The sequence below is a fragment of the Apium graveolens genome, chromosome 2, assembly GCF_009905375.1.
Source record: "Apium graveolens cultivar Ventura chromosome 2, ASM990537v1, whole genome shotgun sequence".
NCBI classification, from domain to species: domain Eukaryota; kingdom Viridiplantae; phylum Streptophyta; class Magnoliopsida; order Apiales; family Apiaceae; genus Apium; species Apium graveolens.
Window position 1 is genome coordinate 35,085,626 of NC_133648.1, and position 144,179 is coordinate 35,229,804.

The 144,179-nt window shown below is 35.5% G+C and overlaps 6 protein-coding genes across 14 annotated transcripts; 2 read left to right on the forward strand and 4 right to left on the reverse strand.

The window, feature by feature from the left end:
* The first annotated feature begins 56,408 nt into the window (after positions 1-56,408).
* LOC141705900 (D-xylose-proton symporter-like 3, chloroplastic) lies at positions 56,409-60,446 on the forward strand. The gene is made up of 14 exons (XM_074508765.1): positions 56,409-56,505; positions 56,667-56,755; positions 57,306-57,384; positions 57,505-57,564; positions 57,656-57,722; positions 57,831-57,955; positions 58,041-58,142; positions 58,230-58,607; positions 58,709-58,756; positions 59,009-59,071; positions 59,150-59,230; positions 59,350-59,448; positions 59,856-59,993; positions 60,102-60,446. The coding sequence occupies exons 1-14, from the start codon at positions 56,479-56,481 to the stop codon at positions 60,234-60,236; spliced, it is 1,491 nt and encodes a 496-aa protein (XP_074364866.1). The 5' UTR covers positions 56,409-56,478; the 3' UTR covers positions 60,237-60,446.
* A 1,542-nt stretch (positions 60,447-61,988) lies between these two features.
* LOC141688117 (uncharacterized) lies at positions 61,989-64,167 on the reverse strand. The gene is made up of 4 exons (XM_074492873.1): positions 64,024-64,167; positions 63,398-63,697; positions 62,481-63,287; positions 61,989-62,259 (listed from the first exon to the last, which is right to left on the reverse strand). The coding sequence occupies exons 1-4, from the start codon at positions 64,124-64,126 to the stop codon at positions 62,216-62,218; spliced, it is 1,254 nt and encodes a 417-aa protein (XP_074348974.1). The 5' UTR covers positions 64,127-64,167; the 3' UTR covers positions 61,989-62,215.
* Positions 64,168-65,219: 1,052 nt separating this feature from the next.
* LOC141707284 (transcription factor LUX-like) lies at positions 65,220-69,117 on the reverse strand. 4 transcript variants are annotated; one of them, XR_012569021.1, is made up of 4 exons: positions 68,106-69,116; positions 67,430-67,483; positions 66,330-66,383; positions 65,220-65,554 (listed from the first exon to the last, which is right to left on the reverse strand). XR_012569021.1 is itself a non-coding variant. In XM_074510351.1 (2 exons), the coding sequence occupies exon 1, from the start codon at positions 68,920-68,922 to the stop codon at positions 68,128-68,130; it is 795 nt and encodes a 264-aa protein (XP_074366452.1). In that variant the 5' UTR covers positions 68,923-69,117; the 3' UTR covers positions 65,220-66,383; positions 68,106-68,127. The 4 variants fall into 4 exon arrangements, 1 of the variants encoding a protein (XP_074366452.1); XR_012569022.1 differs by lacking the exon at positions 67,430-67,483 and having other exon boundaries at positions 68,106-69,117; XR_012569020.1 differs by having other exon boundaries at positions 65,220-66,383.
* Positions 69,118-69,946: 829 nt separating this feature from the next.
* LOC141707285 (pumilio homolog 2-like) lies at positions 69,947-81,842 on the reverse strand. Of its 3 annotated transcripts, none has more exons than XM_074510355.1 (10): positions 80,421-81,842; positions 79,189-79,924; positions 78,375-79,080; positions 78,146-78,287; positions 77,914-78,021; positions 77,085-77,297; positions 76,881-76,991; positions 76,557-76,751; positions 75,354-75,528; positions 69,947-70,351 (listed from the first exon to the last, which is right to left on the reverse strand). In XM_074510355.1, the coding sequence occupies exons 1-10, from the start codon at positions 81,036-81,038 to the stop codon at positions 70,269-70,271; spliced, it is 3,087 nt and encodes a 1,028-aa protein (XP_074366456.1). In that variant the 5' UTR covers positions 81,039-81,842; the 3' UTR covers positions 69,947-70,268. The 3 variants fall into 3 exon arrangements, with proteins under 3 accessions (XP_074366456.1, XP_074366454.1, XP_074366453.1); XM_074510353.1 differs by having other exon boundaries at positions 78,375-78,699; positions 78,784-79,924; XM_074510352.1 differs by having other exon boundaries at positions 78,375-79,924.
* A 759-nt stretch (positions 81,843-82,601) lies between these two features.
* On the reverse strand, positions 82,602-87,486 carry LOC141707286 (E3 ubiquitin-protein ligase SDIR1). 4 transcript variants are annotated; one of them, XM_074510359.1, is made up of 9 exons: positions 87,330-87,486; positions 86,667-86,788; positions 86,485-86,536; positions 86,352-86,401; positions 86,001-86,157; positions 85,715-85,829; positions 84,887-84,935; positions 83,741-83,854; positions 82,602-83,242 (listed from the first exon to the last, which is right to left on the reverse strand). In XM_074510359.1, exons 2-9 carry the CDS (start codon positions 86,742-86,744, stop codon positions 83,117-83,119), a joined length of 741 nt encoding a protein of 246 aa, XP_074366460.1. In that variant the 5' UTR covers positions 86,745-86,788; positions 87,330-87,486; the 3' UTR covers positions 82,602-83,116. The 4 variants fall into 4 exon arrangements, with proteins under 4 accessions (XP_074366460.1, XP_074366457.1, XP_074366459.1 ...); XM_074510356.1 differs by having other exon boundaries at positions 86,001-86,229; XM_074510358.1 differs by having other exon boundaries at positions 86,001-86,229; positions 87,341-87,480.
* A 41,469-nt stretch (positions 87,487-128,955) lies between these two features.
* LOC141688163 (uncharacterized) lies at positions 128,956-131,634 on the forward strand. The gene is made up of 7 exons (XM_074492874.1): positions 128,956-128,995; positions 129,200-129,585; positions 129,938-129,996; positions 130,135-130,320; positions 130,447-130,585; positions 130,664-130,838; positions 130,952-131,634. The coding sequence occupies exons 1-7, from the start codon at positions 128,956-128,958 to the stop codon at positions 131,632-131,634; spliced, it is 1,668 nt and encodes a 555-aa protein (XP_074348975.1).
* The last annotated feature ends 12,545 nt before the right edge of the window (positions 131,635-144,179 follow it).

Sequence of the window (144,179 nt, forward strand, 5' to 3'; positions counted from 1 at the left end):
TTATAGTTGCCTATTTTAGTACTATCTATACCATTCAGTAGGTGTATGTTAGCTACTTTATTATTTAAAGTGGACATAATAAATCTAGAAAAGAAAATTTCCTTACCTCTAGCTGTCAAAGGCATAATTGAATACACCAGCTTTTGCACAACACTTGAGATATTGTCATATCCTGTTTTTCTGCAAGTAAAGGCCCTTACTACAGAGTCAAAGATGAATGACCACTCCTTCCTTAGATTGGTTCTGTTTAAGTTTGACATGTTGATTTTCCCACCATAATTGATGAAGTCCATGAACTCAGTCAGCTCATCAGGAGTTGGTACCTCCACCAAATTCTCAGTTGGCAGCCCCAAAGCTCTATTCACATCTTGGTCATTGAATTCTATTCGTTGGTCTCCAATTGTACATGTCACCACCATAGAGAGAGAGGTGTTGTTAACATCAGTCCTCACTACAGCTGTAGTCCAGAATTCATGCAGCACATCTAGATACGGTACTGGATTTGCAGTCAAAGCATCTACCAGATAGGATTCAGAAAGCAGCTTCAAAAACCCTTTGAAACTATCAGGAGCTTGGTTTGCATCAGTGAAAGCAAGATAGTTGGTTCCTTTCTCTGGGATAGATGTCCTAGCAACATTTTGGGCCATTGTTTATTGATGAGAATGAATGGGTAAGAAAAATTTCTGAGAAATGATGAAAAACGAGAGAGAAAAGTTTCGGGTTGAAAGCTAGGTCACTTTAGATCTCGAAAGCTGTAAGTAAAAGTATGTATCGAGAAGTCTGGTTATTTATAGTAAAAGAAGATGACTTGTCGAGAACTCAAAATAGACATTTGGAGTTTGTCTATCGAGAAGTCATTTTGAGAAGTGAAGTACATGTCGAGATGTCATGTTAAATTACTCTTATAGAGAACTCAACCTTGACTTATTGAAATGTCAAATAAATACCTAGTTTGTCCAAAAAGTGGACTGAACTAATTCTAACTTTTATTTGAATGAATTCAAAATAAATTTAGAATAAATTTTCCAAAAGTATTTTACTAAAATAATTTATCAGTTTAAATTATCTCAATTCTGAGTTATTGATAATTCAAAAATGTACTTGTAGAGAATTCTGTAAATAAACACTACTAGAGAACTCTACAAGGACTTATCGATAAGTCATTTTAAGCTTATCGAGAAGTCACTTGAGAAGTCAGTAAATTGACTTATCGAGGACTCACTCAAGAAGTCCTATAATGACTTGTCGAGAAGTCAATTTATACTTATCGAGAACTCAGTTCTCTAAATACTTTTGGTTATTGTAATTTTGCCTTGTGCTAATTTTACATATTAAGAATGTTTATTAACAACTGAGCAGTTTACTTAGAATTTAAAAAAATTCCAAGTTAATTGAATTTGAAAAACAAATGTACAGAGATTTTTGAAATATTTATAATTCATATTTCAGTAAATTTCCAATTTAATCAAATTAATTTTGATTTACTGGAGATTAATCTGCTGCAAAACATTAGCTGAGTTTTGCCTTAGGATGAAGAATTAAGCAATCCAATTTCACTTAAAAATCTAGTGAAAGTTGCTTCATCCAAAGGTTTAGTAAAATATCAGCTAATTATTTTTCTGTTGGTACAAAAATGAGCTTAATGTTATATCAAGATATAGGTCTTTGAAAGACAAAATTTACACCTTCCAGTGGAACTCTTTTTGTCAACCCTCCATCTAGCAAAATTTGTACCTATGAGACCAACAGCTCAAAAACTGATTCCCTTGGGATACCATAATCCCAAGTTGAGCTTCCTTCCAGTATCTGAAGATCCTCTTTCTCCCCCTGAGGTTGTTCAATCAAACTCAGGTGTATGAGATGAGCTTCCATTTCCATGATTCTCTTGTGAAGTAGTTTCTTCATTTCCTTAGTCTAATAGACTTCATAAACTTCAACTTGAGCAAGCTCCATCTTAGGCATGTCTCTTACCAACTCCTTTTTGACAAGGTGTAAATTTTCTTGAAAATCAAGTGAGACATATTTTTAAGCCAAAGCTTATTTTATTTCTCCTGATACCTTGGTGTAGAAGCAACAAATACCATCCTTATTTGTTGAGTCAAAAACTTCAACAAACAAGCTTCCTTTCCTTGCTCCTTTCAGAGAAACTTCACCAATTTTCTTGCTGATAACAGTGCATTCTTCTTGTTGAATAAGACTTGAGACCATTGTCTACAATATGCTAATTCTAAAAAGACTCACTTCAAGATCAGCTACCGGTGCTACATTATTCAAAGAAAATATTTTCAGAACAATCTTGCTATATCCCATTTTGAATCCTTTGATGTTATCTCCAAAGGTCACCAATGGGCCAGCTTTCTCCTCAAATTGTGATAGCAGGGCTTTACCACCAGTCATATGCCTGAAACATCCACTGTCTATGATCCGGATGACTTTCTTCATTTGCCCTACACACAATGAGTCTTAAGTGTGTTTGGAAACCCAAGCGGTGTTGGGTAGTTTCTTCTTGGTAACTTGTTCAGTAGAAGTAGAATGAGTTGTTCTAGAAGAAACATAATTCAGTGACTGTTGTGCATGTTTTCCTTCTGATGTGGACTAATTTCTTGATTCTTTAAGGTCTACTCTCATGTTAGATATATTTGATAATGTCATGACTAATATGATTTATGTTTAGTTTTCAGATCTTACTTAAACAGGATAAATCAGTACTTACTGGAAGTCAGGACTTAAGGATATCAGTACTTATATTATCAGGAGATAATCATCAGAAGATGGATATCAGAACTTAAGTGCTGGAGTACATTCAGATAAGGACAGTAGCTGATTAAAGGAAAGAAGATCGAGATAAATATAAGAAGAGATATGCATGAAGAAGGAATTCTATGAAGAATAGAATACTTGGAAGAAAAGATATCTGATTGATATATTTTAGGAAGCAGAATTATATTCCATATCAATTAGCGATTATCTTATAACTGTGTAGTATATAAACACAGACATAGGGTTTACACTATAAGTGTTATCATATTAGAGAAGATTATTCATTGTAACCCTAGCAGCTCTCGTGATATTTGTTCATCACTGAGAGGTAACAGTTCCATACTGTAACATAGTTTATTGTTTCAATAAAGTTTGTTTTCTGTTACTTGAGATATTAAAGTTCGATTTGATTGTACTTTACACTGTATTCACCCCCTCTACAGTGTGTGTGACCTAACAAGTGGTATCAGAGCCTATCTGTTAACGCACATACAGTTTAAGATCCAAACACAATCATGTCTGACACAGAAACTCCAATTAAGCCTACCAAAACTGAAGAACCACCAAAGACATAAATTCAAAGTCGGTATGAGACCATCAGAGTTCCCAGACTGATACCATCTGAATATCCCATATGGAAGGTAAGGATGACCATGTTCCTTGAAGCAACAGATCCAGAATATCTTGATAGAATCAAGGAAGGGCCTCACAAACCAACCAAGCTCGCTGTTGCAGTTGCAAGTGAAGCAGCAAAGACCGTACCAAAGGAGAAGAGTGATTATACTGCTGAAGATATCGCATCAATTGCTAAGGATGCTAAGGTACGACACTTACTGCATAGTGCCATTGATAATGTAATATCAAACAGGGTAATTAACTGCAAGACTGCTAAGGAGATATGGGATGCTCTGGAAACAAGGTGTCAGGGAACTGATACAATTAAGAAGAACATGAAGACAATACTCACTCAAGAGTATGAACACTTTGACTCAAAGGCAAATGAGTCATTGACTGATTTATATGATAGATTTGTCAAACTCTTGAATGATTTGTCATTGGTTGATAAGGAGTATGATCTTGAAGATTCAAACCTTAAATTCCTGTTAGCTCTTCCTGAATGCTGGGATTTGAAGGCAACAACAATAAGAGACAACTATAATCTTGATGAAACAACTCTTGATGAAATTTATGGAATGCTCAAGACTCATGAACTTGAGATGGAACAAAGAAGCAAGAGGAAAGGAGGAAAGTCAAGGACAGTTGCTCTTAAGGCTGAAGAAGAATCCCCCAAGGCAGCTACCTCAAGGAAAGACAAGGGTAAAGCTCTTTTCACAAAGTCTGATACTGAGTCATCAAGTTCTGAAAGTGATGATGACTCAGATTCTGAAAGCTTGCCTGAAACTGATGCTGATGAGGAGATGATGCAGCTGTGTGCTCTTATGGTGAAAGGGATCACAAAGATTGCATACAGGAAGTTCAGGAAGGGAAAGAAGTTTTCCAGGAAAGGCACAAGTTCTGATAAGAAGAATTTCAGAAGATCCGAGGGCAGAGGAGGAAAGTCTGATAGAGGAGATTATACCAATGTCAAATGCTATAACTGTGGTGAAAAAGGCCACATATCTCCTGATTGCAAGAAAGTGAAGGGTGACAAAGGCAAGGCTCTTGTCACAAAGAAGAAAAGCTGGACAGACACCTCAGACTCTGAAAGTGAGGAGAACTATGCTTCGATGCCAAATGCTGATAAAGAAAGTGCTGAGAGCAGTTCTGAAGCTGCTGAAACAAAGGTACCTCAGACTACTTATGCTTTTCATACTGATGATATTAATGAGTTGAGAAGATATCTTAAAACCATGTTTGTTAGTTATAGAGATCAAACTTTAACATGTGAAAGATTAACTTCTGAAAATCTTGCTTTTAAGAAAAGAAATGATTTCTTAGAAAAAGAGTTAGTTATGTTCCATCAAACTCAGAAGGATAGAGATGATGCTTTTTATGTTAGGGATGAAGTGCTAAAAATGAATGAATCTCTAAAAACTGAGTTAGAAAAGGAAGAGAGATTATCAGGACTTGGACTAACTCTGGCAGAACAACTCAAAATTTGCTAAGTAGTGAAAATTAGAAAGAGGGCTTAGGTTATGGAGAGGATAAGAATGATAAAGAAATTGTAGAAATTAAGACTGTTGTTAAGCAAAAGCCAAAATTAAAACCTGTTAAGTTTGTAACTGTAAAGTCTGAGAATGAGAAATCAGAAGTTAAAGAGGTATTAATTTTTGACAAACTAAAACAGGAAAAGACAGCTGAAGTAAACATAGGCTTAATGACTAAGAAGCAGCTTAAGCATAAGCTGAAAGATGTTAAGGATGCAAACAAGGTAAAATCACCTAGGAAAAATAGGAATGGAAAGGAAGGTGTGAATAAAAGCAATGATTATAAGCCTGTTCCTGATGCTCCTAGGAAAACGTGTCATAACTGTGGAAGTTCTAACCATCTGGCTTCTTTTTGCAGGAAGAATAAGAACATAAACTCCTTACCTTCAAAATCAGGAGTTAAGAGTCAGTCTGTTAGATATAAACCACAAAATCCTTGTTTTCATTGTGGTAGTTTATGGCATTCCATTTATACTTGTAAGGAATATCATAGTTTGTACTATGATTATTATCAAATAAAACCTTCTTTGAAGAAAGTTTTCATTGTTCCTTCTAGTATAAATTCTGATTCAAAGTCTGATAGTGTAAGTTCTGATAAGAAAAATGTTAACATAAACTCTGATGCTAAATCCGCTGCAAATGTTAACAAACTTGATAAGGCCAAAGGATCCAAGCAAGTCTGGATCCTTAAAACTAATCATTAGTGGTCTTTGTGATTGCAGGGCAACAGGAAAAATATTCTAGTTCTGGACAGTGGATGTTCAGGACATATGACTGGAAATAAAGCCATGCTATCAGACTTTGTGGAGAAAACTGGCCCAAGTGTTTCTTATGGAGATGGCAACATTGGAAAAACATTGGGATATGGCAATATCAATCTTGGGAATGTCATCATTAAAGAAGTAGCTCTGGTCTCAGGACTTAAACACAATCTGCTGAGTATAAGTCAAATCTGTGACAGAGGTTATCATGTTGATTTCTTTGAAGAACACTGTGAAGTTGTGAGTAAATCTAAAGGCAAAGTTGTTCTGAAAGGATACAGGCGTGGTAACATTTATCAAGCTAAGCTTTTAACAAATACTGATGGTTCTGCAATCTGTCTGATGAGTAGAGCATCAATTAAAGAAAGCTGGAATTGGCACAAGAAACTCTCTCATTTAAATTTCAATAATATAAATGAACTAGTCAAGAAAGATCTTGTGAGAGGACTACCAAAGTCAGTATTTGCTCCTGATGGCCTTTGTGATTCTTGTTAGAAGGCCAAACAAAGAAAATCTTCATTTAAGAGCAAGACTGAATCATCAATTCTTGAGCCTTATCATCTACTACATGTTGATCTATTTGGTCCAGTGAATGTCATGTCTATTGCAAAGAAGAAATATGCGTTGGTCATAGTGGATGAGTTCACCAGATACACATGGGTGTATTTCTTTCACACAAAAAGTGAAACTGCATCTATCTTGATTGATCATGTCAAACATCTGGATAAATTGGTCAGAGATTCTATGAAAACCATAAGGAGTGATAATGGCACTGAGTTCAAGAATTTGATAATGGAAGAGTTCTGCAGAAACCAAGGAATTAAGCAGGAATTTTCTGCTCCTGGAACTCCACAGCAAAATGGAGTTGTTGAAAGGAAGAATAGAACTCTCATTGAAGCTGCACGTACAATGCTTGAAGAAGCAAAGCTTCCAACCTATTTCTGGGCTGAAGCTGTGCAGACTGCTTGTTTTACTCAAAATGCAACACTCATTAACAAGCTAGGAAAAATACCATATGAGATGGTAAAGAAAAAGAAGCCAAATCTGAAGTACTTTCATGTATTTGGATGCAAGTGTTTTGTTCTCAAGACTCATCCTGAACAGCTATCCAAATTTGATCTAAATGCTGATGAAGGAATCTTTGTTGGATATCCACTTTCCACAAAAGCCTTTAGAGTCTATAATTTGAGAACAAGAGTGGTCATGAAATCTATCAATGTCTCTTTTGATGACAAGAAGATTACTGGTCTTGAAGATTTTATTGATCATGATCAGCTGAGATTTGAAAATGAAGACTCAAATTCTGATACTGAAAATCCTGACAGTCTAAGTCCTGATACTGTAAACTCTGATGGATTAAACTTTGATGTTATTGAAACTATGGTGACTACGCCAAAGGAAGATGCACCTATGCAGGGGGAGCATACTCAAGATCTTACCACATCTCAAGAAGCATCAGAACATACATCTGGCTCTTCAAGTTTTGAATCGTCAAGTTCTGATAGTTCTGAAAATCAAAATTCTGAAGAATCCAAATCAGAGAACATAGTTTCAGGGGGAGCATCAGAAAATGAAAATGAAGATAGCATGGATCATGAGGGAGCATCCAGTTCTAGAGAAAACCTTCCATCTGCAAGGAAGTGGACTAAATCACATACACCTGATTTGATAATTGGAAATCCTGATACAGGTGTCAGAACTAGAACAGGTACTTCAAATGAATGTCTTTACAATTCTTTTCTCTCTCAGACTGAGCCAAAGAAAGTGGAAGAAGCTCTTCAAGATGTTGATTGGGTGCAAGCAATGCAGGAAGAGTTAAATGAATTTGAAAGAAACAAAGTCTGGACCCTAGTGCCAAGACCAAAAAATAGATCTGTTGTTGGTACAAAGTGGGTATTCAGAAACAAAACTGACAGTGATGGCATAATTATAAGGAATAAGGCAAGGCTGGTTGCAAAAGGATATTCTCAATAGGAGGGAATTGATTATGATGAAACATTTGCACCAGTTGCTAGGTTAGAAGTCATAAGGATATTTTTGGCTTATGCTGCTCACAAAAAGTTTACTGTCTTTCAAATGGATGTGAAAAGTGCTTTTCTCAATGGAGAATTGGAGAAGGAAGTATATGTTGAACAACCTCCAGGCTTTGTAGATTCCAAACATCCAGATTATGTCTACAGGCTTGATAAAGCACTTTATGGACTTAAGCAAGCTCCCAGAGCATGGTATGAGACTTTAGCTCAGTTTCTTCTGGAAAGTAGATTTAATATAGGAACTATAGATAAAACACTGTTCTACCTCAACCATGGAAAGGACTTACTTCTGGTCCAGATTTATGTTGATGATATCATTTTTGGGTCTACAAATGACAGACTTGGCAAGAAGTTTGCCAAACTGATGCAGTCAAGGTATCAGATGAGTATGATGGGGAAACTTAGCTATTTTCTGGGCCTTCAAGTCAAGCAGAATGAAGAAGGCACTTTTATTTGTCAAACTAAGTACACCAGAAACTTGCTAAAGAAATTTGGAATGCAAGATTGTTCAAGTGCATCCACTCCCATGGCCACTACAACAAAACTGGATAAGGATACTGGTAAATCAGTAGATATTACTGATTATAGAGGTATGATTGGCTCTCTACTCTATCTAACTGCTAGTAGACCTGATATCATGTATGCTACCTGTCTTTGTGCAAGATTTCAAGCAGATCCAAGAGAACCTCACTTAACAGCAGTGAAAAGAATTTTCAAGTATCTTAAAGGCACCGCTGATCTGGGATTGTGGTATCCCAGAGAATCAGATTTTAAACTAATAGGTTACTCAGATGCAGATTTTGCAGGTTGCAAAATTGACAGGAAAAGCACAAGTGGAAGCTGCCAATTTCTTGGAGGCAGATTGGTTTCTTGGTTTAGCGAGAAACAAAAGTCAATTTCCACATCAACTACAGAAGTAGAATATATTACTGCAGGAAGCTGTTGTGCACAGATTCTTTGGATGAAGAATCAGTTACTGGATTATAGGTTAACATATTTCAAAATCCCTATTTACTGTGATAATCAAAGTGCTATTGCTATGACAGGTAATCCAGTTCAACACTCTATGACAAAGCACATCAGCATCAGGTACCACTTCATCAGGGAACATGTGGATGAAGGTACAGTGGAATTGCACTTTGTTCCAACAGATCAACAACTAGCAGATATCTTCACAAAACCATTGTGTGAAGCTACTTTTACAAGATTGGTAAATGAACTTGGAATGGTTTCAGGTTCTTTCTCTAAATCTGCTTAGTTTTGTTCTGATGCATCAGCCTTTATGATCAGTATTTACAGAATTTAATCTCTTTGTGTATTCTGTGCTTACTTGAAAAATGTGTTTTAAGTACTGATTGTTGTCTGATCAATGTTTCTAAACTCTGATAGTGATAGCTTTGTTTAGGTAACTATTCAATCCTATGAGGATAACTGTGCTAGATGCTGACCTAGTAGTCTTCAATAAACAAGGGATCTCGTGTAAGAAGTAATTATTTCTGTGGAAATCTATTGACACAAGCAAATTCTGATATTGAGCTTAGTTGAATTTACTTTGTCTATCTTATTACTAAGTCACAAACTAGAATATTGCTTTTCATCTGTTAAGTTCTGATGCTAGTAAATCTGTTGAATGTACTAAGTGCTGATAAACCTCTCTTATCAAAAGAAAAAGAAAATAATCATGGATTAAAATCAGGTACTCCTTTGAGATCTAGAGTAAAAATGTGGAAGGGACGACCCAAGTGCATTGCTGGTATTAAGTAAATATGCATTAGAAAAGCAAAATATTTTCTTGGTGACTTTTCACACTCTATGATTACTGGAGAAATACTCTGATAATAGCATAAATTCTGATAAGCAGTCGTGACTCACTTACACTGAGAAGCCACTGTAAAATGGAATTTAAAAAGATGCACAAAATTAGCACAAAATAGTTGAGGTGGACTCAAACATGACCTCATTCAACAGTAGGTTTCAGAATAATGACAGCTCTTTAGCAAAGTTTTAGTTATGCCTTATTTCTAAGATGTACTGAAGTGAATTAGACTTTACTCTTTATCTGATATTTAGCTTAATGCACACACTAACCACTCCATATGAATGATGAAAATCACTGTGGTGATCTATGTTGTTTTAGATGAACAGTTACTGTGTCACATTGCACAAATTCTGAGGACAAGTTCTGATTGCATGTTCTGATGATTAAGTTCTGAAGAATATAAATCAGAATTTGTGTGAGGACTTACTAAAATAGGCATTCCTTTTTCGAGTTAAGAAATTATGTTCAGGTAACTGTTAAGTTCTGATATAAGTCTAAGTTCTGATATTCAATTCTGATTCTTTACTTGACTTATTTGTGCTTAAAATCTAAAAACAATTTCAGTTTAAATTAGACTATGCTTGGGTAGAATATTAACAGTCAATATCATTAGGGATAGTGGTTCACATACCCGTACTGTAATTTTTTACTCATTAGTTGTGCGCATTAACCCTGACTTACACTTCCAATGACTGTTTTCCTTCTTCCAAGTCTGGGGAGACGAGGTAGAATTAATTCTACCTGTCAGCATTAAATTTCTTTGCGTCTCCTGGCATTCTTTTGCCTATAAAATCAACCACTTCACATCAGCCTACACATCAACTCTTTTATCACAAATTCACTCTCGTTTTATATTTACCACCACAAATGACTGCATTTGGCTGGTTCTACAACTATGGCGATGAGACTGTACATGTCTTTTTAAATGGGATTCCAACTCCATACCCTATCGCCAACATCCCTCACAATCTCTGGATTTAATTTCCAGAGGCTATTAAACGTGATCTGGTGGCAGTTCGAAGAGAACTTCACCTTCGTCGCCTTCGAAAGCAGGAGCAAATAATACGACTTGTTATTCTCTTTGTCGAGAGTAGGAAGTCGAAATAATTTCTTTTCTACTTCCTGTTCTTTTTCATCATCAGCTTTGTCAGGCTTCTTAGATTAGGACATTCGTTGTTGATGTTAGGTTTAGCAGCTTAGGGAAATCTTGTACAAGTTCTGATGTAATTTAAATTTCATGAATGTATTCTCTTGATATATTAATGAAATTTGTTTTTGTTTCAAGATCTTGTCTCTGAGATATTTTGTAATGCATTGTTAAATCCTGATACATATTCATATTCCGATGACCATATAAATTCTGTTTTAACTTAAGTTCTGATTTTATTTTATCAGTACTTGCTCGTCCGATTTATTATGGTCATTTTCACTTGAATTGTTTTTCAGAATATTGATGTTGCAGTGAAAAATAATTAAATAATTGGGAACAGTTTCAATTTTGAATTAAAATTGTTTCACCTTGATTAATGGAATAACTTGGTAAGTGGAACGGTTTTTCCTTGAAAAACTGCAAGTGGGTAAGTAATGATTACTGTTTTCTCGTGCCCATTAACTATTCATTTTTACTGCATGTCTGACAGGTGTCCAACGGTTACATTTTTTTTTTCAAAAGTATAAGTAAGACAGAGAGAGGATTTTTTAATCTTTTATTTCCTTTCATACTTTTTCTCTCTATTTGCTTTTACTCTCTTTCTTCTTCTAACGTTGGTTTTTCATATAGACATTCTATCAAACACCTAACATGCACTTATACATCTCGATAAATTTCATGGCACCTAAGGATTTAATCATTGATGGAGCTAAATTTGTTCCGAACAACTATGCTGCAATTCTTGATAATGCTGAAGCTCCGTCTGAATTGCATTTTGTGCAAGATCTTCTTGCACACAGTGAAATCGGGTATGTATTGACCCAACCTTCAGTATTCTCAAGCCAACAAGTTCTGACACTTCGGAGGACTGGAAACTTTGATAATGGTGGTCAACATGGTACTCCTAGTATTGTTTTCGAAGTGGGTGATTCTCCATATACAGTCACTCCTGGTACAATACGCAAGGCTCTACATCTCCCAGAAGGATATACTTTTTCAATTCCAGAGGAATCAGCTCTTCAGGAGTTAATGGCCAGTTTGGGGTATGAATAGAGTTTGGAAAAGCTTGGGCAGTTGAAACGGGCTCATATCAGAAGGGAATGGAGTTTCTTCTTCGACTGTATCACTAAAGCTTTTGGGAACAAGTGTTCAAATTTTGATGCCATCCCCATAATGAGTCAGCACATCGGGTATGCCATTATAAACCAAACTCATTTTGATTTTGCAACTGCTATAATATGTTTTATTGGGGATAGGATGACAGAGGATATGAATGTTGTTTACTTTGCTAGATTCTGTCAACTTATATATACTTTTTGTACTGATGAACCTCGACTAACCAGTACCTTAACTCCACCTTCCAAAGTTGCAAAACGTTACTTTAATGACCTGGTAAATGCTGACACTAAGAAACCAGTGGTTAGACCTTTACAGATTCCTCAGTCTGTAAAATAGATCTTAGTAAATGCTGATCCTGATTCCTATAGATCTGTTTATCCTGATGTTTAACCAAACACCACCTCCCAAATACCACAACAACCATCAGAACATACAACTCATACTACTCAACCAACCCTCAGGCAATATATCAAATCCTATCACTCCACTTCATAGACAGTTCAACCCTCATCCTCAGCACCTACTGTGAAGCCTTCATCTTCCAAGCCTAAGAGGATAAAGACTATTCCTCAAACATCTCAAAAGAGAAGGAGGATTGCTTTGAGAGATGAGTCTGACAGTGAGGAACAGGTTTCTACATCAGAACCTGTTGTCAAAGAAGCTGAGAAAGTGACTTCTCAGAAGGATTCTGGAATTGGGGGATCTAGGCTTCTCAAGAGGCTTAGAAGAATGACTGTTCCTGACGCTCCCAAGGAATCCATATCTACAAAGAGGTACAAGAAACAGAGGGTAAAAAGGCCAGTTTCAGATGATGAAGAAGCAGCAGCTAAGGAAGGAGATCAGGAATCTCTGATCTCACAAGAAAAGGAATTTGCTAAAGTCACTTCTTCTTCATCAACTCCATCTCAGGAAGCTGTTCCTGAGAAGGCCAACACACCATCTGTGTCTCCTGTTCGAACGTCTGTATCTCCTGTTGTTCCCGGCACAAGTACAAAAATTGATGTTCAGAACCTGGTTGTGCCTGAAGTAATTCTCTTAGAAGCTCCAACAACAACTAATCCATCAACACCACCTGTTACTGATGCTGCTCAAAATCCAGACTTCTCTTCTACACCTTCTCTGCATCTAGATGCTGATGATCAGAATATAGGTGAGCATCAGGATATGGCTGTTGATCAGAACTTAGAACCAGATCAGCAATTAGAGGAAGCTGAAGCCTCCATTGCTACTCACACTGTTGTTTTATCAGAAGATACTGATTTTGTAAGTTCTGATGCTGCAAATGCTGGAGATACTGGTGATGCTGCTCCAAATACAGATGCTAATGAAGCAGGTCCTTCAGGACATGCTCCTCAACAAACTATTCTTAAATCTGAACTTGTTAAGAAGTTTGTTACCAGAGAAGCACCAGTGCCTTGGAGTGAAACTCCTGCAGGACAGGAGTGGACTAAGGAATTGAACTCAGTTTCCTGTGTTCCAAATGCAAAGCATCTGGCTGAGCACTTGACAAAAGCTGATGATATGTTAAATTCTGATGATTTCAAAACCCAGCTTAGAGTCACTGCATTGAGTACTAAACATCTATAAGGTCTCCATTCAACTACTCATGCAGAGCTACACAAGATTCAGGAAGAATTCATCAAACAGGACCAAATTCAGAAAATTAACAAGAAAAAGTTCTTCCAACCTACCTTTGACAGGATTGCTTATATTGAGAAGACTCAAGAGAAATAACAAGCTCAGATTGATGATATTCTGAAAAATCAAGCTTCTCAGCAATCTCAACTTACTGAAATCCAAGCCTCAGTGGAATTGCTTGTCTCTCTTCTACTACCTGCTGATGCCAAAAAGGGGGAGAAAGTAATTAAGTTCAAATGCAAGACTGGCAAAACACTGAAAGGGAAGGATGATGAAAAGGATGATCAAGGAAACTTTGGAATGGGTAGAGGTCATAGTCAAGGTAGAGGTTTCTCATCAAGAAAAGCTGAAATCACAAGTCGCAGGACAAGTTTTGATACTGGGAAAAGAATTAGTTCTGCTACTGGTAAAAGGATAAGTTCTGATGAACTTTTAGATCTTGATGAAGAAATGTCAAGACAGTTATTTCTTCAGGAAAATCCAGGAATGGACTTGGAGAGTTTAATGAAAGAAGAAGCCATACTTAAATCAGAAAAAGTCATATCTAAATCTGAAGCTTCTGGTAAAAAGACACTTCAAAAAATCAAAAGGCATTGTGATAAAAGAAAGGACAAATACTGAAGCAACATTGGCTAAATCACAACCGCAGATAGATCCAAGATCCAAGGGTAAAGAAAAGGTTGGTGAACCTATCAAGGTTTATGTGCCTCCTGAGAATGAAGAAATCACTGATGAAGAGGATGATCTTGCTCTGACTTCAAGAAAAGTTCTTAAAACAACCTCTGACATGGCTCAAGTTGTTCAGAGTCAAGAGACAGTAAGTTCTGATACTCCAAAGAAGCAAGTAACCTCTGACATAGCTCAAGTTAACTTGATATCAGAAGTTAGACCAAAGACACTCCTACCAGGATTCACTAAAGTAAAACAAACTCAACCTTTGAAGACTGCTGCAAGTGGTTTTGAAGCAAGAGTAGTTACTGGAAAGTAAGCAAGAGATAAAACTGGATTGGGAAGTGCTGATGAAAGAAGAATACAGAACACTACCAATGATCCAACTTCCTTGAGTGAACCAGGTATTGGAGCAACTCCTGAGAGATTGAATCAACTGGAATCTGTACAAATGGTTTAGCATACCTACTTGAAAGAACACATCTTGTTGTACTTTATGACAGATGGTAGGGTTTATCATATAAGGCAAAATGCCATTCCATTGAAGTATTTTGAAGAATTGGAGCATGTACTATTCTTACTTCAAGTGGATGACAGATTGACAAGAAGTGCTGCAAACTATTTGAAGGATCAGATTCAGAGACAGAAAAGGCTTTATTCTGTTAAGTCTGACAGCACATATGTTCCAAAGTACATAGATCACAAGGGTGATATAGTTGAAATGAAGCCCAACACTGCTAAAATTATAACTACCTTTCTGGGTTACAGGGCTGTGGAATTAAATCTTGAGTCTGATAAAGCTTATTTGATCAGACTGGATTAGGATATAAGAAAAGCAAAGATTAATGATCTCAGAGCTGCAATCTTTTAAATTAGTGAAGATAATGCAGAGCTTAAAGATGCTAAAAGGAGGATGATTGATGAACTTAGATATGCTGAGAGATGTTTATTGAAGAACTATCTCTAAACAACTCCTGACATCAGAGAGATCAGAAGATGAAGCCAAGTCAAGATCTACAACTGATTAAATTCTGATATTTGTACATACTGAAGCTGTTATCAGAAGTTAAATATTGGTAAAGCTTTAAGGACTGTAAGTTGTAGTTATCTAGTCTAATTCTTATGCATTTGTACTTAATATTTTTGACATCATCAAATATCTGTTAAACTTGTATATTATGCTAATTTACAAGTTGGGGGAGATTGTTAGATATATTAGATAATGTCATGACTAATATGATTTATGTTTAGTTTTCAGATCTTACTTAAACAAGATAAATCAGTACTTACTGGAAGTCAGGACTTAAGGATATCAGTACTTATATTATCAGGAGATAATCATCAGAAGATGGATATCAGAACTTAAGTGCTGGAGTACATTCAGATAAGGACAGTAGTTGATTAAAGGAAAGAAGATCGAGATAAACATAAGAAGAGAAATGCATGAAGAAGGAATTCTATGAAGAATAGAATACTTGGAAGAAAAGATATCTGATTGATATATTTTAGGAAGCAGAATTATATTCCATATCAATTAGCGATTATCTTGTAACTGTGTAGTATATAAACACAGACATAGGGTTTACACTATAAGTGTTATCATATTAGAGAAGATTATTCATTGTAACCCTAGCAGCTCTCGTGATATTTGTTCATCACTGAGAGGTAACAGTTCCATAGTGTAACAGAGTTTATTGTTTCAGTAAAGTTTGTTTTCTGTTACTTGAGATATTAAAGTTTGATTTGATTGTACTTTACACTGTATTCACCCCCTCTACAGTGTGTGTGACCTAACATCTCAGTTTGTGGCAACTCTTCATTACCTTCATATTCCAAGGGATGTAGTCAAACTTGTCACAGAATGAATATGGATCATTTGAATTTGCTTCATTGTATTTGAAAGTTCCTTCAGCTGGCTTTCTAACAACCTTTCTACAAAGGTGAGTTAGATGATTTGAAGTGCCACATTTTTCACACTTCTTTCTAGGAGCATTTGCAACAAGCAAAATTATTGCTTTTGTTTATCCCTATTTTCCCATTTCTATTTTTCTTCCTCTTTCTTGCATCTTTAGTTTTGGTTTCTTGAACAGGATTCTTGGGACTTTGTTTGTTCATGAGCTTCTCTTCAGTATTGGAAGACTGAACTAATTCTTCAGTTTTCTTCTCTTTATCTTCATCATCAATTTCTTGCTTGATAATCAATTCTTCTTCACTGAAGTTGACTACACATGCTTTTAATATAAGTGCATCAACCTCTTCCAAAAAGGTTGAAGCATTCTCAGTCTTCTTTGCTTTCCCTTAGTTACCTACAGTTTTCTTTTTGTCACTCATGTCATCATAGTCAAGGCCAATAGCAATGTTTGCACATGGCTTATTCTTCTCATGATACTGTCCAACCAGTTCAGATGCATTTCTGAAAGATTCCATCTTTACTTCATTCTTTTCTAGCTTCTCCCTTAATACTGCTTCAATTTCATTTGCATACTTGAGCTTGTTCTTGAGATAAGTATTTTCTTGTTTTAAAGCTTCAAGCTCAACTAGCAATAATTTAGTTTCTTGATTCTCACTCTCGAGCTTCTTATTTATCTTTGTTAATCTGCTAACTTCTTCATTAGCAGCAACCATGCTTGTATGAATGTAAAACATTTATGTGCTCATCTTTTCAACAGTTTCCTTATATTGATTTATATTTAAATCAGTGGAGGTAAGAGTTGGTATGTGATTTAGATGAGGATGACTCTCCTTTCTCCAAGGCCATGAGTGCATAGTTTCCTAATTCTTCATCTTCATCATTTTCAGAGTCATCCCAACTTTTACCTTCTGCAATATAAACTTTACTTTGTTGTTTCTTCAAAAGAGCTTCATACTTTGCTTCAAGTTTAAGATAAGCCTTATCTTTCTTTGCCTTCTTGGGTCTTCTGCATTCTGTAGCAAAGTGGCCTAGTTCATCACAACTGAAGCACCTTATATTAGATCTGCCAACAGATCCAGTTTTGTAGCCATTCTTGCTATCAGAATTGTATTTCCCTTTTTCCTTCCATCTGCTATCTTTGTTAAAGGACTGTCCTTTACTTTTGAAGTATCTTGGCTTCCTTACTCTAATGTTAGAGAATTTTCTAGCCAGATAGGCCATTAACTGATCTAGCTCATCCAGCTCTTCAAGAGTATAAAACTCATCCTTTTCTAACTCTAGTATGACTTGCTCCTGTGAATCAATTGTTCTCTGCTCACTTGTTGAGGCAACTGGAATATGAGATCTTGGTCCATCATTAGATATTTGACCTTCATTTACTATTAAAGCACTTGAGCCATCTACAACAAGTCCTTGGCCAGATCTCAATAATTGCCTTTGAATCATCTCTGGTTCATATATTTTGAGAATTCTATATATAACTTCCAGAGTTATTTTGCTCAAGTCTCTCCCTTCCCTGATTGCTAAGATTTTCTGTTCTAAATGATCAGGAAGAGTAAGAAAGAACTTTAGATTCACCTCTTCAGCCTCATAGTATTTGTCATGAAGCTGCAAGTCATTTATCAGCTTATGGAATATTTCAAACATATCAGTAATGTTTTCCTTAGGCTTAGCCATGAAACCCTCATACTGTGGAATCAGTATCCTTCTTTGATTAGATCTAACCTCCTCAGTTCCTTCACAGAGTATTTCAATCTTCTCCCATATTTGCTTGGCAGTGTCACAGTTAACAATATTGTTGTACATCACATTGTCAAGTGACTCAATCAATATCAATTGCAAGCTGTTATCCAAGGAGACTTTCTCCTTTTCAGGGTCAGAATACTCAGCTGGGTCTTTTGGAGCATAATGAGCTGGTATGACCATGTCTCCATCTGTAGATTCCTCAACTCTTACCATAGGAATGAAGGGTCCATTCTTGAGGATCTGAATATAGAGTGGATTGGCCATCTTGATAAACAACATCATTTTCTTTTTCCAAAGAGTGTAGTTAGCTTTGTCAAAGGTAGGAATTTTGATGCTACTGATTTTCTTTGTATTCATTCTTCCAAGATCTTGAATCTGTTTACTTTCAGATTTGGCTCTGATACCACTTGTTAGGTAATGAATCACACACAGAGGGGGGGTGGATGTGTTTTTCTGATTTTAGGCTTTTCTTGAAAGTTAATGGTTGAACAAAGTAAATTAAATCTTGTATAGAAAAGTGTTCATGCAAAATTTAAAATTGCAGAAAATAAAGAATACAGATCTTCAAAACTCACTTAATTTTTATATTAAAATTAAGACTATTTTGCTACAAAATTTCTAAGCTCTTTGATGTTAAAGAGCTCAGCTTCTTCTTGAGAGTGATACAAGAGATTTGATCTAAATTGTTACAACTAACTAAAGGACCAGTGATAATTTTATAACTCAGTTAACTGTTGGTTTACACAGTGAATAATAAACATGTTATTAGCTTTTCTAAACTGTCACTTGTCATTTCTATATATAGAAAAGCAAATCTTCCATTTATGGCTTAACATATCTTTAGCATCCCGTGTTCACTTTAATCTTCCTCTATCAGTTAATCTTTTCCATTGATCTTGCACACTCTTTAAGCTGCTTTTTGTAGACTTGTCAATCCAGCTGTTGGATTGTTTGTTGATTGTTTATCTTGGATATTGAACTGATCTGCAATTCTGTACTTTGAGACTGTACCTCGAGATCTCCAGTTTGAATTAATGGAACACTTGACATCTCGATAAGTACATAAGCTTATTGAGATCTCTAGCACTCTATATTGAGTTTGGCTTTTAGAGGACTTCAGCTTGTCGAGATCTCTAGCCTTCACATCTTCACTTTGACTTATCGATAACTCAGAGTTCTCTACTGAATGTAGACTTGTCGATAACTCTAAGTTTTCTAGTAAAGGAATGACTTGTCGATATCTCCAATCTTCATTTCTTCAATTTTGCTTGTCGATATCTTCCTAAGTTCTCTAGTAGCTTTCCTGACTTCTCCACTCTGAATTCATTCATTTCATCTATCCCGGTGGATATTGCTCATCTGTCGAGTAGTGTTTGTAACCCTACGGATGTGCCTTAACAACAGTCTTCCGTCGACTAGCCAAACTACTATTCTGATGGATGTTCCTCATCCGTCGGTAATCTCTGCAACTTGAATGACTTCTCGATAAGCCATTCTGGAGTTCTCGAGTGACTTCTTTATAAAATTAAATCTGTGACTTGTAGAGATCTTGACTTAAGATATTTTTTACCAAACAGATTTATTCAACTCCAAGCTTCTTCAAAATTCTTCTGAGGCATGATCTTCTTGATCTTCTTCCAGAGAGAATCCTTAGGCTTGATACTGTTTTAGGAAAAAGACTCCAGTCTGCTCCTTTGCATTTTTACAGACTTTAAGTGTTACAAGTACAAAATACAAATTTAGATAACAATACAACTTACTCAGGGTTGACAAATTATCTTAGTCTTGTTAAAGTACATGCATGTCTTTTATAACTAAACATAGACAGGTTTGCAAGAGTGAGCTAACTAGCTCAACAAGTCATAATGACAACACTGTGGTTAAATAATAATCAGTTGAAATGATATAAGGAATTAAGTTTTCTGATAAGCAATGATTAGAATTGGATATTCATTTTTTTTTAAAAAACCAAGGTTAGGCTGCTGATCATTCACGCACTAACCCCGAGCAAGGCTCCCAGCTTTGCTCTATATACTGGATCCAAGGCAAACATTGGCCTATCATGACCACGAATCTGGTCCGACCACGAATCTGGTCCATATTTAAAAACAATCCAATTCTATAATAATAACATGATAAACAATGTAAACCAATAAGCTGAATCATATACAACATTTATCTCGAAGCATAGGGTGATTCATAATATCATGAAGTTATAACAAGGTAAACATTAAGATTGACTTTCAATCAAGGAAATGATCAGAAAATAGAAGACCAAGGGTTCAATGATTATAAGGATTTGTCTTGTGTTATACAAGGCATAGAGGTTCGTATGTTAAGCAATGATATATCAAGAATAATATGTGGTATATATGTATTTGTGGAATAGTATCGTATATGTGTGGTTCATATCCGAGAATCCAACAATCAATGGCTTATTAAGAATAAGGCTTACGGCTCAAGATCAATAAGAATCAAGGTTTAGGGTTTAGTACTTCAAAGTACTTGCAATATGACAAGAATGAACGTAATTACTTACAATATATGTGACGAGAGTTTGAAGATACTTGCAATATCCTACAAGGGAGAACAGAAACACTTGCCTTAACAATTTGCTTTTACTTTACTAGCATATGTCAACTAGTTCCCCACTCACTGACCACTTGTTTCCCCTTTTTACGTCTCTCTTCCTCTGTTAGACATCATATGTATTTATCAATAATACTTCTCATCTCATTCTATTCGTTGCAAGCTCCTATTTACACTTCGTTTCACCCAAATCCGACTTACGGATTGAAAGTTATGAATAAAACCGTCAAACAATACACATACACGCATATTACACATCAATCGGATCACATATAGCACATAGCACGTAAGATATTTAATCAAAATAATTTTTCAAAGAAGATTCAGGCTTAAAATAATTTACAGGTATTTAATACAGATTTTTAAACTTTTTTCGGAATTAAAACTGGTCTCTGAATTATTTTATAATTAAATAATAGGGTTCGAGCACCCGAATCTGACTTTAAAATAATTTAATAATAATTATTGAGCCTTGAAAATAATTTAAAATTATATTTTAAAGCTCGAAACTATTTTTTGGAATTTTTAAATCAAAAATAATAATTAAATCTAATTAAATAATCATTTAAATTAATTAATTAACGATTTAATTAATTAGTCAATTAATATTTAAATTAATTAATTATCAACTAAAATTAATTAATTAAATAATTTAGATTTAATTTCAAATAAAAATAATTTTCAGAATATTAAATAATGAATTTTGGAATTTTAAATAAATAAAAACAATTTCTGAAAATAATTATAAAAAGAAAATACAATTTTTATAAATAATAAAACAGAAATCCATTATTTATAATTTCTGAAAATGTCAGGGACTAAAATGTAAGTTTCTTGCAACATGGGGGGCCAAACAGTAGTTTGGTTGTCTTCTCCAACGACCCTAGCGGCGACGGCGGCGGCGACACCGCCGGCCGGTTCGTCCCTGCCCCAACCATCACCAGAATGTGCAGAACTCAAGTAGAGATCAACAGGAACTCGTTTTATCCAACAAAATCAACAAACAACTAACGATTTGGCCGAATTTTTGGTCGAAAAATATGAACGCTGCCGGTGCTTGGATTTTCCGGCAATGTCGTTCCAGGTATCATTTGTTCACTACATATATACCAATCAAATCGTCTTTGGACGATCTACAAGTTGGTAATATCAATTTTAACTAATAACCCCTAACAAAGAATCGCCTAAATTCAAATTAAGAACATTCATAGCTATAAACCCTAATTTTAAGATTTCGATAATTAAACTCAATTTTGTACATGATATTGAACTTAAAATTCGTCATATAATATATACCAAAATGACCAGGACAAAATTATCTACAAGATTCAAGCATCAAATCATCCAAATAACATCAACATCAAAATTTTATAATTTAATCCTTAATTAATTCGAAATAAAATAAATAAATAGAGACAGCACCTTGATTCCTGCACTGAAATTGACGGTAGATTCTGGTAGAACTTTTCGAGAGCTTCGATTGGTATATGGCACGCGTGATTCCGAGTTCGGTAACGCTTTCGTTTTTGGGTTTGATTCTCAAGAGCGCGATGATTTTACGGCTTTTTCTCTGTAATTTCTATGTTTTTACTGTTCGATTATGATTTTACGAATAAAATTAAATAAGAAAAAGGCTATTTATATTTATGGAATATTAATACTCGTTGGATCGTATTGGATCGATAAATAAGTTACTTAGCCGCTAAGTAACTGCAAAAACGATCCAATTTGATACCTACTTTGGATAATTATCAAAACCGGGCTTCTTATAAAACACTTTATACGAAAATAATGTAATAATATCCCATCTTTCAAGAATACGGGTTTTATTGTTATTTAAAAATGATTATCGTATCAAAAATTTTGCACCGGGTGTTGTACGGGTCAAACCGTACTCCGGATTGAAAAAATCAAAACACGAAATAATCAGATTAGGCTAGGATGGAGTTTTTCGAAGAGTTTCGGGTTGTAAAAACACAAAAACGGTTGAAGTTGGACGATTCACGGCTTTATATAATAGTTTTATACTTATACAAAAAATAATTAATAACTTTATAAATTCTTATAAAATCATATAAAACTCCAAAAATTACCAGAAAAATACCATAATTATCTATATTTTGTTCTGGATATAGTAAATTTAACATACTTATATTTTATCACATATAAACATCTAAATATCAATATCAATCATTAGATAATTCACCAAAATTCACATAATAAACACATAATAAATATTTATTGTGAAAGGCATATGTCATAGCCTATTTGTTTATTCGAGGATTTAACTTAACTCAAATAAGAACGTAACAAGTAAATAGTGGATCTACCGTCAAAGAGGTCTCACAAAGTAACATCTGTCAAAGGATTCAGAAACAAGGTTCATCTACAGACTTGAGGAATTACTTCACTGGAAGAAGTTCAAGAAATTGATCAAGCCTCAGTGATATAAATCAAGATTGTGGATTTAATCAAGTGACAGAGATCTTGTCAGGGTATCAAATAATTACAGGAATTTAATCTGTAGAAAATCAAGTATCAAAGTGAAGACATGAAGAAACGTCACGGAAGTTAGTCACTCATGAACCAGACAGTACATCGAGTGTCAACATTGAAGTGGTGGAATTGATTCATAATTGACAGTGATTTTCAGAAGATTTTCAGAAGAATGGTTGTTGTTAAAGAGTAGTATTAATTCTCTATTAATTAATTAAGTCATATTGTAACACCCCCAAATCCGGGGTCGGGGATCCGGGTTGTCACGAGTTCTATTTCCTTTAATAACACTCAATCTTAATAAACAATCAACTACTCTGTACTGTGACCCCACAATAAACACACACACCACAAGTTATAGTCTCAGAGATGAATATCCAAAAATAACACGAGTCATTTTATTCCAAAATTATATGCCATTACACCTTAAAAAGGGTTTCGAAATAAATTTACATTTCTTTGCCATTATTACAATTCATATTATACATAAGTCTGATTCATCAATAGTTGAAAACCTAGCCTATTGGTAGCTCCTACCTCAGCTACGGCGGCATCAACGCTTCCAGAAAACTGCGGAACATTTTCTAACCGCTTGCGAATTGGAAGCTTGGTCCTGTTCATCTTGTCTATCTGATGTTGTGTGATGAAAGAAGAAAGCAAGGGTGAGCAACAAGCCCACCGAAATAATATGAATAATAATTAACAATATATGAGCATTCTCATAGTACTCATGAAAGTCTTGGTCAAGAAGAAATGAACCAAGCTGATATCTTAACGCGACCAAGTCACAAAATATTCAGTATATATGTACATATACTTTTCAAAATCTTGGAAGTCCTCTTCCATGCATAATATACACAGAGTTCCAGTTTATAACTGTATAAAAATATCGTTGCAAGGTGATCTCATATATCTAACCTTGTCTCAACGTTTTTTTGAAAATCTTTGTCATGCATAAGATAATCATTTACTAGATATAAGTTTAAAAGATGAAGTTACAAGATACTCCAATATACTTATATCTTTTTTGAATACTACTTGAACTACCACCGTTCAATGTATAAATAGTCATTCCATAGATTAAGCGACAAGAAAAAACTTGTATAGAATCAATCTTTAAAATATCATCAAAATAAAATGAAGTTACTACATACTTCATTTGATGCAAACATCATTTTGAAAACTCGACCCTGATAACACTCAACAATCGCCCAGCCGTAGCCTTTCTATCGAAGTGCTCTGGGTAGTGTTGCAGAAATATCCAACTGGATGATAAACTCATTACGGGAGTTTGCCGCGCCAGGAAGACCACTTACGATGATCAGTCGTAGTAGTGCAACCCCACCATTTTCTACATGTAGAGGAGAACCTGTCGGATTTACTTGTCAACCGAACACTGGACTCCTAAGGAATGTACCGTCTTAGCGGAACTTCCAGGCCATTTGGGCCAATATAATAGGGTTGGGCCGGCGCCACTCGACCACTTACGCCACTCCTAGTTCAGATGAAATCCATGACTCTGAAACGTAAAGCTCGTCCCCCCTTTCCCCAAGTAGAAACTTGTTGATACGGCTCCACCAAGAAGTCGTATCTAGTTGGAAAGGAAAACTCACCAATATTTCCCAGGCGATGCCTGTTAATGGATTAACTTGTTCCAAGAATTTTACTTCCCGAGTGTTGGGTAAGTAATCAAAAACTCTTTTATCAAAACAGCAACCTTGTTGCGAATATAAAACACCCCACAGAGCCGGATCCCTCAGGTTTTGAGCGAGTATTTAAATCCCCTTCGAAAGGAGGATCTTAAATATAAAAATGAGTTTTCGGATCCGCCCTAACCTTTAAAATCATTTCGAAGACTCGAAAACATTTTTAAGAATGTTTGGAGTGATGCTGATTTAGTAAAATAAATCAGTCCCAATATATTAGAAAATATCTGAATATTATTATTTAAATAATATTCCCATAAAGAATAATCTTTATAAAAATAATTGAAGTAGAAGTTTTAAAACTTATACTTGCAATGAATATTAAATAACCAAAGATATACTTATATGAAAGTACTATCTTTATTTGAATAATCAAAAGTAAGTTTGATTATCGACACATTATTCTTTAATAAAATTAAGAATAATAATTAGTAAATAATCGTAGTCATAAGTCCTCGAATGAATATTCAAATAATAATATTCATTAATAAATTAAGCGGAGTCATAAGTCCTCGAATGAATTTTTAAAATAATATTCATTAATAAAATAAACGGGGTCATAAGCCCTCGAATTAATATTCAAAATAATATTCATTAATAAAATAAAGTTATCGAATAAACCTTATTCGATTCATAGTTTTTAAAACTATTCATATATATATATATAAATATATATATATATATATATTATACTCGGGAGCCTCGACTCCCGGTTTTAGAAAAATATTCACCTTTGGGTCCCCTATACTAAGGGTATATGCAAATACCGCTTATCTCTAGCATAGGTATTATCGACTGAATCAACAGATTTATGTATCAAGAATACGAAACAGGCATGCATATATACCATATCACATGCTACAATATATCGCAAGAATTTGCTAATTAACCATTATGCATCTATCACAAGATAATGCATATACAAATGTATACATCACAACAACAGTATAACGGGTAGAAAACTTGCCTGAGTGTTCCTGGATTAGACTTAAGCTTAGAGTGGGTCCGGTAACCTATGAACAACAACATAAGCCGGAATTAAACCACAGTCGCTTAAGAAACTAGACTTTAACCATTTAGAGTCCTAACGTTCGCTTTCGCGCTTAACGATTCACTTAAGTTGCTCGAGTACCCTCGGCTCCACCATTTTTAATAAATTAACCATTAAGGGATTTAAGGCGATTCTTTCGCGAGTACCTTACCAACTGCCTAATCCACTTTACATAAATGTTTCATACCCCAATTAGTCATTTAAGGTCCTTAACAAAGGTTTCAAAGTAAGGCGAGGGGTAATGGTTCGGTCGCGAAACGCCGTTACTTAAAACAGTCGTTTCTCCTAAACCGTACATCGGATTCAAGCGTACCACATATCAAAACGAAGCTCGTAACATGAACTATCTAATCATGGCAATGGTCAAAACCTAGCAGTGAGTTCACGGGTCCTAATGTTAAGAACAAAAACAGCCTAAAGTAAATCGGACATTACGACGACTATGTTTACGCGATTACCCAAATTTAAAACACTCCAATTCAACCCACAATCAATCCACAATCACAACCCAATCAAAACTCCATCCATACTACATCATAACAGCCCCAACAACTCAACATTAACAATTTATACTTATTCTTAAACTTGAATTTAACTACACTTAAGTTCATTAATCAACAATCCAAGAATTACCACTCCAAAACTTCACAAAACTAACTAATCTCCACATTCACAACAAGCAAGCCTCCCATGAATTAAAATCAACAAAACTAAACCTAATTACTCAAATAAAGTTAGGGTTTGGAGGGGTTATACCTTCCTTGGAGAGTGGAGAATCAAGAGAATGGCTTGGAATCACCCTTAAAGTCCTTATCCAAGCTTAAACTAAACAAAACTTCAAGAACAAAAATTTTAGTTCTTGAAAAACACTATTCACCATCTTCTTCCATGATTTTTAGGAAGAGATTGTGAATGATTTAGGAGCTCAAACTTATAGGATATCCATAACTATGCATAAGGAGTCTTAGATAATTACCTTGTGATTTAACAATGCTTGGAACTTGATTTTTGATTTTCTTGCTTTGGAAAAGAAGAAAAAGCCGAGAGCATGGAAGAAGAAAGGTGAGAAAATGTTGTGTTTTTGGTGAAAATGAATTGTTGGCTTGGTTGGTTGATTTTTTGATTGGTTTTGTTTTGTTTTATTACCTTTTTACCATTGTAACTTTTGTGTGGTTCTAATTCAACCAACAACACACTTGCTTGGTCATGCTTATGTTACCATGTGATGTCACCCTCCCTCCTTTGTCCTCTTCTCATTGGTTTGATGACATCATCCCCACTAATCTCTTTGATTAGCTTTTAATTATTTGGCTAATGACCGCTGATCTGTTATACGGTTCGCTTAACTTTCGTTTTCGTTTATCGTTTGAGGGATCATACCCGGGATCTTATTACTTAGGTTCCCTTAACCTTTCTCAATACATTATATTCCTTTTTATGATCCTCTATTAAAATCCTTGAATCTAAATCCTTTTTATCCTGTTACCTTATACTCAATTCTTTCGATATCTGGTGGATTTTCGGGAAAAATCAAAAGGTTCAAATTTGGATTCTGACGATCTTTACATACACTTATATATCATATAGAGTACCAATAAAATATCAGAATATCCATAAAAGAACCCCTACACAGTGTGGCATGAAAAGTTTTCTTGTTCAGCAATATCAGCAAAAACACTATTCATAAGGGTTACAAAAATTTCAAAATTTTGGGGTTATTACACATATAGTTTAATTAAGAAAATAAATTATATCTGCAAAGATTAATTTATTTATTAATTGAATTAATTGATTAATTAATTCTGAATTAATATTAGGAATTTTCAGAATTGATTTTGAATTAATATTCAATATTAATTCAGCAAGACAATCATTTGAACTGGTATGACAATCAGATTGTCATACCGAAAGTCATACTAGCTCAATTAGATTGTCATACCGAAAGTTCTACTAGTTCAACAGATTGTCATGCTAGTTCAATCAATTGTCTTGCCGATAGTCTTGTCAGTTCAATCAATTGTCTTGCCGATAGTCTTGCCAGTTAATTCAATTGTCTTGTCGATTGTCTTGCCAGTTCAAGTGGATTCTGTTGATTGATTTATTTAAAAGATAGAAGCAGCAGACATTTATACACACAACAAAAGTCAACAACTCAAGAACAAAAAGAAAAGCAGAAAACAAATATTTCATCTCACTGCTGCAAATTCATGATCAACAATTTCTAGTTATTAAAGTTAAATCCAAACCACTAGAAATCATTCTCTTGTTCTTGTGTAACTATCTAGCGGATCAAAATCCCTAGAACTTAATCTCAAATTGCTTTTAGCATTTGATCTTTTTTTTGCAAAAATAGAAAAAGTTCATGTCGAATTTATTCAAGATTTGTGATAATTAATTTGAGATTAATCCCTTGTAATCTATACCGTTGTTGTAACACCCTTCAAGTTTAATAATATTTTTAATTAACTTGAATTTTGTTTCAATTTTTTTATTCTGCACTAAATTCGATTATACGGTATAGTTTGTATTCAACCCCCCCTTCTACAAACTTATTGGGACCTAACAATTGGTATCAGAGCATTCTGATTAACGAACAAATCAAGATCCTAGACTTTTGTGATTTTTCAACTCCTTGAATTTTTATTTATTCAAAAATTCATAATGACTTCACAAAAAGTTGGAACCGTTAAAATTCCACTATTTGATAAAGAAAATTAGATTATGTGGAAGAAGAAGATGCTCTTGTTTTTACAAGTTGCAAATCCCAAATATCTGAACTTGTTAAAGAAGGGTCCAAAAATTCCGATGGTTATTGAACCAGAGGTTATAGAAGATGATGTTGTAATTACCAAAGCTAGAACCTATGCAAAAGAGCCTGAGGATTTTTCTCCTGCTGAAAAAGAAGAAGCCTCCTTGGATGCCAGCCTTCAATTCATTCTAGTTGATTCCCTTGATCCCTTGATGAACAGACATGTGATGAACTGTAAAAATTCCAAACACATGTGGGAAACTATTGAGGTGATTAGTGAAGGCACAGAGGAAGTTAGGGAGAACAAGCTAGAGATCCTAACCTCTGAGTATGAACATTTTACATCCAATCCAGGAGAAGGAATTACTGAAGTGTTTGAGAGGTACAATGCATTGATCAACAACTTGAACATAAATGGAAAATATTATTCAATCAGGGAGGTCAACAAAAAGTTCCTTTTAACACTGCCAACTCATCTTGAACATAGAATCACTGCCATAAGAGAAGCAAGAGATCTGAATGAGATTTCTTTGGAAAGGCTCTATGGTGTGTTAAAAACCTATGAGTTGGAGCAGATTCAGCAGAAGGAAGTCTACGGGAAAGATAGAGTGGTCAACACATCTACTGCTCTAGTAGCTGAAGGTCAACAACAACAACAACAATCTCAACAGTCAGAGAGAATGGTACAGTATTCCAAGGCTGAGGAAAATGTATTAGTAGCAGAATATGATCCTCATACTACAAATCAATCCAGTGATTATTTTTACTCCTTGGAAGAGCTGGAGCAATTGGAAGATGAGTCAATGGCCCAAATTGTCAAGAGATTCTCCAATGTCAGATTCAAGAGAAATCCCAAGTTCAAGTACAAGTCCAACTACAACAGATTCCAGACAGGTGGATCTTCACCCTCTAACACCAGTAGTGGTGGATATAAAACAGGGATGGTTTATCGGAGCACCATTCGATGCTATAACTGTAATGAGTTGGGGCACTTTGCCACAGAATGCAGGAAGCCAAAGCAAGTAAGGAAGAACTCTTATGATTCAAATCAGAAGAGTAACTCTGAAAGGGCTTATCTGGCAAAGGGAAGAAGCTGGGATGATACTGATAATGAAGATGAAGAAGAAGGGAATCTTTCTCTTATGGCTATTGATGGAAATACATCATCGTCAAGAAAAGAGGTAAAATTTACTGATGCTGAATTAGTTTATCATCTAGGAGGTTCCTTAGATTGTGCTCGTCGTGATAATGAACTGTTAAGTCAACATATCAATGATCTTGAGAAAGAGGTCAATGAATTAAGACTTGTGCACATTAATCAAGACAAGTTAAAAGAGCAAGTATCTTTTCTAGAGAATAGAGTTAACTGTTATAGACAACTCGAAACTATTCTCAAAGACAAGATCACCGGTCTTGAGACTAAGGTTAAAGCCTACTTCAATTATTGTTCGAAGGCTAAAGAGTTCTACAGTAAGCAAGCTGTTAATCAAACATCTGGAATAGGTTATGATTACAATATTGCTATTGGAGAATTAGGCATAAACTCCCCTTCTCATGTCTGTGCTAAAGGTAGAGAAGTACCACATGTGCTTAAGGGTGTTGATAAACCCCTCTATAAAAAATCAATTGTTGAACCATTTGATGGGACCTCCTCTATTATTCAAGAAGAAATACGTGCTCAAGATCATGCTAATGAGAAGGTTGTTTCCAAGACAAGTGTGTCGAAAGTCCCAGTCAAAGTTGTGAAAGCAACTAAGATTAACTCAGACACACATGAGTTGGATAACAAAACTGCCATGTCTATCATGCATATTTTGCCTATTGTTAATCCCTCTCATAAAGCATGTGGTGTTTCTAATTGTATGTCTTGTGCTTTTAATTTGATGTATGCTTATTTTAATGGTAAGCATGTTTCTAGTGATAAGACTACTCCTCGTCAGCATGTGAATAATAGGAAGCATGATATGTCTAAGACTGCTAGTCCTTCTAAGGCTAGAAAGGAGACATTTGTGCCTAAGCCTAAACAGAAATTTGTTAAGGCTGTTTACAAGGTCAAATGTCCAGTCATTGAGAAAGTTGAGAACATTAAAGTTAAGAATGTTGTTTTGCCTGACAAAGGTCAATTCTACAAGTATGCCGGGCCCAATCAAGTTTGGGTTCCGAAGAAGGTTTAATCCATTTGTATTGCAGGGCATTAAATAGATGGAACCGACAGTGTGGATTCTTGACAGTGGATCGTCAAGACATATGACCGGAGATAGAGCCCTGCTATCAAATGTGGTTGAGAAAGCTTGCCCAGTGGTTACTTTGGAGATAACAGCAAAGGTTTAACTGAGGGATATGGCTGTTTGCAAGCTGGTAATGTTATAATTAAACTCAAACTTCTTTCAACATTAGTGATTTCTTATTTCATTTAAAATCTTTTGAAATCACTATTGTACATCATTTCTCTTAAAAGATTAAATGTATAATTTTTATTCATTATAGATCTTAAGTACATTTTATCTCTATAGTGCCATATGTTCTGTGATACATGTTCAGTCTCCAATGGCTTTCTTTCATTGACAGTCATGAGGTTGAAAACCCACAACATCTATCCCGGACTGTAAAGACAAACACAGAAATACCACCAACCAACACTCTCTTACCACTAAAATGAAGTATGAATGAGCGTGAGGGAGATAGTGCCTTAGTGCACCACATAAGGAAGGTTTCGAAGTCAACCCAGCAGCTCTGTCTCCTACAAAGATGAGTAGTATTTAAACCGAGACAACTGCTAGCCCCCATACATCTTCTCAAAAAGATGTAATGGCTGAAAAGGCACAAAAATAGTTACTAGATTCATTCTCTCAACAGGATGCGTCTATTGAAATTTGCCTGTCGTCCAAGGCATCCGATGTAGTGTCACCACTTCAAACATAAACAATTCTTGATGCACAAGGAAAGGTTACACACACAAAGGATGAGTTGACGGAAACAAGAGTTTTGACCATTTTAAGGTCAGATTCGATTGTTCAAGGTTCTTTAATGGACCAATTGCCTTTACAGGTGTTAGGAGAGGATACTGATCCAAAAGCCATATGTTAGTGGTCAATGTCTACCTCCTCAGGCTTAAATCCCCTGGATGCATCTGCGGATAGTGGATCTGACATAGGCGCAGATCGGCAACTTGTTAACAATAATTCAGATATTACCTGATGAGTCACAAGGAAATATCTTCATAGACATTAGAAGGCAACTTTGATCTTTATGCTAAATTCGTTGGATCATTGTTTACCTTCCCAGAATTCAAATCTGGAACCCTAAAAGGGAAACTAGCAACTTGTAGATTATGACTCAGATTTATCTGACGAGTTTAACAAGGATGGGGATTTGCAAACTCCCATTGCACCACATGTGACCTCCTTAAGGATGGCTAAGGTGATTTTCCTTGCAGGTACAGCTGAATGTTGGAGCTTTGAGAGGAGTGATACACTTATGAGGATGAGTGTAAACACGGGTGGAGAGAAGAGTGAAACACATGTGAGGTACACTAAACAGAATCACACACTCACAGTGAGGAAGAAAGAGAAACTACTTGTTATTTCTTTTCCAACCAAGTGAAATATGAGAACTCCTTCAGACAACGACATACATTCCTTCTCTAAGGGGGAGATAAACACTTAAGTAATAGTTTGGAGGATTCCTCAACTAAGGGGAGAAATAGCAAGGAGGAAGAAAAAGATCCTACATATGTACACTACACCACATCATTGTTGTTTGTAACTGCGGATCCTATCGTACGGGAGAGGTGGTAAACACAAGGTGATTTCCTAGTAATCAGAAGAAGTGGTATGGTTCATCACTATTCTTTATAAGGGAATAAGCTGTTTTCCAAAAGGGGAGTACCATTGGTTTTTATCTGCGGATCCTATTATACGGGAGATGTGGTAAACGAAGGTGATCTTCTTTAAGCAGTTGATTCTCATAGGGGAAGAAGCAAGAGAGATATGCGCTTCTCAACAGGAAATGTGGTTGTACAAAAGAAGATGAAACTACTTGAAGATATGTTCAGTCTAGAGGAACATCTATTTGGAATCTGGAAAATATTAAATATTATCCAGAAATTTTATGCTATTTACTTTGCATTCCTGTTTATATCTTTTTCTTATTTGTTAGTTGAATTATACTCTAGGTATTTGTTGTTATTGTCTAACAAACGAATAGGGGGAGATTGAAAGGCATATGTCATAGCCTATTTGTTTATTCGAGGATTTAACTCAACTCAAATAAGAATGTAACAAGTAAATAGTGGATCTACCGTCAAAGAGATCTCACAAAGTAACATCTGTCAAAGGATTCAGAAACAAGGTTCATCTACAGACTTGAGGAATTACTTCACTGGAAGAAGTTCAAGAAATTGATCAAGCCTCAGTGATATAAATCAAGATTGTGGATTTAATCAAGTGACAGAGATCTTGTCAGGGTATCAAATAATTACAGGGATTTAATCTGTAGAAAATCAAGTATCAAAGTCAAGACATGAAGAAACGTCACGGAAGTTAGTCACTCATGAACCAGACAGTACATCGAGTGTTAACATTGAAGTGGTGGAATTGATTCATAATTGACAGTGATTTTCAGAAGATTTTCAGAAGAATGGTTGTTGTTAAAGAGTAGTATTAATTCTCTATTAATTAATTAAGTCATATAGTTTAATTAAGAAAATAAATTATATCTACAAAGATTAATTTATTTATTAATTGAATTAATTGATTAATTAATTATGAATTAATATTAGGAATTTTCAGAATTGATTTTGAATTAATATTCAATATTAATTCAGCAAGACAATCATTTGAACTGGTATGACAATCAGATTGTCATACTGAAAGTCATACCAGCTCAATTAGATTGTCATACCGAAAGTTCTACTAGTTCAAAAGATTATCATGCTAGTGCAATCAATTGTCTTGCCGATAGTCTTGCCAGTTCAATCAATTGTCTTGCCGATAGTCTTGCCAGTTCAATCAATTGGCTTGCCAGTTCAAGTGGATTCTGTTGTTTGATTTATTTAAAAGACAGAAGCAGCAGACATTCATACACACAACCGAAGTCAACAACTCAAGAACAAAAAGAAAAGCAGAGAACAAATATTTCATCTCACTGCTGCAAATTCAAGATCAACAATTTCTAGTTATTAAAGTTAAATCCAAACCACTAGAAATCATTCTCTTGTTCTTGTGTAACTATCTAGCGGATCAAAATTACTAGAACTTAATCTCAAATTGCTTTTAGCATTTGATCTTTTTATTGCAAAAATAGAAATAGTTCATGTCGAATTTATTCTAGATTTGTGATAATTAATTTGAGATTAATCCCTTGTAATCGATACCGTTATTGTAACACCCTTCAAGTTTAATAATATTTTTAATTAACTTGAATTTTGTTTCAATTTTTTTATTCTGCACTAAATTCGATTATACGGTATAGTTTGTATTCAACCCCCCTTCTACAAACTTATTGGGACCTAACATATTGATAAAAATAATTACACGCTATGTCTCGGATATTACAATATATCAGGTACCTGATGCACATTCAAACTTGGAATTGGACTCTAGTAGATGTGTACAGGTGTACTCTTGGTTGGTGAGTCAAAAGAGGAAGATAATGCACAACAGTTCGTGGACTTTGCAGTTGCAGATCTATTAGACTGTGCATATCTCTTTTTCACAAGCTCACTTCAGGATGGTATGAACTGTATCTTACTCAATAAATAGTCAAGGACATAATATGGCACTCTAACTGAAGTTACAGCTAAATATGAACTAGTAGAGTCGTCATATTAATAACTCTCTTATCACTAGGCACAAACATAGTGTTATATATGTGTAGTGATATAATGTTCTCAAGATGCCAAAGTGCAAGGTTCCAAGTAGATCCTAGAGAATCCAATCTTATAGCTATTAACAAGATTATTAGATATCTTAAGGGACTATCAACTCTTGGAGTAAAGTACCCTAAAGATATTATGTTTGACATGTTTGGCTGTATAGATATAGATTACGCAGGTTGTAAGAAAGACAGGAGAAACATCTCTAAAGCTGTCAACTTAGGTGAGAGAAGCATCTCGGAAAGCTGTCAACTTCGTGGAAGAAGATTGATTTCTTGTTTTGATAAGAAACAACCTCAAATCCAACAACTCCGTGGAACACTCTATGACAAGGCACCTTGACACCAAGTATCACATATCTCGATATCATGTCTTTTAGTCAAAGAGTCACTTGCAGAAACACTTATTAAATCACTTGTTAAAATTAATCTTTCAAGACAGGTTTGTAAGTGTGGAATATCATTCATTGCATATTAGTTGGAAATCCCATATGTAAGAAATTCTTCATATAAGTTCACAAGTATTAAATCTTCAATATTTAAAGGACTTGTGAATTTATCAGTAATCCAGTACCTCGTACTTAGTGCTACTATATTGATTATCATGATTACAATATCATAAACATTTGTGGTAGTTAAGTATTATAGAATTAAGTTTGAATATTATTTTAATTGATTTAAATTATGATGGTAGATAATTACATTCCATATCAGTCTCATAATTTAAATTATATTATAATAATATGCAGCATAGTTATTTGTATCATGTACGAATAATTTTGATACTTTTAGTATTAGTGATATTATTTAGAATTTTTGTTCTAAGTAATCAATGCTTATTTCTAAAATCACTAATATTAGAAGTTAAAGTATTTTCTAAGTTATGTGTTTAAAACTCTCAATATTTTATATGATTAGAAAGTATTTCTAAAATTATAAATATTTAAGTGCTAGTATCTAATTTATAGATATTTAGTATTTATTTATTTATCATTTATTTTAGGAAGTTTGGATTATGGAAACTGAAGCAATTCAATGATTTTATTTGCTCCATAATTCAAACTAACTTAAAATAAATAAGCAGCATGATTGATTATAACTAAATTTGTTAACAATTGATATCTAGTATATTGATTGTAACTTATGTGTTATAAGTTAATTATGAGATTTTGGTTTTAGTGAATTTAACAATGTTTACATCTCAAGAATTCACTGAAATCAGAATCATGATTGTAGCATGATTAGTTTTGTACTAATTTTTGACTTATATCAACTAATGATATTTAGTTAAGAGGTTAACTATGAACTAATTGTGAAGTATTAGTATTTGTGGCATTACTCAGAACTCCTATAAGTAATCAATGTTTATCCTCAATCACTTATACTAATACAAAAGGTGTAAAAATCTTTCTTAAGTACAACTATGGTAAAAGTAACCATATGTTGTCCAGAATAATTTTTGTACTTATTTGCAAATTTCTAAACACTTTGATAGTAGATGCAATAATCAATGGATCAAATTATATGGAACTTAGAATGTTTTTCTAAGATTGCAAACAAGACAAGGTTGGTTAATGTTGCTTTATTTATCGAACCAGTATTGTTTGAGATATTACAGTTGTTAGGAGTTAACAATTGTATAATATATGAAATTGAATGGTAATGTTTATTTGATAGATAATTGGTATTTAATTCATTGATATCTTATTTTAATATATTTAAATTATGATATTAGACAATTCCATGTCAAATTAGTTTCATGATTGAAATTATATTAAAATAGAGTGCAACATAAATATTGGTATCTAAAATACTTGACAAGTATCAGTCAATGATATATTGTTAATATTTTGTTGCAAATAATTGTGAGATTTTAAGTTCTAGTGAATTTATATGAGTTGCTATATCTGAAAGATTCACTATAATTTGAAATCAGCAGCATAATCATTCTTATTAAGATTATTTATCAATAAACAATGTTGTTGGTAATAGTTTTATAGAGATAGATTATGGAGCTTTTGACATGAATGAGAATTGCTTAGACTTTACCCGCAAGTGATCAATGCTTTTACAAAAACTCATTCATATTAAAAGACAAAATCTTTCTTTCGCTTCTTAATACTGCTAGGTCATCAGCCTGTGTCTTATCAAATCATTTATCTTTTCAGGCATAAAAACAGACTTGTGCACTCGAACAGTTTTAAGAGGAAAATCAAACTTCTTTCTACAGTGGTGATTGCTTATTTCATTAAAATCTTTTAAAATCACTATTGTACATCATTTCTCTCAAAATATTAAATGCATAGTTTTCATTCATTATAGATTTTAAATGCATTTTATCTCTATATTGCCATATGTTCCGTGATGCAGGTTCAGCCTCCAATGACCTTCTTTCATTTGATAGTCATTAGGTTGAAAACCCATAACTTTTATCCCAGATTGTTAAGACAAACACAGGAACATAACCAACCAACACTCTCTCACCCCTAAAATGAAGTCTAAATGAGCATGAGGGAGAAACTGCCTTAGTGCACCATATAAGGAAGGTTCTGAAGTCAACTCAGCAGCTCTGTCTCCTACAAAGATGAGTAGTATTTAAACTGAGGCAACTGCTAGCCCCCATGCATCTTCTCAAAAAGATGAAATGGCTGAAAAGGCACAAAAATAGTTACTAGATTCATCCTCTCAACAGGGTGCGTTAATTGAAATTCCCCTGTCGGCCAGGGTATCCGATGTAGTGTCACCACCTCAAACATAAATGATTCTTGATGCACAAGGATAGGTTATACACATAAAGGAAGAGTTGACGGAAATAAGAGTTTTAACCATTTTAAGGTCAGATTCGATTGTTCAAGGTTTTTTAATGGACCAGTTGCCTTTACAGGTGTTAGGAGAGAATATTGATCCAATAGCCATATGTCAGTGGTCAGTGTCTACCTCCCCAGGCTTAAATCCCATGGATGCATCTGCGGATAGTGGATCTGACATAGGTACAGATCGGAAACTTGTTGACAATGATTCAGATTTACATGATGAGTCACAAGGAAATATCTTCACAGACATTAGAAGGAAACTTTGATCTTTATGCTAAATTCTTTGGATCACTATTTACCTTCCCAGAGTTCAAATCTGGAACCCTAAAAGGGAAACTAGCAACTTGTAGATTATGACTCAGATTCATCTGACGAGTCTAACAAGGATGGGGATTTTTGAACTCCCATTGCACCACATGTGACCTCCTTAAGGATGGTAAAAGTGCTTTTCCTTGCAGGTACAGCTGGATTTTGGAGCTATGAGAGGAGTGATACGCTTGTGAGAATGAGTGAACACGAGTGGAGAGAAGAGTTAAACACTTGTGAGGTACACGAAACAGAATCACACACTCACAATGAGGAGGAAAGCGAAACATCATATCCCATTACCTATCCTTAAACACATGGTTCTTGATACTTCGGGTCGCGAATCTGTTTATGAGTGGAACCTAACTCTTAGGGACCTAACATTTACATATTGGATTAGAATATGAATATAGTTAACAGGATGATCAACGGTGAAGCCATTTCTGTAGAATTTAAAGGGACATGATTGATCAGACTATGACTTGTTATTTCTTTTCCAATAAAGTAAAATATGAGAACTCCTTCAGACAAGGGCATGCATTCCTTCTCTAAGGGGGATATAAAAGTTTAAGTAATAGTTTGGAGGATTCCTCAACTAAGGGGGAGAAATAGCAGGCAGAAAGTAAAAGGTAAAGCATATACCCACAACACCATTGTTGTTTGTAACTACGGATCCTATTATACGGGAGCAGTGGTAAACACGAAGGTGATTTCCTAGTGATCAGAAGAAGTGGATTGGTTCATCACTATCCTTCATAAGGGGAGAAGCTATTTTCCAAAAAGGGGAGTATCATTGGTTTTTATCTGCGGATCCTATTGTACGGGAGAGGTGGTAAACGAAGGTGATCTTCTTTAAGCAGTTGATTCTCATAGGGGGAGAAGAAAGATAGATATGTGCTTCTCAATAGGAAATGTGGTTGTACAAAAGAAGCTGCTGATGATTACTTCAAGACTGAGAAGTATTATCTGGCAGAGATTTGAAGAACCTAGAAAATGAAGATGAAACTACTTGAAGATCAGTTTTGTGCTAGAAGAAAAAGCATCTTTCATTTCAGTTTCTCAAGAAATCTGGAAATGCAGTATTTGATCCAGAAAACCAGTAGCATTATTTACAAGTCCTGGTACTTTACTTTTCCAAGTTGTTAGTTGAGTTATCCTCTCTATTTAATTTTTTTGTTAGGTTTAACAATCAAATAGGGGGAGATTGTTGGTGAGACTGTGTAGCTGTATGAACAGTTTTGTGATAACTCAACATGAGAACAATACTATAACATGACACGTTAATAATACTACGACTACAAAAGAAATCAGAAGAAATGAAGACAAGGAAAATACAAAGAATCAAAAGATTAAAAGAAAGCTTGAAGTCTGTCTACAGGTCACTGAAAGAAGCTCAATAATATGATCATGCCTCAGTGAAGAATAAAGGTTAAAGACTTTCATGATTTCAGAAATGATAAAGATTCAGTGTATAAGTGCTACCAGAAGATTTTAGTGTATTAGCATTTATTGAAGATAGACAATGTTCGAAGCATAGGAATCTGAAGAATTGAAGACAAGGTATAGACAGAGGTTAAAGAAGACAACTGCAGTCTTGAAGTTATACTCACTGACAAGATTTCATTTGTATGTTCAAGCGTCAGTGAAAATTAGTGAATGAAGCATTCAGGATTGTAGTAGCAATGAAGACGTTGTCTAAAGTACCATAAAGGATTCTAGTGAAAGTACATTTGTGTATTGGCAGTCAGTGTCTGACGCGATAAAGTTATTGCAAGCTTAACAATGTAATCAAGGCTATAATACGAAGACCTGAATCGGGGTTAGTCGTCTGTGAACCAGACCAGTTGCACTAGGCGTCAACAGCTCGTGAAAGGAATCTGGGTATTAATTTTAGAAGAATTGTTAAGTTGAGGAACGTACTTGGATTGAACGTTTATCTGTAAAAGTATGAGAAGAGGTGCGCGGGGTATACAGTTAAACTGTTACAGGGATTGGCCAAGTTCAAAGTTGAATTGTTTAATTAAATAAATTTATTTAATGGACTTTAATATAATTTATTTAATAAACTTAAAATGATTTATTTATAAACTTTAAATAAGTTTATTTTATTAATCTAAATTTGTTTATTTATATAAGTTCTATTTAAGTTTATTTTAAAAATTAATTTAGTTACAATTTAAGCTTAAATAAAAAGAAAAGAGAAAAGAGGAAAAGAAAAGGAAAAACAAAACAAAACAAAACAAAACAAAAACAAAAACAAAAACAAAAAAAAAACAAAACAGTAAAATTAAAAAAACCCGGGAAAACTGGTCGCACGTTACAAACTTGCAAAAATATACTAAGTACAAGACTTGTACTTAGTCGCGGGTTAACAATAAACCAAGCACTCTCTCCTGGTTCCCAGTTGGTGTTAAATTACTGGTCGCAGGTTAGAGATTTGTGAAAATAAGCTAAGTAAAAGATTCTCTCCTTGGTCGCAGGTTACAAAAGAATATACCCGGTCGCAACTTACTGCTCAGCCACATCTTTGTTGAACATTCAATTAATTTGTGTGGTTCAATTTCAGCCACACATTTTAATTGATATAAGTCTACACAGCAGCACAAGCAATTAAGCAGTTCTGTTCATCTTCTCTCCCAAAGAGCTGAAGATTTGCAGCAAAGAGATATATAGGAGATATACACACAAATCCATATCAGTTATTCTTCTCACCGGAGTAACGTTATAATGCCCGATTTAACTCTTGTATATTCTTAGGAGCATCATAAACGTTACTCGGTAATTAAATCCTTAGACAAAAAAAGCTAGATCATTGTATAGGATTTAATTTGTTGATCTTTGTAGAAGCTAGGAGCTTTGTTGTTCTTAAATTGTAGCCGGTTAATTTATTTACCGGAGTGTAGCAACACCCCTCGCGGATTTATATATGAATATATATTTCCCCGAATATCTTATTTTCCTCATTTTATTGTTCCAAACACTATTCACCTCAAGAACACAGAACCACTAAACGAGCACTAAATTTTATATCCGCAAAAGATTCGAAAGAATTTTAATTTATTGATTATCGTATTCAACCCCCCTACTACGATAATTCGGGACCTAACAAAAAGGTCTATCGTTATCCCATATTTGAAGTGCTTGAGACCTCACGAGGCGGAGGAGACACTTAAGGAGGCCCGTGAAGGGATTTGTGGACAGCGCTTGGGGGGCAGAGCCCTCGCTCACAAGGTAACCCGATTGGGGTTCTATTGGTTGATAATGCTAGCCGATGCAAAGGCCCATGAAAAGAAATATGATAGATGTCAAAGCCATGCTCTTGTAGTTCGACAACCCCTAGAGAGGCTCACATCCAACAGCTCTTTCATCCCATTCACAGTATGGGGAATGGGCATTCTTGGTCATCATCATGTAGTATCGGAGCAAAGGAAGTTCATTATGGTCGCAATAGACTACTTCACTAAGTGGATTGAAGCCAAAGCACTGGCCAAGATAACCACTAAGAAGATTTCTCGATTCTTCTAGGAGAATGTGATATTGCCGATTTGGAATCCCACGCATCCTTGTTACGGATAATGGGCAATAGTTCGACAATGAAGAATTCAAGAGTATTGTAATGACAATAGCATAGAACTCCGATTCACCTCATTTGTTCATCCTCAAGAAAATGGGCAAGCAGAAGTTGTTAATAGGATCATCCTCAATGGACTCAAGAAGAGGGTTGAACTCTCAAGAAACACTTGGGTGGACGAGTTGTTACCTATACTCTGGGCACACCATACTACTTGCAAAGTTACAATAGAAGCCACCCTATTCATATTGGCTTACAGAGCCGAGGCAATGGTGCCCCTTAAAATTACCCATATATCACTAAGAGTCAAAGCATATGAACCAGATACCAATGAAAAAGGCATGAGGCTGGCTCTCGACCTCATTGACGAGGTTTGAGACGAAGCCAACGCCCTTAATACAGAACATCAACGGAGAGCCTCCCTCAATTACAATAGTAGGGTTAAAGAAAGGTTCTTCCAGCAAGGAGACTTGGTTTTGAGAAAGATTTAGGCATCAAGAGTTGGAGAGAAAGGAAAACTAGCCCCAAACTGGGAAGGACCTTATAAGGTCAAGAAGTCACTGGACGAGGATCCTACAAGTTGGAAATATTGGGCGGGGATGAGGTGCCCTGAACTTGGCTCGCATCGAACATAAGGGTTTATCATATTTAGGAAAAGCAATTTATACTTCTAGTACTTAGTAGTGTGCATAGTAATAAGGTCGACGAAACCATTTATGTTCTATGTAAGGGTTGAACCCGTTTTTCAAGATATTATTATTTATCCAAGTTTATTTTTATCATCTTATCGATTAATTATGTATGATAAGTGGATAAGTGCAAGCCACGAAAAGCCGAATACCGAAAATAAAATAAAAGTAGATAAATAAGCTAGTAGTGCATAAAGATACAAGATCCTGAAGGATCGCAAGTTAGTCCTAAAGGACAGTTAGGGTACAAATCTGAAATGTCTAAATGCCACAAAGGACCACAAATAAATAAGTTTTGAATAAAAGCCATAAGAGGTAGTCAGGACCATGCAAGGCCGAAAGATCACTCCTCAGAAGAGCCTTCTACTTCTCTCTCATTATGCCTACTCTTGTTGACCTCCTCGACATCCTCATCTTCACTTGGCTTATCATCAGAGATCCCCAAAGAGGAAGAGGAGGAACCCTCCTTCTAAATTCTCTTTCCTTAAATGGGCTCACGAACCTTCCCGTAAAAGGGGCCTTTGGATGGTGTTTTCCCTCCGAGATTTTCCCGCATAAGGGTCTTTCCTCTAACATTGTCACGAACGGGTGCTTTTCCCTAGAGCCGGAGTGACTCGAGCTAGGGCCGAAGTGTTGGATAGCCACAGGTAGGCCTGAGTCAGGGGCTTGGGTAACCTGGTAATGTCAGATGAAGCCCAAGGACTAGGGAAGGCTGCTAGATAAAAAACATCGGGATAGACACCATGGACCTTGGTAATGGTCGACTCTCAACCAAGTGACATTTTTACTGAATGCATATCACCATCATGTCGATCCATCAACTGGAGGAACTCATCTGTCTGATGATAGAGGTCAACCATCATCTCTCACTTCATCTTCTTCCTTTTCGCGAGGCTATCATACTGTTTCTGGAGCATAACTATGTTGTCCTCAGCCACTACAGCCTTTGAATCCCACTCTGCCTTTGACTCCTGAAAGAGATATGTCCTAAGTCCAATCATGTATGAGGATTTAGGAATAACTTTTATGTAATCTGTTTTGATTTCATTGATATTAATAAAAGACTTGTTTTGTTTTTATTGCGTGCTCTATCTATTTAAATGTTTAAATAAGATATACCACAGTTTAGAGTAAAGCTTTTTATGGATTGTGATGAGATCATAATAATGAGACCTAAAAGATGATAACTCTAAACTTAAATAGTTCCTGGTCGTAGGATTACTAACTAGTAATTAATAATCCACAAAGATCAGTATATACTATGCTTGCTTCATTATGAAGGATGTCTGTTCTCATAGACATTTGTGTGGTGACACTATAGCTAGTATGTAGGTGCTTATTATAGAATAAGTTCACTGAACATGACTCACACAGCTGAACAACTGATGGAGTTCACTCACGTGTCAGCAGTTGTTCACATAGTGATAGTTGTACAAGTATCCTTAGACTTGAGGTCATCATAGTCATCTTGTGTACACTAAACTATGCTTTGGTTTAGTTCTTAGTCTCAAGGGACAATTATAAGGGCTCTACTGGGTATAGGAATTTGTACACGAAGATAGTGTATGATCAATAAAGGATCTACCCCTTCCAGTGTAGGAAGAGAATGTTCAATGCTGATCCACTTATGTTAGCTCAGGAATCTCTGGCCAGTGTAAATGAAATTAGAAAAGAGTTTCTAATTTACATTAAATAGAACTAAGCATAGTGAATGGGAAAGCAAGTGATTAAATAAGATAGGCTTGACACAAGTTCCATGCCTTGTATTTAATCGTGACATTGCAGGGTAGAAGGAATTAATTATACGGTAACTACTCACTGAATAGGTTCTTGGTATTCTAAGCAGTGAATTCGTATTATCTGGATAGTCGCGATATGCTGAGAAATATCCCTCATCATGTAGAATAAATATGATTAATTAATTAATCATATTTAATGAATTAGAGAATATATATAAATAATGATAAAATAGTTTTATTATTATTTATTTCTACTACCGGCTTAATATTGAACCTATAGGGTCACACCATAAAAGAGAATGGTTTAATGGTGGAGAAATTAATTAATAATGGCTGATAATTATTTATTTATGAAATAAATAATTAATTGGAAAATTTAATAATTTATTAAATGAGATTTAATTAATTATAAATTAATTAAGAAAAAGTTCTTAATATTATTAATTAAGAATTTAATTTTTGGAAATTAAATCAAGTGAGAAAATTATTTCTAAAGTGTTTAGAAAAAGGATTAATAATTAAAAGGTGTTTTAATTATTAGTGAGAATAATAAAGGGTTAATAATAATAATATTTTATGGGAAAATTTTCAGCTGAAAATTTTGCCTATAAATATACTATTATAGACCCTATTTTTGCCTCAACCTAAAAAATTTTACAAAACCCTAATTCTCTCCACCTCCTCCTTCTCCATTACATCGTTTTCTTGGTGGATACCGGTGGAGTGCATCACACTTGAGGAGCAACTGCTAAGGATCTCCGCTCATGGTTCTTGGATCGCTATTAAAGACCTCCATCTTTCCATTAATGTAAAGTTTCTTAAGATAAACATACTGAACTACGAATTAAATATTATTTTTCGCATGGATCCTGCGGAGGGTTTCGGTTTTTTTTAAGATTTAAATTTACGTTTTTGTTGCGTTTATGTGCTAAAAACCCTTCAATGGCATCAGAGCTACTTGCGAAAAGTTTTTAATTCGTTTATGTGTTTAACTGTTTTCGATATATAAGCATGTACGTGATTCGCCATGATTTGATGTTGATATAATATGCTTATATATGTATGGTTTTGAATATATGATATTCACGTGAGTTGTATAATCATAAGATGATTATATAATCTGTATATATACTGATATATACATGATTTATGTTTGTTCTAATTATGAGAATCATATTAGATACGGATTCTGAATTGGCTGCTGCAGATTTGCTTAAATCTGGGCCTGGTGTCCGATTTATGCAAACGAATACCCTATTCCATAGGTAAACGAGCGTCTAAACAAAACTGATAGCTATAGCTATCAACGACTCGTCTGTAAGGCGTTTGACATCGTTTACTGTCCGTAAATAGTGATTCTTGTTTTTCTGATTTGATTCTGATTTTTCTGATTTTTGTCATATTTTCTTTTTTATGATTAGATCATGGATAATATGATATGTTAAGATCCGATTATGTGTTTTAACATGCATTTATGTGTTGTATGAGCATGGTGGATGGTTATGGCCTTTCAACCTTAATGTAATGGTTTTGGTTTTGGTTTTAAATACGACTTGCATGTCGTCAATCTTTGTAATCATAAATCTCGAATGTAACTCGAGTTATTCTTGTAAGTTCATTAGATTAGTTTTACTTTCAATCATGTAATGTAATTGAAGACTCAAGAAGGCTATCCAATGGAGGTGATACAAAGAAGAAGACGTATGTAATAAGTAGTTGTATTTATTTCCATCACCATATTAGATTGACCTTGATCTTTATCATGAGCTTGATAAAGATCACATAGGATGGGGCCACAACCAAACACATTTACTTTATTACACTTTACATTTACTTGTTTATTTAATTTTATATATGAGATATATGCCTATGTTTACCATGCGATGATAGATTTAGGTGAACTTAAATCAATATAAGGCGTGCTCTAGAAAATCTAGAATAGGAATCGTTTCTTGCCTTAACAATAAATATTATGAATACGATCATGAGATTCTTGTGTTTATGAAACACGTAATTGAATATGAATTTTCAATATTGAGAGAAAGGATGATTCTGTAAATAACAGATTTCTATCTGTAAGAAAGGGTTATTAAGTGACGTCTCTTGACAATGCTCCACCCGATCTGGGAATCATCTAATTATCGATTATTGATTTGAAATATTTAATTTAAAAGGAAGAATCTCTTTATAATATGATTATGATTGTAACGTAATATAATCCCTCTAAAATTAAATAATATCAAGTAGTAATTGGCCAATGACACAACGGGCTTGTGTCGGTCATAGCCTTCCAACATGGTAGAAAGTGGTTCTTATTTTTAAATCATTGTCGTTTCGTGCTACAGCCGAGGGCTTTAATTTCGAAATAAGAAATACTTGTCTATTATATAGAGATGTGTACATTGAATTAAAATTTAAAGGTCGGTACGTGCTACAGCTTGGGCCGTTGGAGACTGATTCAATTGTACGAAATGTTAGGTTAAACTTGACTTAGAATATTGAGTTTGTCATGCCACAACCGTGACTCAATTATTCAAGAGGCTAAACTTATATTAGGGAATAACATAAGATGTAATTGACAAGAGTTGTCTGCCTATTGAACATCACATGACATTTCGTGCCACAGCCGAGGTTGTGTGATGGAATGTAGGATCCCTATTCCCACTAGCATTATGAATGCTTAATTTTCACTTAGGGGGTTGAAAAAAATTAGATAAACTAGTGGGAGACACTTATGAATAAAGACCCGATTCATATAGTGTTTTGAAATGAAATTGAATATTTGCTAAGTGTTGTTATGTGTTTATCATTTACAGATTTACTATATTCGTCATGTCGTCTGCACTATCACTCCGGAGCATACTATATGCTCACAAGTTGACTGGTCCTAATTTAGCTGTTTATTTTCACTGTAACAAGTTGGGGCACTGGAAGAGGAACTGCAAGGTTTACCTTGCAGAATTGAAGAAGAAGAAGGGTAGTAAGACTACCGCTTCTGATTCAGGCATGTTCATGATCGAAGTTAATATGTCACTAGGTCAAATTTCTACTTGGGTATTAGATACCGCCTGTGGTTCTCATATTTGCAATTCGTTACAAGGACTAAAAGGAAGTAGGACTCTTGAAAAAGATGAGGTGATTCTACGTATGGGCAATGGAGCAAGGGTTGCGGCCATATCTGTAGGATCATTTAGTTTACATATGCCTACGGGAAAGACTATTATTTTGAATAATTGTTATTACGTTCCCTCTATTGTGAGGAATATTGTTTCTATTCCTATGTTGGATGTGGATGGTTTTTCATTTATTATTAAGAATAATGAATGTTTTATCCTTAGAGATAATGTTCTTTTTGGACGTGGTATTTTAAATAATGGTCTGCATGTATGTGACGTAGAGCATGATATACTTCAGATTGAACAAACTAATAAAAGAAAACGAGATGATGAAAATCTGACCTATTTATGGCACTGTAGGCTAGGTCATATTACTGAAAATAGACTGCGGACATTGCATAAGGAAGGTTTACTTGACCCCTTTGATTTTGAATCATATCCTACATGCGAGTCTTGTCTATTGGGTAAAATGACCAAATCTCCATTTAGTGGACATGGAGAGAGGGCTGCAGATTTTCTAGGATTGGTACACACAGATGTATGTGGACCAATGTCTACGCAAGCCATGGGTGAATTTTCGTACTTCATTACTTTCATAGATGATAGATCTAGGTTCGGATATGTGTATTTGATGAAACACAAGTTTGAAGCCTTTGAAAAGTTCAAAGAATATAAAAATGAAGTGGAGAAACAAACCAAACACAGTATTATAACTCTTCGATCAGATCGAGGTGGTGAATACTTGAATGGAGCGTTTCTAGATTATCTCAAAGAAAATGGTATAATCTCCCAGTGGACTCCTCCATATACTCCACAGTTAAATGGGGTATCTGAAAGGAGAAATCGAACTTTATTAGACATGGTTCGGTCCATGATGAGCTATGCGAATCATCCAGTATTCCTATGGGGTTATGCATTAAAAACCTCAGTATATTTACTGAATAAGGTGCCTTCCAAATCTGTTCCTCAAATACCATATGAGATATGGAAAGAAAGGAAATCGAGTCTTAAACACGTTAAGATTTGGGGATGTCCAGCTTATGTCAAGAAAGTTGACCCAGATAAGCTGGAATCTTGATCCGTAAAATGTAATTTTGTGGGATATCCTAAAGAGACTTTGGGGTATTACTTTTACACCGATCATCGGGTGTTTGTCTCCAGACATGCTACCTTCTTGGAAAAGGAGTTTATCCTTGAAGGAAACAGTGGGAGTAAAATTGAACTTGATGAAGTTCAAGAAGCACAAACTACTACGGATCAAGTGGAAACACCTGTTCAGACTGAACAACCTTCTGTGGAACAGCCCATTTATAGGACAGGGAGAGTGTCTCGCCAACCTGAGAGGTATTATGGCCTTGTCATTGAGAATGACAATGAGTTGTCAATAATTGATGATGACGACCCTGTGACCTATAATGAGGCTATGAGTAGTGTTGACTCAGAGAAATGGCATAGTGCCATGAAATCCGAAATAGAATCTATGTATACCAACCAAGTATGGACTCTGGTTGAGGAGCCTGAAGGTGTTAAGCTTATTGGGTGCAAGTGGGTATACAAAAGAAAGATTGGAGCAGATGGCCAAGTGGAGACCTATAAGGCCAGGCTCGTGGAAAAAGGATTCAAACAAAGGCAAGGGATTGACTTTGATGAAACTTTTTCACCTGTAGCCCTGTTAAAATCAATTCGGATTTTGCTTGCGATTGCTGCTTACTACGACTATGAGATCTGGCAAATGGACGTGAAAACGGCCTTCCTCAATGGGAACTTGAGGAGGAAGTGTATATGACACAGCCAGAGGGTTTTATTTCCAAGGGAAATGAACAACTAGTGTGTAAGCTACTGTGAACCATATATGGTTTAAGGCAAGCTTCTCGTAGATGGAACACCCATTTTGATAAGACAATCAAAGAGTTTGGTTTTATCAAAAACATAGATGAACCATGTGTCTACAAGAAGGTTAGTGGGAGCGCGGTAACATTTCTTGTATTGTATGTGGATGACATACTTCTTATAGGAAATGATATACCGATGCTAGAATCAGTCAAAGTATGCCTATCAAAGAACTTCACCATGAAGGACTTGGGAGAAGCATCCTACATTCTTGGTATGAAAATCTATAGAGATAGATCTAGAAGAATGATAGGTCTTACCCAGGGTACATACATCCAGAAAGTGCTTAAAAGGTTTAGCATGGAAAACTCCTAAAGAGGTCTCATACCGATGAGCCATGGAGTGTCCCTTTCCAAAAAAATGTCTCCTAAGACACCTGAGGAAAGAGAGCGTATGAGTAAGATTCTTTATGCTTCAGCAATAGGATCTATCATGTACGCGATGTTGTGTACAAGGCCTGATGTTGCTTATTCAATTAGTGTGACAAGCATATATCAGTCCAATCCAGGTGAAGACCACTGGAAAGCAGTAAAAAACATCCTTAAGTACTTGCGAAGGACTTAGGACATTTTTCTTGTTTTTGGTGGTGAATCTGAGTTGAAAATAGAGGAGATGTCAATGTCGAGAGAGTTGACACACATAACAACGTAGCAGACCCACTCACAAAGCCACTTTCTCAGAGTCACTTTGATCGTCATAAAGAAAAGATGGGTATTAGATATCAGAGTGATTGGCTTTAGTACAAGTGGGAGATTGAAAGAGATATGTCCTAAGTCCAATCATGTATGAGGATTTAGGAATAACTTTTATTTAATCTGTTTTGATTTCATTGATATTAATAAAAGACTTGTTTTGTTTTTATTGCCGGCTCTATCTATTTAAATGTTTAAATAAGATATACCACAGTTTAGAGTAAAGCTTTTTATGAATTGTGATGAGATCATAATAATGTGACCTAAAAGATGATAACTCTAAACTTAAATAGTTCATGGTCGTAGGATTACTAACTAGTAATTAATAATCCGCAAAGATCGGTACATATTATGCTTGCTTCATTATGAAGGATGTCTGTTCTCATAGACATTTGTGTGGTGACACTATAGCTAGTATGCAGGTGTTTATTATACAATAAGTTCACTGAACATGACTCACACAGCTGAACAACTGATAGAGTTCACTCACGTGTCAGCAGTTGTTCATATAGTGATAGTTGTACAAGTATCCTTAGACTTGAGGTCATCATAGTCATCTTGTGTACACTAAACTATGCTTTGGTTTAGTTCTTAGTCTCAAGGGACAATTATAAGGGCTCTACTGGGTATAGGAATTTGTAGACGAAGATAGTGTATGATCAATAAAGGATCTACCCCTTCCAGTGTAGGAAGAGAATGTTCAATGCTGATCCACTTATGTTAGTTCAGGAATCTCTGGCCAGAGTGAATGAAATTAGAAAGGAGTTTCTAATTTACATTAAATAGAACTAAGCATAGTGAATGGGAAAGCAAGTGATTAAATAAGATAGACTTGACACAAGTTTCATGCCTTGTATTTAATCGTGACATTGCAGGGTAGTAGGAATTAATTGTACGGTAACTACTCGCTGAATAGGTTCTTGGTATTCTAAGCAGTGAATTCGTATTATTCGGATAGTCGCGATATATTGAGAAGTATCACTCACGATGTAGAATAAATATGATTAATTAATTAATCATATTTAATGAATTAGAGAATTTATATAAATAATAATAAAATAGTTTTATTATTATTAATTTCTATTACCGGCTTAATATTGAACCTACAGGGTCACACCATAAAAAAGAATGATTTAATGGTGGAGAAATTAATAAATAATGGCTGATAAAAATAAATAATTAATTGGCAAATTTAATAATTGATTAAATGAGATTTAATTGATTATAAATTAATTAAGAAAAAGTTCTTAATAATATTAATTAAGAATTTAATTTTTGGAAATTAAATCAAGTGAGAGAATTATTTCTAAAGTGTTTAGAAAAAGGATTAATAATTAAAAGGTGTTTTAATTATTAGTGAGAATAATAAAGGGTTAATAATAATAATAATATTTTATGGAAAACTTTTCAGATGAAAATTTTGTCTATAAATATACTATTATAGACCCTATTTTTGCCTCAACCTAAATTTTTTTACAAAACCCTAATTCTCTCCACCTCCTTCTCCATTACATCATTTTCTTGGTGGATACCGGTGGAGTGTTTCACACTTGAGGAGCAGCTGCTAAGGATCTCCGCTCGTGGTTCTTGGATCGCTATCAAAGACCTTCATCTTTCCATTAATGTAAAGCTTCTTAAGGTAAACATACTGAACTACGAATTAAATATTATTTTTCGCATGGATCCTACGGAGGGTTTCGGTTTTTCTTAAGATTTAAATTTACGTTTTCGTTGCGTTTATGTGCTAAAAACCCTTCAACTCCCACTCTTTGAAGTCTTGCTAAAACTTGCTTCTCGCATTCTCTAAGGCAATGTTCAGTCCCATCAGATTGCGCCCTTGAAAAGATAAGGCGTTGAAGTAAGCATTTGCCTGAAAGGAGTGGGAATACAACAAGGAGTTAGTGAAACCAACTAGACTAAGCAGAGTAGGCTCAAGTAGGGCCCAAAAATAGACTATAAAAGTTCAAATATGCTAAAGAAATCTCGCATACCTGATACATGGAATGAGCGTCCATCATATTTGCCTCAAGAAGCTTCTCGGAAGTAGTGACCTCGATCAAATCAGGAGCAATAATAGAGCACTTACACCAGTCTAGGGCGAGCTCTGGACTTCCGATCACAGATTCCTGACCACATATCCCCCAAGCGGGCTTGAAAGGAGTCTTGCAGTTCCCATCGGAACCTTTGGTCCTCATCTTCCATGTAGAAGACTCCCCCATGAAAGCGGGGACCTTGGGAAGATGATAGTTTGATTCCTTAACAACTTGATTGATCATTCTCTATAGTGGTTTGATCCTCTTCTTGGCATCCTCCACATCCAAGGCATCGGCGGCTGATACAAGACAAGAAAAATATTCAAATCAGAACAAACTTGTTCAAATTTGAAAAATAAATAAGTAAAATACCCTCAAGAGAAAGACCGTTAAGACCGGCTTCGATTAGCAGTCTCTCAGTTACAGCATGCCAAAATGAGTCTGGCCTTTGTCACTAATGAGAGCATCTCGGACATAACACTCATGAACAGTAAGTCTAAGAATATGACCAGGATGATCCACGACGTTTCCAAATCTAGGCACAAAGAGATCGCCCTAATCACCATCTTCCAGTTCAAGGACAAAGAATTTTTTATTTCAGTCATGATAAAAGTCGGTCGGGGGGAGAGAAAGCGAGTTAACAATATTTTCAACCCCGGGTCTATGGCTGATTTGAACCCATCCATCCCTCAATAAAGGAGAATTCTTGAGCATAAAATACTCCTAAAGATGGTAGTGCTCAAAGGAATTCCCAGCTGATGGCATCTCACTATAAACACAATGATTAAAGCTCATGTATTTGGGTAGATCTGGCAGGGATGAGCTCTTGTCTCTGATAGCAGCTTCAAAATAAAAGGATGAACGGGAAACCGTAGTCCCGAGATGATAGAGCTCTTGAAGACACATAATCGTTTCGGGTTTCAGTGATAAGTCTGGTCGTTATCACGAGCCATACGGGCCTTGACCTCTTGGGGGAATATATATAATTGCTTAATCTTCCTGAATTCGCTCTTCTTGAGTTCACTTACATGGATATAAGCATCAAGATGAACACTAGTTGGGAATTCTTCGGCTAAGTCTTGAAACATTTTTGACATACTCAAAGCGGCTGAACAAGTTAAAGACGCAGAGCAGTTAAGTACGATACCTCGTTGTGACTTGACCTTCGCCCGGTGAGCTAGCATCTCAGACACGGAGGGAGGATGACCGTTGTTCCCACAATTGTTCCTATCATTTCCTCCATGGGAAAGACCGTTGTTTCCCTCGAACATCTTCGAGTAGAGCTTGACTAGGACTTGAGAAACTTAAAAAGGATAAAACTAGAGAGAATTTAAGAAGTTGAGAAATGAGAAGTGGAATAAAATGAATGCTTCTCCTCTTCTTTTATAAGAAAGAAGGTACCTTCTATAGCAAGTCACAACCCAGGCTGCTTCACGTTGTAGGTCGTTTACTGGTTAAATACCTACAGACGACTAAAACTACTCAAAGAAAATAGGAAAAGTACACAAAGAATGAATAAATGCTCCATTAGGGCAGAACTCGAGGAAGCAATAGTTGAATCAACGGAGACAGTCTTGAGTATGCTTAATTAAAACTAAAATCAATGGTTAGTCTCTAATTAAGATTAACTGTGCTAATCTTACTAAATAGAAAATGACTTAAAAACTTGGAAATAAATTTTTAAAAAAAAAACTAACTTCAAAGATTTTTTTAAAGGCTTTTCAGCCTAGCAGAACGTCAACTTGCCTACTTTCGGAAGAGTAGACTCGGAAGAGTATGATTATTTTTAAAGGCTTTTCAGCCTAGCAGAACGTCACATCGCCTAATCTCGGAAGAGTAGACTCAGAGGAGTAGGCTCGGAAGAGTAGAATTACTTTTGAAGGCTTTACAGCCTAACAAGACGTCCCCTCGCCTACTCTCGAAAAAGTAGACTCAGAAGAGTATGATTATTTTTTATGACTTTTCAGCCTAGCAGGATGTCACCTTGCCTACTCTCGGAAGAGTAGTACTACTTTTTAAGGCTTTTCAGCCCAGCAAGACGTCCCTCGCTTACTCTCAAAAGAGTAGGATTATTTTTAAAGGCTTTTCAGCCTATCAGGACGTCACCTCGCTACTCTCGGAAGAGTAGGATTATTTTTAGAGCCTTTAAGTCGTCCAACACGTCACCACGACTATTCCCGGAAGAGTAGAGCGTCTACGCCACAAGCTCCCGGAAGAGTAGGGCATCAACGTTACAAGATTCAAGAAAGAATGGTTTGAATTACAAAAAAAATAGGGCCGAGGACCCCCGGGAAAGGAGGCTCCAGGGGAACCACTTCAGCCGAGGGAACTCATCTGAGTAGGCTCCTTGGAGTTCATGATCGAGTGGCTCTAGCCGAGTAAGCTCTAGACGATTCTTTCATCCGACCAGCAAGCCATCACAAAAAATTGAAAAGTCAGCCGAAGAGGCCTGCAACAAGGCTCCCCAGCCGAGTAGGGTACCTTGGCATAGCCTCAGCCGAGTAAGGTAGACCGAGTAGGCTCTAGAGGGAGGAGCCTCTCGCCCATCGTCGCCGACACAGCAACGCCAAAAAATTTAAAAAAATAAGCCGAGTAGGTTAACACATGGCACCTCCCGGCCGAGTAGGGTCAATAGTGCAGCCTCCCAGTCGACTGGAGCAGGCCGCGTAGTCTCTGGAGGAGCCCTCGGCCCTCCACCGCGGTAACAGTGAAAAATTGACTCCCCAGTCGCGACCAAGAACAAAATTTTGGCTCCCCAAGGCAAACACGAACAAAAAATTATGATAATTTTTTGCCATAAAATCAAAAATTTTAGATTTACTAATTAGCCCAAATTAGGACTGATTAGTGAAAATTAGTTAAAATTTAGCCCCGATTAGGTCCAATTAGCCTCGATTAAGGCTAATTAGAGTGATAAGACTTATAATTAACCTTTATTAAGGTTAATTAGTGTCTTACGCTCTATTAACCCGAATTAAGACCAATTGGCCCTAATTAAGGCCGATTAGCCTTGATTAAGGCCAACTAAAGTAGGCTATTTTAAGCCTAATTAGCAGTTGTACCTTAGAAATTAGCCTGATTAGGGCCGATTAGCCCCGGTTAGGTCATATTCAACATGAAAACAGACTCCTACAAAGAATTATTTAGAATCCAATGTCCATAGGAATCTTACTTATCATCTAAGTAGGAGACTTATCCATCAAGTCTCCTAACCCTGATCTAACCCTAGACTCAACATCTATATAAAGGGTTCTACCCCTTAACCTAAAATTACATTTTGAATTGATTCTCTACAACAAAGAGATACGTAAGCATATTATGAGGACCATGCAGTCTTGATTACAAGCCCGACCATAAAAGTTTGAAGCTCAGTAAATATAAACGAAATCTTAGCTTTTATTCCATAACACTAAGAGCCAATAATTTATATTATTTATAAAAAGTGAGCTAGGAGCAAGTTGGAGATGCTATTAGAACATGGTCAACAAACAAGACGATAGTTTTTTTAACGAATGTGAGCATCTTAGAGCAAGTCCAACAATATCTTAGTTGGCTCTTCATAAATATTATAAAATATTAACTCCAAATGATTAGGATATCATTTTATATTTCAATTCCAACAATGATCCTTATACTCCTTCCTTATTATTGTTATAATAAAAATTTTGAAAAGATATAAAAGAAAGAAAAAGAAAAGAGAGAATGCATTTTTTATTGAAAAAAATGATATAAGAAATGCTTAGTGGTTTTTTAAAGATAAGGAAGGAATGTGGTGTATTAGTGAAATTTTATGGCATATTCCTTATTTTTGGACTTAAGAGCAAGTTTAAAAAAACTGTTGGACTTGCTCGATCAAGACGACAAAAACACATGCATGTAAAAATAGCTCAAGACTCTAAAGACTCTAAGGGGAGTATTCATTTAAGATTTTAATGGACTGATAAGAAATCATGGATTTTATTATATTTTAACAATCTGCGGATTTTTTTAAAATTTATAAAAAATTGGATATTGACTTTTAAATTCTATACATATTTTGATGAATTTTAATGGATTGATTTATCCAGATTTTGATGGACTAAATAAAATTCATAAATTTTATTGAATTGATTTATTATTATATCTTTTATTTCACAATATCATATATCAATTAATAATAATATTGTAGTGCAAAAAGAATAATAAGATTTAAATAACAAGTTTAACTTATAAATTATTATAAGTATGTTCCTTACTCTCGTTATGTTGATCCTTATCATCTTTTTCAATTACGACAGTACGAGTCATATTATCCCGTACAAAAATTAGAATTAGATTTGCTTAAATCTTTTGGTGTTGTTGGGTTAATATATTATGTTCATATTTATAATCCCCTATGTCCGAAGATTGGTCATCTCATCACATTTCATTCTCAAAAATTGTATGATGTATAATTTAATATTTCATGGGAAAATTTCACTTTTTCGATTCTATTAGCACTTGAAAATTTCACGAGAGTTATGAGTGGAACTAAGCAAACAATTAAATAACTTTTATTTAATATATTTAAAATTTTGTATAATCTCGAATTTATTTTTACTTAAGAAAGCTAATGGTAGCACGAAAATTTCTTTGTTTTAAAAAATTCCTTACGAATATATCATTTTTATTATAAATAAAACGATATTAATAAGATGTCATATACTAAATAAGTCTTTAAAAATATCTATATTAAATTTCATAATATTATAAAATTAATTAAAATTATATGATTTTTGAACAATGAAAAAGAAATGGACTCATTACAATATTAGAATTTGGGAGTAAACATGTTTAACGAGTGAGCGGTTCTTTAAAATCGTTTAAGAAATTTGGGAATGAAAATGTCTATCTAGAATTTTGATGATTTGAGAAGAATCCTTCAAAATCTCGCCTATTTTGGTTGGATTTCAATATATGTAAAATATACTAGCAAATTTAATAAAATTAAATATTTTATTAATTCCAAAAAAATTCATGACTTTTTAAATATCATGAGATTTTAATGATTTTTTAAATTTTAATTCAATATCACTAGATTTTAAAATATTTTTTAAAATCCTGATTGAATATTTCAAGATTTTAAAAGAATTTTTAAAATTCAGATCGAATACCATCCTATATTAATGAATTATCTAAAATCCAAATTAAATACACTTGAATTTTGAAAATCCAAAAAAATCTATTAAAATGTAAATTGAATTCGGCCCCTAAATTTTGTCCCTCGTAATCGGAATTACAATTTACCAACCTCCTGCTATTGACCTCTATGTTTTCTCTCAACCCAACTTGCCGCCATATTAATATTCCAATTTAGAAAAATCCTAGCAGCTCCTCTTATTACATTTCTCTCAAGTTCGACCAGTTATCTTCCCCATTCACTTTCAAGAAAATGCAAAAGAGCCACTCATTTATGAAGGTGATCAACATTCTCCTTTTTATTTAATTTTTCTAGGGTTTCGGAGTTATACATATACAGTTAAATCTCGATAAATTTAAAGGGTCTTACCGTGCATGCATGCATGTATATTACATACGCACCTTACAATTTTGGATTGTTTATTGGATGGTGTTTGATAGATTAGACAATTTGATGAGGAAACAATTTCAGCTGCTTCTTTTGAATCCGCGTCTACTGAGGATTTTAATTGGTCTTCTGTTATTTTACCGTGAGTACTTCATTTTTCTTTATATATCTTTCTCGTTTATTGCTCTGATAATTGATCTATTATCTTTGGGAATTTCATTATGATGCTAAACCTTGCCCTGAAATATAAGATTCGTTTTAATTGTTTTTTTTCTTAATTCCACTTGTCATTTATCTTTCGATGATGAATTAAAAAGCTTAGTCTGATTTGGTATTGGAAGAAAATTGTTCTTCCTGAATTATTGTAATATTTGATTAAATTTAATTTCTCTTTGGGAGTAAGCTTAGTCGTATTTTGTGCATGTTGATAATGTTTATTGTTTCATGATCTTGAAACAAATGCCAATTAGTTTTGTACCGGGTTGATACATAATAGCAAGGTAAATGCAGTTGAATTAGTGACGGATAGCAATTTTACTAGGTAATATCAATTGAATCCATAACAATGCTGAACAGTTTGTGGTATCTGAACTTTGTTGATCTTGATTAGTCAGATTGTGTGTTGATAGTTTTCATAAATTTTATATTTTTTCATAGATCATAGTAAAATGTTTACTAGTTAATTTCTTTAGGTTTCTTTTCCCGGCTTTGGGCGGCTTGTTATATGGCTATGACGTAGGTGCAACCTCTGGTGCTACCATCTCATTGCAGGTGCACGTTTATTCTATTATAGGCTCCTGACTGTTTTTCAACATCACACATTCATTCTTTTCCCTGGCTCTGTAGAAGGCATTTGTGTCAAATTTAATATTCTTCTGGTTGATTTTACAGTCACCTAAGCTTAGTGGCACAACTTGGTTCAACCTTAAACCATTTCAACTTGGTCTTATAGTACGTTCACTCTATTAAAATCCTATTATTGTACTCAAAGTTCCTGTTAATTGTTGCTCATGCATAAATGTATGCCCTTTATTGAGTGCAGGTAAGCAGCTCCCTTTATGGAGCTTTACTTGGTTCAGTTCTCATCTATCCAATTGCAGATTTGATAGGTATTTATTGCCTAATGTCAGATCATAATTTATTTTTGGAAAGAGCAGGATTTTGCATTCACATTTCAGAATATTTTTATTATTCCTGATTTGTCGTTCTTTAATTAGGGAGGAGGAGGGAGCTTCTCCTAGCAGCCATATTCTACCTGCTTGGTGGTCTTACAACAGCATTTGCTCCGCGTCTTTCTGTTCTTTTGGTTGGTCGTGTAATCTATGGCCTTGGCATTGGTCTGGTGAGGTTCCCTTGTGATAAGTATTGCTTTCTGGTTGAATGTAATTTACTGGAACATTCTTAATCAGATTGATAATGTTTTACAGGCTTTGCACGGGGCTCCTCTATATATATCAGAGACTTGTCCATCTCAAATTCGTGGAACTCTGATTTCTCTGAAAGAGCTATTAATAGTATTGGGAATGTTGGTACGATATGATGAACTTGTTAAGTTGACACCTTCCATCCTCACCATACTGTTCAGATGTTCTCAATAATGTTCAATGTTTCTTCAGTTGGGCTATTATGTAGGTAGTTGTGAAATTGATGCAGTTGGAGGGTGGCGCTACATGTTTGGATTAAGTGCTCCAATTGCTATAATTATAGGGATAGGTACATGGAGTCTACCTCCTTCTCCACGTTGGCTACTTCTCAGGGAAGTTCAAGGTCAAGGGTCAGGGCCTGATTACAAAGAAGAGGCTGTACTTGCATTGAGCAAACTTAGAGGGAGACCTCCTGGTGACAAATTATCTCAGATGCAGATTGATGATGCGCTCATTTCATTGAAGTCTCAAAGTGATGAGCAAAAATCTGAGGGGAGTTTACTAGATGTGGTTGAAGGGCCAAGTCTGAAAGCACTTACAATTGGTGGGGGTCTAGTCCTGTTTCAACAGGTAAATTTGTCCTTGGCCAAGTGTTATAAGTAAATATTATCTAGTCTTGTAAGTTTTTTTATGAAAAATGTAAATAAGCTCATATCGCATGATTACGACAGATAACAGGGCAACCAAGCGTTCTCTATTATGCGGGTTCAATCCTCCAGGTATATGATATGGTTGTGAGGCAACTTCTGTAACTTTCTTATGTTGTGCTTGAATAAAAAATCTTCATACTCCCTTAGTATTATATAACATACCCAATTTGACTCAATCACCCTCACCTCAACCCAATGTTTATGTGCTATGAATTTCTAAAATAATAAAAATTTGAAGATAGTAGTACTTTCTATAGTGTAATTTCAATGTGAATGTAATCATTTCGGATGTATCTGTAATTGCCGATTATGCTATTGAAGACTGCTGGATTCTCTGCGGCTTCTGATGCAACAAAAGTTTCAATTCTCATTGGTGTCTTTAAGGTATGTGCATTGAATTTGAACTCAGGGAAGTAATACGATAGTATGTTTTTATATGTAATTTTATTTATGTATCTGCAGTTGGTGATGACAGGACTAGCTGTTGTTCAAGTTGATAAACTAGGTAGAAAACCGCTGCTAATTGGAGGTGTCAGTGGAATAGTATGTGACTAATTTGCTTAACCCTCGTATGAATTGTCATCTGTATGCACTTGTATATCATATCGTAACAGACAATGATGGAATGATATGTTCTTTTCTTTTTCTTTTTTGTGCTGCAGACCATTTCGCTGTTTCTCCTTTCAGCTTATTTTAAAGTCCTACAAAGGTTCCCTGCACTTGCTTTGATTTCTCTACTTGTGTATGTTGGCTGCTACCAGGTACTGGAGCTGCCTTCTTCTTTTTAATTTTTAACTGAGTGATGCTCATGCAGTACTGGCTATAAGGGTATGTGTAACTGTCATGCAAGGACACAACTAGAATATTTAGCGTTTAAGGGCAAAAAGAAAATATAGCAGAATAAGAACATGTAAATCAGTTGCTGATTAAAAGAGTGTGCTTCATACTTTTACTGTCAAATGTCAATGTTTTTATCCAGCTGCCACTTAAATTTCTTTGTGTTACTAGAGATCTACTATTCTTTTTATTACAATTAGTTTTAAAAACATAGAAAACAATGTTTTGTTCTTTATTCTGTAGAAAGGGGCCTTCATTTATTGTTGTGTTGTTCTTATCAGTTAGTTAATTGATTTAAGGTTGTTGTGTCTGATCTCGAATGTATAAATAGGCATCTTTTGGACCAATCAGTTGGCTTATGGTGTCCGAGGTATTCCCACTTCGAACAAGAGGGAAAGGAATTAGTCTTGCAGTTTTTACAAACTTCGGTTCAAATGCCATTGTAACCTTGGCTTTTCCAACATTGAAGGTACTGTGTACAGCCATGAATCTTTTAGTCCATTGATTCTTGACCAATATTGTACACGTCTGCTGAACATATCAGGCTGATCCATTAATCTTTCCATTGTTTCATCAGGAAAATTTAGGTGCTGGAAACATTTTCTTAGTTTTTGGAGTAATTTCTCTCATGGCACTTGCATTTGTCATATTCCATGTCCCAGAAACAAAGGGTTTGACCTTGGAAGAAATTGAAAGGAAAATCTTGAGTTGAGAGCTAATCAAGGAATACTCAACATTCCATAGTCCCAGTATTGAGTATTTTGTGAAAATGGGAATTTTCTTAGGGGCATACAAAGTTCTCTAGTGTTATAGCTTCAATATAGCTTGCTCTTTTTAGTTATTTTTTTAGCTTTTTTGTTGCAAATATATACAGAATTTAAACTATTACTTTGTCATCAACTAAATCTTAATCTTATGTCAGTCTATCTTATGGAGTTTGTTTTAAATACCATCAACCATTGGTGCTTTCTTCAGATTTGCTGCATGTAGTTGCAGAAGTCAAAACTGACAAAAACCGTCCAAACCAGACCAAACCAAACATACCGAGTATGTCTCACTTGGAAGTACGGTCCGAAGAGCGTAAATTGTATGCAAACCTTAACCTACTCCAAATATTATAGAGGTTATCTCTGTGCAGGGAAATAGGGTAATAAAACTCGTGGGGAGTTACCATATATGTTGAAGATAAAAGTTATTTTTACTTAAATGTGCAAATATTTTCGAAAATTTTGAAGGTTATAAAGAAGACATTAAGAGCTGAAAAAGTATAATCTTCTTATATGGTATTATCTTTGATAACTATTCAGCTTAACTGCAAACACTTTTCAGAAGGTACTGGAGGTAGTTTTAGTAAGCTGTAACTGATTCAGAAAAAATATAAAATAATGCAAATTTAATCGAAAGATAGTTTAAATAAGCAAGGTTCAATAAGAAGACTATTTGCATTATGCTCAGCTCAAAACCAGCAAGCTGATAAAGATCTTTTAGCTCAGCAAGATAAAAGATCTGAATGAACAAAAATGCGTACTACGAAGTTAATTGGGCACATTTGGAGTGTGCACATGCATTAATACTTTTATAGATACGGAAATAGGTTTGTTAAAATAAGTAGGGCTGAGTATTCGGTTATTCGGTAACCGAACCGAAATATAATTCGGTTATCGAATACTAAATAAGGGTAAAAATCAGAACCGAATAATGAATCGAAATAATTTCGGTTATTTATCGAACCGAAATAATTATTTCGGTTAAAACCGAATTAGGAACTTTTTTTAAAATTTTAATAATAAAATATTTAATAAATTACAACAAAGATTAATGATCGTACAACAGTTAACTTATACTGTTAGCTCCACTTTCATGCATCTGAATATTATGGTGTGGTGTCCTGATTACAATAAAAGCACTTCTAATTAGTTAGTTTATTTTTTTATTTTAGCAACTAAATTGAAGATCATGAAAATTAAATACATTAAAATCTAAATTAGGCAAATAGCAATTAAATATAACAAATAAAAAGAGAGGAAAAGTGAAGTTGGGAACGGAGAATTGATAATTCAAGTGAAAAAAAAAGAAAGGAGTTAGGTAAAAATAAATAATATATAAATAAATATATCTATGTATATATTAATATATATTTTTTATTATATTTCGGTAATTTCGGTAATTCGGGTATTTCGGTAAAAAAACCGAAAAAACCGAAATACCGATAACCGAAATACCCGAAATACCGAATAACATAAAAAATCAGAACCGAATTAAAAACCGAATTATTTCGGTTTGGTAACCGAACCAAATTATTTCAGTTATTTCGGTTCGGTATTCGGTTAATCGAACCGAATACTCACCCCTAAAAACAAGTTGTTGTCAAAATACATATCATTATTATTATATGTTTTTAAATCGAAAATTGATTTAAAGCAAATCGGTGTCTATATATAGTTATAAAATGACATCAAACATATTTAAATAAAACTAGATATCTAAATATATATAGGTTCAGAAAAGTATAACCCCAAAACCTGTGGTGAGAGTTGTAAGAACTAAACACATAAATTAGGTGGTATGATATTGGACAAAAAACATTACAAGAAGTTTAGACTGTACAAGTGTATCAAAAAGCTTATCATGAGCAACTCTAACTAAAACTTCGAAACACTACATTAGTTCCGTATAGGCTAGCTTTGTTCTTCAGTTGGTTTGGAGGATCCTTCCATGGTTTTCTGTATCGGTACCTGCAAAATTATGTTTTGTCATTGTCATCACTATTCAGGTACACAAATCTGTTATGTATGGCAATTTATAATTTATATTATGTTGGAAATAACAGAAGCTTTTTGTTTTATTTCCCCGTGAGTGTGTTTGGATACAATATGTAAAGTGTTGATCTTATCTTGTGCTTGTCAAATTAGAGTTGTGTGACTGCAGAAGACGAAGTACTAAAGAATTAATGTACCTTCTTCGGAATTAGTTGATATGGGAATAAAAGATGATAGTTTTAAATTTGAAGTAGCATTGCATGATTTTGACTTCATTTTGTCGGGATCGCTAGATTTTCCTGGCAATGAGTACGATTTGGCCTCAGCAGCAATGGCATTTTGCTTTGAGGCCTTACTGGGAATATCACGCGCTGTTGTAAATGTTTTGGAGGCAGTAAGGGACTTTTTTGATGATGACATCTGATCTGTAGAGACATTAGTTTGTCCCGAGGATTCTGAAGCTTTTGTTGCTGAATCAGAGGATGGTTGAAGATATGAATTTACAGCTTCTTTCATCTTCTCCACCACCATCCCAACTTGGTCAGATGCCTTTGGACTTATTGCATCTTTAATAACCTGAGAAAGTGCTTTTTCATCTTCTCCTGGCTCAAGTTTCTGCATCAAATACTCCTTCACCGAGACGCCTTTATCATACATATGTGTCTGTCCTCCACTTCCAGAACTTGCATCTCCGGAGCTACTATTACTAGTCTTGTCTGTTGACCCCGTGGTCTCAACGGTGAGGTTAGAGATCTTGGAAGTAATTGCAGAAGTTGCATTCGACACTGCATAAGTTGCCGTACACACTACATTACATGCTGCTGGAACCAGCTTTTCTGACACTGTTTCTGTCATTGTCTTACGAGTTGGCTCCTGACCATCTCTCGCCTCTGCAATTTTGGCACTGCTTCCAATGATATGCTTTTCAGTTGATGCTGTGATTTCTCGCGGATGCTGCTTTACATATTCCTTGCATTCTTCAGGTGCTTGTGCTGATTCATAAACTGAGCACAAAACTATAGTTTAGTCATTCAAGTTAGACATGCTTATAAAGAAATTATTAGTTCATTAATATGCACTGAAAATATTGACTAGTGAGGTGAATGAGATTTACTTGGAGCTCCGAGGTATTCTGGATCTTCGTCAATTTCATCTTCATCCAAGTTAACTTCCATAGAGAGGACGGTTTTATCATCGTCGTCCTCATTGTCAGTTTCATTTTTGTTTCCCGTTTCATATTCACTATCAATATTGCTCTGCCTGATTCTCTTGCTGCTTAGTGTGCTCTTGAGCTTCTTAGCCGTGTCCCTAAATTTATTAAGCACCCGCGATTTTCTGTTGGGTGCAGGATCACCAGCATCCAAGTCATTGTGTTTCCCAGAAGTCAAACAAGCCTGATTTGCTGAACTATCAGCTGCAAAACAAATTTTGATATATTGTTAAATTCTACTATAGTAATCCTATAAAATTAAATCAAGTCCACACAAGTTATATGCATGCAAACAAGTTTTCTGAAAGATGAATTAAGCTATGCAAAGAGATATATTTTATCCAAGGTAAAAAGTAATAAATAACATGTCTCTCTCTATCTCTCACACACGGGCGGAACTAAGGTCCAGGGAGTCCCCGGCTCCCTGGATTTTACATTACTAGATATTCCATTTTTTTACGAGAATATGAGTAGCGTAAATGAGCTGTAGGATAATTTTTCTGCGATCCTGCTCTAGAGGCAAAATGTACCTTGTAAAAGTTCTGGGATGGTCTGTGCTTGAGAAGTTGAGCATGTTGAGGCTGGGGTTTTGAATGAACAACTACTTTTTGATGCATCAACTAATTGAGCCATAGTTGAACAATAGGTTCAAATGCTTATATTAATTTTCCTATTGAAACATTAATTGATAAACAAAGTAGAGAACAAAAAGTTGAAAGAAGAACTCGTGTTTGTACATTGAATATAAATACAAGATTTGCAATGAACTAGTGATCTATATACTTTCATGCATTTCTTTTCGGACACAACACAATATCTTGTGAAGCTAAATAAGCTTTTGGATTCTATTTTTATATATGGCACAACAATTTTCATTGCATCATTTCTCAAATATATATCTGCATATATGGACCAAGTCTTTTGTCAAATATTTCTGATCTTGTGTTTCAACTTTTAAGATTTGCATATGAAATACGGGATACTTTCAGCACCCAATATCAAGGAAAGGTCAAATACGGGTTTATAATTGAAATAATTAAAAATTTATAATAGGTTGCTTCGCTAAACATATATTCCTGATATTTTTACCTTGAACTGTAACAAGTGAAGTGAAGCTATAATTGATTCCACAGAACCCACTAATATCCAGCAAATCCCAAAGAAATGCAAGTTGGAGATGCGAATAACAGGTCCAATAACCGTGATTTTAAAGAGGTGTCCAAAAACATATACCCTTCAAATGATGCTGGGTGGTCAATGCTCATCTTTACAACAATGGTTCCAATTTTCAAAAGAACCCACCCATTTGGAATTTCCTAGGCCACTTGTTCTAATTCTCGGATAACATCCTTTTCCGCTAGTCGGAAAACAAGAATGACAAAAAAAAAGAAGCTAAAGTGTCATGTTTCTTGCGATCGTGCCACAAATCAACACATTCCACAGATTTGAACTTCTGTTGCGATACTAAAATCATAAAAAAAAACAAGATCTCTTCATATTAGATGGAACTATGGAACCACATTAGTATAGACCAATCTTTAGGCCAAAGTGTATAATCAATCAATCACCTCCCAGTTCACATGCTAACAAAGTATTAATCTATCAGAATATAGATATGAACATTAGAATAATGGATCAGCATTAAGAAGTCTGACCTAGCATCATACAGTAAATTATATGCAGCATAAGCATTTAGTACTACATTGTTACAAATTTACACAAAAGATTGAAAGAAACATTGACATTCTGAATCCACGAAAGTATATGCCCAGCCCTCTATAATAAGCCAGACATAGAGTATATCTCACATGAAATTACAGTGGGGAGGGTGAAAGGTTTAAAAAAAAGTTATTTACAATTAATTCCTAAAAGTAGACGTGTTTGTACACAAACCCTCAACGAAATAAACGCATATACCTGCCCCTAATATTTGTCAAATATACACATCAGCCTTTTTACTAAATTTTCTCCATGTACCCCGCCAATATCCAATCGTTTTTCAGCTCAGTATGCCCTCTGTTCTCATCTTCCAGCTTAGTATATCGTTGGAAACAATCATCACTGGACACCTTGATCAGGGTGTTAGGTGCATGATTTTGAACATTCGTAGCATCAAAACAACAAGTAACTCAAACAAAAACATCCAAATACAAAATTATCAAGTCACAGACAAATACACATCAATCTTACATACATAATTATATGTATGAACCAACAAATATAGACTACGAACAAAAATATCGAATTAAGATTTCATTGCACCTCTCTTCGATGTTGCTTATTTTATACAAATTAATCAACGATTTAAACCAATAAGATAATTCAAGCAATAGAAAACTTGAACCTGAGAATAGAATTTGAGGTTGTTGAAAATTTCAGATTACCATCTAAAACTAGATCTATTATTTGAGAAGATAAATTTGATGAGATATAGAAGTGATTTATGGTGAGGAAAATGAAATTTGGTTAGTGAGACTAGCCAGAAAACAAACAAATTCAGTCTGTAGCCAAAAAGTCGAGTGATGAACAGGAGAACCGTAAACAAGATATACAGAGGTATCTTCGAAATTAATATGGCCACATTATACGTGGAGCTGAGGCACTTTTTTGAATTTTGAGCGCTTCTGTGTATAATCGTGGATAATTCTATGACTAAAATGTAAATAACCCTAAATAATAACGGATAAGAAAGGAGGGAGTCGGTAGAGATGAATCATAGGGCAGACTGGGAACAGGTATGAAGTACATGGAAACAAGACAATTGAGAATTTCTAAAGCTTATATAAACAAGAAGATATTCAGAATGAGAAATGAATTTAAAAGGTAATTCGACCACTTGATTCCCAGCAGTCGAATTATGCTTCATCGGTGCATATGGATAGCTTCATCACTGAGAAATAGTCAAGCAAATTCATTAAATGCAACAGAACAACAGATATGTACAAATGGTCAAAATTATAACTCCCAACTAGTCTTACAGGTATGTAAGATGTGAAGCAGCATGACTAATTATATAGAGAAAATGAGAAATTTGATACTAATATATGTTTCTAAAACTACACTGCTACTCTTTACTATGGTATCAGTTTCACGTCGTGTAGAAAAGTCAAAAGATTGTTTAAAGTTATAATATATTTGAGATATGAATATCGTATGATAGAAACTTATGAATATTATATATGTACACACATATAAATTGCTACAAGAAGCTGCAAGAAATCCAGCACTGTTTAGTTTGGACTCGCATCTCCTGTCATGAGAGCAACTGCCTTTCTAGTTGGACAAAGTGACCATGTCCTAAAAAGCTCTTACCCAAATTAAATTGAATCAGACTTGAGTACACATTTAATTCTCTGTTTTCTCCCATAATATTCTTTTATAGTTCCAGATCCTAATTTACAATCAGGACCAACATTCTGCCCCTTAGACAAGTCATATCACAGTATCCAGACTCTCCACAAATATTACTATAAGATTCAACATAGAATGTTGCATCTATTCGTGTTCTTCAAAACATATTAAAAAACAGAGTTTAATACAGAATTTCAAGCCAACTGTTTTCATTAGTTATATTTAGCATTAAATGTGAGACAAGGTAAAGAAAAATACCGCAACGTGTATGGAAAAAGACCCTTGGGCAGTAAAACGTGCAGCAAGGTAATAAACAGGGTCCACCGAAATTTTCTGTTCTGGCAGTATTTGATACCCTAAACTGATACGTTCAGGCATATAAAATCCAACAATATATGGCACTTTACATAACTTTTATTTGTTTTCAGGTTCTGAAACAACCTCATTTCATTTGATTAACCAACTTAAAAGCATACTTTGATGCTTTGGTGACACTCTTTTTCCAAAGATAGGTAATGAACTGGATAAACTGTAAAAATGATAGTAATAAACAAGCAGCAAGTTCATCATAAATCTTAAACCCACCTGCTTAGGACAATCTGAATCCTAACGAGCAATCCCCACAAGTTGATCACATAACTGATTAAGTACATGTGAAAAAAGAAGAGTGAAAAAGTTAAATAGCTGCTCGTCCTGTATAATTAGGACCACAATGTGAAACTACAGATTTTTCTCTTATTCATCAAGAGACAGCATAGTAAAAAGTAAATAAAATATTAGTAATCCCTATATTTTTCTATTAGAGAGACTGTTTCAGGTGGGGAGAGTTTAGAAATGCAATACATGAAGAAAGATATCTATGACTAAAAGAAACATCAGAATACTTAAGTTTTTCACTAGTCATTATGATATGGCTCTTCTGCACAGAACACTTTAGACAACCGTCCAAACTATTAATATTTTGGATGATAGCAATATTGTATAAGCAATTTAAATATGTAAATTGGTTAAGAACTTGTTCTACCTAATATTTACATATGTAATGAGCACACATATACCAACATATCCATCAATAAACACACAAAGATCATCTAAAACAAGAATGTAAACAAGAAACAATTTCACATTTCAAAGTCATTCACATAACTTATGTATTATCCATCACATAACTTATGTATTATCAATCAGCACAATATAAAGGCGAAAATCATCCTACATTTGAAAAACAACAATTAAAGCTCCAAGAGAGCAAAAATCTAACCTCCCGTCCACCAACCAAATAATCATTTATCACACTGACTAATCTGTTGATACGAATTAACCGCATCAAACTTATTCCCGGACCAATCCTTCTGTTGCATCATAGCATACTCAAATCCAGGATAACCACTCATATGCCCATAAACCGGCATTTGCATTGGCATAGGCATTGGCACCATCTGTGCTCCATAATGCATCGGAACATGTCCACTCACATTTCCACTCCCACTACCACTTCCACTCCTCGACTCATTTAAACTCAGAGGCACAGGAGTCGAATCAAACAACTGATCATTCGCCTCACTTCCTCCTCCTCCTCCTCCGCCTCCTCCTTGCATTCGTTTCAAATAAAGCCTATACTTCTGTAAATGACTGGCGACATTCTCGCGTGTCAATCCTTCCACATTCATCAACTGCATAATCGTCTTCGGAACCGCATTCTTAATTCCTAAATGCGCCACTACATCCACAAATCTCTTGTGCAATTGCGGCGTCCACACTAATCTCTGCCTCTTCAACGTCTCCGATTTCTTCAAATCCGTCCCGGTCCGATCCGTCTCGTCTACATCAAACTCCACACACATTGAATTATCAATTGAATTGAAATTAGTCACTAACTTCGAGTATTGTCCACGTAGGCTCGACAGAGTGATCTCCGAGGCGCGAGTGACGTCGCCGGCCGTCCGGTAGGGTTCCGGAGAGATGTTGAACGCCGATGCGAGTTCCGGCGTGATCAACGGCTGAGATAACGGCGGGAGCTCGTCGGAGGTCGGTAATCCGAGCTCCCACTCCGATACATGACGGTCGTAGTCTCCCATGTGTATGTATAGGTGCGTAGTTATGAGTGAATCATCCAAACGTAGTATGATAGAGAGAGAGAGAGAGAGAGTCAGAGAGAAATGAGGAGAGAGAGACAGGATAGTTCGGTGAAGTTAGAGAGAGAATAGGGGGAGAGGGGAGAGGGGAGAGATAGAGAGGGTAAGGGCGTGTTTGGCTGGAGTGAAATAGAAAAATTAATGGAACTTTACGCTTTTTGAGATGAAAAAGTGCAGGATCTATTGCCTACGTGGACTAGATATTTATCTTCTATAAATATCTTTTCTTCCTTTTGATTCATGTTTTTTGTCTTTTGTTTTTCGTTTATTTGCTATATTGAGCAAGAGCAACTATTTTCTTTCAAGTTCGGATGACCTGAACACTTGCTTATTTATTTTTATTTAAAAAAACATGTTTAATTAATTTATAGATTTATATATATATATATATATTACTCCTAAAAAGTTCTAATTTGCTAAAAAAAATTGATTAATTCCTAATTAATTTTTATAAAATATTTTATCAATTAATTTCTAAATTTAGTTAACCGTTGTAAACCATTTTTGAATAATATATTTTTTTGTCAAGATTGAATAATATGTTTTAGCATGTAAGCTTAATACATTAAATGTTATTATTATATTATATTATTATTTCTGTGAAATTTGGATTATTCAATCAATTTAATATATTTAAAACTGTGATTTATCTTCTAACATTCCAAAAAAAATTGAAAAGAAATTACCTCATATTTAACCACCATTTCTGTTCTTTCCTCCCCTAAAAAGGTATCATATTTAACTTTCATTTCTATTATTTTCTTCTCTTCAAAAAATCTTGGAAACTCAAAAACACTTGTAAGCAAATAACAAGTAATAACCCAAATAAACCAGTGATATTAGTATTTTTATTAATATCACCGGGTTTATTATGCCTGTCTAATAATATATGTAGCTCAAGATGGTCAAAATGGAACGAGACAGATGAGCTAGAATGAACATTGAAACAGAGAAGTAGAGTCGCATGTAAAATTAAATATGCCATTCACAGAAAAACTACAGATTATCTTAAACATTGAACCTCAGACACGGAACATTTTGTACAGTCGCGTTGAGTATAGGACACTACATCAACCTCATTTTTGTACACCCTTACATGTCACTTTCACTTACCTCTGCATGGGCGTTAGATGTGTTCTCCATCAAGCCACTTTACAATATATTCTTTTCAATTTTACATATCCACCTTCAAAACTACATCATTTACAGGTTTCTGCTACAATTCATACAGTTTTATTAGTGCAATTTAACATAGATACAAGAAAAGAGAGGATACGAGGTAGCTAATACTAGCCTCGGGTAGTTAGCTGTACAACTCCCCTCTCTGAGCCTCCTACTGCCACGTGCTGCAGGGATTGAGCACCCCTCCTTTCTGCAAATGAATCAAACATCACCGGTTAGAGTTAGCATTACAATGAAATTATTAAGTTGCTTGCTAAAAGGTCATCTAAACAATATAAGTTCAAAACTCAAAAGTAACATATAAATATTCATACAGGTGTAAACGAACAATTACTCGAAACTAAAAATATGGTAGTTGATAGCAACTGAACAGAAGTAACAAGAAGGACGACTAAAAAAGAAACATACAATATACACAGAGAAAATTGTTGGGTTTAATCTCAAACTTTAGTGTCTAAATAAATCAACTTGTGTTTTTATTTAGTTGTGTCCGTTGTTTTCATGACCTGGCCATGCTGGTTTTATGCAGTATTTGTAGGAGTTTTGTTTTCAAGTTAGTAGTGGAGTCAGTTTAGGAGATCAGCTAGAGGTGGTCCTATTTTCTAGTTGTTTAGTTGCTTTGTACTTTCTTATTTATGTCAAGTATCAGTCAATGAATAAGATCAAGTCTTTTGACACTTACTGAGCAGTTCTACTTACCAGTTTCATATAAACAGATAATATATTTGTATGCAATACGTGGTATCAGAGCTCACAGGGTATGGGAGAAGACTCAGACATGTCTACTGTGGATTTAAACAAGGTGAAGCGAGGATCTTTCGGACTGACTTATCCGATGCTGGCCAGAGGTAATTATACAGCGTGGTCCCTTAAAATGAGGGTCTTTATGCAAGCTCAAGGAGTGTGGGGCGCTGTAGAACCAAGTGATCCAAAGAAAGCAGTTGATGAGAAGACAGATAATATTGCTTTGGCAATGGTGTATAAGGGTATCCCTGAGGATATTTTGTTGTCCATCGCTGAGAAGAAGACAGCAAAAGGGGCTTGGGAAGCTATTAAAACTCTCTGCCAGGGAGCTGAGAAGGTGAAACAAGCTAGAGTTCAGACACTGAAGGCTGAATTCGAGGCTCTGTGTATGAAAGACTCGGATCAACTTGATGATTTCTACATGAAACTCAATGGGCTCGTAACGAATATTCGAGCTCTTGGGGAGGAAATGCAGAAATCATATATTGTGAAGAAAATGTTGCATGCTGTACCGTCAAGATTCTTACAGATCACGTCAACACTGGAACAATTTGGCAACCTTGACACGATGACAGTTGAAGAAGCTATGGGTTCGTTAAAGGCTCATGAAGAAAGAGTTAAAGGAAAGGTTGATTCAAGTGAAGGAAAATTGATGCTCACAGAAGAAGAGTGGCAAAAGAGGGAGGCTGGTGAAGGCAAGCTGCTTCTTACCCGAGAGGAGTGGCTGAAACGTAACGCCAAAACAAATGATGGACAGACAACATTTGTAAAGGCTCGTGATAAGAGTCGAGTCCGATGTTTTAATTGCAGCTTGTACGGACATTTTGCTGCTCAGTGTCGCAAGCCAGAGAAACACAGGGAACAAAAACAAGAGTCCAATCTGGCTCAAATAGAAGATGATGAGCCGGCATTGCTGTTGGCAAAATTTGACAAACCAGAGAAGGAGTTATTGCAGTTGGAGGAAAAGGATGTAAGGCCACGATTGACAACTAACAACGAGAGCAAACAGCTAGAGTCGAATCTGTGGTATTTAGATAATGGCGCCAGCAATCATATGACTGGGCAAAAATCAAAATTCCATGTGCTTGATGAACAGATCACAGGTCGAGTAAAGTTTGGGGACGGGTCGACTGTTGAAATTAAAGGAAGAGGCTCAATTGTTATGAAATGCAAGGATGGTCAGGAACGAGTCCTTAGTGAGGTATATTTCATTCCCAATCTTAGAAGTAACATTATTAGTATTGGGCAATTGACAGAAGAAGGAAATAAGGTTGTAATTAGAGGAGAACATATGTGGGTGTTTGATAAAAATGAAAAACTCCTCATGAAAGTCAAGAGATCTCAGAATCGTTTGTATAAATTAATTAGTGAAACAGAAAACTCAGAATGTTTATTGTCTAAGTTGGATCATGTGTCAAAATTGTGGCATTCTCGTATGGGTCATGTGAATTACCAAGCATTGGCATTGATGTTTAAGGAGAAAATGGTGAGGGGACTGCCAAGGGTTGCACAACCGCAGGAGAAGTGTACTGGATGCCTTATGGCGAAGCAAGTGAAAAGGAGTGTGCCAAGTCGTTCAAATTTCAGTGCAAAGAAGGTCCTAGAGCTTGTTCATGCAGATTTATGTGGTCCCATTACTCCGGCAACAGCATCTGGGAGAAAGTATTTCATGTTACTTGTGGATGATTATAGTCGGGTCATGTGGGTATACCTTCTTGAGAACAAGAGTGAAGCTTTAGAGGCATTCAAACGGTTTAAGGCTCTGGTTGAAGACGGGGACAAACGAAGGATTAAGGTGTTAAGGACAGATAGGGGAGGTGAATTCATGTCGAATGACTTTAAAAATTATTGTGAGGAGATGGGAATAACTCGACACTATACTACTCCGTACACACCACAACAGAACGGGGTGGTTGAGCGGAGGAACAGAACGGTGATGGAAATGGTAAGAAGTTTCTTGAAAGAAAAGGGGATGCCAGCTATGCTTTGGGGAGAGGCAGTAAGGCATGCCGTATATGTACTCAATAGACTCCCAACAAGAGCGTTAACAGGTATGACACCATACGAGGCATGGTCTGAAAGAAAACCTGATGTGTCTCATATCAGGGTGTTTGGTTGCTTAGGTCATATGAGAATTCCAAGTCCAGGGATGAAAAAAATGGATGATCGGAGTATGCCTGTGGTGAATCTAGGAAGAGAACCCGGTACTAAAGGCTACAGATTATTCAGCCCGGATGAAAAAAAAAATTACGTGAGCAAGGATGTGGTCTTCGAAGAAGGAAAATGTTGGTCATGGTCTAATGGAACTGGAGATATTGAAACTGAAGTAGTATTTCCTTTTGCTGCTGATTTTGATCAGGAGAGTGTTGGGATGGAAGGCAGCTTGTATGAAACTAGTGCTGGGAGGCACTACTCTTCAGCAACCAGTGATGAATACGATTCAGGGACGCCAATTTTGAGTAATTCTATCCCGACATCAACACTGGTCACTCCACTTTCACAGACTTCGGTAACTTCAAAATGGAATGCAGACAATTATGATGATAGCACAGAGCCCAGGAGAGTTCGCAGACTCAGTGATGTCTATAATGATACGGAAGAAGTGGTCCTAGACGAAGAGCTGTATCTAATGGGCACAGAGGAGCCTGCAAACTACAAAGAAGCCTCAAAAGATAAATGTTGGAAAAGGGCAATGGAAGCTGAAATTGAGTCGATTGAGAAAAATGGCACATGGAAGCTCACGGAGCTACCTGCAGGACAGAAAATGATTGGCTTGAAATGGATATTTAAACTGAAAAAGGATACAGCTAGTAATATAGTGAAGCACAAGGCTCGTCTCATAGCCAAAGGATATGCTCAGGAACACGGAGTCGATTATGAAGAGGTATTTGCTCCTGTCACTCGTCTTGAAACCGTGCGATTATTATTGGCTCTTGCAGCAAAAAATTCCTGGCAAGTCCATCATATGGATGTGAAAACGGCTTTCTTAAACGGGGAGATAGCTGAAGATGTTTTTGTCGCCCAACCGGAAGGTTTTGAAAAAAATGAGAAGGAACATTTAGTGTATAAATTGGTGAAAGCATTATATGGTCTGAGACAAGCACCGCGTGCTTGGTATGCAAAGTTGAATCACTGTCTTAAAAGCTTGGGTTTCACCCGCTATCCCTATGAAAACGCTGTGTACACAAGGGGGAAAGAAAATAATTGTTTGATAATTGTTATCTATGTAGACGATATTTTGATTACTGGTGCAGATATGCAAAGGATCGAGAAATTCAAGCAACAAATGGTAAGGAAGTTCGAAATAACGGATCTGGGCAAGCTTAGCTACTATCTGGGAATTGAAGTAAGACAAGAAGCTGAGTATATTGAGTTGAAACAATCAGGATATGCTGAGAAACTACTTGAAAAAGCAGGGATGAATGACTGCAATCCCACTAAGTACCCGATGGATCCAAAGGAGCAAATTTCGAAAGATGAGAAGGGGCGCCTAGTCGATGCAACAGCGTATAAGAGCATGGTTGGAGGTTTACGTTATTTAGTAAACACTCGTCCAGATATAGCATTTTCTGTTGGAGTTGTGAGCCGATATATGGAACGCCCAACAAAGATTCATTTAAGTGCAGTGAAGAGAATATTACGTTATGTCAAAGGAACGCTGCAATATGGTTTGATTTATGCTCAGAACAGTGGAAATAATGTAATCACGGGATTCTCTGACAGTGATTTAGGAGGAGTGATAGACGACAGGAGGAGCACCGGTGGTATGGCCTACTACTTGAACGAGAGTTTAATATCGTGGGTGTCTCAGAAACAAAGGGTTGTAGCTTTATCATCATGCGAAGCCGAACTTATGGCTGCCACAGCAGCAGCATGTCAAGGAATTTGGGTAAGAAATGTTCTGAATCAGATTACAGGTGAACGTATTGGTCCAGTAACGTTGTTCATCGACAATAAGTCGACCATTGATTTAGCCAAAAATCCTGACACTAGATTCCATTTTATTTCACGGAAGAAGTAAACATATTGACATTAGATTCCATTTTATTCGAGAATGTGTGGAACGCGGTGAGGTGCGTAACCTGTTAGGAGTTAGGGAGCTGGTAAAATAAGTTTGAGATTAAGGGAGGCAATGTTGGGTTTAATCTCAAACTTTAGTGTCTAAATAAATCAACTTGTGTTTTTATTTAGTTGTGTCCGTTGTTTTCATGACCTGGCCATGCTGGTTTTATGCAGTATTTGTAGGAGTTTTGTTTTCAAGTTAGTAGTGGAGTCAGTTTAGGAGATCAGCTAGAGGTGGTCCTATTTTCTAGTTGTTCAGTTGCTTTGTACTTTCTTATTTATGTCAAGTATCAGTCAATGAATAAGATCTTGACACTTACTGAGCAGTTCTACTTACCAGTTTCATATAAACAGATAATATATTTGTATGCAATAAAAATTTGTACCTCCAGCAGCAACAAGCTTTTCTACGCGAGCAACAATATGCTTCCCATAAGTGTATTTCTTCAGTGCATCTAAATGAATCCTAATTCGGGTTAGAATGAATTCACGCTCCTCGTCGCTGCACATTTCAAGCACCTTTTGTACAACATAATTTGCAAATTGGTCTTTCATCATTGCCTGTGTAAGAAAAGAATTTAAGAACATTGCACTGTGTGGACTGGAAATGTTAACGAGACTGTTCAACGCATATTTCTACTCCCTCTTTCAATATATTGGCGTCATAAGAGAGTTGATTTTTTTTTAAAATTCTTTAATCTTCCCCTTCCTAGAATGCACTCAAAAATTAATTCCAACTACATCTATAATGATAAATTGATAAGGTCATTGATTACCGTTGATATATATGTAAAGAGTTTGATAGGAGTAATATTATACGAGTGCAGTTACGTACATTAGTATTTGTGCACGTGGATTAAATATCGGTATGTAGCCTATAAAAGCAGATAAATTGAAACAAATGGAATAATGGAGTATGATTTATAAATAACTTAACATGCTAACTCCAAAATTAAAGGAAGTAGCTCTACATCAGACAGTTAAAATCAAGCTGATCTTTGCTTAAAGTTCTCTTCAGAGAGCAAGCAAAAGGAAATGACCAAAAGACTGGTTTGTTCCATACTGACCATTGGTTAAAGCTTCAACAAAGCCTAACATCTATTTGAACATGTGAGTTTTGATCTACATCTATTTGTCATGTATGATGTATCATAAGAAAATAGTAAATCGAATAGAACACTGGATCACAGTAGCTTCATACTGCTTCTGCAAACATGTAACGTAGCCTAACCTTTTCCTATTGCAACCTACTAGATTGCATCGTGTAAAGGAATTAGAAAATTACATATGTGAATATTGAAGTTGGTTAATTTTTTCGTTTTATTTCTTCTCAAGTATTTCAATGTCACTACTCAGTTCTCACTACAACTGTCATAGACACAAATTTCTACAGTAGTTCAAGTATAGATACATTAACTATTGGCAAGAAAATGCTCATTTTATATGTGCTCTAGATAAAATAGCGGTATTGAAACTTAAACATCAATTTGACGTACGCATCTATACTAGAATATAAGAGAGGTTCAATTTCTATTTCAGGCGTCAATAGAAGTTTTTGCAACTTAACACACTGTAAGGGCCTAACACACCTGAAGAGGCTCATTTTCATCAGTTGTACCAAGTATTTCACGCACAAGAAGTTCACGTTCACTAGGATTACCAAAAGTTAAGCATTTCTCAACAACATTTGAAGCAAACTTTTGCTGGCTCATTTGAACTATCTTCCCAGCTAGTTCTTGGATTATAGTTGAACGTTCATGCGGCTTTCCATGCTCCAACACATGCTGTTAAAGATATTTGAAGAGCCAGCAGCATTTATTTTGTAAGAAAAAAATGCAAAGCTAATCAGTAAAACAGTGACAATAAGAAGCCGCGTGTATAGACACATGTTAACTAGAAATTTGACAATGGACCTGAATAACATAATTTCCGTACTGATCTTGTGCCAACATGCTAACACATCGCAGAATCTCCTCCATCACCTTACTTTGTGTTTTGGTGTCCTCACAGTGCTCTAGTACCCTCTGCATGACAGGAATTATACTTATAACATTGCCATTCTATCCAATTGCAAAGGACAGGAGAAAGAAATCAAAATTCATAAAAGGAATTGCAACCTGTATCACACGACACCCATATGGATGTGTTGAAAGGGTGACAACTTGATCGAAGAATGCTGATATGATGAATTGAATATGGTCTTCAGGAACACATTCAATACATTTCTGGATTACATGGTTCCCATTCTGATCACGCACACAGCGCATAACATGACCATCAAGCTCCGTAACCATTTCTATTTTCAGGTCCAGATCTACTACTTCAATTGCCTGAATAGTCAGTGAACATAATACATTATTAATACAAGGTTGAAACAAGATAAACTGAATCGATATCACAATCAGGAAAAAATATTTATAAATATAAATTAACATACTGTAAAAGAACATATTGATTGAAGTGTCTAGTAATAGAGTCATAAAAGTTTCTTATTTCTTTTTATACTCCCTCTCGGCATACACTTTTCCTCCCTTTTTTAAGAGGGCCTGCCATGTTCTTTCAATATGGTTGTATAGATACATATATCTGGGGTGATATGTCTGTCTACAACAATCTCACACCTACGAGGCCAATCATTTGTGAGCGTGCATGCAAGTAAAAATCAGTTCCCGCAACATATATTTGTGCATATGTGAACGATTGAGCACAATACAGTTCCAGTAACAGAAGGCAGAGTTGGAAACCTACAATACATTATCCGAAGTGAAAGAACAGCCTAAAAATTACATGCAGATGGAAAACATTTTAATATGAATGGATGAATTTTTGAACATCAGAGCTAACTTAAAGACCAACAACCTCAACAGCAAGATGCAGAAAATTAAGAGATCCTTTTGCAAACAATAACAATTACTTCATCTGAAAATTGGTAAAAAAAAGCTTTACCTTCTGAATTACTCGACAACCATACATTTGTAGGCTTAGTGTCAGAACTTGTCCAATTAACTTGTTTGCCAATTTTCTTATTTGTGATGCCATTCCATGCTCAAAGAACTGAAACACGAGAAGAGTACGTGGAACAGTAAATTAAGTTCAATCAAATATTTAAATTTAGTGGGAAAAATGAAAATAAATAACTGAACTGGTTAGAGAAATAGATAAAAATATATATATAAACCTTCTGGATTACGTAGTTGCCAAAAACATCAGTCATCAATTTGACGGCCTGAGAAGAAAGCTCTTCATAAACCATGGTTTTCTCATCTGTTGTTGCAGTTTCGAGTTTCTGTTGAATGAACCGGCTACCATACTGATCCGCACTGGTAATCATAGAATGTAGCAAGTCAAGAACAAACATCTCATCACAAACAAGATCTAGACTCAGCCAAGTAATTTAAGATATTTACCTGAACTCAACAACATGTCCAGCAATTTCTATAAGTTCAAAACATCGAGCCTTATTACTTTTGAACTCTTCCAGCAATGATGAACCAAAAGTATTCTCCAATTTACCAGAATTTAAATGCCAAGGCCCCATAATACCTCCAGATAGATTTTGCATCCCAGAAGTAAATCGCATATTGACGTCACCATGCCTCATTGGACTACCAGGTCCAACAGGGGTATTTGGAATAATAGGACTTGACAAGGAACTTCCGGGATAAGACAATCCAACTCCAAATGCAGGACTTCCATAGAAACCTTGATGGCTAGAACCACCAGTTTTACCACCTAGAGAAACACCATATTGTGATTTCTGAGGTGATACTAAGGATCCAAGATAAGCTTTCTGAATCAAATCCACGTAGGAATTACCCATGTAGTTTATATCCGTAGTAGGATCATTAGGAACTGCAGCTTGTGCTGCAGCATACTCAGCTGCCACTAAGTACTGAAGATACACTGAATCCACAATTGGTGCCTGATGAGCATTGCTGGACATCTGGTTCCTGATTCTGCTAAGATTTTGAAATTCTAATGCAGCGTGACTAAAGTTTGATTCTGAAGTAAAATTTCCCCCCATCATCCTTGAGTCCATTACTGAAACAGCCCTGGCTGATGCTGCAGCAGCATTTTCAAAAAGGGGAGGCATATTAACATTGCCAGTATAACCTGACATCAAAGATTGCACAGGTGAATTCATGGAGTACCCACTTATACCATAGTTTAAATATGATAAATTTGCCCTGTCAATATGCTGAGTGTGAGATATTAAGCCACCTCCATTTTTAGGTAAGGAACTTGGAGATCCTTTCGAGTACGAATTACTATGCCAGTCAGCTTGGAGGGAAGAGTTCCCCATTCCATGACCATTCTCACAGCTCCCAGCATAGGAAAGTTCTGTTGGACTAGCAGCAGACCCATCTATATGTGGTGGCTCGGATTTATATATGTACGAGTGATGCTTCACGTTATTCTGACCACCTGGCATGTCAAATATATAATTTTCTTGGTCACTAGTGGGTTCTTCAATCTGAGTCTTCACATAATTATCTGCATTTTGTGCCCCATTCGATAAAGTCATGCCAGACATAGATGCTACCGGGTCTGAAGGCTCATTTATGTGAGAAGAGACGCCATGAAATGAGTTAGAGCTTTTGTTTCTTCTTTCAGCAGTGCCTCTCCCGCCACCAATAGGAGTAAGGCAAGGACTAGGAGCCCTCGTAACGTGTTGAGGATCAGGAGTTGTGCTTCTTGACAAGGAGGTACCAAGTGCAGCGGCATAAGAGTATGATGCAGGTGGGGGTGGCGTATTGACATTCCTCAAAGCTGAAGAACTCTGAACCTTCAAAGCTGATTCGAAGTTATCTGCAGAAGCCAAGCCCAAATGCAGCTGAGCCAGCTCAGCTTCAGCCGACCCCAAGGTGTCAAAATTTTCACTGTAGGTATTACGACTAGGCGTACGAGAAGGGTTCCCAGAACCACCAGAACCAGGAGTTACATGCCCTACATCATCCTGCAGAGATGCTAAATATAAGCTTGCCACTAAAAGATCAAATATACAAGAGTGCAAGTGTGCAACTACTAGGTAGAGTTTGACCAGTGCAGCTTTGTTGGACAGCTAAAGTATTTCAAAAAGAGATTAATAATAAATTTAATATGATACTGATAATGAATTTGATGCTTTATTGAAATTATAAAAAGTTTGTATGTCGAGAAAAAAGGAAAACGTATATTGTTAAGCACCAATGCATTTCCACAGTTATTTGTGTTAAATTATGACGCATTTCCAAGTAGGATGAGGCTCTCTTGAGTCGCTTCCTTGGGAATAGAATGCCTTCTAACAGCATGAAGAAACTTAAGATTCAATGATGCAGGTTTGAAAGAACATAAAAGCAAGATTTCAGCAAACAGCCTGCTTTAGTATTCTTTTTTACTTGATATGTGCTTGACGGCCAATTGGGATTATCACTTTGTAAAAGCTAATTAGGGCACATAAGCTCGAAAATCACCTGAAAGATTTCAGCAAGGCTCTTCTGTTTGCTACCTAGACCCAAACTGGGCAAACCAATCAGGCCCTCACCGCCCCACTCCGATTCAACTTCACTTTCTTGTTTCTTGTTGTTAAAACCTGGTGGGTTTGAAAACAGCGATACTCCATTACCAGCAACACCACCATCATTTCTATTCACTTTCCTCCTATCTCCAATCCCTCCCACAGTTGAACTTCCTCCTTGCAGCCTCTGCGCAAACCGCCAATCCTCCTTAGAAAGCAACGGAGGGGGCAACCTAGGATTTAAATTAACATTTGAGTAATAGTAAGACAAATAAGCAGGATCAGCCCTAAGCTCTTCATCAGAGGAAAACTGATTTCCACTTTTATTCAAACCAAATTTTGGAAAGGGCGATCCAGCACCTCCATGATAAAACAACCTACCAACTGCACTCAGTGAACCCTCAACAGTAGGTGGAGCTGACCCGCTTCTATACATATTTAGCTCCTTCTCGAGATCATCAGACTCTTGCCGCCTAGGTTCATGGAGCAAATAACTTAACTCCTTCTCTAACTCATCACCAAACGATCCGTCTTTACCGCTAAGCATTGGTCTTCTACCTAATCCAGATAACATATTCACTTGTACCACCTTATATCATACACCAACGATCTCCAAACCTCAGTCAATCACAGAATCCAAAACCGAAAACTGCAAACACCCTAAACTCCAAACACGAAAGGATTGCAACTTTGACAACTAAACTTAAAGAAAAGTAAAAGTAAACTACCCTAGCCCATAATCTATAACCCCCTAAACTTCAAACTCAAAAAGATTAAAACTTTGCTTACAAAACATCAAGAAATATCAAATAAACTACACTGAGCACATAATCTAAAACCCCCTAAACAAAACTCGAAAAGGTTAAAACTTTGATCATAAAAATTCAAGAAACGCCAATTAAACTACCCAAATCCCTTAATTCAAAACTCCCCTATAAAAAAGCTTCAAACTCATAAAGATTAAAACTTTGATCACAAAACTTCAAGAAACATGAAACAAAACACTAATTAAAAGCGAACACAACAATATACAATATATTTGAGATAAACATACTACATATATACACCAAAATGAGCAAGCTTATACAACATTTGCCCTCTGTTTCATTGGTGGTGCAAGAAAGTGTTAATAGAAAAAGGGTATGAAAATAAAGTGAAAAAATGAGTGGAGAAGAGGAAAAAAGATAAATTTGGCGCCGAAATATAATAGAAAGAAATGAACATGTTAATAGGGTTTGGTAAATTCAAGTAGTGAGCTTGCTATACATTCTTAGGGACGAAGACTTAATTTACATGTACTGCTGATGGAGCTCATTTCTTGTTTATTTTATTGTTAGTTGTTGCCTACTTCTTGTACAGCACAAACCATATTAGTTCCTATACAAGATACAAGTAATAGAATCTCCATAAATTAATACCTTGGATAGACGAATAACAACATCAAATTGATATTTTTTTTTATAATCACAGGTCCCAACATAATATAAATGAGATATTTCTTGAATTCGATTAATAAATAATTTCATTAAATAATTAAAATTATATTGAGGTTTAACCGTAGTTATTATTTTTAAGAGGAAAAAAATATTTTTATTTACAAAAGTTATATATTGTGCTTTAAATAAAAAAAATAGCTACTGAACCGTATTTTTTAAAATAAATTGCATAAATTTTGGTACATTTAAAAGCACCCTTTTTCCTTCATGAAGATATCGATAGAATCATACTTGAAGTGGTACAACTACAAAAATCGGCTGAAGTGGTTCAACTACAATAATCATTGTTGTTCAATGTGTTTTGGCCATGTGGTATTCTTCAAAGAACTGGTATTATTACAACAAAAGAATATATATGAATTACCATTGTTTCGGTCCGTAGTTTTGCTTCGGATAAATGAAAATTGGAAATGTACTTTTATGAGTACTTGTTGAAGGTCTAATCGTTCAGAATGAAACTCATTCCCACTAATTCAGTAACTCTTTTATTGTTGAAATATTAGTGATAAAATGAAACTTTTGCCTGTCCATCCCAACAACCATATTCTAGTGAATCATGTAAAGATAAAACTTCATCTGAATCTGGCTAGCTTTTTCCTTCTTTGTTTTGGATAAACATATTTGGTTAGGATTAGGTGCGATCATGAGTGGACTTCACAATCGTATTAGAGTAAAATAGTTAGAATATATACTTACAAGAAAATGTCTAAGAACAAGGACCAGGGAAGATCTTCCCAATACCAGGTACTAAGCCGCCGGTTCTGCGAAATTGGACAAACCACCTGAGCCGGTGTTTCATGCCTCTAATCATGCCCTGGAACCCCAAAATTACAACATACTGGTTCTTTCATGTCATTTTCTGGCTGGAGCAGTTGCAAGAAACACGCAGTTTGACAGCAGTGCAACATGAAGGAGATGTCAGAGATGCACTGATGCACGTAAAATACTTGCACAAAACCTTGAGGACCGGCTTTACAAGTACTACACATGAATAATATCATGCATATATGAAGCACATAATTTTGGAGATAGATTAGGTAGATTCATACATAACAACTTAGGTATCCCCTTGTAGTCATATTTACATAGATACATGCAGCATACATCTTTCTGACAGTAACTATTATTGCAAATGTATGGAAAACAGAGCCGATTCTTACACCATGTCATCACCATCTGTTTCACTCTCTCTACTTTCCTGCCATCCAGAGCCTACCATAAGTTTGCACACCGGACATGTTCCTTGTTGATGTAACCATTGATCAATACAAGTGGCATGAAACTGCAAGGATAAGAGTGTTAGTAATATATACACAGCATGAAGGTCACCATACATTACAATCGTCGGAAAGTGAGTGGCATAATACCAGACAGAATCCAGGAGCATATATGGGAATCTAAGCCTTCAGCAATGGTGCACAAACAGTTCTTAGATCGCTTATCATAATAGTTTTTTATATTTTCAAGAATTTAAAGCTAGGAGGAAGTCTGAATGGAGTCTTTATCTAACCCATAAGAAATTTACACAGCTTTCCCTACTTGGATACTTATCATACTGCTAAAGAGGTATAGGCAGAACCTAAAAGCAACAAAACGACATATTGCTTAGGTTCTTAATTTACATGTAATATAGTCCTCATTGCATAGAATTTGTGCACAACTCCAAGAAAATTGCTATATTTACTACATAGGAATGTGGAAAATTTGTGGAATACTGTGAATCTAGGGAAAAGGCACTATTGCATGCTAATAATGTTTACGAAGTATGTGGAGGAATGACCTGATGCAAACATGGCAAGCTGCGAACAAGCTCCCCTGCAGTGACTTGCTCCAAGCATATGGTGCAAGTCAACTCGTCGTCTAGAGATTCCGAATTCTTATCTAGCTCAGTCTCCTGTTTAGATGGCGGGAAAAGTAAATATAGGTAATAAAACTTGACAGGAGAAAGAGAATTCAACCAAAAAAGTGAGATATGCAACATAAGGCAACATTGTACATACTGTCGACTGTCGAGGTATTATAAATTAATATCAAACATGTCTCGAAAAAGCTGTAGTTTCTACTCAAAGAAAGTTTGTGGGCACTGCAACCTATACTATCTATCATTAGCACAAGTGTTTCTCTTTTCTAAATCAGTGTCCTAATTTTCATCAGATATCAAAGCTAAAATTGAGATGATATGTCTCATAGACTGTTTTTACTACTATCAATTGCCTTCAAAGTGAAGAAAATCTGTATAAAACATTGTAAATTTTTAATTTTCAGAGCTAAATATTTTGCATTGAAATTATAGTTCAGTACTCTAGACTCTAGTTAGTTTCTCTATTTTCTTTCTTCATATATTGTCCTACTTTAAACCTTAGTTATTTCAAATTTTCAATACCAACCAGTGTCGTTCATTTAATATACAATTTCTTGTCTTTCTCAGTTCCATTTTTAGAATTCTTTTTAAACTCGGGGTATCTGCATGGTTTGCCCCTCCCACAGCAAAATTACAGAAAATATCTATTAGTTTCTGCAAAATCAATATCAAGATTGAAAAAGTGACACTGGAAATACAGTATCTGTGCATCAGATTGAGACATAATATTGATCATGTCAAAACTTTTAAACAATAACCGTTCTACTTACACAAGGGACAAGATAAGAAAATGATATGATCGAGGATTGTGGAACTCTAGTTCAGACCTGGCTATTCAAATTTTAATATTAGCTATTGGTAGGGGGCGACTTTTATAGTCTTCAACACAACCGTGCCAGAAGTATAAGAATCTGAAAGCCCAGAACTTTTTCTCTTTAAAGTTATTTTATTAAAAGATCTCTAGAAAAAACTCAGTTTCCAAACACAATAATAAAAAACAAATTCCAAATACTTGTCATTAGCAGATAATCCAGCTATTGAGATCATAAACATACGGGCTTATACCTGCACTAGCGATGAGGAACTTGGGGCTTTTTGCTTTGCTGACCCGTCACTATATTAAGAGAAAAGGGTTTGTCAAATTATCAGCACAAGTTGCAGACTGAAGTTCTAATCTTTATACTTCACCATTAAAAGTTGGCTCAAAATACAACTTTTGGTTTGGCTGAAGGATGACTAAACTCATTTTTAGTGTGAACAGATTAAGCTCTAAATTAAAGAAACTAAAAAAGATAACTACTTCATACGTTATATATGCACCTAGTGAGTATTTGAGGATAATTGCATGTGTCAGTTTCAAAGTAAAAAAAGCCTCTGATAAAACTCAGAATAATATAGGTACATAGCATTATATTCAAGGTAATTAACTAGCTGTGTTTATGACAATACGTACACTAGCTCTATATTCTTGACACTTGTAACTTCTAAGCATATCCTTGGCACCCATCTATGAAAATGGATATGCAGTCAAGAATTAGATTTGATTATGTATGCATCATTCGTGCAAAGTCTTGAACTCTCTTTCCTTGCCAAAACTAAAATGATAAGTTAAATATTTGACTTGCTGAAATTCAGTAATTTTTTATTGGCACACGGCTTCTCCCCACTTCCATATCAAACAATAGAATGTGCCTTCCTTACTATCAATTGTAGTTTACTTTCAACAGGCTAAAAGTAGATATGTTTACATTCTTTCTACAGAAAGCGGGTGATTTTGATTTCGCAATGCTAAAAAAAGAGTTTGGTAATTATTGATTGGAAGGAAAAGAAAAAAGCTTCCAAAAGGCCTTGGCAGTCATCAAAAATATATTAATCTACACAAAGTTCTGTTACCTTTGTGAATTGGACACCTTATACTTGTGAACTGGTAAGGCATTTATTTCTTCTTCGCTCATTGAATGTGTGTTGGGAGGATTATTAGAATCCAAAGATCTCAGTGTCTCATAATCTGCAAAAGAAAAAATATAGTTGGATTTCTACAACCTGGGATAGGCATAAAAATTTAATAATACACCAATTCCGAGTTACAATTCATTCGCAAGCATGTGAATGAAATGAAGATGTTTTGAACCATTTGTGCATGAGTATGTCTTTGTGCATAATCTTACTATTTACATACCTAGATCATCAAATTCACGGTCAAGAAGTGCCAATTGCAGTCTCAATCCTTGTAATCTCCCTCTTGTTGTCAAAGCTATTGATGGAGGCATGTGTAGGCGAAATTCAGTGCGAGCTAACAAGCCACTGGCAGCGGCAGCATGAGCCTGGGCCTGGGCCTGGAAGCGTTGGCAAGTTGCATACATCCTAAGGGTTGTAGCCATCAAAAAAATACCCAGAACTATCCAAAGCTATACAAGAATCAAAAGTACACCACTTCAAACACTACAACATGTGTAATGCTCAGAGACTAACATAGAGCAAATCAACATTGCCACAATAACTCAATAGGTAATACATAATAGATTATTACCAGAAAGTTCGGGGACATTTGGGAATTCAAAATTGTGAAAAGCAATAGAACTGCAAAACAAAAACTTATGAAGTTAGATATGCAACTTGTGATTCACCAACAAATCATATAAAGAAGAGACAGACACATTTACCGGATATGAGAAAAGCTAGAGAATTAGTATTAATGGGCCTCGGTTGAACACGCTGGCACGGACAAAATAAAATTTCAGACTTCAAGGTAAATAATCTCCATTAAAATATCAATTCAAATCCTATTACAATCTATAAGACAAAAATCAACAGCAAAAAGAAAGTAGCCTCACGCAAAACATACCATCGCTCGTCTATCCGGGAGAACTCCTGATAAACCATTTTCAATGTCAGGTCTAGCCCCTCGAAAAACAAAACTCATCTTCACAAGACTCCAAGATCAGCTCCCAATTATTCTTCCAAATCCTAAGATGACAGTACTAGTTGTTAAACGGTGTCGCCACACAGACTTGACCCTAGTCTAAGTAAACTAAGATGTCATATCTCACAGAACCTCGTGTACCAAAATAGTACCCCGCTCAACCGCAAGCCAAATGCCCTCATCATCTCGAAACAATTACGAATTTACAACAACTACTTATATTTCTTTATAATCACAAACACAAAATCAACATCATCACAATATCCAAACACATACACCAATGAAAGTGTCTCCACTTAATCTAAGCTACGAATCGAACTACAAATCAATTCAACATACACATCACATCAACACAAAATCATAACCCTAATTATTAATACAAGAAAAGCGATAATTCATACAGCTAGACAATCAAAATATCAAATGAAATGATAAAAATCAAATTCAAATCATGTACATATTTACTATTTTCACTGACCTAAATTGAGAAATAGAAAATGTCGGTGTCGGTGAAGTTAATAAATGTATTTAAAAGCAGAATATATATAAAAGATGTGTAGATTATAAATGAGGTGAAATGCTTACGTGAAGAGCACCTGGAAATTCAAAACTCGGCAAAAGTGAATTCAAAAGTGAAATGCTAACTGAGTCAGTTGCCCCGAGTTTGGTAGTCGGAAATTTGCCACCAAAACACACTCAAGTAATCCGTAAATCTGTAACTATAGAGATAAGAACATTAAATATCATGTCTTTCGGTGGACTTGAGCCAAGGTTTTTACTCATATTAAAAAAGTAATCAAAAAATTGATATCCGTTCAAAATATTTATATTTATATTGAAAATGATTAAATATTATATATATTTAAAATAAAATAAATGCTATTTATATATAGGATAGTTTCGAACATGGATACAAATGCGAATACTTTGAGATAAATGGTACTCACTACTCAATATCATTTTTCAAAAAATGATCTAAAATGTTGTTTAAAAACGTATTATCATGTGACTTTTAGAAAAAAGTTGTATAGCGTTTTGCCCATTTTTATTTTTTTTAATATCTATTATTCTTAATTCCTGCTAGTGAAAAAATCCTTTAAATTACCTTTCTACCCAAAAAAAATTGGAATCTATTATCTATCTTTTTTTAAAATCTGGGCATATATGTAATTGAAGCACCTTAAATGGGTTAATGAATCGGGTCACCGGACTATCCATGGGTAAAAATCTAACATTTAAACCTAACAGCTTGCAACAAATATTCAAAATTTAACTACAATTCAAGCACATGCCTATCACAAACACTCACAATTTCAAAATTTAACCACGAATTATGCCGTGATTGACGTTTGAATCTTCACCATTGATGGCTGTCGACTTGCTGCAAAATTCTCCCATTATGGTTTAACTCTTTCAATCTTCATGTATATGCTTCACACACGTGAAGATCATTGATGAAACAAACAATGGATGAAGAACCAGAAAATTGAACATCATCCACAAATCCAGGTTAGTGAAGCGTTTACATTCATCGTGTATGTACATCGTGTTTGCTTATTTGTTTCTTTCATCATTCACAGCATTTAAATGATCTCTTCCTGCCTTGCAAATGTATCTGCCTTTATTGAAACCTGGTAATATAAATATAGTTTAATTTGACTGTACTTAGCCACTTCATATTTTTTATGATTTCTTTATTTGTACCCCATGTTTATTGGTTGATTTAAATCTTAATGAAAGATAGCAAGCGACGAATGAAACAGACAACAGAACAACTGACAAGTCTTTCACAACGAAGTCTGTTTACGAGTATTAGTTCAAAGTCTACACAACATTCACTGTGAGGTATGTGTAAATGGCAATAGTTTTTTATTTTGTACTAATTACTCTTTACTCGGGATTTGTAAAAAATCTTTGTTTTTCATGTACACATACATCAGGATTTTCTAATGAAAATACAGACATTAATCTTTTCAAATCTTCTGAAATTGCTGAAACGACAAAGCATGATCCAGGTTTTGTATTTCATTTTTACTGTGTTATTTCAATAATTAAACCATTGTTTCATTAACTGTATTTTCTGTTTAGTGTCCGAAACACTAAAGAGTCAGTCAGGCACACCGCTTTTGAAATCAATACGGCAAAGTTCAGTGGAAAGAAGCGTAAGATCTTCAGCGAAATCAAATATAATAGAACGATTACCCATGACTCCTATTGATAAGTTTGCAACTGCCCTTCCTACTCAAAAATCGGTAGTCATCGATCGAAACAATGTTTCTACATTAAGAAATGATTGTATGTTTTTTGTACTCTTAATAAGCATGTTTATTTACAAACTCATTGTCATGTATGCATGATATAATAACTTTCATGTTTCCTGCAGCACCAAAACGATTCTCGCTTTCACCGTTGAACCTTAATGATTTCTCAAATGGATCCAATATATCACAACTTACAACTCCAAAATCGTCAGCCGGTATGTTATCTATTTATTTTGATTGAAAAATATAAATGTTTTTATTTATTGTTTAATTCTCACAGGATCCAACAAAACCCGTGTCACACCTACATTTGAAGGTGTTAGACCCTTAATCAACTGTAGAGGGGGGTGAATATAGTTAATTCAATCAATTCGATAAAACTTCAACAGAATCAACAGTTTTTATATCAACTGATAAAAACTTATTACAATCGTACTCTCTCGAAAGAATGAACAAATATTTTTTAGAGCTGCTAGGTTATGCGAAAGATATAACAATGTCGCAATGCATATAGCATGAACTTAATCTGTGCTTTATATAAAGCACAGCTACCAATGTACAAGGAATTCTATTCTATTAACAATAAGAAAACCTATATAATGACTTCTGAGATAAAGTCCTTCACCGACTTGAGTTCATATTTCCTTTTCCTCCTCAAAGATCAACTGATGTGACAAATACTGATTTCATCATCTGTTGATATCATTATCCGTCGATTAACAACATCCGTCGATGTCATCATCATCCGTCGATGCTTGTAGTCATCATCCATCGATGCTTGTAATCATCATCCGTCGATACAGTCATCATCCGTCGATACAGTCATCATCCGTCGATGCTTCTGATAGTTTCTGTTTGATAACATCAATTGCTCCTAACAATCTCCCCCAACTTGTTCATAATGAAAATATGGACAAATTCTGATTGATGATGTCAAAACTATCTAAATACAGGAATCAAGTATGCATATTCAATCTTGCTTCAATGAATATCAGACTTTACTCTTCATACTGAACTGCTTCTTTAACTTGAGAAATGTCAGAAGTTAATTCCACTTCCTCAGCTCAGAATGCTTCAAACAAAAATCTTCTTTCTTCTTTTTTCCAACAGCTTTGGCTTTAGACTTTGAAATCTTTGACTTCTCTCATATCTTCTCTTTTCCTTTAAGCTTCAAGTCAACAGTTACTGTAAGTTGTGATCTGAGATCTTTTACTTGACTGATTTCCCTTATAACTACACCTCTGGTTGGTCTGTTAGGAGGATCATCTTCATATAAAGTACTTGACAAATAACATTAATGTTAGCATTTGATGTCTTCATGAAATTCTTGAAGTCTTCTTCCATTTGCCTTAGCTGTTCAAGATCAACTCCAGAATTTTCTTTTGCAAATATTCTTCTACTCTCCTCAGAGTCAAATAATTGAATCTTCGGATCCTTGTAGAACAAAGTTGTTTGTCTTTCAGAGATTGAAGAAATTGACTTGCTTCAGCACCGGCTTCTATCTCCAGGATACCTTGGTCTTCATCAGCAATGTTATATCTTCAACTCTTCTTTTATTTTCTTCTTTTGTTATCCTTCTGTCCCCCCTTATTACCTCCATCAGAATTTTCAGCATCAGTACTTGTCAATGACGGCTGTTTGCATTTAGATTTAAAAATATTCTCCCCCTTTTTGGCATCAAGCAGTAGAGAAAGAATCAGCTCCATTGAATTCTGTACTTCTGTAAGTTGAGCAGACATTTGATCTTGTTTAGCTTCCAATCTAGCTTGACTGGCTTCAATTGTAGTTTGTACGGCAACTATTGGTGAAATTTGTTTCTGAATTTCCTGATGAGTATTCAGCTTTGAAGCAATCAAATATTCTTTAATCTGATTGATTTGAGTGGTAGTTGCTTCATGAGTTATGTGTAAGGATCTGACAACTAAAGTTGATGCTTTCAGATGATTCAGCATATCAAGATTTGTAATCTTTTATTATGTTGTTTCCAGATTTGCAACGACTTGTGTTCTGGAAATAGGATATGTATTATCTTTCCAATGAGCATTCCAGAGATTATCAGAATAATCCTTTTCTTTTGTAGCATCTAACTCTTTCAGTTTTTGTTGTCTCACATGCATATGCATATCTTCAAGAAAGAATAGATCATCATTAGGATCTATAATAGAATTAGAAACATTAGGTTCTTCACCATCACTAGATTCTTCAATAACAACCGGATTTTGCACTACTTGCTGAACTTCATCACTAGCTTCAGTATGAAGATTTAAATGAGAAATTGGTGCAATATGTGATCCAGTAGTTTCAGAAAATTCTACACCTTCAGCAGTTAACTCCACATCTTCAAGTATTGGAGCTTCGAGATTAACTTCCAGAACTTCAGTTCCTGTAACATGTTGTGGTGATTCTGAAATGGATGAAATGTTATGAATGGACTGTTGTGCTACTATATCTTCAGCAACAACAGGGATTTCATCATATGATGGTAAAGTAGAATAAATGGACTGTTTTCAACAAAAATAGGGATTGTACTATGTGGTAGAATAGAAGAATGTATAGATTGCAAGAAAGTGTACGTACTCATATTTGCAGGGAAATTAATAGCCTTTGGTCTATCAGAGTGTTCTTGATGTTCAACAGACTACTGTTCAGCGTCTGTTTTTTTAGAACTTTGAGCGCCTGCAAACATATAGCAAATAAAAACTTAATCTCTCTATTCTTTTAAAGTAGTTTCATTACTCCTCACACCACACATCTCATTACTTTTAATAGTCAGAGCTTCCTCACAAGGATTACTAAATCCTATCTCTCATCTACCTCTCCTTTTGCCAGGAAGGATCCTGCCTCTCTTAAATTCTGTTTTTCTCTCAATCTTTTCACACATCTCACAGAAAAAGGCTCAGAAAGATTGTCTTACAAAATTTAGAGGTGGCTAAAGGAGGGTGATCCATGGTCATACAACTAGAGATAGTCCTTAAATAAGGTCTATTAGTAATTATGCCAACATGATTTATATCATAAAAAATATAATAAATGCTGAAAGAACTAGATCAGTATTTAAAATAAATGCTGATAAAGTAATAACATTATTTATACCTTGTGAATACACAATTTATCTCACAGTTGATATTGTGGTTATGACAGTTGTTGTTCATCAATAATGCGAACCTCTATTTGAATTGGAGAGGATTTGATCAGGTTACTGTGATGTACCATAATCTCAAACCTTGTTCTTCTTGCAAAGAACTATCACTTAAATGTGTTTATTGAAAGCTGTCACAGAGTCTTCAGTAAAAACTGATGAAACCTCTATATTTCTGTTAGTATCATTAAGATCTACCTCAGCAAATAGTCTATAACCAACTTAATGTTGTTTTTTGAGTGGTGAGCACAATTCAAGAATTGTGTCACTTGATTTTTGGCAACATTTGAGAAAATAATCCAAGTGTTTCAGTTGTGAGAAGAAATTTAAGATGCAAGATATATAATTTTTAAGAAGTGAGTGTGAACAACTTTCTTCATGAGAAAAAGAAAGTTTCAAGGAATTCGAATAGAATGCAACACTCAAAGATAATAATCCTTAATGACTAAGAATTAAATCTTCCATAAATTTCTTCTTTAACAATTGTTACCTCCTGCAGTGTGCTCAATCTGTACTGAAGTGATCACATGAACTTAAATAGAGATTACTTTATTTACATGCACTGTTATAAACATATGAAGTTTAGCATACAATACTGATTTAGATATATCATGTAAAAGCTTTAGATGATGAGTTGAATATGAAAAAGGCAGCGAGAAGTGTTGAAAGTGGAGGATTGTATTTATATCAGAAAGGTTTAGAAACTGAAGAGACTCTTTGATTTACTAAGTAATAATTAATCATAATGCAAAAACATGATTATGCGTATCTAGGTAGGTAAAAAGTAATCTCTCTCTTCAAATTCATATTCCCAATGTAAATACTCAAGTATTACAAGATACTTGCATTAGTAACTAACCCATTTAAGCAATTAAAAGATATTCCACTATCTCACTGTATAATTAAAAATACTGCTTAACAATTTATTTCAAACAAGTTCAAAATAATCAATAAAGTATAACAATCAATCAAGTCTTGATCATTATCAGCATTTTAATTATAATTATCAGGACTTATTAGTCAAAATTAGATTGACCAATATCAAAATTTATCAAAAACTGACATAAACTATTAGTCAAAGCAAGTTTAACTAATAACAGAATGTGTAAGCATAATCAGTAGTTCAACATGCAGTTTTCACATAAAATCATTTAGCACAATTTTCATGTTATCATGGCATCAACATTTAGCATAAGAATCAGTATCTAACAAGTACTGACGAATAATAAGATACCATGCTTCAATAATATCAGCAGACTTAATTATCAGAGTTTGAGAATTATCCTGAAATCATTCCCAATGCATTCACCAATCTTGTGAATGTAGCTTCACAGAAAGGCTTGGTGAATTTATATGTTACTTGCTGATCTGTTGGAACAAAGACCAATTCCACTGTACCAGCTTCCAAATATTTCCTTATGAAATGGTATCTGATACTGATGTGCTTAGTCATTGAATGATGCACTGGATTTCTTGTCAATGCAATAGCACTTTGATTATCACAATATATAGAAGTAGAAGAATAGTCTAACCCATAATTTAGTAGTTGATTCTTCATCCATAGAATTTGAGCACAACAGCTTCCTGCAGCAGTGTATTCTGCTTCTGCAGTTGATGTGGAAATTGACTTTTGTTTCTTGCTGAACCAAGAAACCAATTTACCACCAAGGAATTGGCAGCTTCCAGAAGTGCTTTTCCTATCCATTTTGCATCCTGCAAAATCAACATCTGAATATCCAATTAGCTTCAAGTCTGAATCTCTACAATACCATAATCCCGGATTCATGGTGCCTTTGAGATACTTAAAAATTCTTTTCACAGCAACTAGATGAGGTTCTCTAGGGTCATCTTAGAACCTTGCACAGAGACAGGTAGCATACATGATATCAGGTCTACTAGCAGTCAGATATAGGAGTGAGCCAATCATACCTCTGTAGTTAGTTATATCTACTGAAGAACCAGTATTTAAATTTAACTTGGTTGTAGTGGCAATAGGAGTTCATGTAGTTGAGTAGTCTTGCATTCTAAATCTTTTAAATAGAATCCTGGTGTATTTGGATTTATTAATGAAGATTCCTTCATTAGTCTGTTTAACTTGTAACCCCATAAAATAACTCAATTCTCCCATCATACTCATTTAATACTTGGACTACATTAACTTTGCAAATCTCTCACAAAGTTTATCATTAGTAGATCCAAATATGATATCATCAATATATATATATGTACTAATAACAAATCCTTACCATGATATTTATAAAAGAGAGTTTTATCAATTGTACCTTTTGTGAAACCACTCTCTAGCAGAAATAAAGCAAGTATTTCATACCAGGCCCTTGGAGCTTACTTCAGTCCATATAGTGCTTTATCCAGTAAGTAGACATGATCTGGATACCTCGGATCAATGAACCCTTAATCGTTTAGGTATTTTTTAATGAGGAAGAAAATGATCCAGTGGATTTAGGTGGGATAGAATCCACAGAGTCAAGGGATAGGGTTTCTCTTATGCTAGTTGGTAAACTATTAACAGAAAGATCCTTCAACATAGAAGCTTTTAAGAGAACTATGACTCATGCGTGGGCTCTGGCGAGAAAAGTGGTGATTAGGCCTATTGGGTCAAATTTATTTGTGTTTCAATTCTTTCACTGGAGAGACAAAGAGAAGTGTTAGAAGGAAGGCCATGGTGTTTTGCCAATATTTTACTTCTCCTGAATGAAATTACGTGAAATGAACAGCCAAATGAGGTAGTTCTTACTCATTCTCCATTTTGGGTGTGTATCGATGATTTACCATTTAATTGTCGATCAGATGTAGACATAAAAGCCATTGTGGCAGGACAAGGGGGTATTCTTGAGATAGAAGAGGATGAATTAGGTTTGGGTAAATATAGAAGGGTGAAATTAATGTTGGATGTACATAAGCCATTGCGTAGATACAAGAATGTTAAAAACAAAGATGGGAGAATCGTACGAGTGGCATTTACATATGAACGACTCCCCTATTTTTGTTTTATGTGTGGTATAATGGGTCACAGTGAACGGGAGTGTAGTAATTTCTCGGTGGATAATCAAAAGAAAGGTTTGGGATGGGGGGTTGGTTGAAAGCTTCACCAAGGAAAGGTAGGATGAAAAATAAAGAAGATATGGAGAAGATAAAATCTGCTCAACGTATGTTATTTGTAACAAAAAATTCTAACACTTCAGGCTCCACAAATAGTGAATGTGCTGGTAAGAACTTACTGGTCACTGCAACGAACAATGAGATTGAGAGTGTATCCAAAGTTGCCGTGGATAAGGATACGTACGAAGATGAGGCAAGTTCTGGGATGAGGAAGCGAGGGGCAAATAAAAATAATATAGTCACCTTGGAAGCAGTGGATGCGACAAATGCTACCAGAGAGGAGCCAGGAAATATTGTATGTCCAAGTCCAAATGTACTAGAGTCAAATTATGTATTATCACATTTAATAGGAGTGAAACCCACAAATGCAACCAGGGATGAATCAGGAAATATTGCCTATCCAGGTCCTAGTGTACTAGAGGCAAATCCTGCTTTATTGTGTGCAATAGGGGTGAAACCAACTGGTAAAGGGAAATTTAAAATAATAAAGATGCCATATAAACAAGGCGAGAATGAGGGAAATGACAATAATGGGGGGATAGAAAAGGTGAGTAATGGGCGCAAGAGGAAAGAGGTTAAAAAGGGAGATGAAATGGTTCTGATGGAAACTGATGATGAAGGGAGATGTGTGAAACCTATATTTTCAGGGGGGGATTTTTTGGGCATAAATTCTATGTATTCAAAGAAAGTAGCGGAGATTGGCATTGATCAATCCGCGAAAAGCAATGAAAATATTAAGCTGGAACTGCCAAGGAATTGGCAACCCCTGGACAGTTAAGGCTCTCTGAGATTGGTGCTGGAGAGATAGGCCGAATTTAGTATTCTTAATGGAAACAAAAATTGATGATAAAATGTTGGAAAATATTCGTAACAAATGTGGGTTTACAGACGGTTTATGTACCAGCAGCGTAGGTACTTCCGGAGGAATGGGTTTCTGGTGGCGCAATGTAAATGTAACGCTTCGTACCTATTCTGCTCATCATTTTAAAGTAGATGTATGTGATGATGAAAATGTTGTAAAATGGAAAGCTATTGGAATATATGGGTGGACGGAGTCATCAAATAAACACTACACTTGGCAACTTATGCGTGAATTATGGTCTAGTAGCAATGTGCCAGTGATAATGTTTGGAGATTTTAACTAGATAACTTCAATGTCCGAAAAAAAGGGGGGATCATCTAATATGGGTCGACAAATAGATGCGTTTAGGGAGGTCATTGATTTTTGTCAACCGAGAGATATGGGTTTTCGGGGAAGTTGCTTCACATGGCAGAGAGGAAATAATCCAGAAACTTTGGTGAGAGAGCGATTAGACAGATTCTTATCAAATGATGGATGGTGCGAGTTATTTCCATATCATGAGGTAATACATCTTCCTATTTATCGTTCGGATCACGCCCTAATTTTACTAAAAGCCGGTAGTTTTGAATCAAGAAGTGGAGGAGATCGTTTATTCAAATTTGAAGCTCTCTGGCTTTCAAAAGATGAATGTGCGAAAGTCATACATAATTCTTGGAGTGATAGTAGGGGAAAGGAGGTTACAACAAGGTTGGTTATGTGTGTTGACAAACTGATGTCCTGGGCAAACACTACTTTTGGGGATATAAAGAAAAAAATCAAGGAAATGGAGAAGTTGTTAAAAGATTTGCAGAATAGTCCTCCAGATGCAATTGTTATGGAGAAGTGTAAGGAGCTGGCAGGTGAATTAGATGAACTTCACAGACTTGAAGAATCCTATTGGCATGCTAGAGCTCGTGCCAATGAGCTTCGTGACGGTGATAAAAATACTAAATATTTTCATCACAAAGCTACTCAAAGACAAAAACAAAATTATGTGAAAGGTTTGATGGACGAAAATGGGGTCTGGAAAAAGGGGAGTGTAGACATGCAAATGGTTGTAGCTAATTATTTTGCTGATTTATTCTCAACGAGTAATCCTAGTGATTTTGAGTGTGCTTTAGAAGGCCTTGAACAACTAGTAACCGATGAGATGAATGTGGTGCTTGATACGGAACCGTCAGCGGAGGAAATTAAAGAAGCTCTTTTCCAAATGCACCCCAACAAGGCACCGGGTTTAGATGGTATGCATGCTCTTTTTTTCCAGAAATTTTGGGATATAGTAGGACATGACATCATTCAGTTTATAAAATTATGGTGGAGAGAAGGAGTGGATCTTTCTGAAATTAACAAAAATTATGTCGTGTTAATCCCAAAATGTAAAGAACCAAAACATATGAGTGAGTTCAGGCCAATCAACTTATGTAATGTGCTTTATAAGATCATCTCTAAGACAATGGCAAACAAATTGAAGCCATTTTTAGGTTCGATAATTTCTGTAAACCAAAGTGCATTTGTTCTGAAGAGATTAATAACGGATAATGCATTAGTTGCTTTTGAGATATTCCATGTAATGGAAGGAAAGGAGAAGGGAAAGACGGGATAGTGGCTTTAAAACTTGACATGAGTAAGGCATATGATAGAGTTGAATGGACTTTTTTGGAGAGGGTCATGAATAAATTGGGATTTAGTTCGAATTGGGTCAGGAGAATCATGTGTTGTTTGTCAAGTGTATCTTTCACTTTTAAACTGAATGGCAGCGTCTCGGGCACAGTGATTCCATCTAGAGGACTGTGTCAAGGTGATCCCATTTTACCTTATTTATTTCTTCTTTGTGCTGATGCATTCTCTATGCTATTGTCCAAAGCATCCCGGGAAAATGCCATACATGGTGCATGTATTTGCGTTGGCGCAACTCGAGTATCTCACCTTTTTTCGCAGATGATAGTATATTATTTGCTAAAGCAAATTTGCAAGAATGCTCTAAGTTAGCTGATATAATCAGTGTATATGAGGGAGCTTCGGGTCAAAAAGTGAATTTAAAAAAAACTGAAGTTGCTTTTAGCAAGTGTGTGAATGCGGAGAGAAGAAAAGAAATTGTTGAAGCTTTGGGTGTTCGTGAAGTCGAGAAGCATGAAAAATACCCGGGCTTACCAACCATTATTGGCATGTCAAAAAAGGCTATTTTTGCTGGTTTAAAGGAGAGGATATGGAAAAAACTACAGGGTTGGAAAGAAAAGCTTTTGTCACGTCCTGGAAAAGAGATACTGTTAAAAGCTATTGCCCAAGCTATTCCTATATATATGATGAGCATATTTCGCATCCCGGATGGTTTAATTGATAAGATTCATTCTGTTATGGCTCAATTTTGGTGGGGTAATAACGGATCAGCAAAAGTAATACACTGGCAGAGTTGGGATAAATTGTGTATGCCCAAAGGGAAGGGGGGATTAGGATTCCGAGATTTAAAATGTTTTAATTTGGCATTACTAGCAAAACAATGCTGGAGGTTATGTCAAAACACTGATTCTCTCTTGCATTCAGTTCTAAAAGTCCGTTATTTTAAAAATTCTGATTTTATTGATGCCCGGAGAGGATATGATCCTAGTTACACATGGAGGAGTATATGGGGGTCCAAGTCTCTATTACTTGATGGTCTTAAATGGCGGATAGGAAATGGAACGAGTATTCGAGCTTGGAATGATTTGTGGATGTCAGGTACTAATCATTTTCCTACCCCAAAGCCAAATATAAGCTGTGATCTAAATCTAAAAGTGGCAGATTTAATAGACTATGATAATGGTGGCTGGAATATTGAGTTAATTCATGAGTTATTTGTAGAGGTTGGTTGCCAATTAATTATAGATATACCGTTATCATTGCATTGGCCTGTTGATCGCCTATTCTGGAATCAGACAAAAAATGGGGAATATTCAGTACGGTCTGGTTATTGGCTTGGGAGGCTGGGGCACATTTATTCATGGGAGGATCAGTATGGTGTGAGAGGAGAGGCTTTGTGGAAGGCAATATGGGTTTATGAGGTCCTCCGAAACTCAGTCACTTCTTATGGAGGGCCTGCCAAGGGAGTCTAGCTGTTATGGATCGCCTACATTATCGACACATCGTTATTAGCCCGTAGTGTAAAGTATGTGGAGCAAGCGAGGAATCAATAATTCATGCATTATTTAACTATGTGGAGCAAACGAGGAATCAATAATTCATGCATTATTTAACTGCAAGTATGCGTTGGAAATTTGGGGTCAAAGCTGTTATACGGATATAATTGCAGAAACTCTAAATGAATCCTTGACCGAAAGAATATTACGGGTTGCTAGCAAAATATCAAGGAAGGAGCTGCGTTTTTTTGCAACCTTAATGTGGGCTGCATGGACATGTAGAAATAAACTGTTATTTGAGCAAATTACTCCAAACACAGGTCAACTTGCTACAGGATTTCTAAGGCCGGTGGAGGATTATTGCGGATATTCATCAAAAGTATTTGGACATAATAAAAATGATGTGTTGATGTCTGGTGCAACATGGTCTTCTCCTCCTACAGGATGCATTAAAATTAATATTGATGCTCATATTCAAGAGGGCATGTACGTGGGTTTGGGAGCAGTATTAAGGAACTCAGAGGGGAAAATTTGTGTTGTAGCAGCTAGAAAGATCGAGGTGCAATGGGATGCTGAAATGGCAGAGGTAGCAGCCGCGTTATTTGGTTTGGAAATTGCTTGTCGACTTGGGTATAGCCGGGTGATTTTAGAAAGTGATGCTAAAAACGTGATGTTAGATATATTTGATAATGTCATGTCTAATATGATTTATGTTTAGTTTTCAGATCTTACTTAAACATGACAAATCAGTACTTAACTGAAATCAGCACTTATACTGAAGTCAGAACTTAAGTCATCAGTACTTAAGGTTCAGGATATATTTATCAGAAGATAATATCAGGACTTAAAGAAAATGTTCAGATAAGGAAGGCGGCTGATTGAAAGGAAAAGAAGATCAAGACAAACGTAAAAAGAGATATGCATGAAGAAGGAATTCTATGAAGAATAGAATACTTTGGAAGAAAAGATATCTGATTGATATATTTTAGGAAGCAGAATTATATTCCATATCAATTAGTGATTATCTTGTAACTGTGTAGTATATAAACACAGACATAGGGTTTATATTAAAGTGTTATCATTATCGAGAAGATTATTCATTGAACCCTAGCAGCTCTCATGATATTTGTTCATCACTGAGAGAGGACAGTTCCATACTGTAACAGAGTTTATTATTTTGAATAAAGTTTGTTTTCTGTTACTTGAGTTATTAAAGTTCGATTTGATTGTGCTATACACTGTATTCACCCCCCTCTACAGTGTGTGTGACCTAACAAGTGGTATCAGAGCCTATATGTTAACACACAAATAGTTTAAGATCCAAAAAAAATCATGTCTAAAGTAGAAACTCCAACTAAGCCCACCAAAACTGAAGAACCTCCAAAGACACAAATCCAAAGCCGATATGAGACTATTAGAGTTCCCATATTGAGACCATCTGAATATCCCATATGGAAGGTGACGATGACTATGTTTCTGGAAGCTACAGATCCAGAATATCTTGATAGAATCAAGGAAGGGCCTCACAGACCAACCAAGCTCGCTGTTGCAGTTGCAGGTGAAGCAACAAAGTCAGTACCAAAGGAGAAGAGTGACTACACTGCTGAAGATATCGCATCAATTGCTAAGGATGCTAAGGTACGACACTTACTGCATAGTGCCATTGATAATGTAATGTCAAACAGGGTAATAAACTGCAAGACTGCAAAGGAGATATGGGATGCCTGGGAAACAAGATGTCAGGGAACTGATACGATTAAGAAGAACAGGAAGACAATACTCACTCAAGAGTATGAACACTTTGACTCAAAGGCTAATGAGTCATTGACTGATTTATATGATAGATTTGTCAAACTCTTGAATGATTTGTCACTGGTTGATAAGGAGTATGATCTTGAAGATTCAAACCTTAAATTCCTGTTGGCTCTTCCTGAAAGCTGGGATTTGAAGGCAACAACAAAAAGAGACAACTATAATCTTGATGAAACGACTCTTAATGAAATTTATGGGATGCTCAAGACTCATGAACTTGAGATGGAACAAAGAAGCAAGAGGAAAGGAGGAAAGTCAAGGACAGTTGCTCTTAAGACTGAAGAAGAATCCCCCAAGGCAGCTACCTCAAGGAAAGGCAAGGTTAAAGCTCTCTTCACAAAGTCTGATACTGAGTCATCAAGTTCTGATAGTGATGATGACTCAGAATCTGAAAGCTTGCCTGAGACGGATGCTGATGAAGAGATGATGAAGCTGTGTGCCCTTATGGTGAAAGGAATCACAAAGATTGCATACAGGAAGTTCAGGAAGGGAAATAAGTTTTCCAGGAAAGGTGCAAGTTCTGATAAGAAGAATTTCAGAAAATCTGAGGGCAAAGGAGGAAAGTCTGACAGAGGAGATTATGCAAATGTCAAATGCTACAACTGTGGTGAGAAAGTCCACATATCTCCTGATTGCAAGAAAGTGAAGAGTGACAAAGGCAAGGCTCTTGTCACAAAGAACAAAAGCTGGACAGACACCTCAGATTCTGAAAGTGAGGAGAATTATGCCTTGATGGTAAATGATGATATGGCAAGTGCTGAAAGCAGTTCTGAAGCTGCTGAGTTAAAGGTACCTCAAACTACTTATGCCTTTCATACTGATGATATTAATGAGTTGAGAAGATATCTTAAAACCATGTTCATTAGCTATAGAGATCAAACTTTAACATGTGAAAGATTAACTTCTGAAAATCTTGCTTGCAAAAAGAGGAATGATTATTTAGAAAAAGAGTTAGTCATGTTTCATCAAATTCAGAGAGATAGAGATGATGCTTTCTATGTTAGGGATGAAGTGCTTAAAATGAATGAATCTCTAAAAGCTGAGTTAGAAAAGGAAAGAGAGATTATCAAGACTTGGACTAACTCTGGCAGAACAACTCAGAATTTGTTAAGTAGTGAAAACTGGAAAGAGGGCTTAGGTTATGGAGATGATAAGAAGGATAAAGGAACTGTAGAAATTAAGCCTATAGTTGTTAATCAAAAATATAAGTTAAAGCCTATTAAGTTTGTAGCTGTAAATTCTGATAATGAAAAATCAGAAGTTAAAAAGGAATTGACTTCTGACAAACTAAAACAGGAAAAGACAACTAAAGTAAACGTAGGCTTAATGACAAAGAAGCAGCTTAAGCATAAGCTGAAAGATGTTAAGAATGCAAATAAGGTAAAATCACCTAGGAAAAATAGGAATGGAAAGGAAGGTGTGAATAAAATCAATGATTATAAGCCTGTTCCTGATGCTCCTAGAAAATATGTCATAACTGTGGAAGTTCTAACCATCTGGCTTCTTTTTGCAGGAAGAATAAGAACATAAACTCCTTACCTTCAAAGTCAGGAGTTAAGAGTCAGTCTATTAGATATAAGCCACAAAATCTTTGTTTTCATTGTGGTAGTTTATGGCATTCCATTTATACTTGTAAGGAATATCATAGTCTGTACTATGATTATTATTAAATAAAACCTTCTTTAAAGAAAGTTAGCATTGTTCCTTCTAGTGTAAGTTCTGATTCAAAGTCTGATAGTGTAAATTCTGATAAGAAAAATGTTAACATAAACTCTGATGCTAAATCCGCTGCAAATGTTAACAAACTTAATAAGGCCAAAGGATCCAAGCAAGCCTAGGTCCTTAAAACTAATCATTAGTGGTCTTTGTGATTGCAGGGCAACAGGAAAAACATCCTAGTTCTGGACAGTGGATGTTCAGGACATATGACTGGAAATAAAGCCCTGCTATCAGACTTTGTGGAGAAGGCTGGCCCAAGTGTTTCTTATGGAGATGGCAACATTGGAAAAACAATGGGATATGGCAATATCAATCTTGGGAATGTCATCATTAAAGAAGTAGCTCTGGTCTCAGGACTTAAACACAATCTGCTGAGTGTTAGTCAAATCTGTGACAGAGGTTATCATGTGGATTTCTTTGAAGAACACTGTGAAGTTATTAGTAAATGTACAGGCAAAGCTGTTCTGAAAGGATACAGGCATGGTAACATCTATGAAGCCAAGCTTTCAACAAGTACTGATTGTTCTGCAATCTGTCCGATGAGTAGAGCATCAATTGAAGAAAGCTGGAATTGGCATAAGAAACTCTCTCATTTAAATTTCAACAATATAAATGAACTAGTCAAGAAAGATCTTGTGAGAGGACTGCCAAAGTCAGTATTTGCTCCTGATGGCCTTTGTGATTCTTGTCAGAAGGCTAAACAAAGGAAATCCTCATTCAAAAGCAAGACTGAATCATCAATTCTTGAGCCTTATCACCTACTACATGTTGATCTATTTGGTCCAGTAAATGTCATATCTATTGCAAAGAAGAAATATGTTATGGTCATAGTGGATGAGTTCACCAGATACACATGGGTGTACTTATTGCACACAAAAAGTGAAACTGCATCTATCTTGATTGATCATGTCAGGCAACTGGATAAATTGGTCAAAGATTCTGTGAAGATAATAAGAAGTGATAATGATAATGAGTTCAAAAATTTGATAATGGAAGAGTTCTGCAAAAACCATGGAATCAAGCAGAAATTTTCTGCTCCTGGAACTCCACAGAAAAATGGAGTTGTTGAAAGAAAGAATAGAACTCTCATTGAAGCTGCACGTACAATGCTTGATGAAGCAAAGCTTCCAACCTATTTCTGGGCTGAAGCTGTGCAGACTGCTTGTTTTACTCAGAATGCAACACTCATTAACAAGCAAGGAAAGATACCATATGAGATGGAGAAGAAAAAGAAGCCAAATCTGAAGTATTTTCATGTATTTGGATGCAAATGTTTTGTTCTTAAGACTCACCCTAAACAACTATCCAAATTTGATCTAAAAGCTGATGAAGGAATCTTTGTTGGATATCCACTTTCCACAAAAGTCTTCAGAGTCTATAACTTGAGAACAAAAGTGGTCATGGAATCTGTCAATGTCTCTTTTGATGATAAGAAGATTACTGGACTTGAAGATTTCAATGATCATGATCAGCTGAGATTTGAAAATGAAGACTTAAATTCTGATTCTGAAAATCCTTACAGTCTAAATCCTGATACTGCAAACTCTGATGGAATAAACTCTGATGTTATTGAAACTGTGGTGACTACGCCATAGGAAGATGCACCTATGCAGGGGGAGCATACTCAAGATACAACCACATCTCAAGAAGCATCAGAACATACATCTGGCTCTTCAAGTTCTGATTCGTCAAGTTCTGATAAGCCAAGTTCTGATAATTTTGAAAACTTAAATTCTGAAGAATCCAACTCAGAGAGCATAGTTTCAGGGGGAGCATCAGAAAATGTTGATGAAGATAGCATGGATCATGGGGGAGCATCCAGTTCTAGAGAAAACCTTCCATCTGCAAGGAAGTGGACTAAATCACATACATCTGACTTAATTATTGGAAATCCTGATGCAGGTGTCAGAACTAGAACAACTACTTCAAGTGAATGTCTTTACAATTCTTTTCTTTCTCAGACTGAACCAAAGAAAGTGGAAGAGGCTCTTCAAGATGCTGATTGGGTGCAAGCAATGCAGGAAGAGTTAAATGAATTTGAAAGAAACAAAGTCTGGACCCTAGTGCCAAGACCAAAGAACAGATCTGTTGTTGGTACAAAGTGGGTATTCAGAAACAAAACTGATAGTGATGGCATAATTACAAGGAATAAGGCAAGGTTGGTTGCAAAAGGATATTCTCAATAGGAGGGAATTGATTATGATGAAACATTTGCACCAGTTGCTAGATTGGAAGCCATAAGGATATTTTTGGCTTATGCTGCTCACAAAAAGTTTACTGTCTTTCAAGTATCTTAAGGGAACAGCTGATCTGGGATTGTGGTATCCCAGAGAATTAAATTTTAAACTAATTAGGTTACTCAGATACAGATTTTGCAGGTTGCAAAATTGACAGGAAAAGCACAAGTGGAAGCTGCCAATTTCTTGGAGGCAGATTGGTTTCTTGGTTTAGCAAGAAACAAAAGTAAATTTCCACATCAACTGCAGAAGCAGAATACATTGCTGCAGGAAGCTGTTGTGCACAGATTCTTTGGGTGAAGAATCAGTTACTGGATTATGGGTTAACATATTTTAAAATCCCTATTTACTGTGATAATCAAAGTGCTATTGCTATGACAGGTAATCCAGTTCAACACTCATTGACAAAGCATATCAGCATTAGGTACCACTTCATAAGGGAACATGTGGATGAAGGTACAGTGGAATTGCACTTTGTTCCAACAGATCAAAAACTAGCAGATATCTTCACAAAACCACTGTGTGAAGCTACTTTTACAAGATTGGTAAATGAACTTGGAATGGTTTCAGGTTCTTTCTCTAAATCTGCTTAGCTTTTATTCTGATGCATCAGATTTTATGATCGGTATTTACAGAAATTACTCTCTTTGTGTATTCTGTGCTTAATTGAAAATTACTTAAGTACTGATTGTTGTCTGATGTGAATTTCTAAACTCTGATAGTGATATGACTGTTTCTGTGTCTATTCAAGTCAATTAGGATAACTGTGCTAGATGTTGACCTAGTAGTCTTTAACATACTAGAGATCCCATGTTAGAAGTAATTATTTATGTGGAAATCTATTGACACAAGCAAATTCTGATATTGAGCTTAGTCACGTTTACTTTGTCTATCTTATTACTAAGTCAAAAACTAGAATAATGCTTCTCATCTGTTAAGTTCTGATGTTAGTAAATCTGATGGATGTACTAAGTGCTGATAAACCTCACTCATCAAAAGAAAAAGTAAAAGAATCAAGGAATAAAAATCAGGTACTCCTTTGAGATTTAGAGTAAAAATGTGGAAGGGACGACCCAAGTGCATTGCTGGTATTAAGTAATATGCATCAGAAAAGCACATAATTATTTTTCTTGGTGACTTTTCACACTCTATGATTACTGGAAAAATACTCTAATAATAGCATAAATTCTGATAAGCAGTCGTGACTCACTTACACTGAGAAGCCACTATAAAATGGAATTTCAAAAGATGCATAAAATAAGCACAAAACAGTTGAGGTGGACTTGTGCATGAACTCATTCAAAAGTAAATTTCAGAATAATGACAGATTTTTAGTAAAGTTCTTAGTTATGCCTTATTTCTAAGATGTACTGAAGTGAATCAGACTTTACTCCTTGTCTGATATTTTGCTCAATGCACACACTTACACTCCATATGAATGATGAAAATTATTGTGGCGTTCAATGTTGTTTTAGATGAACAGTTTATGTGTCAGATTGCATATATTCCGAGGACAAGTTCTAATGGAAGTTCTGATAAATAAGTTCTGAAGAACCGAAATCAGAATTTGTGTGAAGAATCACAGAGATAGGCATTCATTTTTCGAGTTAAGAAATCATGTTCTGATGACTGTTAAGTTCTGATATAAGTCTAAGTGCTGATATTAAATTCTGATCCTCTACTTGACTTATTTGTGGTTAAAATCTGAAACAGTCTTATTTTAAATCAGAATATGTACGGGTGAGATATTAACAGTCAATACAATTAGGGTTAGTGGAACACGTACATGCACAGTAATATTTACTTGTTTCTTGTGCGCATTAAACCCTGTTTTACACTTCTAATGACTGTTTTTCTTCTTCCTAGTCTAGGGAGACGAGGTAGAATTATTTCTACCTGTCAGCATTAAATTTCCTTGCGTCTCCTGGCATTCTATTGCCTATATAAACCAACACCTCAAATCAGTCTTCACATCATTTCTTTTCTCACATACTCACTATCTTTTCCTTCATACCAACACAATCATGGTCAACTACAACATGTTTTTAAACTATGAGACCTTCAACATGGAGTTGAGCTGTGAGGACTGGCAGCAGGAATGGCACGTGACTGTCATTCCTGATGAGATTTGGGACTCGGTTCCCCAGGAGGTTCTCACACATCTTCTGTTCTTTTACATGGACTACCATCGCCATCTGGAGCGATTGGAAGAAGAAAGGCTGGAAGCTCTCCGCCAACAAGAGCGAATCATTCGACTCGCTATTCTTTTTATAGAGAGTCGGAAGAAGAAATAATTTGTTTTCTTCTTCCTATTTTTCTTCATCGTCAGCTTTGTCCGGCTTCTTAGCCAAGGACAAAAGCTGTTGATATTGAAGTTTGTAGCTTAGGACAGTCTTGTAATGTTCTGATGTAAATTTCAATTTCATGAATGTATTCTCTTAATATATTAATGGAATTTTATAATTTTTGTAAGATTCTATCTCTGAGATGTTTTAAATTCTGCTGCATTTTTAAATCCTGATATATCCATATTCTGATGACCATTTTAATTACTGATATAAATTAAGTTCTGGTTTTAAAATATCAGTAATTGTTTACTTGTTTTATTTATGTTGGTCATTCTCACACTTGAATATTTTTACAGAATATTGGTTTTGCAGTGAAATTGATTAAATAAGTGGGAACAGTTTAAATTTTGAATTAAAACCGACTTACCTCAATTAATGGGATTACTTGGTAAGTGGAACGGTTTTTCTTTGAAAAACTACACGTGATAAGTCATGATTACTGTTTTCCCGTGCCCATTAACTATTCATTATTACTGCATGTCTGATAGGTGTCCAACGGTTATTTTTTTTAACCAAGTATAAGTAAGAGAGAGAGAAGATTATACAATATTTTATTTCCTTTTACACTTTATCTCTCTTTCTTTGCTTTTACTCTCTCTCATCTCCTGACGATTGTTTTTCATAGAGACATTTTATCAAACACCTTACAGGCAACCTTAATTTTCAATTTTTCTCATGACACCTAAGGATTTGATCATCGATGGAGCCAAGTTCGTTCCCAACAATTATGCTGCCATCTTAAATCATGATGAAGCTCCGTCTGAGTTGCACTGTGTGCAAGATCTTCTTGCACACAGTGAAATTGGGTATGCATTGACCCAACCACCAGTCTTTTCAAGCCAACAAGTTCTGACGTTTTGGCGGACTGGGCATTTTGATAATGGTGGTGCCACTGGTACTCCCAGCATTGTTTTTGAAGTGGATGATTTTGAACATGTGGTAACTCCTGGAACAGTTCGTCAAGCTCTACGTTTTCCAGAAGGCTGCATTTTCTCAACACCGGAGGAACCGGTTCTACAGCAGCTCATGGCCAATTTGGGGTATGAAAAGAGTTTGGCTAAGCTTGGACAGTTGAAACGAGCTCATATCAGAAAGGAATGGAGCTTTTTCTTCGATTGCATCACTAAAGCCTTCGGGAATAAGTGTTCCAACTTTGATGTCATTCCAACTTTGAGTCAGCACATCAGGTATGCTATTATAAACCAAACTCATTTTGATTTTGTAAGTGCTGTGCTAGGTTTTATAGGGGATAGGATGACAGAGGATAGGAATGTTGTCTACTTTGCTAGATTCTGTCAGCTTATATATAATTTCTGTTGTGCTGATGAACCCCAACCTACCACTGGCTTATTTCAACCTTTTAAACTTGCAAAACAGGCTTTTAATGACTTGGTAAATGCTGACCTTAAGAAAACGGTGGTTAGACCTTTACAGATTCCTCAGTCTATAAAACAGATCCTGATAAATACTAATCCTCAAACTTATAGATCTATTTATCCTGATGTTCAACCTACCACCACATCCCAAACACCACACCAACCATCAGAACATACCACACAAACATCTATACCTCAACCCTCTCTCAGAACATTTCTTAAAACTTATCTCACACCTTCACAGACAGCTCAACCCTCATCCTTAGCACCTACTGTGAAGCCTTCAACTTCCAAGCCCAAGAGGACAAAGACTGTTCCTCAGACACCACAGAAGAGAAGGAGGATTGTTCTGAGAGATGAGTCTGATAGTGAGGAACAGGTTTCTGCATCAGAACCTGTTGTTAAAGAAGCTGAGAAGGTCCCTTCTCAGAAGGATTCTGGAATTGGGGGATCTAAGCTTCTCAAAAGGCTTAGAAGAATGACTTCTGCTGAACCTCCCAAGGAATCCCCACCTTCAAAGAGATACAAGAAACAAATAGCTAAAAGGCCAGCTTCAGATGATGAGGAAGCAGCAGCTAAGGAAGGAGATCAGGAATCTCTGATCTCAAAAGAACCAGAATTTGCTGAAGCTACTGCATCTCCCTCTCCAATGTCCCCAACTCAGGAAGCTGCTACAGACAAGGCAAACACACCATCTGTGTCTCTTGTAGATGAAACTGTATCTCCTGTAGACCCAGGCACAAGTGCTGAAATTGATATTCACAACCTGGTTGTGCCTGAGGTTCTCTACTTAGAAGCTCCAACAATAATTAATCCATCAACAACACCTTTTACTGATGCTACTCAAACTCCAGAATTATCTACAACACCTTCTCTGCATCTAGATGTTGATGATCAGAATATAGGTGAGCATCAGGATGTGGCTGTTGATCAGAACTTGGAAACAGATCAGCATTTAGAGACTGATGCCGAAGCCTCAATTGCTTCTCATACTGTTGTTTTATCAGAAGATGCTGATTCTGTCAGTTCTGATGCTGCAAATACTGATACTACTGGTGATGCTGCTATTAATGCAGATGCTGATAAAGCTGGTCCTTCAGGACATGCACCTCAACAAACTGTTCATAAATCTGAACTAGTTGAGAAGTTTGTTACAAGAGCAGCACCAGTACCTTAGAGTGAAACTCCTAGAGGACAGGAGTGGACTCAGGAATGGAACTCAGTTACCTTTGTTCCATCTGAAAAGATTCTTGCTGAGCACTTGGCAAAAGCTGATGAAATGTTAATTAATGATGATTTCAAGACACAGCTTCGAGTCACTGCATTGAGTACTAGACATCTGCAAGGTCTCCATTCAACAACTCATGCAGAATTACATAAAATTCAGGAAGAATTGCTCAAGCAAGAAATGACTAAGAAAATTGATAAGAAAAAATTCTTCCAACCTACCTTTGACAGAGTTGCTTACATTGAGTAAACCCAAGAGAAGCAACAGTCTTAGATTGATGATATTTTGAAAAATCAAGCTTCTCAGCAATCTCAACTCGATGAAATCCAAGCCTCAGTGGAATTGCTTGTCTCTCTTCTCTTACCTGCTGATGCCAAAAAGGGGGAGAAAGTAATTAAGTCCAAATGCAAAACTGATCAGACACTGAAGATGAAGGATGATGAAAAAATGACCAGGGAAACTCTGGAATGGGTGGAGTTCATGGTCAAGGTAGAAGTTTCTCATCAAGAATAACTGAAATTACAAGTCACAGGATAAGTTCTGATGCTGGAAAAAGAATTACTTCTACTACTGGTAAAAGGATAAGTTCTGATGAACTTTTGGATCTTGATGAAGAATTATCAAGACAGTTATTTCTTAAGGATAATCCAGGAATGGACTTTGAGAGTCTGATGGAAGAAGCTAGACTTAATTTAGAAAAAGTCAAATCTAAATCTGAAGCTTCTGTTGGTAAAAAGAAACTTCCAAAGGCCAAAGGCATTGTGATAAAAGAAAGAACAAATCCTGAAGCAACCAAGGCTAAATCACAATTGCAGATAGATCCAAGGTCCAAGGGCAAAGAGAAAGTTGGTGAACCTATCAAGGTTTATGTGCCTCATATGAATGAAGAAATTACTGTTGAAGATGCTGATCTTGCTCTGACTTCAAGAAAAATTTCTAAGACAACCTCTGACATGGCTCAAGTTGTTCAGAGTAAAGATATAGTTAGTTCTGATATCTCAAAGAAGCAAGTAACCTCTGACATAGCTCAAGTTAACTTGATATCAGAAGATAAATGAAAGGAAACCTCTGACATTGCTCATGTTAAACCTTCAAAGATACTCCTACCAGGATTCACCAAAGCCAAACAGACTCAACCTTTGAAGACTGCTGCAAGTGGTTTTGAAGCAAGAGTGGTTACTGGAAAGGAAGCAAGAGATAAATATGGATTGGGTAGTGCTGATGAAAGAAGAATACAGAACACAACCAATGATCCAACTTCCTTAAGTGAACCAAGTATTGGAGCAACTCCTGAAAGATTGAATCAAATAGAATCTGTACAGATGGTTTACCATACCTACTTGAAAGAACACATCTTGTTGTACTTCATGACAGATGGTAGGGTTTATCATATAAGGGAAAATGCCATTCCACCGAAGTATTTTTAAGAATTGGAACATGTATTATTCTTACTTCAAGTGAATGACCAAATAACAGAAAGTGCTGCAAACTATTTGAAGGGTCAAATTCAGAGACAGAAAAGGCTTTATTCTGTAAAGTCTGACAACACATATCTTCCAAAGTACAGAGATCACAAGGGTGATATTGTTGAGATGAAGCCTAACTCTGCTAAGATTATAACTACCTTTCTGGGTTACAAGGCTGTGGAATTCAATCTTGAGTCTGACAAGGCATATTTGATCAGACTGGATCAGGACATAAGGAAATCTAAAATTAATGATCTCAGGGCTGCAATCTTTCAAACTGGTGAAGATTCTGTAGAACTTAAAGATGCTAAAAGGAGAATGATTGATGAACTCAGATATGCTGAGAGATGTTTGTTGAAGAATTATCTCAGAACAACTCCTGACATCAGAGAGATCAGAAAGTGAAGCCAAGTCAAGATCTACAACTGCTTAAATTCTGATATTTATACAGACTGAAGTTATTATCAGAAGTTAAAGTTGGTAAAGCTTTAAGGACTGTAAGTTGTAGTTATCTAGTCAAATTCTCATGCATTTGTACTTAATGTTTTTGACATCATCAAATATCTGTTAACTTGTATATTATGCTAATTTACAAGTTGGGGGAGATTGTTAGATATATTTGATAATGTCATGTCTAATATGATTTATGTTTAGTTTTCAGATCTTACTTAAACAGGACAAATCAGTACTTAACTGAAATCAGCACTTATATTGAAGTCAGAACTTAAGTCATCAGTACTTAAGGTTCAGGAGATATTTATCAGAAGATAATATCAGGACTTAAAGGAAACGTTCAGATAAGGAAGGCGGCTGATTGAAAGGAAAAGAAGATCAAGACAAACGTAAGAAGATATATGCATGAAAAAGGAATTCTATGAAGAATAGAATACTTGGAAGAAAAGATATCTGATTGATATATTTTAGGAAGCATAATTATATTCCATATCAATTAGCGATTATCTTGTAACTGTGTAGTATATAAACACAGACATAGGGTTTACACTAAAAGTGTTATCATTATCGAGAAGATTATTCATTGAACCCTAGCAGCTCTCGTGATATTTGTTCATCACTGAGAGAGGACAGTTCCATACTGTAACAGAGTTTATTGCTTTGAATAAAGTTTGTTTTCTGTTACTTGAGTTATTAAAGTTCGATTTGATTGTGCTATACACTATATTAACCCCCCTCTACAGTGTGTGTGACCTAACACGTGATAGCCACCATAAAGAAGGATGAGGCAGGATACTCACCCATCTTCTTATTTTATGATGATATTAGAAGGAAGAAATCTAGATTAGAATGGTTTGATTGTTCTCATGTTAAGAGAAGCGGTAACACTGTTGCTCATTTTGTAGCTAGATGGAATGTACCCATAGAAAATGATATGTGCAATACAAACTCTATTCCAGGAAGTATTACTGCCCTGGCAGATCTTGATTTGGTTTAATAAAATTTCTTTGACTTCAAAAAAAAATAAACCCTGGAGGCTATTCAACATAAAATTCCTCTTCAAGTTCTCCATTTAAGAATGCGCTCTTCACATCCATTTGGAACACTTTAAACTTCTTGTGAGCAGCATATGCAAGAAAGATTCTTATTACCTCTAGCCTTGCAACTGGAGCAAATGTTTCATCATAATCAATGCCTTCTTGTTGAGAGTAACCCTTTGCAACCAGTCTTGCTTTATTCCTTATAACAATACCCTCACTGTCAGTTTTGTTTCTAAACACTCACTTTGTGCCAACTACAAATATGTTCTTTGGTCTTGGCATAAGAGTCCAGACTTTGTTCCTTTCAAATTCATTGAGCTCTTCTTGCATTACTGTGAACCAGTAAGCATCTTGGAGAGCTTCTTCAACCTTTTTAGGTTCAGTTTGAGATAGAAAAGAATGGTAGAGACATTCATTCTGAGTGGCTTTTCTTGCTTTTACACCACTGTCAGGGTTTCCAATGATTAAGTCAGGTGTGTGTGACTTAGACCATTTTCTTGCAGATGGAAGTTGACTCCTCTAAGACGAACCTCCCCCTTGATCCATGAATTATATGTTATTTCTTTAATTAGTACCACTGTTGTTTCCTGATGCTCCCCCTGAATCATTATTCCCATTGTTATCAGTATTTGACTCATCAGAATTTGATGATTCAGTATCTGACTTTGCAATCATGGCTTTCCCTTTGGAGTAGCTTTTTCTCCTCGCTTTCTCCTTTGGCTTCTCTTCAACCTTGAGTGCAACTAGTCTAGCTTTTGATCATTTCCACTTGCTTCTATGCTCCATCTCTAGTTTACGAGTTTTCATAATTCCATAAATCTCATCTAGAGGTGTGTCATTAAGTTCATAGTTATCCCTTATTGATATGACTTTATAGTCCCACTTTTCAGGGAGAGCAAGTAGGAACTTCAGGTTTGAGTCCTCCAAATCATATTCTTTGTCGATAAGGGATAAGTCATTCAGCAACTTCTGAAATCTGTTATAGATCTCAGTTAAGGACTCATTGTCCCTTGAGTCAAAGTGCTCATATTCTTGAGTAAGTACTGTCCTCCTGTTCTTCTTGATAACAGTTGTACCTTGACACTTTACTTCTAAAGCATCCTATATCTCTTTTGTTATCTTACATCCAATGACTTTATTGGACATAACACTATCAAGACTGTTGTGCAGGATGTGTCTGACCTTAGCATCCTTCATGATAGATGAGATATCTTCAGGAGAGTAGTCCTTCATGACTTTATCTATCATCTTCTCTGGTTCTCTTGCAAGCGTAACAACTACCTTCATTGGTCTATGAGGACCATCATAGATTCTGCTCAGGTATTCAGGATCTGTGGCTTCCAAGCACATGGTGTTATTCCTAGTGAACTAACAATGAGATTTACAGAAGGGGGGTTGAATGTAAATCTCAAAACTTTTTCAAGTTTTGAGCAGTTTCAAAGGCTGTGTGTTTAAGATAAACAAGTGTATGAATTGCTTTAAGCTACTACAGACAGATATATATTCAAGCACAAAAGTACAGAACACAACAGACCTCAAAAACTTTTCTGGTGGATTTTTTGTTCCACCAGAGATGGTATTTCAGAAAATCTGTGATTCAAGAAGTTGATCACAGCTGCATCCTAGTACAAACTTGATAATTTTTCTCAAGATTTTTCTAAACAGCTCTGGAAAAATTCTCTTCTAATTACTAGCTGCTACTTGGTTTATATAACACCAAGTTTACAAGTGAAGACAAAGATAAAAAGTACAATAATAAAATAAGTTCTCCACTTGTTTCTTCTCCATTTTACTCCAGTGCATTGTTGACTATTGCCACTTTATGCTAGAGTAGAACGGCTGCTTTTTCTGATGTTCCTGAAATAGGCTACCACATCTCAGTTGTCTCTGTCAACCCATGTGCCTCTGTTTGTAGGTACAACTACCACTTGTCAACTGCTATTTAACAGAACATCCATTGAAGCCTTCATCCGTTGATGGCTTTATCCGTTGATGTGTTAGCAGTTGAAGCTCTATCCGTTGATGCACTCATCCGTTGAAGGATGTTATCCGTTGAAGCTTTAGAGACATCCGTTGAAGCTTTGTTTCTCATCCGTTGAAGGTCTTTAAGTTATCCGTTGACACCATTTCATTTATACAAAATTACAAGGCATGAAATATTTACAATTGGCCTTCCTATCTGCATATCCTTTAGTAGTCAACATGACTTATAATTTCCCTCAACATTTAAGAATTATATCTCAAATTCAGAGACTGAAATGTGCTACAACACTAGACTTATTTCTAAGTAAAGCTACACCATCAACGGATAGCCAAAGTGGTCTTATCCGTTGAGGCTACAAACACTAGATTTCTACTTAAGTGTTTTGTTAAACATATCATCAAACTAATGCACATATATTCCTAACAATCTCCCCCTATTTATGTCTATAAGAATTGTAGACATAAATTCAAGGTTAACTTGATGATAACAAAACACTTAACAAATATATGAACTGAAACTAAGTAGAAATTTAAAAGTGCTACAAAAGTGTATGTACTAGAAGGTAATTGAAGATTTACAGTGTTTCCAAGGGTGCTCCACTAGCCTGAGCAAATCATCTTTTTCTTCTTTGATCCCTGGTTTTCTTTCCTAGCCCTTTGTCATTTTCCTCAATTTGGAGTTGGAGTTGTCTGAAGAATTCAGCTTCATCTTCATCACTGATATCCAACTTAGATTGCATTTCTTTGAGAGTTTCATTGCTGGCAATCTTGAGTTGGTCTTCAAGTCTGAAAAATCTTCTGACTCCTTTATCATCTCTGAATTCCATCAACCAATGAGGTGATTTGTGAATTGTAGTTCCCCTTTCTTGAATGAGTAAGGTTCTGGGCAAAGCATTGGGCTCCCTCCAAGTTTTCCTTATGTTGGCAATCTTGTTGAGAATTTCAGTCTTGGCAGTCCTGGTAAAGCCAGAATCCTTTTGTATGGCTGAAAAGACTCTGATCAAGGTAGAGTAGCCTTCATTCAGAATCCTGTAGAGAGGCCATGTTCTTTCCCCAGCTCCTTTGTATCTGAACACCAATCTCTCTGGTAGCTGTCTGTAAGCAACAATTCCCCTTACATCCTCCAGCTCATCCAGATAGAGTTCAATGTCTGAAATTTCTTTTATGTCATAGATGTGAACATAATCATCTTTAGAAATGGGTGGCTTAGGGTTAGGTTTATGTTTTTGAGTGAATTTCTTAGAGTTTAGGGGAGGTGTAGATTTGAATTTTCTTTTCTGTTTCTTTGGTAGTGGAAGAGTGGTTAAAAAGGTAGGCAAATTGATGGTGTCCCAATCAATAGGTTCCTCTTTTGGGATGATTGGTTCACCATGGATGTTTATAGTGGGATCAGCAACAAAGGGTTCAGGTATGGAAGGTAGAGATTTAGTTCCTTCAGTGTTGCCTTCACTCCTTCTATGTGTCTTGGCCTTTCTTCTGTTTCCCTTCTGCCATTCCTCTTTTTCCTCCATACTTTCACCAAATATACTCCCAAAAACCTCATCTAAGTTTGCAATCTTGTCTTCACCTCTGACTTCAATTCCTTTCTCATTTTCAACTAGACTTGACTTTAGCTTTTGTTCAAGCTTTGCTTGTGCTCTTTTGTCAGCCTTGAGTTTTTCAGCTTCTTTCTTTAACCTTTTGGTTTCTTCCCTCTTGGCTATTGAGAATTTGGGATGTCCTTGCATCACACATATGCTCTTTCTCTCTCTAAAGATAATAGCCATGTTTCTCCTTATTGCCTCATCCATGGTCTCCTTGTGTTTTATGATGCTAGTACCCAAAACTTTGTCTTCATCAGGCTTTGGAAGAGGAAAGTCCACTTCTTTCATCTGAGCAAAGTCTAGAGGGTTCTTTGTGGAGTCCTTGCTGGATCTGGTGTTGGGCTTGAGAACCATAGGTTTTAGATTCTTGAAAGAAGTCTCTCCAACCTTATTTCTCCTTTCTGGCTTGTGCTCCATATTGATTGGTTCAACCTTTGTGCTATGTTTCACAGATATTGATTTATCTTGTGTTGAGCCAAATAGCTGTTGCATCCTTTCATCAATTCTCCTCCTTTGCTCTTTCACTTGAATTTCAGCTGCTGCTAGCTGGATTAAATCAATTCCATCAGGCTTTCCTTTGATTTGAATGATTGGAGAAGTAGTGATGGCAGGAACTAGCACTTTAGATATTTGGATTTTTGTAGATGGCTCTCCTTCCCCTTCCCTTTTACTCTCCCCCTTTTTGTTATCATCAAGGAGAGGGGTCAAGCCCTGTGCTTTTGCCAGCTGCATAAGTAGATTTGTTTGAGTGATAACTGCTGTTAAGCTTATCCGTTGAAGAACAACCACTTGTCAACGGATGAGTGATATCCGTTGAAGAAGGAAAAGAAGTAGAAATTGAAAGTGATATAACTGTTGAATCTGTGTAGATTGATATGAGTTTTGGTGACACAGATCCTTCAATTACATCTGAAAGAATTTGCGGGTGATCCAACAAATCATCTAAAAGATGATGATCACCTGTATTTGAGTGGGGCTCCTCCCTGAGTTGTAAAGAGGGAGAATCAGGAATTGATGGGAATAACATATCCACATCTAGAGATGGTGAAGAAGTGTGTGGTGATTGATGTGTGTTAATTGTGAGAGAATGGGGCTGTGACTCCACATTTGTTGGAGCCACATCAAACTGAGTTTGAGAAGGCATAGATACAGATGGATGTATCTGTGCAGTGTGTGCACCCTGTGTAGAAGATTGGGTTCTAGCTCTCTTTCTTCTAATAAAGGCTTTTGTTGGTGAGTGTTTGGCTTTAGTGTCTCTCCCTCGTTTGTGTGTTCCTGGTTGGGAACTATTTTCAATAGTTACATCCTTTTGGGAGGATGCAGCTAGGGATATGCTAGTAACCTTTTCAACCACCACAGCTTTTTGAGAAACTGTGGCTTGGCTAGCTTGGGAAGCACTTTTCTCTCCTTCCTTATCCTGGGGGTTTCTTTGATGTTCACCCCTCCCCTCACCACTCACACCCTGTTCACTCCCCTCAGGGTTAATGGTAGGTGTTACAACTGTTGTCTTTTGAGAAACAACAGAGGTGGTTTTCTTTGTCTTTGATTTTGAAAGTTTAGTTTTGGTGACCTTGGTAGGAATCTGTTGGGGCATTGTCACAGATTCCATGGCCACACTAGAAGATAAAGAAATAGAGGGGTTGGAAGAAGTAGGAGTTGTAGAAGCAATTACCTCACCTACCTGAGGTGCATTCATGATTGGTAAATATACCAATGGCACACTGCTGTTGAGATCCATTCTCAATAAATCTGCAAGAACTCTTTTCTCTTGTGCCCAGCACTTGAGTTTATTATTCTCATTCGTAATGACCAAACCTCAGCAACATGGTTAGCCAATAACATAAAGAATCTAGCATAATAGATGTTATTAGGTCTATTAGCTTTGTTACCTAATCTAGTACCCAATTCTAGCATAACATAGTTGCTAAAATTAAAATACCTATCAGAAACAAGCATATAGAGCATATTAACAAGAGATGAAGTTATGGCATCAAAATTGCTAATTTTCCCAGAGAAAACCTTGATAAAGGCATCCCCAAGAAAACTCCATTCTTTCCTAAGGCCTTTTCTTTTAATACTCCCTAAACTAGCAGAGTTAAGAGAATAACCTATGGAATCTAACATGCTGGATACATCATTATCAGTGTGTGGTGTCATGGCATTGTTCTCAGGTAATTTAAAACATGCTAGTAAGTCATCACAGTTAACACAGTGATTTTTACCTTTGAGAGTGAAGGAGATAGTCATATCTATGGAGTTGAACTCAGCAGTTGTCCAAATCTCCTCAACTACTTCACAGTAAATCGTTGGGGCTTCCAGAATTGCATAGCTAAGTTTACAGTTTTTGATAAAGTCCATCATTTTGTGATAATCTGAGTGGGCTTCATTCTTTTCTACCAAAGCTATGAAATTGTTCTTCTCATAGATGAACCCAGATTGAGACATAATCTTTACTACTGGTGCCATTGTTGTGAGTAGAAATTGCAGAGAATAACTTGAAGGTTTTGCAGAGAGAAAATGGTAAAAGCTTTGAAATTTCAAGAAAGTGTAAAGTAAAAATGAAAAATCAGAAGGGCTTATATACTTTCTCAAATTAAAAAAAACATAAATAAGAGATTAAACAATAAATATGTGTAAGTGAATTTCAGCCGTTTAAGAATAAACTGTAAGTATTCTGAAAACTACCTTTAAAACAAATACATACAGCTGTATGTATGAGTATCAACGGTTAAGACAATAGAATCAACGGCTGTGAAACACTTGAATCGACTGATGTGATATTTCAACGGATAAGGTAAACTGTCATCCGTTGAAGAGCACTTCAGTTTTATCCGTTGACGGATAGAAATTCCAGAAATGTATATGACTTTCAACGGATAATGAACATCCGTTGACAGAACAATTTTGACTTTCAACGGATAGGGAATATCCGTTGATGGAATAATCTATGTTAAAAATCAAATTTGTTCTTGCAGCTAATACATTTCAGGCTTCAATTCAAATTGCAATAAGGACATGAATTTTAAGAGTAATTAAGCATACCTAGCTCACTTACCAATCTTGTGAATGTTGATTCATCAAGTGGCTTGGTAAATATGTCTGCAATTTGTTGTTCACTTGGAACAAAATGAAGTTCCACTGTACCTTTCATCACATGTTCCCTAATGAAGTGGTACTTGATATCAATGTGCTTGGTCCTTGAGTGCTGCACAGGATTCTCTGTTATGGCTATGGCACTTGTGTTGTCACAAAAAATAGGAATTCTATCAACATGTAGTCCATAATCAAGGAGTTGATTCCTCATCCATAACACTTGAGAGCAGCAACTTCCAGCAACAATGTATTCAGCCTCAGCTGTAGAAGTAGAGACTGAATTTTGCTTTTTGCTAAACCATGATACAAGCTTGTTTCCCAGGAATTGGCAGGAGCCTGTTGTACTTTTCCTGTCTATTTTGCAACCTGCATAGTCTGCATCTGAGTAGCCAATTAGATCAAAACCAGACTCTCTAGGGTACCAAATTCCTAGATTTGGAGTCCCCTTGAGATATCTGAAAATTCTTTTAATAGCTACTAAGTGAGATTCTTTAGGGTCAGCTTGAAATCTAGCACAGAGATATGTAGAAAACATTATATCTGGTCTACTGGCAGTTAAATATAAAAGTGAACCAACCATGCCTCTATAACTTGTAATGTCCACAGACTTTTCAGTCTTATTTAATTCAAGTTTGGTGGCAGTGGCCATGGGAGTTTTTGCAGATGAACATTCTATTAAGTCAAACTTCTTTAAAAGATCATAAATATATTTAGTTTGACTAATGAAAATTCCATCACTAACTTGTTTAACTTGTAAACCAAGAAAATAGGTTAGTTCTCCCATCAGGCTCATTTCATAATTACTTTGCATTAGCTTAGCAAACTTTTTACAAAGCTTATCATCTGTAGATCCAAATATTATGTCATCTACATAAATTTGAACAAGTATACTAGAGCCATTAACATTCCTAAAGAAGAGAGTTTTATCAACAGTACCTCTAGTGAAGTGATTCTCCAAAAGGAATTTTGATAAGGTTTCATACCAGGCTCTAGGTGCTTGCTTCAGTCCATAGAGTGCTTTCAACAGATAATACACATAGTCTGGAAAATTTGAATCTTCAAACCCTGGAGGTTGACTTACATAAACTTCTTCCTCCAATTTCCCATTTAGAAATGCACTCTTGACATCCATTTGATAGACTTTGAAATTGGCATGGGCTGCATAGGCTAGAAAAATTCTGATGGCTTCAAGTCTTGCAACAGGAGCATATGTCTCATCAAAATCTATTCCCTCTTGTTGAGAATAGCCTTTAGCAACCAATCTGGCTTTATTCCTTATGACAATGCCATTTTCATCCATCTTGTTTCTGAATACCCATTTTGTGTCAATAGGACTCTTGTTCTTTGGTTTGGGTACCAGCTTCCAAACTTTGTTTCTCTCAAATTGGTTCAGCTCTTCCTGCATAGCTAATATCCAATCTGGATCCAATAAAGCTTCTTCCACTTTCTTAGGTTCCTCCTGAGATAGAAAACTACTATACAGACATTCATCTTGAGTAGCTTTTCTTGTTTGCACTTTGGATGATGCATCACCAATGATCAGTTCAAAGGGATGATTCTTGGTCCATTTCCTTTGAGGTGGAAGATATACTCTAGATGAGGTGGCATCAGTATTGTCATGATGTGAGACAGAGTGTTGATTAGTTGAAACTCCCCCTGAGTTGTTGGTCCTTTGCAGGGAACTTGGAGTTCTATCAACTGATGATGTAAATCGATTATCCGTTGATGAACTATGATCAACGGATGCTTCATTTTGTACTTCAACGGATGATGCACTATGTCTTTCAACGGATACTGCATTGCCTCTATCAACGGATGCAGAATTTTGTGCATTATCCAAGGGCATGTTTTGAATCCCTTTTGAAGTGTCATCTCCATCAGTATCCTCTTCACTGTCATCACAATATATCTCAATGTTGTCAAATTTGAGTCTCTCATGGTGTCCCTCATCTGTTAGTCCATCAATCTTTTTATCATCAAACACAACATGCACAGATTCCATAACAATGTTGGTTCTTAGATTGTAGACCCTATAAGATTTTCCAGCTGAGTAACCAACAAATATCCCTTCATCAGCCTTTGCATCAAACTTCCCTTTATGGTCAGATTGATTTCTCAGTATAAAGCATTTACATCCAAAGACATGAAAAAAGTTTAGAGTTGGTTTTCTTCTCTTAAACAACTGATAAGGAGTCATGCCTTTAGCTTGATTGATCAAAGAAATATTCTGAGTGTAGCAGGCACAATTAACAGCTTCAGCCCAGAAATATGTTGGTAACTTTGATTCTTCAAGCATTGTTCTAGCAGCCTCAATTAAAGATCTGTTCTTTCTTTCAACTACCCCATTTTGCTGAGGTGTTCTTGGAGCTGAGAACTCATGCATGATTCCATTTTCTTCACAGAACAGCCTCATTGTCAAATTCTTGAACTCAGTTCCATTGTCACTCCTGATATTCCTAACCTTCAAGTCAGGATGATTATTGACTTGCCTGATGTGATTGATAATGATTTCACTTGCTTCATCCTTTGATCCAAGAAAATAGACCCATGAAAACTTTGAGAAATCATCTACAATCACTAAGCAATATCTCTTTCTTGCAATTGACAATACATTGACTGGTCCAAACAAATCCATATGTAGCAGCTGTAATGGTTCATCAATTGTTGTTTCAAGCTTCTTTTTGAATGATGCTTTCCTTTGTTTGCCTTTCTGACAAGCATCACACAAACCATCCCTTGAGAATTCAACAAGAGGAATTCCTCTAACTAAGTCCTTTTTGACTAGATCATTCATTGTTTTGAAATTCAAATGGGATAGCTTCTTGTGCCATAGCCAACTTTCAACTGGACTTGCTTTGCTGAAGAGACAAGTAATAGATTCTGCATCAGTAGAGTTGAAGTCAGCTAAGTACACATTTCCTTTTCTAACTCCAGTTAGAACCACTTTGTTGTCTTTCTTACTGGTGACAACACAGGCTTCAGAATTGAAGGAAATTGTATTCCCTCTATCACATAGTTGACTGATGCTCAGTAAGTTGTGCTTGAGACCATCAACTAATGCAACTTCATCAATGATGACATTCTTTGTTGAAATCAAGCCATATCCCATAGTAAACCCTTTGCTGTCATCTCCAAAGGTTATGCTAGGGCCAGCTCTCTCCTTAAACTCTGTGAGCAGGGAGAAATCTCCTGTCATGTGTCTTGAACAGCCACTGTCCAAGTACCATAGATTTCTTCTGTTTCCCTGTACACCATAAAATCAATCAAGTTGATTTCGGTACCCAAGTTTCCTTGGGTCCATTCATGTTAGCCTTTCTCTTAGACTTCATTCCTCCTGCATCTTTAGACTTAGGTAACTTTGAGTCAACCTTGATCTTAGATGTAGTTGGTTGAGGTGTAGGGTTAGTCACAGAATCATTTAGCACATTTGGAATTTGATAAGGCATGGATTGTGCAAACATGTTATTCCACATAGGCATATTGTATGGCATTTGAGGCATACTAAATGCAGCAAGATAAGGATTGTTAAAATATGGCATGTTTGCAAAATGTGCATAAGGATTCTGTTGAGACATAACATGCATAGCATGCAGAGGTGATGCAGGCATATTAGGCATGGAAGAGGGTACAGGTATGGGAGTTTTCTTAATAGATTTGCAATTAGAAGATAGATGATTAACACTATTACAATGCACACAGCTTTTTCTAGGAGCATACTTATCAGGTGTGTAATTGTTATGTTTGTTAACCCCTACCTTCCCATTTCTATTAGATTTCCTTTTAGTTTCCTTTTTATCCTCAACCACTTTGAGCCTATTCTTTAACTGTTCTACGGTCATGTGTCCTATATTCACCTTACTGAAATCTTTGGATGTGCTTGCTTCTTCTTTGACAAAGTTCTTGGAAGTTGAACCAAACTTTTTGTTGAGTTTCTTTAGATTTTCACTTTTAGAAACATCTGCCTGTTTTAATTGAGGAACCTTCAACGGATGCTCCTTTTCTTCCTTCAACGGATAATTTTCATCATCCGTTGATTCCACATCCGTTGACAGCCCATCAATTAATTCCATTTTCTTTTTGTTTTTATCCCAGGCAGTCTCACAAAATGATTCAATTCCTTGGACCTTGACAATTTGAGCACTAACATCCCTAGATGTCTTCCAGGCTTTGATCACCTCTTGCTCTCTCTCTAATTGATTAGAAAGTATTTCTACTTTCTTAACAGATTCAGCTAGTTCATTTTCAACAGATATACAATGTAGCTTAGTTTTCTCTAGGTCAATCAACTTATCTTCTAACACAGCATTTCTATTACTTAAAAACAGATTGTTCTCTTTAATCCTACTATTTTCTTTAGCAAGAGATTTAAGAGACACACGCAAGTGATACAATTCAGTAGACATGTCATTAAAAGCATCATTGCACTCTTCTTTAGTAAGCTGTGTTAAATCAGTAGTGATTACCTGGTTGCTTGATGAACTAACTTCATTTTCCTCAGAATCAGCCATGAGAGCCAAGTTGACATATTCCACATCTTCATCCTCTTCTTCTCCATCAGCTGCCCAGTCTTTTTCTTGAGTAATGAAAGCCTTCTCCTTTTGCTTGAGCAGATCAAAATATTTCTTTTTGTAATCTACTTGGTCAAATTTCTTCTTTTCAGAAGTTGGCTTTCTGCACTCACTTGCAAAGTGTCCACTTATACCACAATTGAAACACTTGAACTTGGATTTGTCCACCATGTTCTTATGAGGTTTAGTGGCTCTAGTGTTTTTCTTAAATTTCATCTTTGCAAATCTTCTGGACAGAAATGCAAGATGCTCATCAATACCATCAGACTCATCTTGACTGGAGTTGTCTTCATTCTCAGCAACTTGCTCATTACCCTTGCTTGATTCTGATTTGCTTGTGCCATCTTTGGAGTTTAATGTTGATCTCACAGTTTCTTGTCTGCATTCTTTCTCATTTTCAGCTACCAAGGCAACTGAACCTCCTTTCTTTCTTCCCTTCTCCAATACCTCATCCTGTTCCAGCTCTAGTTCATAAGTCTTCAAGATTCCATATAATCTTTCAAGAATGAAGTCCTTATAATCTTGAGAGTTTCTCAAGGAGACAGTCATGGGTTTCCATTCCTTTGGCAAGGATCTTAAAAATTTAAGATTTGAATCCTTCACCTGGTACACTCTACCATACAGCTTCAGTCCATTCAACAGCTTTTGGAATCTGTTGAATGTGTCATTTAAAGATTCATTTTCTTCAAAATGAAAATACTCATACTGTTGAATGAGAAGCTGCATTTTGTTTTCTTTTACTTGTTCTGTACCTTCACACAGTAACTGAACTGTGTTCCAAACCTCTTTGGCAGTTGTGCAATTTATCACATTATCAAACATATCCTTGTCAAGACCATTAAACAAAATGTTCATAGCCTTCTTATCCTTGTGGACTTCTTCTGTGTCTTCCATTGTCCATTCTGCTCTAGGTTTTGGAATGGATTGACCAACAACAATTGTGGCTGTAGCAACTGTGGCTACTTTGTGGGGAATGTGAGGACCATTCTCAATGCAGTTTACATAACCTTCATCTTGGGAGAGTAGATGAAGGTGCATTTTCACCTTCCAATGGTGATAACTGTCTTTGTCAAGAACTGGGATTTTTACTCCAATATCCTTCTTACTCATCTTTGTTAGTTTCTAAGAACTTTAAACTCTTTGTGTGTCAAGAGCCTGCTCTGATACCAATTGTTATTCCTAGTGAACTAACAATGAGATTTACAGAAGGGGGGTTGAATGTAAATCTCAAAACTTTTTCAAGTTTTGAGCAGTTTCAAAGGCTGTGTGTTTAAGATAAACAAGTGTGTGAATTGCTTTAAGCTAATACAGACAGATATATATTCAAGCACAAAAGTACAGAACACAACAGACCTTAAAAACTTTTCTGGTGGATTTGTTGTTCCACCAGAGATGGTATTTCAGAAAATCTGTGATTCAAGAAGTTGATCACAGCTGCATCCTAGTACAAACTAGATAATTTTTCTCAAGATTTTTCTAAACAGCTCTGGAAAAATTCTCTTCTAATTACTAGCTGCTACTTGGTTTATATAACACCAAGTTTACAAGTGAAGACAAAGATAAAAAGTACAATAATAAAATAAGTTCTCCACTTGTTTCTTCTCCATTTTACTCCAGTGCATTATTGACTATTGCCACTTTATGCTAGAGTAGAACGGCTGCTTTTTCTGATGTTCCTGAAATAGGCTACCACATCTCAGTTGTCTCTGTCAACCCATGTGCCTCTGTTTGTAGGTACAACTACCACTTGTCAACTGCTATTTAACAGAACATCCGTTGAAGCCTTCATCCGTTGATGGCTTTATCCGTTGATGTGTTAGCAGTTGAAGCTCTATCCATTGATGCACTCATTCGTTGAAGGATGTTATCCGTTGAAGCTTTAGAGACATCCGTTGAAGCTTTGTTTCTCATCCGTTGAAGGTCTTTAAGTTATCCGTTGACACCATTTCATTTATACAAAATTACAAGGCATGAAATATTTACAATTGGCCTTCCTATCTGCATATCCTTTAGTAGTCAACATGACTTATAATTTCCCTCAACATTTAAGAATTATATCTCAAATTCAGAGACTGAAATGTGCTACAACACTAGACTTATTTCTAAGTAAAGCTACACCATCAACGGATAGCCAAAGTGGTCTTATCCGTTGAGGCTACAAACACTAGATTTCTACTTAAGTGTTTTGTTAAACATATCATCAAACTAATGCACATATATTCCTAACACATGGCCATCCTGACTTTCCAAATTGGATATTCATGCACTTTCAGGATGGGCACCTTGATTGCTTCATACCTACTCATGTTGCTGCTTATTTGTGATGTGGCTGGGGGTGGTGGCTTCAGATTCAGATTCTGTGTTTCTTCTTCTTCTTTGTCTGACATGGTTGATTGATCTTCAGATCTTAAATTGTATGTACGTTATCAGCAATCTCTGATACCAATTGTTAGGCCCTTAATCAACTATAGAAGGGGGTAAATACAGTTAATTCAATCAATTCGACAATGCTTCAACATAATCAACAATTTTTATATTAACTGATAAAAACTTATTACAATCGTACTCTCTCAAAAGGATGAACAAATATCCTTGAGAGCTGCTAGGTTATGTAAAAGATATAACAATGTCGCAATGCATATAGCATGAACCTAATATGTGCTTTATATAGAGCACAACTACCAATGTATAAGGAATCATATTCTATTAACAACAAGAAAACCTATACAATTGATTTTAAGATAAAGTCCTTCATCGACTTGAGTTCTTGTTTCCTTTTCCTCCTCAAAGATCAACTGATGTGACAAATACTGAATTCATCATCTGTTGACATCATCATCCGTTGATATCATTATCTGTCGATTATCAACATCCGTCGATGTCATCATCATCTGTCGATGCAGTCATCATCCATCGATGCTTGTAGTCATCATCCGTCGATGCTTGTAATCATCATCCGTCGATGCAGTCATCATCCGTTGATGCTTCTGATATTTTTTTATATCATCAATTGCTCATAGCAGAAGGATTACCTCTGCATCTGATAGGGAACTTATTTAACATCGAGCGATGTAGAACTTTAAAATAGCTGATAACAAGTATGTTTCCATTATAAACTTTATAATTCTATAAGTGTTGTTTATACGATAAAAAATTTAACTAAATATGAAAGACTTACAGTGTGGTAATTTTTATATTTGACTAACCATTTATAGAAACACTTTCATTGGGACAAGTACCCTTGGACCAGGTTCAGCAAACCACCATTCATCGAGTGCCTCTTCTAATAATTTCCAAACACCGCCCATATCGAAACTTGGTAATCATTCGTTGAAGCTAGAATTCAAAAGTTACATTTAAAAATGGTTTGTGGTATAATATCATAACAATTACTTTAAATTTTATTATTAACAGGTTCAAATAGATGTACACCATCGCCATTGAGTGGCACCACATATACTTCTGTAAATTTTGTTGCATTTAAAACAGTTAATTCCTCAAATGGAGCAAAGTCAGGTAAACCAGCCTTGAACACATTCCTGTTCATAATAGTTTATCATTTACTTTGCTATATTCTAATTTGTGATATTATTTTTCCGTATCATGTGGTTGCATCCAAATCCTCATGTGTGGGTAAATTTGCAAGTGGTGTCACTCCTTCATCAAAGAGAGTACATAACGTGAACTTTGATGGTTAAAAGATTATATACCATGATTAACGCCGAACCAAAAAGATCGTAATTATCTAGAGTTTTTTGATAATATGGAGGATCATTCAGAAGGTATGTGATATCATACTGTCAAATGAGATAGGATGATTACATCAATTATATTTTACTATTTTGATCATTATTATTAATACAAACAGAAATTCCATTGGAATTCGGAGGATATGGTTCTGAAGAAGATTTTGAAATGCACACTAACGGTATGATGTCAAACTGATTTTGTAAGGCGGTGGAATATAATTTAATTATTCTTTTAATTTATTCATATCATTCTACTTTACAGACCTATGGCAAGGATATATGGACATGGGAAAGCCAGACAAACTTTATCCATATTGTAAAGCTAGCATATGAAATAATAAATGGAATAACAAATTAAACAAGAATGCGTCCCTAACTTTTTCGGTTTGTTGTCAGAATGGTCAGGTTCAATTACCTCCAGAGAAACCTACTCCTCTTGTTTTTAAAAAAAATTATTATCTGGTGGAAAGAGAACTCAACATTATTAAATAAAAATCCGAATATACAATTTATTGTTTGCTTTCACATCAATTGGAGGTAAAATTGACAATAATATAAATAGAGGAGGAGCTCCTCATATTTTCAAGCTATGTGGTCAAAATTATCATTTGATTGGAAGTATATACCCGACTCCTGGTGAATCTCCAAAATTTTGTCAGTTATACGTGTATGATATCAAAAATAAAATAGAGAACATGAAGTGAGCGGAACCTGGTAGTGATTCTACAGATTTTGACATAGTAAAAGGCCTCCTTTTGATGCTTGATGAGAATAATCGATTGGTTCATAACTTTCGTATGGCTAGAGACCGGTTCAAAAACAATGAACTCGAGGAAGTTGAGCTGGAATTAGTTTCATGTAAATCAGCGGATGGTAGATCTAATAATGTCGGACCTTCTAACGAGGTTGGTGCTTTGATTGTTGATGACTTGGAAGACTCATGCGGAACCCGAGATATTGTTGTTCAGACAAAAACTAAACAGCTTCAGAGGATTTTCAAGACTAATGCCCATTTCATGTCTTTATAGTATCCTTTACTGTTCCCTCATGGTGATGAAGGATTCCACTTAAAAATTCCATTAATGGGTAAAAACGGAGGTCCACCTCCCACAATTATCGATGGTGATAATGATGGAGAGGAATCAAAACAGAGATGTTACATTTCAATACGGGAATATTATGCCTACAAACTCGTGATCATACTTTCTGAATGTACTACATATACATGGTCCATTTTTTAGTTCTTTTATTTAATATGCAGATTAAAGATACTCATATACAAATAATGATTGGTATTAAATGATTTTTGAATAAATTATTTTGTAGGATTAACTCCTCACTTGAGTGGTCATTTATGGCAACAATATATTGTTGATGCATTCACTGCAGTAGAACAGTACCGCTTGGAATGGATTAAAGGGAATCAAAAAACCATACGATCTGATATGTACAATTCCATTCGTGACTCATTGAGAAAGGGTGATTCCGATAAAACATGCCAAGGGAAAAATGTAATTTTACCTGCTACATTCACGGGGTCACGAAGATATATGTCTCAGTATTTTAAGGACTCTCTTCCTATTTGTTGGAGTATTGGTCATCCATCATTCTTCCTGATAATGACGTGCAACACTAAATGGCCCAAAATTCAAAGTATGCTCCAGCATATGCTTGGTGTTGATGTTGCAGATGCCCCAGATGTGGTTGCCCGTGTTTTTAAAATGAATCTAGATTAATTGGTTGATCAAATAAAGAATAAAATTACTTTGGAAGATGCAGCAGACATGAGTTCTTAACAGTATTCCAAAAAAACATATAATAGTTGAATTTACACTATTTCTTGTAACAATATATAAACTTTTTGTAACAGTTATGTTTGTCATTGAGTTCCAGAAAAGAGGATTGCCTCATGTTCACATGTTAATTTGGCTACATCCTGATGATCGTCCAAATACGATAGAGTAGATTGATAATATGGTGTAAGTTGAAATCCCATATAAGGAAACTGATCAGGCCAGGTACAATGCTGTTATAAATTACAAGATACATGGACCATGTGGACAGGATTTTTCTTATTCTCCGTGTATGTCGGATGAAAAATGTGGGCGTCATTTTCCAAAGAGGTATATTCAAAACCCTATTTTTTGGAAAAGGAATATCATGCTCATGCTAAATATATAGGTTTTCCTCTTTATGTTTATTTATAACATTGAATCAAACAAAATTTGGTACTATAAATATATTTATAGCTAAAAATGTAGTCATTATATTTGTGCTTCCGAAGCTCTATGGAGATTATTGGGATATGATATTCATTATCGCTATCCTTCCGTTGAGCGTTTGCCCGTCCATGTAGAAGGAGGCAAAAATGTTACCTTCAATATTAATGATAGTTTGGAAGAAGTAGCGAATAAAGCATCAAGCAGGAAAAGTAAGTTAGAAGCATGGTTTGTGGCCAATAAAACTATTCCTGATGCTCGAGATTACATATATCAGGAGTTCCCACGAGGTTTTACATGGCTACCTGGACAGTCTAAGTGGAAATAACGTGAAAGAGAAATTGTCATTGGAAGGCTGGCAGAAGTTCATGCATCACAAGGAAATACATTTTTCTTAAGAATGCTTCTCCTGCGGAATAAAGGCGCAACTTCTTTTCGTGATATGAGAACTATTAACGGTCGAACATATACCATATACAAAGAAGCATACGAGGTACTTGGTCTCCTTAAGGATGATAATCAATGGTACTCTGAACTTTGAGAAAATGCTGAATCTGGCTTGCCTTTTCAGCTTCGTTCAATGTTTGTTCATATATTGACCAACTGTCCAGTAGCAGACCCTCTTAAGTTGTGGAGTGATAACTGGAAGTTTTTGTGTGAGGACATTTTGTACAACAAATGGAAGAAATCCGGTAATATGGAGCTCAGTCTTTCCGATGCTGATTTGGAGAACTTTACACTTGCAGGTAATTTGCAAATATCATCTTTCCGATATAGTTTATCATAATGTTTAATTCAAAGTATATAATTTCAAAAATTTATCTATATAGTGACTGGAGTATTTGATTTGTAATTTCAGAGGTAGAAAAACTGTTAAATGGTGTTGGCAAGTCTCTAAAAGAGTTTCCAAATATGCCATATCCTGAAGATATCTACTTGCATAGTACGACAAACCGTTTAATTGAAGAGGAGACCGGATATGACAAAAATCAACAATTTGAAGAGCATTCCAAAAGCTATCATAGCTTAAATAGTGATCAATTAGAGGTGTACAATTCGGTATTAGAATATGTTAATAAAGGAGAAGGAGTTCTATTTTTTGTATATGGCAGTGGAGGATGTGGAAAAACATTTCTATGGAAAACATTATGTTGTCATTTACGAAGTGAAGGCAACATAGTACTTCCAGTAGCATCATCCGGCATAACTGCAACACTCCTTCCAGGTGGTAGAACATCTCACTCTCGATTTCACATCCCGCTAAAATTGGACCGATACTCTGTGGCAGGTATTAAGAACAAATCTGACATTGCTGAATTAATAAAGAATACCAGTTTAGTCATATGGGACGAGGCTCCAATGCAGCATCGCCATGCTTTTGAATCTGTTGATCGGTGCTTTCGAGATATAATGGCATCAGTTCATCCTAGATTCAAGAATATTCCATTTGGCGGAATAACGGTTGTTTTTGGAGGCGATTTTCGGCAAATCTTGCCTGTTATTCCAAAGGCTTCTAACAGAATTTGTGCAATCTTCTGTTAACCAGTCAATCCTGTGAAACCATTGCAAAGTTTTCGTGCTCCACCATAATATGTGTCTAGGATGCGGTAGGAATGCTGAAGAGAACAAGAAAATTGCAGAATTTTCCAAATGGGTTCTTGATGTTGGCGACGACAAGGTGCATAATATACATCCATATAACATTTATAAAGGATCGAAAAATCATCATTCCAAGAAAATATTTGGTCGAGAAGAAAACCAACGCAATGAAAGATATTGTTGAAGTCACCTATCCAGATTTTTCTAAAAATTATTGTGACAACCAGTAAATATTTAAGTTATTTTATAAGTGCGATGTATGTATTTATAAATATTCTGTGTTATAGAGCCGACTATGTGGATTTATTATATATTGTGTATAATTTTGTCGTATGGCGTTGCGAATGTTGCCGGAATATTTTTAAGCGTATAGATTTTGTACGCGAGTAAGATTTTCGTTACGCGATTAAATAAGTAGCGCGATTTGATTAGTTGCTACTACGCGATTAAGTAATAATTGAGATTCTCGCGATTTAGTGATATTTGTATGAGTTGCGAATAGACGGATAAAATATAATCTAATATTGTGGAGTAGAGTCAATTTATTTGCAATTGCTTGTGTGATTTTTAATGTGTTAAATTATATTTTACATGAATTATTTATTAGTGTGATAATGTTAGAAAGATTCTTTTAATATAAAATTTTGATTCAAAATTTTTGAAAACAATTTTATTAAATTTCTAAAATCTCATAGTATTTATGGTATTTATTTGGTGATTTATGGATTTGTATTTTAATTACTTAAAATCATTCTTTTAAATTATACTTTTAATAGTTATCGAATTACAAGTGTGCCCTTGCATGCAACCTCCACCCAAATAGAGATCAAGGGTAGGGCCGTCCTTTCACTCCACACTAACTCCATTTGACCAAGCAAAAGACCAATAAAACCTTGCATGCAAAAGTTAACTATTAGTGGATGAAGGACAAAATAGTAAGTTCAAACTCCACTACCATTTTGGTGAGACAAAAATAAATTTATACACTCCACTCACCTCATTTTTCTTCACCAACACCTCACTCCACTCTCTCCTCTCCCTACCCTCCCTCTCGGCCGCGCCTACACCGCCTCTCCTCTCATTTTTTTTCTTCTTCATTTCTTCATCTTCTTGCATCTTTCAACTCCTCTAAGCAAAGGACAATTTCACTTGGTTCTATATCTTCATTCAAGGTTAGTTTCTTAGTTGCATGTAGTTAAAGCCAAGGGTTTAACTCTGATTCTTGTGAATCTAGAGTTGAACCTAATGTGGCTCATAAAACTTGAGCAAGAGATGGTCTGGATGAAGTGTTTTGCTTCCATTTTCAAGCCATAATCTTGGCCTCAAGCATTCGACAATAACTCCCAATGAGCCGAATGGATTTTTGTTGTTTGTGTGATAGTTTTGTTTATTTTCAAGAAGAAAGAGACTTTGCATGTGACTTTTAAAAGAACTTATAATCTTATAAGATGTATTTTACCAAGTTTCCATCCTTGCATGCTATGATTTTTACGTTAAAAAGTTGAAGTTATACTTGCATGTTGTAGAATGAGAAGTATTTCGGATAAATGTGCTATGTGATCTAAATATGAGTTTTTATGCAATAAATGCCACAGTTTATGCTCTAAAATGCTAGTATGCTATGTTCCTTAATGAGTTATGATCAAATTTTATAGCCATCAAGTGGATACCATGTGTTTTGGTTCGAATATTTGCTTAAAATTTCATATGTAAACTCTGCTCTGCTATGCCCTCTGTTTTTGCCTCGGTAAATGGCTTTTATGGCTAGGTTTGTGCTCGAATTTTTCCATAGAATGATAGCTAATAGGGTTGTATACAATGTAGGATAGATTTGTGGGCTTGCATGTTGGTTTTGGTGTTGATATGGGAGTTAAGGTGGAAGGAGGCACACTAGGCACTTTGTAGCAAAAATTTTCACCATAAGTATAGTTTGTTTTAGGTGAGTTTTGGTAAGGCCTTTCTAGGCCTGAGTTTACTGGAGTGAGGAATTGAGTTGTAATTGTCTTTGATTCGTTGAAAAACTTGTATTTAGGTAGGTGCACACACACATTTCCGAGAGTAACTCAGAACAGGGAAGAATTGCGTAAGCTTGAACTTTGGTCGACTTTAACCATGCCATAGGTTAGGCCTTCACAGCGCTTTGGCTTAAATAAGTGTAATACATCCTTAGGAAGTTTAAAAAACCATTAAAATTAAGAATTGAGTGAGAAAAGTGAGCTTTATATGGGTTTTATGCAAGTAAAAACAGAGCAGAGTGTTTTCCAGGAAGGCTGGATAGTGTCAACTTTGAGCAGAGGCCTAGAGAAGCCTAGGTGATGCATTGGCCTGAAACCAAGTCTGAGAGTTAGGTTTAGGTCTTAAGAATCCATGAGAATTGGTTTTGTTAGAATTCACCATGTAGAAGTTGATATTTCGGCCAAGGAGCACAAGACGTGCAATCTGGTGCTAGCAGAAACCTTAGTGTGAGTATTGATTTTTGTAAGCATATAGGAGTGAGGCCTTTGAGTCTCACCAACTTTAGAAGTTAGTTTAGAGTCTTAACAACCTGTAGGAAGTGGTTTGGAGTGAAGGCCCAAGGTGGAGACACCCCATTTCCACCAAGAAACCCGAGAGCACCCTTCGTGTGGTCTTAGGAAAACCTTAGTGGTGTTCGTTGTATTTGGGACTTAAAAGTGAAGAGTCCGAGTGTTGCACATCATCATTGGGTTTAAGTTAAGGTCAGTAATAGTTCTTATGTATTACTTGATTATGTGCTTAGGTATTTAGGTGATATTATAGTATAAATAACTAGTAGTATATGCCACACCATTATGTGATTATGTGACTATGTGGATTACCTGAATTGCATATGATCAAGTTATGTGTATTCTTATAATTATAAGTTCTCGTGTAATAGTAGTATAATAAAGGTAATAGTGAGTCTAGGAGTTTATAGGCTTGTAAGGTGTTAAAGGGTGAATAGTAATGAGGTTAATATAATGTGTAGGTTCCGAAGCGAAGGGGAAGACTCGTGCCATCAAGATCGAATAATCCTAGAACTATTGGAAGGCAAGTTACTAATTTCTTAGGCTTATAATTATTGGTAAGTTACTTACCTCCTTATGCTTATAACCGTTGCAAGTATACATACTATTTCATGAATGCTTAGTTGTGATAATCGCCATGTCATTAACCAATTCAAATACTACCGTTAATAACCCTTAACCTTGTTAGTACCTTAGCTTCAAAACATTCTTTATCCAATAGACCGTGAATACTAAACTCTCTACCAAAATTCCCTAAAGAGAACCTCCTTAGTGAACTTGAATTCTCTTGTTACAATTCCATTAAAATAATACCAAATCATTCCCGACATCCATGTTATAAATCATTAAAAAATAGAATATTTTCTTAACTTAGTGGATTGGACTAGACGCAAGTCCTTTTCACACTTATTGATAGGCTCACATATAGCCTAGGGATCCCATTATATTTGAGAACCCAACGCGGTTCGGGATTACTTCGCGGCTGATCACCAACTATAATCCGTATCGTCCTAAAATGATTTTGATGATTTGATTTTTATAATATATTGCCCGATGCCATGATACCATATACCATGTTTCGGTCGTTATGATTCTACCATGCCTTTATATTATAACATGTTACCACAATGCCATGATTCTATATGCCATGTTTCGATTACTATGATTTTACCATGTCTTTATATTTTAACTTCATGTTTCTTATTGTCATTTATAACCCCTTGATTCATGAACCCATGATAGTGAGATAATGCCTTGTATAATAGAAATGTTAGTACTTGCTGAGCGTATTAGCTCATTTTCTTGTATTAACCCTGTTCTACAGCTAGCAATCATGGTTTGTACCAAGCAGACCGCCCACCGGTAGGCAGGGTGAAGACCATTTGAGGGCACAGGTAGAATATATAGGCAATATCCGCCAGCTTGTAATTGTGGTATTAGTTAGAAGGGCTGTTCCAAACTCTGAACTTGTAAAGATCTCGGGATTTCTATTATTTAGGTCGGGTCTGTAATCGTATTATTATTATCTTTTGGACTTATAAGTTTGTAATATAATTATGGTTCACATTTATTTAGTATGTGTGTGTGTTTGGTTTGGGGTGTGACAATTACACTAATGAATCGTATCTCAAGGAAAGAGTTATTCTCACGCCGACAAATGCAATTGTTGATGAAGTAAATTCTCATGTTTAAAATCTTATATCAGGTATTATGCATTCTTACTTGAGCTGAGATTCTATTGATAATGAGACAGGAAATGATGATAATAAATATGAATCTTCTTTCCCAATTGAGTATCTCAATTCAATTAATATGTCATCCATTCCGAAGCATGATTTGAAATTAAAGGTAGGAGTTGTAGTCATGTTGATGAGGAATCCTAACCAGATAATGGGTTTTTGTAATGGTACATGAATGGTTTTGACAAGATGTTTGAATAACAGTGTAGAGTGCCAACTTTTAACAGGATCCCATGCAGTCACAAAAGTTCTAATACCAAGGATCGAGATGGAACCGGCGGATGCACACTTTCCTTTGGTTTTCAAGAGAATTTAATTCCCTCTACAAATCTGTTTCACAATGACAATAAACAAAAGAAAAGGTCAATCACTTCAAACCGTTGGACTTTTCTTGCCAAGACCTACATTTTCTCGCGGACAACTATATGTTGCCGTTTCAAGAGTCACTTTTCCGGATGGATTGCATATTTTAATATAAGGCGATAATGGGAAGACATGTAATTTCACTGCTAATATAGTATTTAATGAAGTGTTTTATAATCTTCTCATTGTTGATATATCATAATATTTAGTTTGATTTTATGTAATGTTGAGTGATGTACAAAGTAGTTCTTTTTCATTTGAGGACGCAGTATCATTTACTACAAATATGGCTATACCTATTTATTTGCTATATTTCATATATTTATAATTTTGTTTTGATGGAGATAAAGACAGGTACTTTACCTAAAATTTTCATAAAAAATTAGCAACAAAGTCAAATTCCACGACTTTATGAAAAAGATTAGAATTTAATGTCAATTAATATTTCAAAATAGTTAAAGCTTAAGTATGTAATTTAAGACTTATTAATACAAGAAACTGAACCTAAAAATATATCGAATTCATGATTCAAATATCCAAAAACTTTATTTTTCAAAACATGTTAGAGTAGATATAGACCGATAATAATATGAACTATATTTTATTAGAGTAAATCAATGTATTTGGAGGGTAACTAAATGGAGTAATATTTGGATGTAAAATATAAGATGTCATTGAGTAATCTTTGCAATGATAGACAATATTAATGTGAAGTAAAATAGATTTAGATTTCAAAAGATTATACAATATTGGTAAATATGAGTGATAAACACAAAGATCCACCAAACCAAATCTCTCCATCATTAACGCTATTATTATAACGACTCGTATATTTTTAATATCTAAATGTGTAATTATTGAGTGATTAAATAAATAAAATATGTGTATGGGTTCTGTCGGTCATATATTGTTATTAGTTATGGGTGGTTAGTGATTACGAGGATTACTTGTATAATTGTTTGTTGAGCTGTATTGTCTGGTTGTTACTTGTAAATGTGGTTTAAGGGCAGATTTGTTTGCATAAATATTTGGGATGTCTCTAAAATTATTTTTGTGATTCCATAATTACAATAATTATTTTTGGGATTTTATAAAATTTAGAAAACAATATTTCATTAATTATTTAGCCCTGAGTGATTTTCTGATTGTATTTATTTGTAAAATATGTATTTAATTCCCGAATTTTTCAAAAATTATGAAATTCATATTTGTTTAAATTTGAAAATTCTGAGAATTTTAAAATTATTTCGGGAATTTTCGGGATTAATATCACACGCGCGTCAATTCGTTTAATTGATAAAAGCGGGTATAAATTGCTTTTCGAAAATTTTAAAATTACGGAATTTATGTTTTTATTAACTTCAGGATATTTATAATATTTTAAGACTATTTTCATGATTTTCTGAATTTGTTTTAACTGCAGCTCAGTTCGTTAATTATAAATTGCGGGTATATGGTGCGTTTAAGAAATACATATAAAATTCTGAAAATTTTATTTTAATAACGTTTTAATATTCCGGAAATTTTAAAATCATCTTGGAATTGTTTTGACGATATGTAATGTGCGATATATATCGTTAATAACTTCCTTGCGGTGTCAGATCGGGGCAATAAAAGAAATAAATTAGATATAGACTAGCATTCGTATCCTTATTAATACGTGTTTAGTTTCTATTAGTTGGAACTGTGTGGCAGAGACAGGGGAAAGAGACCTCTCTCTCGAATTCTCTCGAATTAATCTCGATCTCTCGGCATTTTTCTCTCTATCAATTATTTTTCCCCTTGCGCTCTCATCTCTTTCCCTGTGTTTGAGTGCTCTCTATTATACTGTGTTTTGTCGGGCTACCGCCCGTGTTTCCGGTGATTCGTCGCCGCTGGTGTCGGTTTTCGGCCACTTTCAGGTCGTCATCTCACTTTTATTCCGGCTGCCTTATTCTGAAACTTATTACTTGGTTCAGTTTTGGCTGTTAATATATGCGTATACACACGCATACGCGTGTGTATTTCAGTCAGATGTTATTGTTATATGCATGTGGTTGTGCTACTGTTGCCTTGCCTGGTTGCTGTCTGTTGATTTCTTTCCGGCCGCCGCCGGATTCTTTTCCAGTTAGGTGGCCCGTGGCTGTGTCGATATTATTACTATTGTTCGGTTGGGGATTGTTTTTATTTTAATTCCTTGCATACTAGTGATTAATTGATTATCTTTGTGAAATAATAAATTAATATTGTGCGGGAAATTAATGTTTAATCGGTGAAATTTATTTGGAAACCTGACGCGTATCGGGCACCGATAAATTTTACCGCCGTCGACGGTGAACTTCGGTGAGTCGACGGTGGACGGTGATGACGCGGTTCTGAGTCCTAATATAAATAAATTATAAAATAATATTTAGTGTAAAATTTTAATTTGTTATCTTATATCGGAGTTGGATTTATAAATGGGATTATGAATTGTGATTGTAATTGCGAAATTGACTAGTTTGAATTGAGGTTGTTGATTGTTGAGACATCGATTGTGTTCGACGGGTAGTCCGATAAATAAAGGAGACGCTGCCCGATTTTCGGGAATGTATCCTATAAAATTTCGGAAATACCAGTCGAATATATATATATAACTATATAATTATAAATAAATATTTTGTAAAATATAACGGACAACTTGTTTCCTAAAACGATGAGTATATGTGTCCTTCCGGAAACGAATATTGAATCGAGATTTGAATATATGAATCCTGTGTGTTACGTGTACTATAGTAATGTGCATAATTACGAGTCGGGTTTGAATATTGTTGGGTAGAATTGGTATCGAGGATATGTCAAGCATACCTAGACGCCTAACGTAGGGTATTTCGACTATGTAGGTTCTAGACAAAGGACTCAAGAATTGATATCGAACTAAGATAACCTAGTAATCAGTCGACGAGCGCAGCGAGGTTCCTAATCGAAGGACCTGAGCGTTGAAGTCGGATCCAGGATAATCAAATAGTAAAGCGATAAAGACGAGTGTCCCGAATCAGTTCAAGGTCAATCAGAGATAGTTGTAACGCTCTGCAAGGCAAGTACCCCTGACCATTCTTTTATGGTTCAGTACGTATGAATAACTAACTGTTTTACTTTCATAATGGAACAAAAACATTTTAAGTTACGAATCCCCTGTACTTGAAAATGTTGTTTAAAATTATGTTTTGGGGAAAAGTAACTTCTGAAAACACCTATCTCTAAACATGATTTAAATAAAAAGAGGATTTGAATAGTGTGCTATGACCGAATTGATTTTAACAAGAGATAGATAAAAGTGATTTTGAAAACTGGATAAAATGGTCAGATATGGGATACGTTGGGGCCAGAGTAGGCCTATTGAGGTGGCGTAAGAGGCTAATTCGGTTGCGCACACTATATAACCGATTAGTCCAGCAGGTCAGAGACCTAGCTAGTCTCTGAGTTCCGGAACAGGTATATAGGATGGCAGTGGGAGCCGTCCAGTGTTGATAGACTGATCAGCTGTCTTCACATATCCACTACGTATCTGATTTGAGTTTGTGGTTCCCATAGCGGAACAAGTGGATTATATAGTGGATTTTAAAATGAAGATAGTATGCTAGAATTAAACTCTGGTATTTATACACAGTACACTACTGATGATATTGTTTTACAGAGCATGCTAATTTTGAATATCCAGTTTACATATGTTTTTACTTGATGTGCATCAAATTATAAATTTTGTTCCTATAACTGTTTTATTGTAAATCATTTTACTTGTTATTCATATAGTGGTACTGCTGAGCAATTGATTGTTCACCCTTGCAGAATGTTTTATATATATATTGCAGATGCCTAGGAGATTCTTCCGCGGTAGTCGGGGCAGAGTTCCAGATCCTTCCGTGTCAGGCTCCTCTGAGGTAGTTGTGCTGGACCAAAGATGGTCTGTTGAGTTGCTGCGTTAGGTTAGTTATGTCAGGATTGTTTGCAATTAGTTGGGTTGTAATGGTTGTAACCTAAGTCATGCTTAAATCAAGAAAAGGTCTTGGTAAAGGGGTCACAATTATGTATTATTAATGATTTGGATTGAATGTTGATGGTTATTATTGTTATTGATGACGTCAACTCCTGACCCCGGGGTTGAGGCCGTCACAATTATGAAAAATATCTCATACAATATTTTCCTTAACATATTTCTACTAATAAAAATTTTTCTAGAGACATACTGATCTCACCAAGGCAACTCATTTCTCTCAAGTAAGTTATTCTTTTAGTCTGTTACAGAGGTATAAGTATATGTGTCCATTAATATATTATTTTAATATATTTTTATAGGGCTCTTTGAACCAAAGCAAAAATATGTTTCATCAATTATATGCTCTTAACACATCATCAACTACTTGGAGAGTGAACGTCCGAGTAACCAGAATGTGGTTGTCTCTGTCATCAAATGAAATATTGAAAGGCTATAATTTTATATTGCTTGATGCTCATGTGAATTTTTATTCTTTTTAAAAGTTGCACATATTTTTAATGTTGCTTTAACAACTCCTATGGTAATCAATATGTCTATATTTTCTTAACAGGACACTCATGTACTAGCATTCGTGGATGCTAATGACTGGAAAGTAATTTCCAGTATTTTGGTCGAATGAGGCGTGTATGTTATAACAAATTTTCATGTACGGGAGGCTCTAGGTTCTTTAAGGCTTACACATTCAGCTCTTATCATAAAGTTTTCAGAATTCACAACCATTGAGAAAATGGATGTCGATGATTTAATGATACCTCTTCACAAGTTCGAGTTAGGTGACATGAGAAATTTGTTTTATGCTACATCTGAACATGGAGATAATCACATTCCACCTTTCGTGACAGGTCAATAAAGCTACTGATTTATTTTATTTGAATTAAACATATGAATATATGTAGAATCTAATTAATGCGTATTAATTGTATTTTAATTTGCGGTATATATATACTAAATTACAAATTGATTTCCGTAGATATCATTGGTATTGTCGAGGATTTTGAAAGAGTAAAGTCAATCAAAATAATCTACGGTGACAAAGATATTGTCAAGTTCAGAATGATCGATGGGAGGTAGGTTAAAAATATGTGAATATGCTTCTTATTTATTTGGGATAATATATGATATGACTGTTTAGATCGGATTTAATACAGGTATTCATATAAGGTTAATGTTTGGGCTGATATGGCAAAGTACTTGACAAACTGTATGGCCAAGTTTTGGAGGAACCAATTATAGCAATTGTAACAAGTACTAAGATGAAGATTTTTAGGAGTAAGTTCTCTGATCTTATAAAAATGTCAAATACAATGCATCTGTCCATTATTTAGCCATACATGTCTACAATTCATGTTGAGTTAATAATTTTTAGATTTTTAGACGTGTCTTTAAAATTTCCATGATACAATGTTGGACTGTATACACTTTTAAAATTTATCTTTGCAGACATTGTCCACTTCAGTATGCTACCATCATCAAAAGTGTATCTCAATTTGGATAATAATTTATTTCATTCAATGCGCCAAAGGTATATTTTTCTTTTTACTTGACAAGAATTATACTGACTTTGTTATATTATTGTGGAATAATTTTACACTAAGGTCTGAAGTTGCTTTAGTGTAATACTCCTGTCGTATTCTCATCCATGTCCAGTTTCGCAATTATCCAAAAGTTACTTATTTTTTACTATGTTAGGACCTTAATCAACTATAGGGGGGGTGTATACAGTTAATACAATCAATTCTACAAAGCTTCAACAGATCAATGGTTTTTATATTAACAGATAAAGACTGTTTATAAACGTACTCTCTCAAAAGGATGAACAAATATTCTTGAGAGCTGCTAGGTTATGTGAAAGATATAACAATATCGCAATGCATATAGCATGAACCTAATCTGTGCTTTATATAGAGCACAACTACACAATGTATAAGGAATCCTATTCTATTAACAACAAGAAAACCTATACAATGCTTATGAGATAAAGTCCTTCACTGCCTTGACTTTCTGTTTCCTTTTCCTTATCGAAGATCAACTCATGTGACAAATACTAAGTACATCATCCGTTGATATCATCATCTGTCGATATACTTATCCGTAGATATCATCATCTGTTGATGTAAGTTCTGATATGAACTTCTCATAGTTTCTGATTTATATCATCAATTGCTCCTAACAATCTCCCCCAACTTGTTCATTATGGAAATATGGACAAGTTCCAATTGATGATGTCAAACCTATCTAAATGCAGGAATCAAGTATGCATATTCAATCTTGCTTCAGTGAATATCAGACTTTACTCTTCTTCCTGAACTGCTTCTATAACGATTCGTGTATTTTTATTTTATTTCTAATATTTGGAAGTGTAATAAAAGTTTAAGTAAATAAATAAAAGATGTGTATTGATTTTGGCAGCAGTTATTGATTGCTATTTAATTATTTATGATTTGTTAATATGTGGAATTGGAATTATGTGATTTATTGGCGAGTTATATGATTTTATTTCGCATGTAAAAGTGATTTTATGATAATTTTAATTCCATAAATATTTGGGTTACCTTTAAAATTGGTTTTCTAATTTTCTAATTTCAATAATTATTTTTAGGACTTTATAAAATTGAGAAATCAATATTTCGTTAATTATTCATTTTTAAATGATTTTCTAAGTGTGTTAAATGCTAAAATCCATATTTAATTATGGGAATCTTTAAAAATTATGAAACTTATAATTTATTAAGTTCGTATTATTCTGAGAATTTTAAAATTATTTTGGAAATTTTCGGAAATAGTTTTACCCGCGCGTTGTTTCATTATTGGTTAAAAAGCAGGTATAAAGCGTGCCTTAAAAATTGTTTAAAAATTTTGAAATTTATATTTTTATTTATTTCGGGATATTTATAATATTTTAGCGTTGTTTTCGTAATTTTCGGAGGTTATTTTATTTGCACCTCATTCTGTTAATTTCGAGTTTCAGGGGCAAAACAGACTATCAACCCTTCATATTTATCTCAAATGCTACGTGTCAGCATTTTAGAAAACTAGTACTACGTGTTGTGATTGTAGTACAGGAGAAGAAAAAAAAACAAAACACCCCCACCCCCCTGTGTTTCTTTCCCCTCGGCTTCACTTCCCCTGTATCTTGATCTTGTCTCTCTCTATCAATCTATCAGTTTTTCTCTCTCCTTATTCCTCCGTTTTCTTTCTTTCATTCATCTTCTTCCTCCTTTCTCCGTTTGTTTCTTGCTCGGCTGCGTTGTTTCAGTCATCGTTTTTCGGTATTTTTCCGGCTACTCGGTTCTTGTTCCTCTGATACATGCATATGTACTTGTGTGTATATACCGTATGTGTGTGTTACTTGTGTGAGTATATGTGTGTGGCTGTGTTTGCTGTTGCTCCGATTTGGTGGTTTTCGGTGGCGCGTGATTTACATGTGCGTGTGCGTGTGTTTGTGCGCAGTTTGTGTTACAAAATTTATTTATTATTATTAATTTTAATTCCTTTTTATGCAGGAATTATTTGAGAAAGCATTCATGATATTAATAATTCGTGCAGGAAATATTTTAGAATAATCGGTAGAATTTATTTGGATACCCGAATATTTTCGGGCACCAATAAATTTTGCCGCCGTACCGCGATGACTCGTTACGAGCGGACGGTGGACGGTGATGACTATGTTCTGAGTCCTAAATTTTATAAATAAATAAAATGATTTTTTTGTAAAATATTTTCGGACTTAAATAATTAATTGTGATTGGTATTGGGATGTAAGTTGTGTAAAAGGATAAAATAATATTGTGGATTGTTGAGAATTGTTGGCGTCGATTATAATCGACGGTTAGTCTTATAAATAAA

What these genes read in the sequence shown, in the direction of transcription:
- LOC141705900 (XM_074508765.1), top strand. Translation starts at nt 56,479, where the DNA reads ATGCAAAAGAGCCACTCATTTATGAAG. An exon ending in GTGCTACCATCTCATTGCAG is followed by an intron (nt 57,385 to 57,504) that starts GTGCACGTTTAT and finishes TTGATTTTACAG; the next exon opens with TCACCTAAGCTTAGTGGCAC. An exon ending in CATTTCAACTTGGTCTTATA is followed by an intron (nt 57,565 to 57,655) that starts GTACGTTCACTC and finishes TATTGAGTGCAG; the next exon opens with GTAAGCAGCTCCCTTTATGG.
- LOC141688117 (XM_074492873.1), bottom strand. Translation starts at nt 64,126, where the DNA reads ATGGCTCAATTAGTTGATGCATCAAAAAGTAGTTGTTCATTCAAAACC. An exon ending in AGAATACCTCGGAGCTCCAA is followed by an intron (nt 63,288 to 63,397) that starts GTAAATCTCATT and finishes TTTTGTGCTCAG; the next exon opens with TTTATGAATCAGCACAAGCA. An exon ending in ATCAACTAATTCCGAAGAAG is followed by an intron (nt 62,260 to 62,480) that starts GTACATTAATTC and finishes ATAATTTTGCAG; the next exon opens with GTACCGATACAGAAAACCAT.
- LOC141707284 (XM_074510351.1), bottom strand. Translation starts at nt 68,922, where the DNA reads ATGGGAGACTACGACCGTCATGTATCGGAGTGGGAGCTCGGATTACCG.
- LOC141707285 (XM_074510352.1), bottom strand. Translation starts at nt 81,038, where the DNA reads ATGTTATCTGGATTAGGTAGAAGACCAATGCTTAGCGGTAAAGACGGA. An exon ending in GCCTTGCTGAAATCTTTCAG is followed by an intron (nt 79,925 to 80,420) that starts GTGATTTTCGAG and finishes GCATCTCTGCAG; the next exon opens with GATGATGTAGGGCATGTAAC. An exon ending in ATGGGTGTCGTGTGATACAG is followed by an intron (nt 76,992 to 77,084) that starts GTTGCAATTCCT and finishes CCTGTCATGCAG; the next exon opens with AGGGTACTAGAGCACTGTGA.
- LOC141707286 (XM_074510356.1), bottom strand. Translation starts at nt 86,744, where the DNA reads ATGAGTTTTGTTTTTCGAGGGGCTAGACCTGACATTGAAAATGGTTTA. An exon ending in CCGTGAATTTGATGATCTAG is followed by an intron (nt 85,830 to 86,000) that starts GTATGTAAATAG and finishes TTTCTTTTGCAG; the next exon opens with ATTATGAGACACTGAGATCT. An exon ending in GCTTGCCATGTTTGCATCAG is followed by an intron (nt 83,243 to 83,740) that starts GTCATTCCTCCA and finishes TTATCCTTGCAG; the next exon opens with TTTCATGCCACTTGTATTGA.
- LOC141688163 (XM_074492874.1), top strand. Translation starts at nt 128,956, where the DNA reads ATGGGTAAAAACGGAGGTCCACCTCCCACAATTATCGATG. An exon ending in AAAAGTAAGTTAGAAGCATG is followed by an intron (nt 130,321 to 130,446) that starts GTTTGTGGCCAA and finishes TGTCATTGGAAG; the next exon opens with GCTGGCAGAAGTTCATGCAT. An exon ending in GGAGAACTTTACACTTGCAG is followed by an intron (nt 130,839 to 130,951) that starts GTAATTTGCAAA and finishes TTGTAATTTCAG; the next exon opens with AGGTAGAAAAACTGTTAAAT.